At 45.5% G+C, this 122,500-nt stretch overlaps 4 protein-coding genes across 13 annotated transcripts in view; 2 read left to right on the forward strand and 2 right to left on the reverse strand.

Annotated features, from left to right (window-relative positions):
* Positions 1-7,248, forward strand: part of tada2a (transcriptional adaptor 2A) — an 18,311-nt gene extending 11,063 nt beyond the window's left edge. The window contains exons 11-15 of the mRNA XM_076282240.1: positions 1,069-1,140; positions 2,626-2,758; positions 5,432-5,475; positions 6,288-6,367; positions 6,676-7,248. Coding sequence (XP_076138355.1) covers positions 1,069-1,140; positions 2,626-2,758; positions 5,432-5,475; positions 6,288-6,367; positions 6,676-6,861 — 515 coding nt within the window. The 3' untranslated portion in view covers positions 6,862-7,248. The remainder of the gene's footprint in view (positions 1-1,068; positions 1,141-2,625; positions 2,759-5,431; positions 5,476-6,287; positions 6,368-6,675) is intronic.
* Positions 7,249-20,037: 12,789 nt separating this feature from the next.
* On the forward strand, positions 20,038-28,402 carry dusp14 (dual specificity phosphatase 14). The gene is made up of 2 exons (XM_076281513.1): positions 20,038-20,285; positions 26,020-28,402. The coding sequence occupies exon 2, from the start codon at positions 26,171-26,173 to the stop codon at positions 26,813-26,815; it is 645 nt and encodes a 214-aa protein (XP_076137628.1). The 5' UTR covers positions 20,038-20,285; positions 26,020-26,170; the 3' UTR covers positions 26,816-28,402.
* A 3,442-nt stretch (positions 28,403-31,844) lies between these two features.
* Positions 31,845-86,458, reverse strand: synrg (synergin, gamma). Of its 7 annotated transcripts, none has more exons than XM_076282243.1 (23): positions 86,416-86,458; positions 80,256-80,296; positions 78,242-78,381; positions 76,762-76,889; positions 76,410-76,515; positions 76,068-76,179; positions 74,119-74,427; positions 71,946-72,251; positions 70,066-70,143; positions 69,627-69,823; positions 66,587-66,895; positions 65,836-65,972; positions 63,177-63,295; positions 62,821-62,883; positions 60,186-61,247; positions 51,881-52,402; positions 47,820-47,986; positions 46,723-46,776; positions 46,324-46,420; positions 43,972-44,120; positions 40,574-40,684; positions 39,822-39,863; positions 31,845-33,436 (listed from the first exon to the last, which is right to left on the reverse strand). In XM_076282243.1, exons 1-23 carry the CDS (start codon positions 86,448-86,450, stop codon positions 33,305-33,307), a joined length of 4,416 nt encoding a protein of 1,471 aa, XP_076138358.1. In that variant the 5' UTR covers positions 86,451-86,458; the 3' UTR covers positions 31,845-33,304. The 7 variants fall into 7 exon arrangements, with proteins under 7 accessions (XP_076138358.1, XP_076138356.1, XP_076138361.1 ...); XM_076282241.1 differs by having other exon boundaries at positions 70,066-70,146; XM_076282246.1 differs by lacking the exon at positions 71,946-72,251.
* A 9,167-nt stretch (positions 86,459-95,625) lies between these two features.
* Positions 95,626-112,510, reverse strand: hnf1ba (HNF1 homeobox Ba). 4 transcript variants are annotated; one of them, XM_076281515.1, is made up of 10 exons: positions 112,140-112,510; positions 109,842-110,041; positions 109,057-109,324; positions 108,374-108,603; positions 102,205-102,368; positions 100,342-100,468; positions 99,817-100,014; positions 98,891-99,012; positions 98,151-98,195; positions 95,626-95,646 (listed from the first exon to the last, which is right to left on the reverse strand). In XM_076281515.1, exons 1-10 carry the CDS (start codon positions 112,508-112,510, stop codon positions 95,626-95,628), a joined length of 1,746 nt encoding a protein of 581 aa, XP_076137630.1. The 4 variants fall into 4 exon arrangements, with proteins under 4 accessions (XP_076137630.1, XP_076137632.1, XP_076137631.1 ...); XM_076281517.1 differs by having other exon boundaries at positions 98,891-99,006; positions 99,829-100,014; positions 109,057-109,246; positions 112,140-112,498; XM_076281516.1 differs by lacking the exon at positions 98,151-98,195 and having other exon boundaries at positions 98,891-99,006; positions 99,829-100,014.
* Between the last annotated feature and the right edge of the window lie 9,990 nt (positions 112,511-122,500).

The following is a 122,500-nucleotide window of genomic DNA, read 5'->3' on the forward strand; positions in this document are numbered from 1 at the left end:
TACGGGATGATGTAATGACGTAATAACGGGGTGATTGTAATGACGTTTGAGAAGAGGAGAAGGAGACGTCATGTCTGGTGCAAAAGCATCTTCAGATGAAAGTGGACGCCGTATACGTCTCTGTTTTATCTTTGTACACAGCTCTGGAAAAAAAATGAAGAGACCACTGCACTTTTTTTCTGATGTCATCCCAAGGTTGCTGAATTGACGGATCATATTCAAATTTGCAGGGGTCTCTTAATATTGAATGTGACCGTCAACTCATTCGAATGTCACTCAGTATGATGACATCAGATAAATGTGCAGTGGTCCCCTCATTTTCTCCAGAGCTGTATACACCAAGAAAACCCAGCTGCCCTTCACCTTTACATCCACTGTGGTGGGTCACTGCATGTGAAATGGGACAGTGGAGTGATCTCTGGCTGTGTAACGAGGGGTGTGGTGAGAACAAGGGGCGACGCATGTCGTGTCGTGCCGTGTCGTGTCGGTGTCTGTCTGGTGCTGAAGCGTCCTCAGATGCAGGCGGACGCGGCGCCGGACAGCTGAGTCATGTGGGCTGCCGTTGCCGTGCCGCCGCTGTTTCCTTTGGAGGGTGAACAGCCGGAGGAGCAGCTGGGTGAGCTCAGCTCACATGTAGTCTCACAGTCAGGGTTGAAGAGTTCAATGTGTACTCCGCCGGGGAGCGTGCAGAGTGTGTGTGTCTGTGTGTGTGTCTGTGTGTGTGTCTGTGTGTGTGTCTGTGTGTGTGTGTGTGTGTGTGTGTGTGTGTGTGTGTGTGTGTGTGTGTGTGTCTCTGTGTGTCTCTGTGTGTGTGTCTGTGTTTGTGAGTGGGCTTTGTATGCTCTTAGTGTGTTTCTTTGTTTAAGTGTCTTGGAGTGTATTTATGCATTTTGGTCTGTGCTTTTGTGTCTGTGCCCCTTGGCTGAAGGAATTTCCATCTCTCTCCCTCTCTCTCCCTCTCTCTCCCTCTCTCTCTCCATCTCTCTTTCTCCCTCTCTCTCATTCTCCCTCTCTCTTTCTCTCTCTCTCTCCCTCTCTCCCTCTCTCCCTCTCTCTCTCCCGTTGCAGTGGAGTTTGAGCTGAGGAGAGAGATCCGGAGGCTGCAGGAGTACAGGGAAGCAGGCATCCGCTCCTTCTGCAGTGAGTCCACACCCCCACCCTTTATATACACACACACACACATGCGCACACATGCACACATACACACGCACACATGCACACATACACACGCACACCCCCACCCCCACCCTTTATATACACACACACACATGCGCACACATGCACACATACACACGCACACATGCACACATACACACGCACACCCCCACCCCCACCCTTTGCACACACACACACACACATGCACACACACACACACACACACAGTTGGTGTTACCACCAGCTATGTTAATTTACATCGCAATATGGACATTGCGGGTTTACAGGTTAAGGTACGTCAAGTAAACAGTGTTTGAAATGCCACCAAGCCCTGAGGGCTTTTATGCATTCAAAACTGCTGCATGCTGAATGAGCTTATTTTGGCTAATAGCTAATAACTGATATTGCTCAGAAATAGGAACCAGGACGGTTAGCTGGCTTTGTGCGTTACTCTGTTTACATGGATCCACAGAATCAGCGTTTAAGAAATCTTTACTTTGGAGTGCGTTTTAAAAAATATCCGTTTGAGGGAGCTAAAACGCTGTTTACATGGGAATGAAAGCCCCAAACGCATAAAATAATAAATATCTATCGTAACACCCCCAATTATCACCACTTTTGTTCAGAAATTCTAAAACAACGATGTTTTTTAACACTTCAAAATAACATTTACTAAATGAACCTTACATTTTTCAGTAGCCATAGATGTGTAGATTTGAACAAAATCTGGTTTGGTTCTTAACGGGAGCATTTACTGCCTGAAATATCCGATTTTGTTTACCACGCTCGGAGTGATAGTGCTGGCCTGATGGGTCGCCTATTTACACCGTTTCAACGGCACATGAACGGTTAGACCGAGAATTCTCGTCATGAAATTCAAATTCCACTGGAGCTCCAAGCGGTTGTGTACACGCAGCCTTACAACACTGTTTACAGCTCTTCGAGTCACGGTAAAATGTCATTTTTGGTACATAGCTAATTTAGATACACCTATGGTGTGGGTGGTTGCGTTTCTTTAGGAGTCCGCTGTCTTGGTTTGTATAGAAATGGATATTAAGTGACACATACACGCAAGACGGTGGAAATACGGGACCGATGGTAATAGGGGGAGTTCCAATAGATACGTGTCAGCGACCCTTTATACTATGATGGTTGACACAAACACTTGATCGTCCTAGGGCAGATCTGGCCTCTATTGTAAAGTCAGTAGATGTATGCCTTGGTGAGTGTTTGGGTGTGTGTGTGTGTGTGTGTGTGTGTGTGTGTGTGTGTGTGTGTGTGTGTGTGTGTGTGTGTGTGTGTGTGTGTGTGTGTGTGTGTGTGTGTGTGTGTGTGTGTGTGTGTGTGTGTGTGTGTGTGTGTGTGTGTGTGTGTGTGTGTGTGTGTGTGTGTGTGTGTGTGTGTGTGTGTGTGTGTGTGTGTGTGTGTGTGTGTGTGTGTGTGTGACGGCCTCTCTGTGGCCCCCTGCAGGTGCGAAGGTGTACGAGCGTGTGAAGCGCGTGCGTGAGGATGAGCGGCGGAAGAGGACCATGATGTGTGACGTGCTGCAGTACATCCAGGACAGCCGCCTCTGTCGCCAGTGGCTACACAAGCAGGCCGCCATGTAAGGGCCACTTCTGACCTTCTCGTCCCTGTGCTGTGCCTCAAGTCCTGCGCTCGCTCTCTTTCTGTGTTTCTCTTCCTCTCTTTCTCTCTTTTCACCCCTGTCTCCCATCATTTCAGTTCTTTAGTTTACCTCTAAACTATCTCCTCTCTCTCTCTCTCTCTCTCTCTCTCTCCCACCCACCATTCATCCTTCTTTCATTATCCCCTTGACTGCTCCACCTCCAACTGTCCACAGTTTTTGGATAACCAGTTTTAGGTAGTACACAAGCAGTTCATCTATCATTGGCAAAGCATACAAAGAATACTTTTCAACTAGCCACCTGTCTGCTTCAAAAGGTACCAATAGTAGTGCAACCTATAGCTCCTCTCGTTCCCTAGTAGTGCTATCCATAGCTCCTCTCGTTCCCTAGTAGTGCTATCCATAGCTCCTCTCTTGCCCTAGTAGTGCTATCCATAGCTCCTCTCGTTCCCTAGTAGTGCTATCCATAGTTCCACTCGTTCCCTAGCTAGTAGGCTATTTTCTCACTGTCAGAATAGAGGGAGTTTGTGGACAGAATTGGGCTTGGCACTTGTGGGACCTTTTTCCTCTGCCTTCAACCACGCAAATGAATCTCCTGTCTCTTTTCTGTCTCATCTCTCTCCTCTGTCCTGGGTTTTTTTTTTGCCATCTTGTCTTTTGGCTCACTCTTCCTTTTCCTCTCCTCCTCCCTTTCCTCTCTGCTCACTCTTTCTTTTCCTCTCCTCCTCTCTTTCCTCTCTGCTCACTCTTCCTTTTCCTCTCCTCCTCCCTTTCCTCTCTGCTCACTCTTTCTTTTCCTCTCCTCCTCTCTTTCCTCTCTGCTCACTCTTCCTTTTCCTCTCCTCCTCCCTTTCCTCTCTGCTCACTCTTCCTTTTCCTTTTTCCTCTCCTCCTCTCTTTCCTCTCTGCTCACTCTTCCTTTTCCTCTCCTCCTCCCTTTCCTCTCTGCTCACTCTTTCTTTTCCTCTCCTCCTCTCTTTCCTCTCTGCTCACTCTTCCTTTTCCTCTCCTCCTCCCTTTCCTCTCTGCTCACTCTTTCTTTTCCTCTCCTCCTCTCTTTCCTCTCTGCTCACTCTTCCTTTTCCTCTCCTCCTCCCTTTCCTCTCTGCTCACTCTTTCTTTTCCTCTCCTCCTCTCTTTCCTCTCTGCTCACTCTTTCTTTTCCTCTCCTCCTCTCTTTCCTCTCTGCTCACTCTTTCTTTTCCTCTCCTCCTCTCTTTCCTCTCTGCTCGCTCTTCCACTCATCAACTGCTGCACTGGGTTTGTTTAATCATGAATCTGCAAATGGTTTCCAAACCGATTTCCATCTTGCCAAACCAGCCAAGTGATTTTCCCCTTTACTTACTTTATTTTTAGGTATTTTTTCTTTGCTCGGATCAAAGAAATGTCAAGATTTAATCGCTAAACACACTCGAGATAGTCGAGCGAGAAATGAGAACCAGTGTCTGTTGCTTCAATCACTGTGTCAAGCAAAGCAGGAAGAAAAAAACGATCTGGCCAACTACCCCCCCCCCCCCATCTCGCCCCGTAGTCTTCACAAACTCTGTCTTCTCCTCTCTTCTTTTCGGCATACTCTAGAATTATTTATTTGTCGGGCTCAGGGTTTGGGAGCTCTCCAACACATTCTGTGCAATTATTCAGCATAAAAGACACTCAACAAAGTCTGCAGAAGTGCAGTCATTCACAACCAGACAAACTGACACAGATACAGGAACACACACACACACACACACACACACACACACACACACACACACACACACACACACACACAGTGTCTGCCTCTTTTGCTCTCTATTGCTCCATCAAACACTACACACACACACACTTACACACACTCAACAAGCAGAATAGATTTCCAGGCTTTAATAGCTGAAATGTTCCTGTCACTGACACTCCACTTAAATTGAGACTAAAGTTTGTTCTCGCTCCCTCTCCCTCCCTGGTCATTTAGACCTTGCTAATTGCTTCCAAGGCTTTTAACGGTCAGGCCCCACTCAGCTCCGAGGACTCGTAGCTCTGATATCTCCTCCGTGTCACGCAGTCAGGATTTAAAACTAAAAGGTGGCAGAGCCTCTGCAGCTTCTGCCGAATGAATGTCGAATCAGTTGTTGTTAAGATACTAGATGTGCCCTCTCCATCTCTGTGCTTAAATCTAGGACAAATGCAGAGTTTTATTCGCTGGTCTTCTTGGCCCCCTTAAACTTTCGATCTGTTCTCATGTCTATACTTCTGTATCAGTCCTTTTATTTCTTTTTTTAAAATGTATATTGTAATGTAATGTTATTTGTACAGCACTTTATCCAGAGTAATGTGTTGTTAAATATGCTCTAGAAATATGCTTTGAAAAACTTGGTCGCTGCACACTCTATCTCTTTTTCCTTTTTTATTTTAATCTTTTTCCTTTTTTATTTTAATTGGGATTAAAATAAAAGGAAAAAGAGAGAGAGTGTGCGGCGACCAAGTTTTTCTTAGTTTATTTTCCCTTGCCAGCACCTCGGAGGGTGTGCATTCTTTTTGTTATGTATATGCTAGAAATAAGCTTTACCTACTGACCTCTCTCTCTCTCTCTCTCTCTCTCTCTCTCTCTCTCTCTCTCTCTCTCTCTCTCTCTCTCTCTCTCTCTCTCTCTCTCTCTCTCTGTTTGTGTAGAGATGCTGGGATCAGCCCTGTGGTCACCCCCATCGTCACAACAGGTACGGTATGCTGTGAGCCCTCATCCATCTGCTCTGCTGAATGCACTCCTCTTCTCTCCTCTCCTCTCCTCTCCTCTCCTCTCCTCTCCTCTCCTCTCCTCTCCCCTTCTCTTCTCTCCTGTCCTGTCCTCTCCTCTCCTCTCCTCTCCCCTTCTCTTCTCTCCTGTCCTCTCCTCTTTTCTTTTCTTTTCTTATCTTTTCTTTTCTTCTCTTCTCTTCTCTTCTCTTCTCTTCTCTTCTCTTCTCTTCTCTTCTCTTCTCTTCTCTTCTCTTCTCTTCTCTTCTCTTCTCTTCTCTTCTCTTCTCTTCTCTTCTCTTCTCTTCTCTTCTCTTCTCTTCTCTTCCTAACGGCCAGGCCTCAACAGGAACAAAACTCTTCTGTTGGTTGTGACCCTCCGGCCTAAATTGACCAGACAAGCAGACCAGCATACACATTTGTGTTCATCATGTACACGTTCTGCCTTAGTATCTAGTTCTTTCCCCCCAGTGCACAAGTAGGACAGCTCGTTGGCTGTGTTCTCCTGTCTCTATGCATTAGTGGTCACTCAGTCTCTGTCCTGTTCATGTTTCTCTAGGTTATGTCCCTGAATACCCGTCTTTGAATTTCTGGATCATTTTCTGGATCAAATTATAATTATTTATTAAATGTATTAAAGTGCTCTCTGTTCTGGTTGCTGATCAACATTAGTAGTGTAAAGTAGAAGTAATGAGTGATGCTCGTGTGTGAGTATCCCTTGTAGCAGAGGTGTGTGTGTGTGTGTGTGTGTGTATATTGTGTCTGATGGGAGCATTGGTGTGCTCTTCTTTGACAGGAACAGGGCGTAGAAGCGCCCCTCCCCTCAACCTCACTGGCCTGCCAGGGACTGAGAAACTCAACGAGAGAGAAAAAGAGGTATGACACACGCACACACACACACATCTGCCCACATTCACAGACCCTGTGTGCATTTGTCTTGGTGGCATTAGTACACACACACACACACACACACACGTACACACAAAACAAACAGCAGGCCAGCTAATGGGTTTGCACACACACTTAAAAACAAAACCCAGAGGGCTCTGTTGTCTATAATCTTGTGATGCTACCCTAAGAACAACTCCGTATAAAAGATTAACTCTGCGGCGCTCTGCTTCTCTCTCTGACCTCCCCCCCCCTCCCCCCCCCCCTCCCCACACACACACACACACCCCTCACAGCTGTGCCAGGTGGTGCGTCTGGTGCCCGGCGCCTACCTGGAGTACAAGCAGGCGCTGCTGAACGAGTGCCGGCGGCAGGGCGGCCTCCGCCTGGCCCAGGCCCGCGCGCTCATCAAGATCGACGTCAACAAGACCCGCAAGATCTACGACTTCCTCATCAAGGAGGGTTACATCAACAAGGCCTGAGGCCAGCTAACAGCCCCCCCCCCCCCAACCACCACCACGGTGTCCCCCACTGTTCAGAGATCAGAGACGGGAGATGTGGTGGGAGAGGCCTGGCGAAAGACTTTCTCTTCTTGTGTCTGATTAAAAAAAATAATTAAAAAAAGCCTTTTGTGCTGGTCTCATATCAGCTGTAAGGGCCAGTTTTGGGCCACTGAGATGCCCAGCCCAGTACTGTATGGCCAGTGTCCATCTTGAGACAGGCGAAGGGATGTATTGGGATTATGTATTGTGTTCTGTGTATGAAAAATGTGTATTAAATGTGCATTGTATATAGTGCTGTCACATGAAATGACGTTAGTGTCTGTAGAGTATCCAACGTTTATTGAAGAGTACATAAAGTAATTTTGTACAAGCCAAATAGTGTCAAGACTTTTTCATTCCGGTGGGAGTATACAGCCATGAAGTGGTGAGTTTGTGTCTGCATCTGTGTCTATACTTCTCTAGCTCTCCATCCTTCTCTCTCTCCATCTCTATCCCTCTATCATCCCCATCTCTTTCAGCCACTTTTGTCTCCCTCCCTCCCTTTCTCTTTCTCTCTCGTTCTCACTCCCTTCATCTCTCCACCTCTCTTACCTTTTACCCTTTCTTTATCTCTCCCAACCTTCAACACCCTCCCCCTGCCTTTCCGTCTTCTCTATCTCTATCCCTCCATCATTCCTGCCTCTTTCAACCCCTTCTGTCTCTCTTGTTCTTACTGCCTCCCTCCCTCCACCTCTCTTTTGTCCCCTCATCTCCTGACCGTCCGTCTCGAGCGTCCTCCAGTCGAGCAGAAGGCCTGGCTGGCTGGCCGGCCGGGGTGGGCGAGCGAGCGAGCGAGCAGTGACTAATGTGAATGCCATCCGGGCACAGGAGGACCAGTGGCTGTGACAAGCTTATCACACTCATGTGCCGGACCAGTGCTGCCAGCTCAGCCCGCGCACACACACACACTCACACACAGCTCAGCCACTCTCACTCTCATCCAAACACATGAAGATGCCTGTGTGTGTATGTGTCGGTGTGTATATGTGTTTATCTTGTATCTTGGGAAAAGTCAAAAAGAGTCAAAAGTGTATTTGTGCGTACTGTGTTCTTGTTAAACACACGTAGGAATCAAAATGATTTTCACCATACAGTATCTCCTCTCCAGCATTTGCTAAAAAATCTGTTGCATTCTGTACTCTCCACTTTGTTCCCATATGACTTTGTCATTTCCTCTCATCTCATGAGGGATTTTGCTGGTAAAAACGTCATCACCTAGTCAACCCACCCCACCCCACCATTCTGCAGACTTAGGCTGAACCCCAGCTGAGGTGTGTGCCAGTGGCGTCCTTCGCTCCTCATTGGCAGTCGTGGTGCGTGTGTACCCTCTGTCTGCCCTCCAGGCCCCCACTGAGATCTCTCGGCCGCTCCCCCCCTAACCCCCCCCCCCCCCCCCGCGCGTGAGTCCCTCTCCGCCAGAGGCGCTCCGCCGTAGCCATGGCAGCAGGGAGGGAGGCACCGCATGTCTCTGTGCCGATGCTTGAAGTTAGTGATGGGCAAATGAAGCTTTGGTGAACCACTAAACCACAGCAGTGTGAAGCTAGCAACACTAATGAAAAAATCCAATATGGCTGCCACATGTAGATTTTTCAACATAAAAGTCCCAAACCAGTATATGTAACCAAAAATATTGGTTTGCTAAGGACTTTTATGTTAAAAAATGTATGTGTGGCGGCCATCTTTTTGCTTTTCAGCTAGTGTCGCTAGGTTCACAATGCTGTGGTTCAGTGGTTCACCAAAGCTTCATTTGCTCATCACTACTTGAAGTGTCCACACACACACCCACACACACACACACACACACACAATGCCCCAACTGTCTGTCAGTCAGGGCTTGGGGCTGAGGAGAGGCTGATGGATATGAGGGGGCACTTGAGACTTGGTCAGGGAAGGATTGTCCCATCAAGGTGAAAGCCACCTGGGGGCCTGTAGGTGCTATCCTGGTTCATCCAATCAATCTGTGCCCAGCCCACACCAGTGCCATTGTTATACCCTGAAAGTAGAGAAAGGGTGTCTGTCGGCTGCTGCTGTTCACATTGGCACCATAAAGCCTGCTATGGCAATCCAGCGAGATAATGTCATAGTATTTTGTGGACGCTTTTGACCAAAGTGTTTAACAGAATTACAATAGTTAAAATGAACAGTTTTTTTTTTGTTTTAAAAAAGGTTGAAAAGCCTACATTAAGCATAATTGTATTAAAGCAACACCAAAGAGTTTTTTATACCTTAAAATAATGTTTCCAAAATCGCTTCAGTGGTTCATCAACTCGTAACAGGGTGAACGGCAATTCTGCATTCGCTTCACGGCCCTCTATCGGCTATAACCGCACTATGTAAGTTTGCCAGATCGGGTAGCGGATCTGTAGTTAGATGGAATAGTAAGATATAAGAAACTACAAATTTGACTTGCATCTGATGTCGCAATACATCGTACTTTTATAAGTCATGCAAAATATTCTACCTTGTCTGTGAACATCGTTATTTGCAAAGCCGGTGCTGGATAAACAAATAGCGTGCGTGCGACAGAGGGAAAGTTCTTTGGTGTTGCTTTAATATCAATGTCAATAACAATATAAGATATCAATAATAAATAAAAACTATAAATAGTGTATCGTTTAACCTGTGTTGCTGACTTGAGTTAAGATGGACGTACTTTAGAGCGCAGAGCAATGGCTTGTCTGGATGAAACCTGTGATTAGCGCTTCCACATTTCACTACTGGCCTCCTAAAGTGCTCCATTTGCCTTTCAGGCAGTGCAGAGGCAACGGCTCCACATTTGATGTGTCTGCAGCCTTGTAAAAAAAAGACACAGCAATTTGCTATTTTTTGGCTAGACATCTTTTTAACAGAGTGTGTGTGTGAATGTGTGTGTGTGTGAGAGAGAGTTCAGAGTGTGCTATCAGGCTGGCTGGAGCAGCAGAGATAGCGGCCAGAGCAGATGTTACTGATGTCAGCAGTGTGTGTGTGTTTGCGTGGGAGGATGATCTTCCAGCTCTCATGCTGTCTGGCTTCAGCTGTCATGACTAAACCCAGCTCACCCTCAGAGGGTAAGGCAAGGTGCCCTCCTGCCGACAGTCTCTCTCCTAACACATCTCTCTGTCTCTTTTCACATCTCAAATCATTCCATATACATTTCTCTATACCATCGTTTCCCAACCCTGGGGTTGGGACCACGTGTGGGGTCGCCTGGAATTCAAATAGGGTCGGCTGACATACTGGGTCTCTCACAATTGACCAGTACATTACATAAAAATACACATAAATTAAATAGAAAATATATATAAAAAAACATGCAGCATTTGACACTGTTGATCACAATATTTTACTACAGACTAGAACACTGGGTTGGATTTACAGGCATAGTTACCAACTGGAGCTTCTTTGTTGCCATCGGCAACTCTACCTCAACACCAACGTCCTTGACCTGTGGTGTTCCCCAGGGGTCGATCTTGGGGCCACTATTATTCAACCTCTGTATGCTCCCACTTGGACAAATTATCAAAAAATCATAGCTATGCAGACACGATACCCAAGTTAAGTAACGGATCCTTTTTTACAATCTAGCTAAGTACTACAGTAGAGATGAGTTGCGCTATCTCTGAGTTGCGCTATCTCTTGCAACATGTGAATGACTGGGGTCGCCAACGTTTTGTGCCTTTAAAATAGGGTCACCTGCCAAAAAAGATTCTGAACCCATAGCTTTCTGCTTATCTCTCTGTTCCTTTTCCGTGCATCTCTGTTTCTACCCATCTCTACCCATTTTACTCACTCCCTGCTTGTGCCTTTTTCTCAGTTTCCTAGCTGCTCATTGACTTGGCAGATCAAGCTCTCGCTTCTGTCAAATTGAAATTTAAATACTTGTTTGCTTGCCACAACTGTACAACACAATTCCCAGGAACGTGGCTGACTGCTGCTTGCTGCTGAGATTATTCTAAACAACATTACTGGCATCTCTTCTTAGAGTAATGTCATACATAATTGTTTGGTTACTTGTGTGGATGGAGCTTCAATGAAACATCAACTAAAAGAGAACACTTCTCTCTACAGGTATTTGCATTGTGCTCTCTAATTAAGCCTTAATTAAGCAGACTCTACAATTCTCGTTCATTTACAATAATCTCAGGAATAGATCTTAATAGATGTGGTGCCATTCACCCCTATGGCCGGTGCTAATCCAGCCAAAAATATGCTCAGTGGGCTGTTACCATCTTTAAATATGGCGTCCACTCACTTCCGGCCACATTATCATAAACAAGCCAATTACAGTAGGTGCCACATTATGGATGGTCAAAAATGATGTCGTCCATATTGGCTGATCCTCCTAGCAATACAATTTGTAAACCATCACATATGGTTCCTAATTAGGGTGACCATCTCATTTGTGTGCTATGTCCAAGCATGAAAGGGATTAACCTTTAAACGCAGTGGTTCAGCCTCAGCAGCAGTGTAAATGAGAAACACCATGGACACAGGGCTTCACAGAATGGCGATGCTCGTAGCTGATCGTGGATTTTATTCCTCTGCTTTCAACAGCGCTGTATCTTTTCTTTTGCCCGCTCATGTTGCAACGTTAGGCAATGCACTGTTTGTGTGTTTGTGTGTTTGTGTGTATGTGTGTGTGTGTGTGTGTGTGTATGGGGGAGGGTGAATCCTTCCACTTGGCTGAATAAACAGGCACAGACTCTGGCCTCTCTCCAGCTTCTCTAGACTGTATCCTCCAGTCTGTCTGTCCACTGCCTTAAGCCGACCTGCTCGCCTAGTTCGCCAACCCCTCCCCCACTCTCTCTCTCTCTCTCACTCTCTGTCTGTCTGTGCCCTTTCAGGTCCTTTATCACTAGGCAGTGATTAACATGGAGGTGAACTTGCCTCTCTATTGTCAACACACAGAGTTCCCTAGGCAACCTGCTCTGTGGCATTCTACAGCTTGAGTCTGAAAAAGGTACTGACGGTCAATGAGAGGACGGAGAAGGAGATACAGTGTGTGTGTGTGGGGGGGGGGGTGCATGCCATGCAATACACACACACAGACACACAGATAAACACAAACACACAAATGAGCATGCACACACAAACACAGGCTGCACACAATTCTCTCTGTCACACATACACACACACACACACACCAGTGGCGCAAAAAGTAGGTATGCGCTATATGCAATGCATAGGGGCGCAGCACCATGGGGGCGCCAAAACGATGCTAAAATAATAATAAAAATAATTATAATATATTTGTATATTCTATAAGTAGCTACTGTTGTACGTTTCTAAATCATTTTTGCATTTCCTCAATGTTAATAACATTTTAGAGGACTAACAGGCTAGGCGCCCTATCTCATAAGATTCTATCATAGAATTTTGACATAGAAGAGGGAGTGGGGGCGCCGTGAGCGCTGAGTGAGCAGGTACGAGTAGTGAGTTTTCGTCTATGGAAAAAGATGGATAAAGCAAAAAAGATGTCGGGGGCTAAAAATAGAAAAAGAAAGGGAAAATTAAATGGCATGTCAAGGGATGCGACAGTAGTTAAATAAGAGGATGGTGAAAAGAAACAGGTAGGATTTAAAGTGTGACGTCTGTGCTTGGAGGCACACGTTTCATGTTCACGTTATTCATGTTACCAGACTTTGCTAAACTGATTCCATTCAGATAGCTAGGTGGCTACCATGCTCATACTGCAATGGCAAACTGCAAACAGAAATATCACACTAGCAACAACTCATTATGTTTCCATTTCCTAATAATGAAGACTCCTTGTAATAACTTAATATTGTGCTGTCAATGTGGCGCAAACAAAGGCTAGAGTTGGATTATCCTTTGTGAGCAACAGCTGGCAAAAGGACGTTATGAGAACCGTTTAGACTCTCTTAAAGTGACAATGCGACATTTAACAATACACTCAAATTGGCAGAATTTCTTTAAAAAAAATAATATGTAATACATTATTGGCCTTTTGTTTTACTATAGTTGTTTGTGTTTTTTTTTTTTTTTTTTGGGGGGGGCGCCAATTTGTTGTTGCATACCCCTCAAAAAATGGGTAGCTGCACCCCTGACACACACACACACACACAGTCACGTGCACATGCACTCGTCTGCTCTCGCCCTGTTGCTCATGCTCATCTGTGAGAGTCGTGACTAACCAGAGTAGCGCTCAAATTGAAGGCTGCGCCGCCCCCACCACCACCACACTCCCTCCCTCCCTCCCTCCCTCTCTCTCTCTCCCTCACCCCATCACCACCACGCTCCCTCCCTCTCTCTCTCTCTCTCTCTCTCTCCCTCACTTCCATCACCACCACGCTCCCTCCCTCCCTCCCTCTCTCTCTTGCTCCTTCCTCATTCCCTCTCACTGCCTCTCCCTCCTTCCCTCTCTCGCAGCATCTCTCTTTCTCTCTCCCACCCTCCTTCCCTCTCTCTCTCTTCCTCTCCCTCTCTCTCTCCCTCCCTCCCTCCTCCTCCTCCTCTCTGCGTCTCCCTGCATGCAGCCTCTCTGGGAGTCCCTGCCTTATTGTGAAGAGCAAGCGGATCAATTCTCTGTGTCACTACACAGAGATGCTGCTCTGTTTGTGCCGAAAGTGTCCAGAGTTCACATTCTAAAAGGCTCTTTCAGCCATTAGACAGATACAAAAAAAACACATTGTACTAGTTTTCAATTCTTCATTCATCAAAAGAATAAAACAGGATTTAAATCCACTACCATTACATTAATCTCCCTGCTAAGTGAATAAACATTAACATAAGAAGCCAGAAAAGTAATATTCAAGACCATGCTGTTTTCATAACATAATCAGAGTGAATATGATGAGATGCTCATATGGAGTGATTTAATAGACATTTCACCTCCAGGCGGTAACATTACTATTTGAGGCAGGTGTAACATCACACCACATGCCTGCGCCTGCCTGTGAAATAAACCCATGTCCTTGGCTCCGGTATTGACATGTTCTTCCCCTTGACAATGACATGTCTGGGATTTCCATTAGCTGTAGCTAATTGTGGCCCTTCTGCTCATCATTCGTCTTTTCAGCTTGAACAAATAATTACGGAGGCTTCATAATTCGATGTTGTACAGTCAGCGTGTGTCTCGAGAATAAAAAGCAATGACCATGAATGATGTGTGGAAGGTCATCAATCATCAACACTAACAATTTCAGCCGCCATAGTGCTGACTGACCGTGTATGGCGTGTGTTTTGAGCCACTGTTGCAGTCTTTTTCTTCAAGAAATGCACTGCCATCCAGTCTGTCTGTGCACATGACCTATGTTGATGTTATTGTTGTTGTTGTTGTTGTCACTGCTGGTACAGATTGACTCTGTTTGCAGGCTCTAACTTACATGACAGACATAGAGCTGGGCCCCAACACGGTGGTCAGCCTCCCGCTGCATGTTACCCCAGCAAACACTGAGCGGTGTGGGGGTCTGTTTTACTGCTGCCACAGCAGGGGACATGAAACCACCCACCCGCGCTCACGACACAAGAGCACACACACACACACACACACACACACACACACTCGCAACACAAGCACACACACACACACACACACACACACACACACACACACACACACACACACACTCACAACACAAGCACACACACTTGCAACACAAGCACACACACACACACACTCTCTCTCTCTCACACACACACACACACACTCTCTCTCTCTCTCTCTCACACACACACACACACACGCACGAATACACTCTCTCACACACACACACCATAAAGGATTGTGTGGCACAGCTTTATTTAGACACGAGCCCTGAATGGAACCTGCCATCCCCATTCACTTCGCTGGGGTCAGCTTTCATGTATTGTTCGTGATGGTCGAAGTGTGGAAAGACTGTGGAGAACGCTGATTGTGCGTCAGATATCTTTTTTCACCCGTGACGGCTCAGAAACCTTAGCTCCCATCCACCGCTAGCTGACCACAAAGTATTTCCCGCCTGCCCATCAAGGCAATAAAAAGCAGCCGAGCTCACTGAAAACAATACCAATACAGCTGTAACAATACAGACAGGACAGAAAGCAGTGGTCAACTCACGATACATTATATAGCCACTGTCAACATTGACTGTATGGTGAGTGACAGAGATGACCACATATTTGTCACTGTTAGTCCTTTATGGCTGAAAGTGAGATACCCAAAGAGCAGTGCATCAGTGACCAGACTGATGTATCGACCTTGGCTGTGCTTCGGTCCCAAGTCCCTGGAGCGCACCTGGGCCAGGTGCGGACCGCACCGAGGCCAGGTGAGGATTGGACCTGGGCTGACCTCAGCTGCTGAACTGCGGTGGTGGTGCTGGTGGTGCCAAATGCCTCAGCGCTTTGTCATTCCAGTAAAGAGGCAACGCACTGCAGTCACTAGCTACTCCTATTCCAAGGCAATTAACTGGCCTCCTGATGCCAGGACCAGCGTTGGCTACACCAGCTCCCTCAGCTAACTCACTCACAGTGCAGCACACATTCAGCCTCTGGTCTGGACACCAATCTCCCTGGACTCAAACCGAATCCTCTGTCCTGCCTGGAAGGTGCCCTCCTCCATGGCATCTTACCAGGAGTTGGCCCGTAAGTCACTTTAATATACGTAAGTACTGTAAGTCATTATCTATTCAAAACAAAGGTGGAGTCAATTGCCACATACAGTGCACAATTTGTTACTAGATAGCTTCTTCTTCCAGGTTCTCACAAATCATTGACCCTCTCACTGACACTGGACTCCATGCTGAAGGCTGGTATCCTGGGAGACTTGAGCAGTTCAGAGAGCTTCTCCTGACTCTGAGTGTGTGTGTGTGTGTGTCTGAGTGTGTGTGTATATGTGTGTGTGTGTGTGAATGTGTGAGTGTGTATATGTATGTGTGTGTGAGTGGTGTTTGGGGGGGGGGGGCACAGGGCCAGGCGATTCTCACAGTCTCCGGAGGGTCAGGATAACAGAGCGCCGCACGCCAGCAGGTCTGGAACTCTGCTGCGAGTTCTATTCCAGCTCTCGCCCTGGCACCGCGATATGGGTGAGCCGCCACGTCCGACATTCCAGCCACCGTATTTAATTAGAGCCCGTCCCCCCTGCGATCCTGATAGTCATCTTTGTTCGCCCATGGATGATGGAGTGTTTGGCCGTTCACGGGCCAATAATTTGGCTCGGGGTGAGTTGACAGGCACAAGCAACAGGTTTGGAGGAGAGGGGAGTTAAGAGATCAAGAGACGCACAGCCTGCTGCAACCCACACAAAGTGACCTCTGGAAAGCCTGGGCTTTGAAGATGACTTACAATTAAAAAAAAAACATTCTCATAATCATTAGCCCCCCCTTCTCTATTTTTCTCTCTCCTCCTGTCTGTCTCTCTCCATCACTCTCTTCTCTGTATCTCTATCTTTTTTCTCTGTTTCTATCTCACCTACTATCTTAGACCTCTCTGTTTATATTTCTCTCTCGTGTGTACCTCTTTCTCTCTCTCTCTCTCTCCATCTCTCTCTCTCTCTCTCTCTCTCTCTCTCTGAGGGAATGTGGCTGTTGTCAGATGCATTCTGCCCATGCTGGCTGCCTGGCTTGTCAGGGTCATTGTAGATGCTGTGGCTCCCCATCCATCCCAACTGTGGGAAGGGAAGCATATTAAACTGCACTGTCCCACAGGAGTCACTCTGACTCATCTGACATTTCACTCTTATTCCAATCTCATCCCCTACCCTCACTCTCTCAATCTCTCTATCTCTTGCTCACTCTCTTTCTCTCATTCTCTTTTTTCTCTCCTTCACTCTGTCCTCCTACATTTCTCTCTCCTGGTTATTTTTTTTCTCTCTCTCTCTTTTTGTCACTCTCCTCTTCTTGTTCTCTTTGTCTCTCTCCCTCTCTTTCTCTCCTCTCTCTCTCTCCCTCTCTTGGTATCTCATTTACTCACTCACTCACTGTGCCATATTTCATTGTATTCTTCCGTGCTGCTGTATATTAAAAGAGCGTGCCCTTCGCTCCCTCTGTTATAAATATGCATGGGTTTGTACTCCATGGGGCTTTTATCACGGGGGCTCTGAAGGACCATGTGAATAAGCACTGCACATTACTCACTTTGAATTCAGCCCCAGACTGTGCGGGCAAGTGGTGACATGGAATGAAGATGTCGTACAAGGGGTATTTGCCTCTCTCTCTCTCTCTCTCTCTCTCTCTCTCTCTCTCTCTCTCTCTCTCTCTCTCTCTCTCTCTCTCTCTCTCTTCTCCTTGTACTGTTTCACTACATCAGAGCTGTGTGCCAGGTCAGGTGTGCTCTCCTCATCGTCCCCCCTCTTTTACTCTTGGTTCTTTATTTTCCCTCCATTCTTCTTCACATTCTCTCTCCATGTGATTGAGGTTGTTATCCTCCAACCACACTGTTTAGGGTAGAAGACATGACCACTGCATCCTTACCATTGACCTCCACCCTTTCGTCCACTCCACCCCCCCCTCCAACAACTTTTGATGCAAATGTGTTTTGTTTTTTCTCGACAGTGGATTGTGCGAGTTGAAAGAGTTACCGCATCAAAGCTGACTCTGCTTTATGAGGGGGCCTGAGAGATGTACTGAAAGACCAGTGTCAAATGTGCTATCCATAGAAGCCCAGCAAGCTCACACTCAGGTTTTCCAGCGTCCAGTAAACTAAACAACCCCAGGTTTTTTGCAGGTTGTATACACCTGGCTGGCATTTCCAGCTGGGTTGGATGAGGCCACTCAGTTAGGAAAGTGTTGGCATTTTAGGTAGATGTTTTTACCAAACCTGTACTCAGTAGTTATTTGGATTCTTTTTTTTTTTTCAAGTGAATTGATTTAAGTGGAATTGACAGGTAAGGAAAAAGGGCAGTTATTAACCTCACATTAAATAAAATTGGATTATTCAGAGAATTTCAGAGAGAAGGAAGGTCAAGAGGAATGGTCTCAAATCTCTCGTATCCACATCACACTGTGCTACCAAAGAAGGCCATTGCTCTTTGGACATCCTTAATATGGGGTCACTTGCAACCTCGTCACACATACCACACTGGCTTTTCCATTACACAGCTTGAGTCAACAGATTAGATTGCAGATTTTTCCCTAAGGACAATTGTCTCGTCATGTCTATTTTTACAGTCCCATTTCTGTAACTTCACACACCTACCTGACCTGTGTCTGTCTGACTGCTCCCTTGTCTGGCTGAGTGTGTGTTTTTTCCCTGTTAAAATGTTGCTGCACATCACAGCTGGTGTATTTTTAGATACGTGATGTACACATCTCAATATCTCAGCCAAGCAGCTAAGAAGCAAACAGAAATGCTTGCAACCTCCCCATCCTACAATATATTGGTAAGACTGAGGAAGATCCACCAGTGATTACTGAGCATTATATACTGTCAATGTATGGAGAAGGTCCTTAATACAAACTGAGAACAGCTGAGCAGTTAACATGCTGGATATGATTCAAAGCATCTTTGTAATTTTGTATGGGATCAAGGGATTTGTGTTCAATTCAGTTCCTTCACTTCCTCCTGTTCACAAATGCATTGAAGCTCCAGTAAGCTGCTTCGGTGGACCACCCTGGGTGAGCGGGGCCCGCTAAGTGGGATATGTAGGGTTTAGTGGAGAGAAGATGTGATTGATTGCAGTGTACAGAGCACATATCCACATGGAGGTAAATAGACAGGGGAATGGATACAGCATTTTTGTGTGCTTTTATTCTGACTTTTTCTGAACAGTCTCTTTGTTTGTCCTTGCTACTCTCTTTACTCTCTCTGTCTCGCTCTCTTCTATATCTCACTCTCTCACTCTTTCTCTCTGTCTCTCTCTCTCTCTCCTGCACTCTAAGGCACCATAGAGAGTAGTAATGTGAGTAGAGGGAGCCATCCCCTGGGTTCGGTCCCTTTGCAAAAGTGGTCAAAAACATCCTCGGGTTCCCTTCTGCGCTCAGGCGGGAGAGGGCTATCAAGTTTGCCCCTGACCTCTTCTGTTTCTTTCTCTATTTCTTTGTTGTTTTTGTGTGTGTGTGTGTGTGTGCGTGCGTGCGTGCGTGCGTGCATGCGTGCGTGCGCGTGTGTGTGTGTGTGTGTGTGCGTGTGTGAGTGTGTGTGTGTGTGTGTGTATGTGTGTGTGTGTGAAAGGGACCAACAAGGGTGTATCTGTTTTTCAGAGGAAAGTTGAGTGGTCACTCTCAAGACCTACAGTAAGCACCTAGACATGACAAATTTCATTGAACTACAACTTGTCATTTTTTATTGAAATAGACCAGTAAACACCTGAATTTGTCAGCTTTTGTTCTGTCACCAAATAGGCAATGCAGTACTTTCTCTAAATGTGCCTTAGATCCATTAGCCTGACGTAGTCATACTCAAGTCTGGAATGGCACCCAGGCTATAGATCCATACTTGCAAATAGTAACACAGAACAGACATGTTATCACTTATGGATAATGAATGATTGCTGATTGAAGAATTGTGCAAAGGAGATTTACACAGGTGTATCAGAGATTCAGACTTTTGCAAGGAATCTCTGCCAACTGTGAATAGATGTTTGGAGTCTTTGATAGCATCTATGATAACTGTTTTGCAAAAGGGTGTGACAAATGTGTAAACCCAATAAAAATTTGTGAGCACATTTGCAAGAGATGACTTCTGCTGTACAAAGAAGGTGTTAATGAAGACAAAGTGGATCCCAGTTTCTTTAAGCAGGTCAAAGCAATCGAGAAATACTATACAAATTGAATTCTAGACTACCACAGGTCACCATCAACTGTACACCTATGACCCTTAACACCTTGTGTATGCCTGGGCTTTTAGATTGTTCCTATATCTGCAAGATTATCTATGTATTCTGCTTTCCCCTCTGTATACCATAAGAGGGAAATCACAGGGTGGTAGGTTTTTAATTTCGTCACAAATAACGAGAGATTTAGTGTGGAGATGTGTGTGGAGAGGTTTTACGGAATGAATGGTATGCAATCCAAACCTCTTGAGCCTTTCCATCACGTCGTGATTCCAGCACTATTCATTGACAGAGCATTTGTTGCATCCCTCAGCCAGGCAGTTGAACCGCTCAACGTTGCTCAGGGGGAGGCGCCTCTCCTCTCTCTCCGTATCTCAGGCAGCTTCTTTTTCAGCACCGAATATTTCTTGCTCTCTCGCACGCTCACGCGGAGTGCTCACTAAGGTTTGCTCCGACCAAAAGAACCCCACAGGTCACGGAGTTTTCTTTCTCTGTCGATTTCGCAGAAGTATGAGATGCATTTGGGCTGGGTCTAGTTGACACAAATTACATTTGTTGTCGACTATTGAGCCGAATTGCTGTCTGTGGCGAACGACGAGGAGTTGAGTGTCAGCTATCTGGTTTAGGAAGCGGCGCTCTGGCATCGCCACATCAACGCTTCACTCGGAGTGCTGTGGTAAGTTGAACTGTACAGATCACTTGACACATGTAACTAACTAATTGGGAATGTCACCATGATCAATAACATAAAGATGGTGCGATTTAATTCTTGTTGAATTTTAATGAAGAAGTGCGCATCCACAAATGCCGTTTTTTATTGGGTTTTGATGTAGGCGATATATCAACGATTTACATGTGTTATAATATTGGTTTGTTTAAGTGCTCCAAGTGGACATAACGATCTCCGAGAGCTTTAAAATCTAGTAAAGTGCACGAATACGTCAGCACGGGAGGTCTTTGAGGCTTTTCATTGAGAGCGGTTGGATCGGCTACCTGTAGCCTATACTCTTACAGTGACTCAACCTGTTTGGAATTCCTGTGTTATGCTATCAAATAAAACCCTTTCAAACTTCATCTGTGCATATCATGTTGCAGTTCTCATATTTAATTTACAAAATTGCATATCATTGCCCCTTAATTGTGGCTTTCTCGTGGTCCAGTATCTCCAACAGATCTAGGCGTGTTTTAATCACTAAATAGGCTCCTGACAGCAAATATGTGGTTAATGAGAATGACAGGACAATCTGACCAGTAGGATCACCAGCTTGGCACGACAGTCATTTTGGTTAATATTGGCTGATATTCACATGGCGCTTCCATGCAGAATAATGCCGATCTATATTCATCACACATGATTTATCCACTAGGCTACTTCATCTACAGTATCGTTTTCAGTTTTCTCATCAGAGGCAGTTGTGGTGGAAACCATGTGGGTTTCTAAAACTCGCAATGAGTAGGCCTATCGCCGCACCTCTTTCAAATACTGCATTCTGCACGACACACAGCTCCCTTCATTGACAATTTCTGCCCCGCTCACCTTGCTCATCTCTTAATTTTCGAGGCCATGTCAGTCGAATGACTGTACTTGCCTCAGCTTTCCTAGTTTACTGTTAAGCTCTTATGTTTTATTTTGGTAACACACAATAGCAGTCACTGATATTAATCAAGTCCCTTGTACAAAGAACGGCTGTGCTTTGATTGTAGAAAGAATCCCGCAAGGCTATCTATTCAAAGGCCTAAGATACTTTGGCGCAACAGGTGTGTGTTCTGTTTGTTTCTTTAGTGAAAATCGTTTGCAAAAATGTTGCTCTCTTAGAATTAAAAACTCTTTAAAAACTCGTTCGGTCATAAGTGGTAAGTGGATAGCTGCAGCTTGTTACGGCTAAGAAACCGCAGGAGTATGAATCTGCACGTTAAGCACACTGCACACGGGATGTTGATCCGAGCCCCCAAAAGCAATACTCTCTTTTTGTGTGTCTGTGTGTGTTTTTTATTTTGATTTTTACGCACATTTTTAGGTCTAGAGCTTGACACAGCTGGTACACCCAAGGGGCCTTGTCTCTATAGGAATATATGCTCACTTTCTAAGAACACTTTCACACCTTTTATTCTAAAACTGTCTTTAAACTGTGCCACCCTGTCCCTCTCGTTCCCCTGTCTTCCTGCAAGGTGTGTTATTATTAGCAAGGTCCTGGGCTGAGTCTCTGTGTACAGTTTCTATGACTGCAGCAGTGATATGAAACATGTCCTCCCTCCACACTAAGGCTTCACTATTTGCAGGGAGGTGGCAGGTTCAGTCACACAGGAGTGCAGTCACAACGTACGAGCTCTCCAGCCTCGTCCTGACTGGGTAGCAGAAATGAATCAGAGGCTGAATTAGCTCTGAACAAACACCACTGTGCTTATGATCATGAAACAAATGAGTGGCCTGGCCTTTTGAGCTGACCAATAATGACTAGAGTCTGCAGTGGCATCGCCAGGGATGGTGGTGGGGCTTGAATGAGAGCTGTTTGCCTTAGGCATACTATGCAGTATAGATTATAGAGTCTAGTTTAATAGTACAGTCAGTGTAGAATATATAGGTTGAGATTTTTTAAATTGCCCACAATGTATTGCTAGTCTCTAGTATAATGTTATAATTGGTTAATCATTGTATATTAGGTGTAAATTAACCTAAATTAGTTTAAATATAACTTGTAAGTTTGAGTTTGAAGGATGCTCACTGATGCTTGTTGAGATAAACTAAATGCCATGCATGCAGACTGCAAGTTGAGTATTAGGTGCTAATCCAAGTCGCAATAATGACAGTCAAAGCTCAGTCTCCTCATTTTCCCACCTGTGGCATGGGGGAGATGGAAGTGCCAGGCCGCCGCCATCTTGGATCTCTGGTGTCTCGGCTTGGCGTCTCACGTTTCCGCCACTGCTGGCAGAGGTGGAAACGGAGCTCCTCGGAATCCACAGGGTGCGGCGTGCTAAACGAAGCAAAGCAGTGGGGGGGAAATCAGTAGGGGTTTGCTGTGGTGCAGGCCCATGGTGCTGACAGAGGCCGAAACACACACTGAGTGATGGGCTGGAGTGTTTGACGTGCGGACTGTGAGGTGGTGGCGTGGTTGCCGTGCCAGACAGATGGCCCCTCACACACACACACACACACACACACGCACACACACTCACACACACACATTCACACACACTCACACACACACACACACACACGCACACACACTCACACACACACATTCACACACACTCACACACACGCACGCACACACACACACACATACACACACACACACTCACACACACACACACACACACTAAGGCGTCTGCGGTGTTTACAGCACATGGAGGGAGACACAAAGCAGAGAGGGTTCTTGGGATCAGTTAGATCGTTAGTCCCTCTAATGCTAGCATCTGCTCAGAATAAACATAGAGATAGCGAAGCAGCATAGACCTACCTCATGTCCTTATAAGGACATCTCATCATGGGTGTGGATTTGCTGTTTTGTGTTTCTTAGTGGTGAGCCAATCGTGTGGTCTCTTTTTTAATGTTCCAGTGGACAAGGCTTTTTCTGTTTGTTCCTCTCTCTCTCCCTTTCTCCCTCTCTCTCTCCCTCTCTCTCTCTCCCCTGTTCCTCTTCTCCTGCTGACTTGGGTGGCTGCCACTGCTTCTGCCCCTGTGTGGTCAGTAGGTCACTGCAGCAAGGTCATGTTTTTATTATTCTTGTCCCTGGCATCTCTTTCGCTCTCCTTCTCTTTCTCTCTCTCTCTCTCTGTCTGTCTCTCTCACTGAAGCAGCTTTGGATGGGCCAATATGACAGGGGAAGGGGGGTGGGGGGGTTTGGGATCCCCTTTATATTCCAGGCATATCATTTGATTACTCCCCGTCATCTGATTACAGTAAATTCCCACTTTGTTTTGCCCATATTTCTGAGCCTGCCATTACCACTGTTAGACCTACAGCATCAGCCCCAGTCAGCCCCAGTTGGCACTCTCTCCTTTCAGCTGGGTCTTGTTGAGGGATGATTGGCAGTTGCTGAAAGAAGAATGCTGTTCCTTGCTCGAGAGGACAGTTTTTTTCCGCTTTTTTTTCGCTCAATCTTTCATCACCGGTCGGGTTCCCCAGGGATGGGCAGACAAGCAGGCAGGCAGGCAGGTCGCTGTCCACTGGATCTCGGGGAAAAGCACGGGCTACAGGTGCACACGACAGACCCAAACTGGGACAGCTGGGCTCTTATTGATGGGGAAATTGTCCCTAGACCTGTGGGAGCCTGGGATTAATGCACATCAGTGCTGGAGAGAGGGTGTGTGTGTGTGTGTTTTCTGTGTGTTTTCTCTCTCCCTCTCTCTCTCTCTCTCTCTCTCTCTCTCTTTCTATCTCTCTGTCTTCACATTATTGAAGCAACACTTCTCCCACACACAAGACATTTCTGTGCCAGCAGGCAAAATCTGTCGCTGTAATATATTAGTTTTCTGTGACCGACTGCGTTTGACAGTGACTGAGAGAGGCCGAGACACCTTGTGAATATGAGTGCATATGTGATATAGGAGAGAATGTGAGGAAGAGAGAGAGAGAGAGAGAGAGAGAGAGAGCAAGAGAGAGAGGGAGAGACAACGCAGGTGTTGCCTGTACCCTGTTGCATTCATATTTAATCAGTTTGGTTTGATCTTTCAGGCATGTACAGAGTGTAGACCTGGGTAACAAAAAAGAGTCTGTGTAATGCCAGAGGTTTCCAACAACACACATTATGTGCGCATGCGTGTAAGGGAACGAGATTGTATGTGTATGAGTCTGTGTGCGTGTGTGTGTGTGTGGGGCAGAGTGTGTATTTGTATATGTGAGTGAATTTACGAGAGTGAGTTATGAGAGTGAATTATAAGTGATTTTGGGTGTATATGTGTGTGTGTGTGTGTGTGAGTGGGGGGGGGGGGGGGGGTGCAGAGTGTGTATTTCTGTATGTGAGTGAATTTACAAGAGTGAATTATGAGTGATTCTGGGTGTGTGTGTGTGTGTGTGTGTGTGTGATTCAGTCTAAGTATGTGCATGATATGTATGCGATGGGAGCACTACGTTCAGTGTGCAGATGTCCTCAGTGGCTTGTAGCAGCCACGAGATTTCAGTTCTCAGCAGGAGACCCTGTCCCCTGGGTGTGTGTGTTTCTGTCTGTGTGTGTGTATGTGTGTGCGTGTGTGTGTGTGTGTGTGCGTGTGTCAGATGTAAGGCCTCCAGCAGGCTTGGTCCTCCGTGCTCAGCTGTGTTGTAATCTAACATTAGCGCCTCGGTGTACGCCCAGATAAGCTGTGATGATGAGCGGGGGGTTACTGTCATCATTTTATATCACATAACGTAATAATACTCTGCAGTCTGCTGAAATAGCATTAGGCTTGCATTGTTTACATAGGCACACAGCTCTGCAATATTACATCGTATTTTATACTTCATTCATAGCTGTCAATTTCTCATTCCTCAAGGGTTGCATTGACAAACAGATTAGTTTACGCCGTTGTTATGGGCAAATAACACTTGCAGTTGGGATAGTGAAAAATCTGTAAACACTTGTTTTTCATAAATGGCCATTAACTAAACACACCTCGGCTCAAGCAAGGACTGATCACTCCTTGAGTTAAGAGGCTTCACAACCCCATCTAGTCTGCTTGTGTGTGTGTGTGTGTGTATGTGTGTGTGTGTGTGTATGTGTGTGCGTGTGCATGAGATTTGCTTTTGACACAAATGTTGTTTGATGAGACACGGTGCGTCCCTTGCTTTCCTCTCTGCTTTGCATGCTGTGTGTGTATCCCCCATTCCCTCACACAAACACACACACACACACACTCACACACCCTTCTTCTCTGGCGGCCCTGGTAATGGTTTTCCTCGCGCTGCCGAGACCACCGCCTCACTTATCATCGCCGCCTAACGACCTCCGGTCACGGCTTGATTAATACAGATGCCGAAGCCCGCCAAGCAGAAACGGCACCCATGGCTCTCCACCCTTCTCCACCCCACCCCACCTCTCACACCCACCCCACCCCACCCCACCCTGCCGCCAGTACACTGAGTCATGGCGCCGCGGCGAGGCTCGGGGAGAGAAGCATTCGGGTCGACGCCGATGGGGGGTGGGGGGTTGGGGGGGGGGACCATCTGCTGGGGTACGGCAGCTTCCGCTGCACCGCAATGAACTCATCATCCCCCAGTGGCGGCCGGCCCAGCCGAGCAGGAAAATGCTGCCTGATGGCTGCCTCACTGTTGAGTCATCTGAATGCCGTCTGTGGCAGAGGCTTGGGATTCAGTCAGAGATTCAGTGGCATGCTTGAATCGTTTTTTTTTTATTTTTTGAAAGAAAATATGTGTGTGTTGTTCTGTTCTTTGTTTTTGGGTTCACGTGTTTCTCATTTCTGATCTGTTGCAGGGCAGGCAGACGATCGCAGTTCTTCAAGGTGCATAATGGTCTGCAGGATCACGATGACAGTACATCAGTGAAAGAAGACCTGCAAGCACATCCAGATTCCTCTTGAGCAACTCTCGACTTCCCTGACTCGTTTTATTGCATTTTGTCCACCATGGGCTCCCGTAGTCAGGGATTCCTCCACCATCACCACCACCATCACCACCCGCACCACAGGACCTCCATGGTGCCGGCCACAATTCCCCGTCTCATGCCCGAGTCCAGCAGCCTCCTGGGGGGCATCGCCCAGATCACGCCCTCCCTGTTCCTCAGCAGGGGCAACGTGGCGTCCAACCGCAGCCTGCTGCTCTCTAAGGGCATCACGTGCGTGGTCAACGCCACCATCGAGCTGCCCAACTTCAACTGGCCGCACGTGGAGTACGTGAAGGTTCCGCTGGCCGACGCGCCGCACTCGCCCATCGCGCTCTACTTCGACAGCATCGCCGACAAGATCCACAGCGTGGGCCGCAAGCGCGGCGCCGTGCTCGTCCACTGCGCGGCCGGCGTCAGCCGCTCGGCGTCGCTCTGCCTGGCCTACCTCATGAAGTACCACCGCGTGTCGCTGGCCGAGGCGCACGCCTGGGTCAAGGCCCGCCGGCCGGTCATCCGGCCCAACGGCGGCTTCTGGCGCCAGCTCATCGAGTACGAGCGCAAGTTGTTCGGACGCAGCTCCGTCAAGATGGTGCAGACGCCCTACGGCGTGGTGCCCGACGTCTACGAGAGGGACCGCAGGAACCTGGTGCCCTACTGGAGCATGTAGAGGGCTGGGGGGGGGCAAGAACGGGAGTCGGGGTGGACCAAGGGGAGAGGGTGGTTCCCACGCTGAGCTGAAGAGAAAGACAGTGAAACAAGAGAGGATGGATGGATGGATGGATGGATGGATAGATAGATGGATGGATGGATGGAGTGATGGAGGATTATTTGGCTGATGGCTGTTCTTCGTGTTGACTGTCTTCCTGGAGGGAAACCCATTCTCCTGCTAGACTCAAGAACTTCTGGCGTTGTGTCCAGCCCCCGACCCCCCTGGAGAGAGGTGTGTGTGGTGGTGATGGTGGTGTGTGCGGGCCACTCACTCGTTCGTCTGAAGCTTAACACCTAACATGTCTGAGGAAAAAAAAAAGCACTTTTTGAGGTTTTTTAGGGAGCAGGAAGGGCCACTGCCTCTGTGCTGCTAATGCTAAAGCTAACCAACAGGCTAACCCAGACAGTGAGAGAGAGAGAGAGAAGGGTGTGGTGATGCAGGTCAAGAGTGACCACTGGAGTTCTATGATGACCTTGAGAATGTCCTGAGGCTTCTGTGTGTGTTAATACAAGGGACCCAGGAAGTGGTGTGGGGTTGATTTGGGGCTTCTTCATAGCTGAAGAAACACACACACACACACACACACACACACACACACACACACACACACACACACACACACACACACACACACACGTACATACACACATACACACATATGTACATACATACATAAACACACGCACGCGCGCGCGCACGCGCACACGCACACACACGCACACGCACACGCACACGCACACGCACACACACACACACACGCACACACACACACACACGCACACACACACACACTCAACCTGGTGTCATATGTAAGAGCATTTTGACACACATGCACACACACATTGGTCTCCCTTCAAATTTGATGTTGGTGTTGGTATCGTGCCAGTTTTGCTGTCGTCTTTTACTGTGAGTGGCAGCAGTCTGCTCCAGTACATTGTAGCACTTATTAAATTCTATAAATTACTGTACAGAAAGAGAAAGAAAGGGGACTTTAGAGTGCACAGGTCATACAAGGAAGAAACAGTGTAATGACATAACATGATGCACTACAACTTAAGTGTATAAGGTCTATAAATAAATCTTTCTTTATTTCCATATCAGTCTCTGTATATATAAAGGAAAGGAAGATTATTCTAAAGGGATAATATGCAAGAATAGTATTTATGGTGCTTTTAAAGGATGGTTTCCTTCTTAACGGGAATGCCCCCGACTTTCTATATGTTAACTGTTACCGAAAGCTTTTCACAAAAGAGATAGGCAGGGTTATGAAGGTCCGGTCCAAAATGACCGTCACTTAACCTCTTTTTGTCTACTTATATTTACATACATTTGTCTTAGATTAGTAGTTTCTTTTCAGATCTTCTTGGTTATCAACATTGTAATTTTATAAACAGGAGGCTGCTCTTGGTATATTGCGAAAAAGGAAAAGCTTTTTAAAAACATCCATGTTAAGTCCTTAATCACTGATATCTTAAAATGACTAATGGTAAACTGCTTCTGTTTGAAAATGAAAGAACAGAAAAATAAATTAAAAGTTTTATCTGTTCATGTTTCATAACATACTTTCACGGCATGTACTCCCTGAACAGCTTTCAAATTAAAGAAACAACCTGTTAGATGAACCTGATCTGATCTGATAAATAATGTGGCCACATTTTTGTGTAACATCAGTAATCCTTGAACCTTCCCTCACAGTACAAAAAAGACACATCTGAAGATGAATTGACATTTTTCTAGGTCAAGTAAGGGCCGAGTGTGCTTAGCCATAAAACTTGGAACTAAATGATAAATTCCACGGCAGCTGTTCAGTACCAATGGATTCCTCAATTTGACTTTTGATAAGTGACTGATATTCTCTAACCCAGAGCAAGGGCCGTACTGAGAAAGAACATTTGTCCTGGACTTCTCTGGAGGGCCAGTGATGTCTCAGATAGGGCTAGACTAAACCTCATGCACATTTAGTTTTACATTTCTAATGTGGTCATTTAGCAGACGCTTTTATCCAAAGCGACTTACACATGTCAAGTTTTCATGGTCCACCAGTCAACCAAGGCAGTGCCCACCCAGACTTAGTCCTTGGGCTTTATGATGGCCGGTAAACAACTGCTACATAGTGACTGCTTTTTAAAAATAAAATACCTCACTGCACACGTTTGCTTCTTCCCCCTAAATGATTGAATGTCATTGTCTAGAAATGACTGTAAGTATTGAATTCATCTGAAGCCATTGCAGCAGAGGATGGGATGTTTTATTTCCCAGGATTTCATCATTTTCATCACTCGAGACACCCCAACAATTATGTTTAATGGTTCTCATCTGATTTCCGCGGGAGCGAACAAGCGCAAAATAAATTCCTCTCCGATGGCAACGTGTCTGTTTGGCAAGATCTTGTGCATATTCAGTTACTATGGTTTGTGTGAAAAACTGATCCTTCTTGCCTGTGGTCCCAACACCCAGTAGCAGGGGATTAACTGGTTTGCCAAAGACTTCTGCAAGACAAAGCTCATTTCTGTGCAAATGATAAGGGACTAGAGGCTTGTGTTTTTACACCTTGATGAGTGGCACTGAAATGCCTTTGTTGTATAAACAACGTTTCTGCCTAAGAACATACTGATGAGTTTCATTTGTATCAGACTGGAGCTACAGTGTCAACACTTTATAGTGAAACAACGCCAAGATCTATAAAGTATCTGTAGGATTTTCTGAAATACATATTATTGCATTCTATGTAGCCTAATACATAGAATCAATCAAACCAAGCCAACCAATCAAAACAAACAAAAAACACTCAGTCACTAGCTGATATAGGCTACTACATAACCACAATAATATACAGTATTGTGTTATACAAAATCACCAAAATGTAAAATGATGCCAAATCAACCAAACAAAAAGCACGTACATCCTAAACCACGCACTGAAGCCTTCTGTGCTGAAATGAGTTCTCCGTTTGCGGCGCATCATTCAGAGTAATCTGATCAAGGAGTCGTGGTGCTTCTGTGGTTATCACATCATCACTCTCATCACATGACCCCAAACAATAAGTCTGAGCAGTGAACAAAGGACCCCCCCCCCCATACACACGTCTCTCTCTCTCTTCCTCTGTGTGTGTGCGCGTGTGGACAAACAGAGGAAATTAAGCCAGAGAGGCCAGTGAGTTATCTGAGAAGGTCGTGGCTTTGAGAGTCGGCTCACATGCCTCTCCGCTTGCTGATGGAAGCCACCGCACGGCCGTATCGCACACGTCTGAGGGGAGTACAGGAGAGAGGCCAGGGAAATATGAACGGCGAGAACGCTAGTCTACCTGTGGATGGCAAAGAGTTATTGGAGGTATTACAGGCTGTTCACTGAGTAAAATAAATTTTGGTTTGTGGAAATTATGTGATGAAAGGTGTAAAAAAAATAGAGTGTGTCAGGAGCGACAAATTTGCTCATTTGCCGTCTCTGGTTATGACATTATTATGGACTCAGGACGGAAGAGGGGAAAAAAGAGAAATGCACAAAGGATGCACTTTGGGATGAAAATGACAGCAAATGAAAACTACAGTAACCTTGGCAACTGTCACCAAGGCACTGGCGCCTCTGGGGATGAATATTAACATTGAATCAATGCCCGGGGAAGGCAATCAATCGCCGCAACAGGGCCACAAACTCAAATGAATTGAGAGAGAGAGGAGGGTGAGGTGGACTCCGCTGGACATAGTCCATTTATACATCTAATACATGTCTGCGTAAGATGCTGTTAGATGCTTCCCATATTTCACCGCCATGCAACCGACAGCAAAAAGGTGTGCATACATACAGTACCTGTACAGACAAATGAAATAAACGGCCCTTGGTGATGGTCCTTACAGTAATATTGAAGGAACTGCATCACAAATAACTGCTTACTGATACACAATGCAATAATAGGCAATTATTATATATTTTATACCGGTATATATATCTATATCTATATACATACGTATATATAAACTTTCATTTAAAATGTCTTCATTTCTAAAATAAGAGCACATTTGTTCACATGTGACTATCAGAAGTTTGGGAACAATGTGTAAAACACTGTGAGGAGTTACCATGTCACACTAACCTGACCACTAGGCCCATCTCATTAGGGCTGTTGGCAGATCTATGAGTTAACTACTGAAGATCTAAAATACTCCAAACACCAAATACAGCATGAGGTTAAACATCTTGTGGTTGAACAGGGAGTTATATGGATAACTATTTAATACTATTTAATAATTTGCGGCATAGATCTCTGGGCATTTCCAGAGGCCACAACCATCGAATATGCATTCCCTCATTTTTGTCAGCATGCGGCTCTGCCAATAGAAGTTTAATAAATAGCCTTTCTTGCTGATATAGCCAAACATCATTAGAAGCTCACATACAAAATGGTTGCCTTGTAAGGGTAAAACGGCATGTAATTAGCGATAATGACCCTTCATTTGAAATCAAACAGGGAATGATGTGTTTATCTTTGGATGACTTCTTGAACCCAACCAAAGTTCAGTGAAAGTGCATGGGAAGTCTCCAGTGAACACCTCACCAATGAAGCATTCCAGGCAAATTGAGAGGAACTGTGAAATCTCTACAACATTAATGAAGCTTTTCTTTGCTTTGCTTTCGCATCTGCGGCCACTGTCCCTCTCCATGTGCAGTCTTTCAAGTCATGTCCAAAATCCTTCTCTGCACAGGGCTTAAGTCACAGCCTGGAATAACTTGCACTGGGGCTGTGGAATGCACACTGACATGTCAGGGTGGAGGGTTTAGATGGCATAATCTGCGTCTGAGAAAACAGACTTAATGAGTCTTAGATGTGTCTGTGACCTAGCGCGAGAGAGAGAGTCCAACCACTGCTGAGAAATGACAACATGCATTTAGTTAGAGAGTCTGTGTGAAAATGTACTTAACAATATTTCACTTTATTGATCTCTTCAATATACTTGCCATTATTTTTTTTTAAAAATGACCAAAGCAGATATTGACTTTCATATACATATTTTTAATCGGCATGATAAACCACCACATCATGAGATCGGTTACATTGGTCAATGCAATACTATGAACAACATCATCAACACCCAAAGTGCTGCTGTGACGACTTCCTGTTCCTTCTGCCCGACAGCGGGCTCGTTCCAAATCGAGTCTTTGCAGTCGGCCTTAGTGTCTTCACGCCGTGACCTCAGAGACCACTGATATGCACCTCCTCTTTTAAATTAATATGACTCGGTCGATTAGGATCACATCTTTTCAAGTAGCAAAGATACAATTTTAACATGATATGGACAAAACGAAATAGAGAAACAAAATAGATCACACTGCAAAGAGTAAGACATTCAGATGTGCTACAAAAAAGCCAAACACGTAAAAACTCGTACATAGCCTCAGTCTTTCAGAATAGCCACTCAGAGTCCCCGGAATTAAAGTTCACACAGCCAACAATTTAAACCCTGTCTGAATCGATTTGTCAGCTTGTCCACTGATATGTGGTCACAAGAGTAGAAAAAGACCCCCCTCCCTCCAAAAAAAACACAAGGAACCAACAGTTCATAGAATGAATAATGTCATCAAGAATCATCCAAGCAAGTTCCTGAAACCAAGACTATGTATGTCTGGAATGCTAAAAGCAGTGTTTTTAAAAAGAGATAGTGCTCTACAATATTTATTTCTTTAATTTCACTTCACATTCATTCATTCATTTGTATTTATAAAGTTGCACTCAATCTTGTCCGTCTGTCTCAGGTGACTTTGACTTTGACAGGGGTGTAACTTCTAGGCAGTCCTGCTTCTCTTCGGCTCAGACTAGCGAGCGCGTGCTGCTGATACTGATGTGTGTTGCGAAGCTGTGTTTGGGGAAAAGCCTTGCAGAAGGCACACACAACACAATAAGACACAGCTTTGACAAGAACTAGTGTCAGATCACCGCAATATAGTGGGAAACAGCTGGCTAAGAGGAGGAGACAGACTGAGGCATTGATGAAGAATCCTGACTGCCTCCTACGCTATCGTTCTCTCAGTCCGAGAAACACATGAGAAACACATGAGAAACTCATGAGAAAATACACGGGAAAGAAGGGAACATAGTGCATGTATAAGAATAATTGATAAGCGGAGCGGAAATATCAGCCAAGTTCTCAAAAGATAAGAGGCGCCCCCCCAAAACAATCATGTGATAGGAGGTCTCGCCGACAGAACAGACACACAAACGAATAAATAAATAAATACAGGAGGATGCTGGGGAACATTTCTCATCTGTTCTAACTCACTCAGCGAGTCCTTTTTCCAGCACACGGAACAAGAGGAGAAAGTGGGGGAAAGAGGGAGAGGGTGGGAAAGAGGGGTCGTTTCCGCCCGCCGTCCGCAATTATCCAGTGTCGGCTACCCTTGTGCGTTTCCGTGGTAGCAGCAGAGGTCGTCGCCGTGGCGATGCCCCTCCCTCCCTCAGAGCAGGTCGGGCAAGATGAGCCCGGGCGGTTTGGGCTCCACACAGTTGATCCAGAAGTTGGCACAGCTGGCGTGGTACTGGTGCCCGCCGTACGTCAGCTTGAAGTTGTCCGTCTCGGAGTTGAAGGCCTGTGGGCCGGGCACAAGACAGTGAGTCGGGGAACAGGGGACCGGGAGAGAGATTCACTGAAACTGGCCCTAATTTAAATTGCGGGCAGAGTGTAAAGTCTACAGTCTACACTCTTAAAACGAACGTGTTGAAAACAACACAACTTTCATTGTTTTTGACACATCTCTGTGTCCTGATAGGGACAAAACAGTTTGTGTTGTTTCCTTTTTTTATTTGTTACACAATATGTGTTGAAAATAACAAAACTTGCATTGAAAATAACACAACTTACATAGTTTTTTTTTTTTTTTAAACACATCTCTGTGTCCAGATAGGGACAACACATTTGTTTTAAGAGTGTAACTAGAGCTAATTCAGTAATGTGGCAAAATATATTTGCTAATTTTAACACCATGAGCTAGATCATATGCAAAAACACTGGTGGGTCAGCTGGATGCTGCCACACTACACACGATAGCTCTAGTTCATGCATGAGACACTTTGCTCATGGAGTCACTGCACTGCCCGTCATTTAAATTAGTTAAGACTGAGATTAAAACTTCTGACACTCTGGACACTATTAGAAACTGAACATTATTTCTATTTACATTAGGTGCCCTTAAGTACTATAGACGTTAATTAATTCATTAGTGACGACACAAAATAATTTACATTGACATTTGAAACACTTAGTAGTAGTGTTAGTGAAATCCATTACTTGAGTTGCCGAGATACGAACTAATGATGATTCTTAAAAGTGGGACCGAGTGGTTTCACTATGAAGGTAGTTCGCTAAAGAGTTGGTGAAGTGTCCTAGGGAGGCACTATGAGCAGAGGAAAGTTATGAGCAAGGCAGGGAGAGGAGAGGACTGGAGTGGAGTGGAGAGGAGAGGAATGGAGAGGAGAGGAGAGCTCTTGTGCACTGTGTGAGACTCTCAGTCAGAGACAGAGCAAGGCCTGTGTGTCCCCCTGACCCATTTTCCCGGGATGAATGTGGGATGAGATTCTCCCACATAAAACATCTATTTTCAGCCGGCATTACGAGCGGAATGTGTGTGTGTGTGTGTGTGTACACGTTTGAGAGCAAGGCAGTGATAAAAAAGACGGTGTGTGTGTGTCTGTGTCTGTGTGTGTTTTTGTGTGACAAAAAAAGATAAAGCACATGCGTGTATGAGTGTGTATGCGTGCCTGTCGTGAGATAGAGAGAGACGGAGTTAAAAGATAGTGTGTATGTGTATGTGTGTGTGTGTGTGTGTGTGTGTGTGTGTGTGTGTGTGTGTGTGTGTGTGTGTGCGCATCGATTTTAAGAGGCACAGCTGTGGTCCTGGGTTTGAGATGAGGAGATGATAATATGTGTGGTGCTGCTTCCCTGGTGAAATATCCGAGCCAACGCACAGGAGATACTGATGGATAGATAGAGAGTGCGAGAGGGAGGCAGAGGAGAAAGAGAGAGGGAGAGGGAGAGAGAGAGAAAGAGAGAGGGAGAGGGAGAGAGAGAGGGAGGGTATAACGAGAAGCAGAGATGAGAAAGACAGGGAAATAAGAAAAGACAGACTGAATTAAGAGAGAGCAGAGAGAAAGAGAGAAGGCACTGAACAGAAGATGAGAGAAAGAGAGACAGAGTGGTAGAGAGAGAGAGACATAGAGTGGGAGAGAGAGAGAGAGGGATAAAAGAAGAGAGAGATGTGACTCATGTGGTGAATCATGTCCACCCACTCACCAAGACAAAACAGCAAGAATGTGTGTGTGCATGTTTCTCTCTCTCTCTTTCTCTCTCTCTCTCTCACACACACACACACACACACACACACACACACACACACACACACACACACACACACACACACACACACACACACACACACACACACACACACACACACACACACACACACACACACACACACACACACACACACACACACACACACACACTTTCTCAAAATCCCCTCTCATCATCTTTCTCTCTTTCTCTGTATGTCACTCACACACACACACACATACATACAGGCACGGCCCTATTTTAACAGACACATCACACCAAGTTACATCCCATAATGTGAATGGCGTGCAATGACACAGGACTCTTATTGTCAGCCACGCTAAATGATCCTGTGGTGTCTGTAGACACACACGCACACAGAGAGAGAGAGAGAGAGAGAGAGAGAGAGAGAGAGAGAGAGAGAGAGAGAGAGAGAGAGAGAGAGAGAGAGAGCAAAAGCTTGCTCTCTAGCTTACTTGCACTTGCACAAACACACACACACACACACAAACACGGCTCTTCTGTGCACTCAGCCCATTCCTTTTCTCAGCTCAGCACTCTCAAATGAGATGATCACACCCTGGTGCCCCCCCCCCCCCACACTGACTACCCCTCTGCTTCACAGCTGCTTGCTCTCCTCTCCTACCCCCCCCCCCCCTTCCCCAGCTCTCTCATGTTCATCCAGTGCACTCTGTTTCAGCACATCACACATCAGTGGTGCTGAGAGCCCAGTCCTGAGTGTGCGGATCTGCCCGCGTGTGTGAAGGTGAATCTCTGGACCAGGATATGCTGGACCAGCATATGCACAGCATGGATGAGGGTGCCTTTGTCTAATGTGTACGAGTAAGAGTGTAATTATTGCCCGAAATGGCTAGCTAATGGTTTGTTTGTTTTTGTGCGTGTATGTGAGTGAGTGTGTGTGTCTGTATGTGAGTGAGTGTGTGTGAGAGTGTGTGTGAGAGTGAGTGTGTGTGTGAGAGAGAGAGAGAGAGCGAGAGCTAGCACTGAGTGTAGGCTGAGGGAGGGGAACAGGTGACGCGTGGCAGCACCTGAAAGGTCAGAGCAGTATGGGGGAATGTGACTACGCTCACTAGCATGGCAGCAGCACTACTGCGGACCCCACACTCAGGACCAAAGCCTACAGCAGCAGCCATGGGGGCAGTGGCTTATGGGTAACAAAGAAAAGACAGGAGGGGGGAGAGAGAGAGAAAGAGAGAGAGAGAGAAATAAAAGGAGAAAAGCTAGTAAAGAAGAAAGATTGAGAAGAGACAGACAGACTCTGAATCGACATTGTACCAGGGAGACTGTCAGATTGTACCGGTGAGACTGTCAGACAGAGACAGACACACAGCTAGCTAAACAGGAGATATTTCTACAGCCTACATCAGGTGAGGTGAAGAGAGAGGTGTGGGAGGGGAATAGAGTCAGATATTTACCCTGGAGCGCGTGTCATTGTCTTTTGCCTTTGCCTGCATAAACAGTAGCACAGACAGCAGCAGCATCGTCAGGGCCCATGCAGGGATGCAACAAAGAGTTCTTTTAACACTGAGGTGGGCCTGACGCAAACAGGGACGTGAGCAGTGGTACGCCAAATCCTCAGAGCCATAGTGGAAACGTCACCCAGAGTGTGAGAGCACCTCCACACACACACACACACGCGCACACACACGCGCACACACACGCGCACACGCACGCACACGCACACACACACACACACACGCACACACACCTTTTTGTCCCATTCCTCGCTCTCATCAGCTTTTAAGCAGTGAGCAACAGTGACCCAGACTGGACACCATGTGATAGATCTCCACAAACACATCCACAGTGTGCAGACTGGCACCTGTAGCCACTAAACATGAAGGATGCTGCTGTGAGTGCAGGTCAATCGTATGTCTAGTCTGGAAAACTGGACAATTGGGCATCTCTGAGTCTTGTAGAGAGATGGTCTTTTCATCAACTTTGACAAACAGGCAGACTACACCGGGCATGTAACTGCAATGCAATGCAATGCAATGCAACAATCAGCTTCCACTGTAATCAATGGAATTAGCTACATCAGAAGTGGAAGTAAAAATTAGACCAGTCGTCTAAAACAATTTTAACACTCCGTGAACGGACCTGATGTAGCTTGGGTGTTAGTATTGAGAGTGAAAGTGCTGTAGGCTGTGAGCTGGCCACAAACTATTCCTGCTGATAGCTGAAGGCAGAGAGACACAGAGCGAGAGAGAGAGTTGACATCCACATCTGACTGTCTGACACCCTCCTGCAGTCTAAGGTCAGACTGGACTTTCAGATCAAATCACACCCCCCATTGCGCCACTTCCCCCATCCTAAACCACACAGATATCCAGACAAACGTAGGCAACACTCCAATCTAAAGCTAAACTCACAGGAGACGCGCCAATCTGAAAGCCCACTGATTGATCAGATTGCCGTAGTTTTGCTGATTGCACCTTTTGCCTGATTGCCCTCTTTCTCCCTTTCTCTCCTCATAGTGTCACCGTGTGTCACTTTCCGTAGGTGACATTTCGTGTTCTTTGAAACATGGTGACGCAGAGCTGACAGACCAGGGTCTGATAGAAACGGCTCATGGGCCGAGAAAGTCACATTTTGGAATACGGCAGAAAACGTGCTAATTTCACTTGCTTTACCATGACTATGACTGTAAACAAACTTAAGGGAATTCTCAACACCGAGAATAGACAGAGCCCAGTCGACAGTACAGAGAGACCTGCGGTCATCCTTAAAAACAACTTGTGCTACCGCCCTCATATGCAGAGGATGTCACATTTCGAAAAAGTACTTATTTAACTTTCTTTGACTATAATACACTTTTAAGATTTATTAATGCGAGAATAAGGAGGCCATAAATAAAAGACCAGTGCGACCTCCGGTTATCCTTAAACACTATTTCTTTTTCCTATTTTCTTATTTCTGCCTATTTTTTTACGAGACCAGAAACGGTCATCTCACAGCTAGCGTATTAGTCAGACGTTAGGCACACACTGGACTAGACAACGGCCATTAATCTGTGGCTGGCCGGCCGGCTGGATGGGTGTGGGTGTGTGTGTGTGTGTGTGTGTGTGTGTGAGAGGGGTTTTGGGGCGTCTCCCTGCGTTTGTGCATCTGTCTGCTTCTTTCTGCCCCGAAGACTGATGCCTCGGCCACATCTGCTCCCAGAACCATCAACACTCCAAACACACACGCACACACACACACACTGTTCGCTGTCTGGTCTAGGACGGAGGGACAGATGACATACGAGGCAAAATGGGAGAGATGTATGGATGAGGCCAAACAGACTGAGAAAGGATCCTCACAGTCTGATATATGGTTTACTTGCTGGTTGATTGGGTTGGGTGTGTGTGTGTGTGTGTGTGTGTGTGTGTGTGTTAAAAAGTAATGTTAACCTAAGTATGAGATTGTAGGATGCTACCTGATCCAGTTTGATTTCTGAGAGCACTGCTCCTGCTAGGAGGGGGAATATTACACTCAGGCACAGAAACAAATCGACACAGAAGAGAAATCAACCATCCGTGGTGAGTAGCAAATGAGTGAGTGAGTGGGTGAGTGAGTGAGAGAGAGAGAGCGAGGGAAAGAGAGGGAGAAAAAAAAAAGAATTGCAGCGAGTGATTGAGAGCGATAGAGAGTGAACACCGTGATGAGACATCTCTGATCATGTGGTGAAAAGCGACGACCCCCACACCTGCCCCAACCATTTCCCCATGATTCTCCTGGTCCCCATGACAACCCGCCGTGGTGACAAAGTGACCCATCGCACCCTCCTCAAAGGTGTTACCTGTCCAGCAGGCTCTCAGGCATGGCCGAGATCGAGCCCTCAGGGACTCAATCTCACGCGCACGGCACTCGTCCACCACTACACCGCCCCCTCTGCAGTCTGGGAGCTGCAATGGACGACATCTAGAACTTTCTCCACGCCGTCACATCACACAGGGGATAATGCCCCATTGATTTTCTTTTTCTCCGAGTGACCTTAAGAAGACAAGATTGGGCGCTATCGTTCTGACCATCCAACGAGCAGATCGTCCAGGCAGGCATGGAGGATTTATTTCTGTTTTTTTTCCCTCTCACACCCCCCGTCTTTTCTTTTTGAAAGGAGTTGAATCGATCAACTCAGGCACACTCTCGCTAACAGCCCGTGTTGTACTAAAGCTGAAAGGTCAGGGTGATTGCATGTTTCTGTGTGATGGCTAAATAGGATTTGGCGCGCAGCAGGCCAGTGTGCTGGGTTGACCTCCAGGCAAGCTTTTGGAGACTTCTGCAGAGAGCTAAGAACCTATTCGTCTGGTGAATACCCCTGGATACCGGCTATTTTCAAGAAAGTTACAAACATGACTTGTTCATCCACCTCTTTCATCACTACCATTGACTACTAACAGCTACTTGTACACTGATTGGTTTAGGAACTGGAAAAAGGTGTGACAAGACCACCAAGGCCACCATTGCATTAGGCAGTCATCAGTGTCAGCTAACATGACGTGCCAAAACAAAAGCGAGAGCATGATCTTCACGGGGATAAAAGCCTAGCGTGCCGTGGTGAGAGAGGAGAGACGATGGGTCACTTTGACACTTGGACCCCTCAGCAGCCCCTAACCCGGTCCCCCACCACCCCATCATACTCTCTTAAACAGGCGTCCCAAGGGGCCTCGTTCTTCTTTCTTCTGTAAAGGTCAGAGATCAGAGTTCAAAGGGCATTCGTTAACCTTGTTAGACATTGCGCAGACCTCAGTAATGAACTATGTCAGTTTCTGAACACTAGGGCGTTAATCATCTTCATCTTACTGTCAGAATTATGAAAATGTTGTAAAGATTTGCGAGACTAGACAAGCCTCCCCACACATATTTAGAACCTGTACGAGTTAACACAGCTTATTTTTAGTACAGGAAGCGGTTTGTGATGATAGCAGCTTGTCAATCTGTGCCGCAATTCTCACACTGTGGGTGTGAGTGAGAGATGTGCGTGTGTGTGTGTGTATGTGTGTGTGCATGTGTATGTGTGTGTGTGTGTGTGTGTGTGTGTGTGTGTGTGTGTGCATTTGAGTGTAAAGTGTGAAGAGTATGTCTACTGGTTTCAAGTAAGTGTGTCTAAATGTGGGTTGTCAAATTATCATATTTTAAGACGGAGAGACTGACTATGTATTTTTTTGTAGTAAACTGTCACCTTTATCACTATAGTGTGTCTCCCTAGGGGCTTCAAGACTTGGAACCAAATTATGGTTGCAGTGATATTGCTATTTGACAACTGCTGTACCTTTATCTCACATATCTGATTCATTAACGTATTGAAATGTTAGTAAGATATGTGTTCAGTGTGGTCTACACTGTGTGTAAGTGTGTGTGTGTGTATGAGTGAGTGTGTGTGTGTACTGACCTTGCTGCGGGAGTCCACGTTGAGCAGGCAAACTCCACAGGCCAGCTCCTTGGCATTCTTGATGCCAGGGCGCAGAATACAAGAGGAGAAGTCCAGGGAGCTCTCGTCAGGCTGGGAAAACACACACACACGGCATATTATTTTTTTTTTCCTTCTCAAAAAGCAGGGTTCAATTAAAGTAGGCTTGCAGCCTGTTATCTCCGAGGAGCCACTGAGCCTTTAGGCATTTCCCCTCCTCTCTTTCCATCATGATCTTCTGATCTTTTCCACTGTGACCAAGCCACCCACTGTGACTCGACATTGACATTAACACACACACACACACACACACACACACACACACACACACACACACACACACACACACACACACACACACACACACACACACACACACACACACACACACACACACACACACACACACACACACACACACACACACACACACACACACACACACACACACACACACACACACACACACACACACACACACACACACACACACACACACACACACACACACACACACACACACACACACAGTGCCAAAAAGAACTCCTGCTGCTCCAAAAGCTGAAATGACATGCAGCTCCATCCTCTTCTCTCAGGAAAGTTTCTGAGACAGATTTTTGATTTGTTAGGAGCCATGTCCGCTCTCTCTTACCCCCATTTCTCTCTCTCTCTCTATCCCTCTCTTCCTCCCTCTCTCTCTCTCTCTCCTGAGGAGCGGTCGGAGGACCACGCTGGGTTCTAGCTGTGGCTGCTGCAGCGTCTGAGAGAGAGAGAGACAACCTGTTGCTCCTTATCTGTGCCAGCGTGTGTTTGTGCCTTTCTGATTGGGCCGAGGAGGCAGGATTGAGTTTTCACACATTATCAGCCGCAAAACCAAACCGGAGGAGGAGCAGGAGGAGGCTCTCTTTATCTGCAGAGAAACAGGCTTCATCTCCCTTTAACCCCCCCCTCCCTCTCCTCTCTCTCTCTTTCTCCCTCTCTCCTCTCTCTATTTCTCTATATATTTCTTCCCTCGAAATTATTTTTTTCCGCAGCCACCTTCTTTCCAATCTATTTCCGCACTCTCTGCTCCAACTGACGCTATCTGACTCGGTGCACGCAGACGCAGACGCAAACACAAACACGCTGTTAATATTAGCGGCTGGCATTTGGAAAGCAATATTCTGGCGGTGGTTTGTGCTGGGGACTGGCGGATGTGGAGGAGGAGGTGGGGAGAAGGAAGCTACATCTCTAACTCAGCAAAGGAGTTAAGTGTGTGTGTGTGTGTGTGTGTGTATGTGTGTGTGGGAGATGGAAAGTGTAGATGAGCTCCACATTTAAAACCTCACACTATGCTGCTGTAATGCCCTGGTGGGTGGAGAGACAGATTTCTTTCTCTCCCTTCCTCACTCTCTCTCTCTCTCTCTCACACACACAGGCTGCTACTCTGTGATCACTCTGAACTCGTTGAACGCTGCCGTCATCTCTGTTTCAGCTGATTCACTGGTGATCTTATTCCACAGCGTTAGCTCTCTCTGTCCTAGAGCTCCTCTTGACTGACCTGTGCTATGCGGTGCTTGGCATAACTGACGCTCATGCTTCGGTCAAAGGACTTGCATTGTTCCTGTGTGTGTGTGCAGGATGGGGAGTTGTGTGGATGAGCTCCACATTTAACACCTCACACTATGTCGCTGTTAACGCCCTGGTGGGTGCAGAGATTTCTCTTGCCCCCTCTCTCTCTCACTCACACACACACACACACAAACACACACACACACACACACACACACACACACACACACACACACACACACACACACACACACACACACACACACACACACACACACACACACACAAACACACACACACACACACACACACACACACACACACACACACACACAGCTACTCTGTGATCACACTGAACTCGTTGAACCCTGCCGTCATCTCTGTTTCAGCTGATTTGCTGGTGGTCTTATTCCGCAGCGTTTGCTCTCTCTGTCCCTGTCCTAGAGCTCCTCTAGACAGAGCTGGCCTGTGCTGTGCTGACCTGTCCTGTTTTGTGTTTGCCATTACTGGTTCTCATGCTTCAGTCGAAGGACTTGTATTGTTGCTATGAAGGAGTAATAGAGATCCCAAAGCCCTTTCAGATACTGCAGAGAGCACCTGCTGCACAGGCCATCAGTGACACAGGGATGAATCCCAGTGGGTGGTTGCATCTGTGGCTCAGTGGACCATTAAAACTAAAGGTGTAGAACATATTCACTAAGCTTTATCCATCTCCCTACTGGCCCTACGGCCATAGCGAGCCGACTAGCGTGTTGGGAGTGCAATGTAGAACAGACTAGCGTGTTGGGAGTGCAATGTAGAGCAGACTAGCGTGTTTGGAGTGCAATGTAGAACAGACTAGCGTGTTGGGAGAGCAATGTAGAACAGACTAGCGTGTTGGGAGTACAATGTAGAACAGACTAGCGTGTTGGGAGTGCAATGTAGAACAGACTAGCGTGTTGGGAGAGCAATGTAGAACAGACTAGCGTGTTGGGAGTGAGTGTCTATGGGTTAACGTGTTGGGAGTGAAATGCTGAAGGGGTTGTTGCAGGCATCTGTGGGTTAGCGTGTTTGGGGTGCAATGCTAAAGGAGCTGTTGTTGGCATCTGAGGGTTAGCACTTTGGGAGTGAAATGCTAAAGGGCCTGTTGTTGGCGTCTGTGGGTTAGCGTGTTTGAAGTGAGATGCTAAAGGGCCTGTTGTTGGCGTCTGTTGGTTAGCGTGTTTGAAGTGAGATGCTAAAGGGGCTGTTGCTGGCATCTGAGGGTTAGCGTGTTTGAAGTGAGATGCTAAAGGGGCTGTTGCTGGCGTCTGTGGGTTAGCATGTTGCAGGCTGGAGTGCATGTTCCTGCTGCCAAAGCGCCAGGCTGCCTGTGATGAGAGCTCAGTCTCCGATGGCACAGCACTTAGAACTCAGCCTCTGAGTGACTCATCTGAAACTGTAAGCTCTCAGCGGCGTCTGCCAATGGGACATATCTCACCCAAAGTGTGTGACGTGTGTGTGTGTGTGTGTGTGTGTGTGTGTGTGTGTGTGTGTGTGTGTGTGTGTGTGTATGCAAACATTTATCTGGCGTGTGTGGCAATATGTGTGTGTGCTTACATGTCATATTATGAGCAAGTGGTATCAGTATTTTAACGACATCTTAAAAAGCGCATGTATGTGCACAATTTCTGAGTCGTTCCCTACTTGTGACACGTCTGTGTGTGGAACCAAGGGAATTTGTTTGTGACGTGTGTGTGTGATGGGTTTGTGAATGAAACTGATATCTGTGAGTATGAGAATCTGAGTGTGAGAATTGAGAGTATGATGTGAGACTGTGAGAATGTGTGTGTGTGTTTGTGTACTCTCACCGTGAGGTTGGCGAGCGACATGAAGCCCATGAGGTTATTCCACACACGGTTGATGTTCTTCAGCAGCTCCTGAAGCTTCTCCGAGCACACGGCAGTAGCCTTGATGCCCAGTTCCACACGCTTGGTCACACGATACACCTCCACCACTCCTGCAACACCAAACACACGCACACGCACACCCACGCATACAGTGTCATTTAAAGAGAAGTACGTAAAGTGAGTGGGATTTAGCAGATCCTTTCAACCAAAGCAACAGGGTAATGAACCCCACACATTTCTTGGGCGGCGATGATATCTTTGCTCCGCCACGCCACAAATTACAACTAAACAACTAAAATGTACAATGTATACATTTACAAAATCAAAGCTCTGCCCAAGGACATCAACAAAAAACGTCGAAAAGGCATTAAATGTCACCAAAAACACCACTGAAACATAAAATCAATTACGCTTAAAAACAACAACAACAAAATCTAAAAAAAAACAGTTATTTGCCTGTGCCAAACGTACAGGTGAATGCTAATGCATGTCTACTGTGTCTAGAACAGATAATGTGCCATTCACATGAGTCAGAAATGGGATTCCAAACCAGACCAAACAAAACACGCTGTTAGGGTGAGAGTACTGGTGTGCACCAATGCATTTCTGATCCGAGAGAGAGAGAGAGGGGGGGGGGGGGGCAGAGAGAGAGAGAGAGAGAGGGGAGGAGAGAGTGAGAGAGAGAGAGAGAGAGGGGAGGAGAGAGTGAGAGAGACAGGGAGGAGAGAGAGAGAGGAGCCAATTCCCCATTCATGCATTGAGGTGCAAAGTCTCAAATGGGCCTCCACAACCAGGACAAATAAAACATCCATCAGCGCACAGCATGGCACACTGACAATAACACCCACACCACGCCTGCTGTCAAAACCTCCACCTCAGTCGAGAAATCCACCATCACTTCTCCCTCTCAAACTCCTCCTTCACAGCAAGGGACCTGGTTGGCAACTCAACAGCCAAAAACAAAAACAGCATCAGCACAGAGTTTAACTTTTCTATGTCTATCCATTTCTGGAATGATGGCGACACAGACTCATCAGATGGGATCATCTGATCTGAGATCAGAGTAGAGGCAGCCTAGTCCACAGCTGAGAGCTTATCTGAGCTTTACTGATCTGATCTATGATCATGCTCGGCTGACAGAGTCCTTTGCTAGTCCCGCTGGAGAGAATAGAGCTTCAGTAGCAGCAGATATGAGGTTCACAATCCCAAAATTGAAGTGACAGTTCTCAACATGTGACAGCCACAATGTTGTACAAACATTTTTTTTTACCATCTTGTTTTTCTCAAGTCTCTGGTGATACATTAATGGCATGGATTTCTGATAAACACAAGAAATATTTTCAGCTTCTGAGATAAAATGTCAATTTCTACAGTCACAACATGACAAATGACTTAAGACTTCGCTCTTTCACAGACACCATTTCAGGGTATTGTTAACGATGTGATCGCACAGACAGAACCATTGAAGGACATTTTTGATTTAGAATTGAATGAATAAAACCCAACACTTCAACACTTAAAAGTCAAAATGAAGGGGAATCAACTAAGCTCATGAGTTGTAGAGATATACAAGAGACACACACTTATCAGAGTCTCGTCATACTGATTTATGAGAACATCCCACCGACACCTGGACCCGTCTCACAGAGGAGAAAGCCCCTTATCTACGTATGGGGGAGAGGGAGATAAATGCCCTGACTGAGCTGAACCATCTTTGTGCTTCTGAACTTCTGAACAGGAAACATGATTCAGCTATGCTGATGGATGCCTATGCAAAGGCGTTCCATGTGTGGTTTATGTGTGTGTGTGTGCGGGGTGGGGGGGATTATGTGAGAAGTGTGTATTGGTCGTGTCATCCAAACCCAGTAGGTACTTCATGCTGTGGGATTTTGTGTGTGTGTGTGTGTGTGTGTGTGTATATGTGTGAGGGAGTTTGCGAGAGTGTGTGTGTGTGTGTGTGTGATTGCGTTGTTGAAATGCAGGTACCCCATGCTGTGGGATTGTGTGCGCGTATGTGAGGGTTTGTGCGCACATGGACTAACCCAGCAGATATTCCATGCCATGGGACTTAATGCATGTCTGTGTGTGTGTGTGTGTGTATACGTGTATACACACTAGCCCAGCAGGTATTCCATGCTGTGGGACTATACGCATGCAATAGTGGGAGTGGTAAGACTGTATGTGCGTACGATCCCAGCAGGTACTCCATGCTGTGGGTTTTGTGTGTGTGTGTGTGCGCGCGCGCGTGTGTGTGTACAGTATGTGTGTGTGTGTGTGTGTGTGTGTGTGCGTGCGTGTGGAGTGTGTACTAACCCAGCAGGTACTCCATGCCTTGTGCTGACTGGATCACCTCCGTACACACAGTGGAGCTGCTGATGCCATTCAGGGTGTTGTTGGCCGTAGTGATCACCTACTCGGAACAGACACAGAGAGAGAGAGAGAGTCAGAGAGGGATAGAGAAAGAGTAGAGAGGAGAGAGAAAGATACAGATAGAGAGAGAATAGGATAGAGATAGATACAGGGAGATCGGAGAGGGGTGTAAGTGAGAAAGAAAAAGAAAGAAAAGTTAGAATAAAGAATAAATGTGTCGGTGTACATGTGAGTGCGTATGAGTGTGTGTGTGTGTGTGTGTGTGTGTGTGTGTGTGTGTGTGTGTGTGTGTGTGTGTGTGTGTGTGTGTGTGTGTGAGTGTGTGAGCACTCTTTGGTTTACCTGCAGGGCGCACTCCAGGCACCTCTGCCACTCGTAGGCGTAGCGCTCGCTCTCCTGCAGAGACACAGACAAGATCAGACGTCTGGCCTCATCTACGCACGCACACACACACACACACACACACACACACACAGCCAGCCAGTCAGGCATAGGTTAGCTCAACACACACACACACACACGCACACGCACACACACACGCGCAGCTCAGATAGGAATACACCATCGAGGGGGGAAAGGCAGACATGAGAGAGACTCAAATGTATCTTTTCATATAATGTGCTTTGTCAATACCATGCTGTTACAATCATGCTAAAAAAAGCCCCTTTGAAATGGACTAAATGTAATTGACTTGACTTGAAGAGAGAGAGAGAGAGAGAGAGAGAGAGAGAGAGAGAAAGAAAGACAGGAGTGAGAGTCGATGAGGAGAAGAATGAGGATGCAAGGCTGAGAGAGTGGTGTAGGGCACAGGAAGAAAGGCACCGACAGACGCACAAATGGAGACAGAGAAACTCACGACACAGGGTAATAAGAAGTGAATGAGAGATAGAGACACAGAGACAGAGAGAGGGGAAGAGAGAGAAAGACAGCAATAGACAGTAAGAGAGAGAGAGAGAATGAGAGTGAAAGAGTTGCAAAGGAAGAGAATTAGAACTAGAGACTAGCTGGGATTCCATTCATCTTATTTGCATATATTCAACACATGCATGAAAATTCGGCTAAAGATATGTGAGCGTTTCCATCCACTGTGTTATGCAAATGGACACCCTCCTATCAAGGAAGGAGTTCTGAGCGTAAGAACGTCAGAGCTACGTTTATTGAAACACAACAAACGCGAATTAAGTTACTGTGACTAAGAGTCGAGAGTTAGTCCACTCTTTTCTAGCGAATCGAATTTGTATGTGCATTAGCAAAAATGAAAGCAACGTGTTTTCAGTAGAGATTTCACTCATTTGAATGGTCCAAATGTGCATTGAACAGTTGAAGATGTAAAAACCCATCTTGTATGACCAGCTGTGCGGCTTAACCCATGTCTAGGAAACCGGTGCGATTTAGATGGGCAGAAGGTAAACATGTGGAAGCATCTGTGCGTGTCTGACCTCTACTTCTCCGGTGAGGTCCTTGTACTTGTCCCTGATGACGGGCAGCGTGGGCTTGTCGCTGAGGGTGCTGGACCGGTCCCTGAACGGAGCCTCGGGGGCGGGAGACGGGGCGCTACACGGGCCCAGCTCCTTCTCACCCAGACTGTGGCTGCGCTTGTGGGAGCCTGACACACACATTCAAGGATACAGACACACGCGCAGACAAAGTCATACATACACACACAAATACAGACAGACAGACAGAGGCAGGCAGGCAGGCAGGCAGGCAGGCAGACAGGCAGACAGACACACAGAAAGACAGACAGACAGGCAGACACAGACACACAGACACACACACAGACAGACAGACACAAAATACATATAGGTATCAATATATCAACAATAAGTATCATAGACACACACTTGGGCTAAATAAATATCTATACCAGACATATTTTGTCTGTGGACACGCTCATATTTTTGAGAGCGAGTTAATAGACAGTGTCAACACTCCTTCAACAATCTGTGCTTACCAGACAAGAGCTGTTCAGAATGAGCAGATATTTCTAAAGTATGCTGTGTAATAGCATGGGGCGATACAGACTTGAGACTATATCATGATGCGTCACAGCATTTTTTGCGATAACATTATAAAAGACTATATGAAAATGTATTATTGATGTAATATTCCCTGTAGTTTTCTCAGCCATGTCAGTAAGTCATGTCAGCTTACAGTCTTGAGAGCCATGCAAACATAAAAAGTCAAACTTGATCCTGACCATCATCAGCATTGAACTCTACTTCTGCATCTTTGTTTCCTTTGCTGCCCACCTATCAGGACATTTAAACACCTATATGATTATAATACAAATAATAATAATATTGTGATGTGACACATTCTTATCATGGGGAGAAAATCTACTGGTATATCGTTAACAAAACCATATGGCCGATTTACTGTGTGTGGGAGAGGGAGAGAGCTGTATTTCTATAGGAGTTCCACATGGTCCATCTCTACTGTGTGTGGGAGACAGAGAGAGCTGTATTTATATAGGAGTTCCAGCTCAGCTGCCTGTTCCTGTGTGTGTCTTAGAGGGTGACAATTTTTCGGGACTCCCGCGGGTCACGGTATTCCCGCGGGTTTCCCGCAGTACGGGAGTAAATTTCACTGTTGGTAACGTGATTGGGACGGGACAGGAAATAATAAACGGGAGCTGGCGGGAAGCCAGAGATTATTAACTTAAAAAATGACGCTGCAATGCAGTGAGTGCGCCCAAAGACGTGAGGCATTTCGTTTTAGAAAAGAGAACCAATTACAACCCACAATACGTTTGTTGTTGATTGGTAGCCTATCAGAGCAAGACAAGCAGCTGCCCTGTTCACAATCAATCAGCTTCAGCGATAGGCCCTAAGGCAAAATGGATGCAAAGAAACAGTTACAGGCGAAAGTATCAGCAAAGGACAACTCTATTCAATTGCACGAGCTGTCCGGGAAAGCGATTCTCGTTGAGTTTAATGTGTCATGCAATGTTGGGGCATGACACCTTGACGATCGCATTCCTCAATATATTTATCGCATAACCCTGGCGGAACACAAAAAATTGTTTTGTTTACTCATAGCAACGTTGCTATGCTTCGCTGGTTTAACGTGATGAGAACGGTGCAAACTTAACTGATGGGATGAGATCTAACTATGAAATGATTTAAGCATAGCCTACAGCAAAGTACTGTAAAGTATGTAATTTTAATATAGCCCAAAATGATCGGCTATTAAAGAAAAGTTAGACAAGGCTTTCTGCCCTACCAAAATGTATGGTCACCGCACGCTACTGTAGCCTAACAGTCGGATAACTTTAGACATCAACATAGGGAGCGGGACGGGATTCGGGAGTCTTTCTCTCGGGATTTTGCGGGACAGAATTTTTTGGGGGGGGCTGTCACGTGATCGGGATATGACGGGAGTATTTGTGCGGGCTCGGGATGGGACGGGAGTGAAAATTGCTTCCCGTGTCACCCTCTAGTGTGTCTGGTCAGAGAGCTGAAGCGTGTGCATACAGTACATACACACACCTAATAAATCCTGGTTCCATTCTCCATCCTCCCTGCACCTGTGAGGGTGTGTGAGGGTCTTTCTGAGGCCTCCAGACTTTTATAGTGCTCTTCAAACAACCCCCCCCCCCCCCCCCCACACACACACTGTTCAAGCCACACTTCCAAGGACAAGGGCGGCAGCCACAAACACTTCATTTGCAACAAATGATAATGATGTTACCTAGCAGCAGCAAAGGTAATGCACCCATGAATAATTCATCAGCCCTCACCCAGTCTAGGGACACAACACCATCCCTCCCTCACACACACACACACACACACACACACACACACACACACACATTCACAGTCTTTCACACACACAGACATGACTATACAAACACTCATACACAAATGTATTCACAAACACAAGACAGTTCTCTACCTTACACACATACGGCACCCACACACATTCACAGTCTTTCACACACACAGACATGACTATACAAACACTCATACACAAATGTATTCACAAACACAAGACACAGTTCTCTACCTTACACACATACGGCACCCACACACACATGCACAATCATATGTGTGCGCACATACACACACACACACACACCACACACACACAGCCAGATCCACCTGCAAGAACATAAACTAACTCTCATTGCCCCGTTCTTCTCTCTATCGATTAAATTCAATGCAAGAAAGCTTTACTGGCAATAAAGTGATACTTCTAATTCTAATCTAAAAATATTCTAATACAAATCACATCATATCTCTCTTGCTCATTCACACTATCTCTCTCTCACACACGCACACACACATGCACACGCACACACACACACCTGCGGGGAGGCAGACCAGTGCTTTAGCCTGGCATGTTACAGACTCCCAGAGGTAATCACAGCACAAGCCCAAGATACAATCACACACACACACACACAAACACACTGCGTGTAACTCCATGAGCAAGACCCACCAGAGGCCAAACGGATGAGATTAACATTCAACATTCTCTGTAATCTTATTTATCTGAATGTGGGGTTTGTACAAACCCCACATTCAGATAAATAAGATTAGAGAGAATGTTGAATGTTAATCTCATCCGTTTAGAGAGAGAGAGAGAGAGAGAGAGAGAGAGAGAGAGAGAGAGAGAAGAACGAGAGAGGGAAGGCGGGAAAGGGAGAGAAGAAGGAAAGTTAAGAGAGGATGGAGAGAGGTAGAGAGAGGAGAGAGGGAGGAAGGGAGGATGAGCAGAAGTGAGAAAAAGAACTAAACTTCTATATTATGTGGATGCATGCCTCCTGAGCTTGGTGGGAAAATGGAGACAGTATGCCACCCATCCTTAAAAAACAGGAAGTGGCTAAGGAGGGTGTGTGAGGTAATGTACTGTAGCGCACTTCACACATGGCTGGGTGAGCAGTGGCCGCGCTGCCACCTGTTGCTCTGCATGAGAACAGCAGCTGAGTGGGCGAAGGCTCACAAATGGGACCAGAGGGAGGAAGAGGAGGAGGAGGCAGGCAGATAGACAAACCCACCCTTCATCCTCAACACTCATGTGGCCACACCAGAGGACAGACACACACACACACACACACACACACACACACACACACACACACACACACACACTCTTTCTTCTCTCCTTCCTTTGAACATGTCTGAGTTCTTCTTAAGAAACTGGGCTAATTTAATTGAATGCAATTTCATCTATACACACCATACTAAAGATGCTATGCAATCCCCTACTGTGTTGGCTACAGTACATATGACTACAAAGGTATGCATCATTTATTTCTGTGGATTATACCTTATTAGGACAGCATTTGTATTAATCCAATTGTTGTTTACAAATGTCACCTCACCACAGTATCCTTAGCGTATACTTTTCCTAAACCCTGAAGAATCCCTGACACCTTCCAAAAATAAAGTATGACTCATTTTTGTTGAGTCTGCCAGAGAGAGGAATGAATTGTCCCTATTGCAAGAGAGGAGTGTGCCTAAGTGAGGAAACAGCAAAGGGATGAGCGACTCACCTTGCACAGAGAGGTCAAAGGTCGCCAGCTCGTTCTTGATCATCTCCTCGCTGGACTTGACCTTGGTCTGGGAGCTGGCCTTCAGGAAGTCCAGCTTGCCAAACTTGGGCTTGTCACCCTGGAAGGCCCCAAACTCGTCCCAGCCCTCGGAGCCGGCCGTGACCTCTGACCCCGTCTCGGTGGCGACCGGAGGGGAGTCGGACTTCTCCGACACGGTGCTGGCGAAGTCACCGAAGTCGTCTTCCTCCTCTTCTCCGTCGCCGGTGCCGAATCGGGCGAAGGCCTCGAAGCGGTCACCCCCTCCACTTGAGCCGCTGTCCTCGCTGGGGAAGGTGGTCACCTTGGGGACACTCGGCTGGGTGACGCTCTCCGAGCTGCCGAAGGAGGTGGTTTCCTGCCGCTGGGCGGTGGTCTGGGGCCGCCGGTCCTGACCGGACGAAAGGTCTTCCCGATCGGACCAGTCGTAACTGGCCCTGCTGCTGCTGGCCGTGCCGAACGGGTCAAACTTGAGGTCATCAGAATCTGTAAAGGAAAACACACCGAGGGGCTTTCCAATCTACTGTGTTTGAGGATTGTCATCACCAGAAACTTGTATTCTCTCACCTTTGTCGTCTCATACAACAAAATGGTCCCCTTGGTGGAGAAATAACATTTCATTCTGCAACTTGCAATGTGCAACATATGTAACAGATGCACCATGAAGACTAATACACTTCTTTCTATCTCCTGCTTGTCTGTGCCATATGGTACATTTCCCTTCTGAATGACATTAAATCCTGGTAGCAAATCATTTTCTCCAACTGAATGACAACAAAAGAGAAGGTATAATATTTGGCTCCCCTAGCTCTGTTACCAGACTGACAAATGCACTTTGTCCTCTGTCTGCAAATTTGCACAGTGTAGTAAGATATCTTGGTGTCCTGCTGGATACTGGAAAGCAGTAGTGTGGTGAAGGTCAGATTTTATCAGCTTAGGACCATGGCAAAATTAAACTTAACTGCCCTACTATGGCCAGTTTTAAATCTAATTAAAAGACCCACCTTTGCTTTACCCTTGCTTTTAGCGCAGGCTGATGCTGCCTGGTCCTTGTCAAGATCCACTTTTCGTTATTCTATTTTAATACCTTTCTTGTTTTATCTATCAGTTACTTTTTTATGTAATTTCATGCATTACTTTATTTTGTTTATTTTTTTTTATCCCTGCCATGTATGACCATTTACTGTCAGTATGTCCTTGCTCCTCAAATCTATTTCCTTACGGTCAACTCTTAACTTCCTCAACTGTGAAGCACTTTGAGTCAATGCCTGTTGTTTAAAATATGCTATAAGCGACTTGACTTGACTTCATATTCGTGGAGATTGTTGGAGAACACACTGTGTGCAAGGACATTCTTAAGGTGAAGTGTCTATCTTTAAGCCCCTCTGAACTCTACTGCTAACGACAGAACTGCATATAGACTGCATATAGATAACTCTTCACCTTTCACACTGCTGTGCATTGACTACGCTCCAGTCTAAGTCGGATAAAAAGGCAGACTGCTTTTCTACATAGAAGAAAAAGAAAATACTCAAAGGCAATAAAAGCTGACACAGCCATGAAACTGAATCCAAGGGTCATCAAAGAATCCAGAGTAGAATGCAGGAAGGTTCCACAGTTTCATACAAACGTGGACACTCAATCTGACGGATGCTCGTCAACTCTCCACTCAGTGAAAAAGAATTCTGATCTGGGGTCAGATATTCTGCTGTGTTTGTGCTAATTCCCAGTAGGGAACGGTCATCAATTCTGATTTAAGATCAAAGAGTTGGGGACATAAAACTGGCCACGGGCCACAAACACTCGGATTGCTTTCTCGCTCTCGGGGGTGCTTAAACCAGCAGAAAATACACTGCCCGGATTTCCCCTCGATCTTCTGTCTTCATTACAAACTTCTTAGCATCGTGCTGAATTTCACCGCCCATTAAGTCCCTGACCGATAAACCGCCACATTTAGCTTCCCAACACTGATTTTTTTGTTCCCTGGGAGAAAAATGGCCCTTATTGCATTATTTCACCTCATTAATTTCAGCTCATGTCGATATTTCACATCCACACCCCTCTGGAATCATGTTGAGGCGCACACAGCCACTGAGGCAGTTTCTCCAGTGGCTAGTCAGATTAGTTAGGGCTGGATTAGGCTAGGATTGCAACAATCCCAGAAAAGGGTATAAAGTTTATACTATACTACTACTTTATACTACTAGTTTATAGCGGCAGCCTATGAGGTGAGTGAATAAGAAAAACATAAAAATGGGAGGCTCAAAAGACCTCTCGTCACTGACTACTTTTTTAGCCATATTTAATCCACACAACACAGGGATTGTTCAAGTGCGTAACATCTGAAAGTAAATATTTTTTCCCCCAAATGTTTGGGATGTTGTAGCCTGGAAGCCAGCCTGAATTTAACCCCGAGTTGGCTACGTCGGGCTAGGGATGTTTGGTTGGTACTGTAAGTGACACTCACCTACAAAGGATGTTTCCGAATATGACACAAAAAAGGCATTAATGGTCACCCTTACACTTCCACTACAGCTTTTGGAGTAAAGGATGCTTCTACAAAACCTGTGCCTGTTTTATAGTGTCTACACTGCCCACACAAAGCCCAGAGATCCTGTGCACTGCCCTGCCCTGCCCTCTCCCCTGTGGACTCTTCTGTATTTGATCTAAATTGGCTGCTCTAGTGAGTGTTGGGCAATGTGGCGTCCAGATGCCGCTCAGATCCCTCTGTGTGGACCACCTCACCCCTGAAGGCTTAATCTACCTCCACCAGCTGCCGCCGGCGGCCTGCTTGTGTTATCTAGCAAACATACAAAGGTCATCATGTAACCCACAGACACGGACATTAAAAACACCCTCTCCTCTTGCTGCTTCAGACAGACTGTGATCGTGTGTGTGTACGTGTGTGTGTGTGTGCGTGTGTGTATTTGTGTGTGTGTGTGAGTGTATTTGTGTGTGTGTGTGTGTGTGTGTGTGTGTGTGTGTGTGTGTGTGTGTGTGTAATGCTGCCCCAAAGGTGGGCCACCTGTCAGGCCTGATGTGTCTGTCGAGACGATGAGATGAGAGGACAGGAGACAGGAGACAACTCAGGTCAGGTGTGCAGGGGTGGAGTGGAGGGTGCTATGCTACCAGGCCCTGTGCATTAATGATGGAGCGGTGGAGGGCTAGAAACCCAGCAGAGACAGTCAGTGTGAATGAGCCTGCAGCAGACATGTACAGTAGGTCAGTGTAATTGCATACATATGAGCTATATTATATAATCAAATGTATGCAGCTTGCTCACCCGTGTATGCATTGCACACACACACAAGACACACACACACACACACACACACACACACACACACTTTGCATATGCTCTGCTTACATACAAATGCATGGTCAAAAACAGAAACACACACACACAAACACACTCAAGCCCACTCAAACACATAGACACATTGTTACGCATGATGACAATACACGGGCAAATCCACCAACACAATGTCATCAACAGGTGGCTTGACAAGTCAGTGTCCACTCTCTCACACACAGACAAAACACAACACATACAAGTGCACATCACACACACACACAAAACATGCATGCATGCATGTACACTTCCACATGTACACATATACACACATGCACATACACACGTGTACAGGCACATACACTAACAGACACCCATACACATACATACATACACACACACACACACATACATGTACGCACAAGCAATTTGTGAAATTGACAAGGAGAGATCTCAGAGGGCCTGAGCACCTGGGATCTCAGCTAAGGCTACCCTGTGTGCGCTAAGGAGGAGAGGAGGCGAGGCGAGGCGAGGCAGAGAAAAGAGGCTATAGCAGTCAGACTGTGCCATTATTTCAGTTTATTTGCCACAACATTGGTAGAGAAAGAAAGAAAGAAAGGAAGGAAGAAAGCAAGGAGGAGAAAGAAGTCACAAAATACTGTGAAAGAGGTTTGTTACAAGAAGTCTGTCAAACTAACAGTGATTTTTTTTCTTCTTTTTTTGTTTGTTTTTAGGTTGATTTGTTGTTTTTTGTTCTAAATATACAGGAGCATGCTAGTCAGAAGAAAAAAAATGAAGAACAAAAAAGCAAACGAGATTTTCTATGAGGGAGAAAAGTGGAGAAGGAAAAGAGTAAAGGAACAAAGAAAGGAACAAATGATATTAACAAAAAAAGATCAGAGGCTAAAAATGAAGAGAGAGTGAGTAGAAGAGGGAGAGACAAAAAAAGAGAAAGAGCAAGAGAGAGAGAGAGAGAGAGAGAGAGAGAGAAGGAAAACTGAAAGCAAAAAGAGAAGTAGGGAGAGTGAAAATCCCAAACATCAGATACAAGAGAGCAGAATTAAGAAGGCACATTCACAGACTTTAGTAATCGGTGGTAAGCATACTGCAGTTTCTACAGAGGGCAGGGGAGGTGTGGAGATGAGGGTTAACAGATTAAGATCAAGAAGTACATAAGAGATTCGTACAGAACACTCATCAGATGAAGAGAACAAAATTTGAAGCAGAGTACATGGCCTAGGGCAGGCAGACGCAGGACCCTTTGAGGGCCTGAAAGCATTTCCTGTCTTTCTTGCTTTCTTGTTTATGTTTTCACCAACATGTCACTGTAGACCTTTTTTTTTTTATTTTAAAGAAAAATCTCAAAAAGAGTCTAGACGCAAGTCTACAACTTTTTTTTTTTTGAAGTCTAAGGAATTAAGATATGTACTAAAGTCTGTGGGTTGTTCCTTTGCGTGGTGCAAACAGACCCTAAGGTCCTCAAGAGGTTTGGATGTAAACAATTGTCTGCAAAGTCTCTCTGTCTGAACTTTGCCTACAGTACAAACTGCACACTTGGGCTGGTCAGAGAGACAGTAGTACCCCAATTCTCTTGTCATCTCACCCTATGGACACACAGACTTTGGTAAAAGTCAGATCGACTTTTGATTACGGACTAACTATGCTCCTTTGTGCATGCGTCGAGAGCTGGGTGGTCCGTCGACGGACTCCCCCATGACACTTTAGAGGCCGACTGCATTAAGGTTAGGGCATGCGCACAAATCAGGGCCATACGACTCCTGTAGAGAACAAGCAAAGAGCGCAGAGAGATTCAAACTAACATGGCTCATTGCTACAGAACACCCACAGGGATGATAATATGGGAACAATTTACACTGTTCGATGAGCAGTCAGAGACGGTAATGGAGTTATTTGCAGGTGTGTGACTGCCATGCTTAACCCTTAAAGGAGTACCGTCACACCGGTGTGATGGAAATGTTGAGAAATGAACGTTCTAAAGAATATCTGGGTTCATTGAATTCAACATAGAATTTTAGAACCTTCAATTGTTGCGGAACTTAGAATGTTCAAAAACCTACACCTTTAAGGGTTAAAAAGCCTCAACTGCAAAAAGAGCACTGCTTCTCTCCCATAATTCTCAGGTCAGGAAACCGTTAGAAAATACTTTCACTTACAGTCGGATAAATAGGTTCGGACACAAATACTTTACGGAAACACAATCGAGACGTCTAGTGATAGTGAAAATAAATTAAAAGTATATCATATATTATTCCTGTATTAAAAAATACACTATTAAATTCATATGTATACAGTCTTGCATTTTTTTCTATTTTTTTTCCCCGTTCTTTAATATAAACATTTTGATCTTACAGACACGCAGGATACAAACACAAATGCAACCCTACTTCATCCTACAATACTTCTTTTGTTTTGTTTTCTCGTTTGTTTTCTTGTCAATTTCACAAATTGGAAAAAAGGCAGGCACACTGCAGCATAAGCAAGGCAAGATGGGGGTTCCACTCCTCTTGGGTAAACAAACCAGTCCAGACATGAAGTCGGTAGGAAGGATCGTAACACTTTTTCTCAAACCGGGCTCAATTGTACAGCTGCATTCCTGAACACTGCACACCGCACAATATGTAGTGGTGGAGTTGGGGTGCAAATAAATACGGTCTCTTTTAGGGGCAAATACTCAGGTGCACAGTGCAAGTGACTGTGACTCTTACGAGCCTCTAGTCCCCCTAAAAGACAAAATACTGCTATGGTTTTCTTTACGATCTTCAGTGAGGGAGCACCAGCCGACTAGATCATCAGAGGTATATGGGCCAGAGTGTGAGAGACGGAGGAAGTGAGTACTAAAGAATGAAGGGCAGCTGGCTAGATAAGAGCTTTAGGAACATTGCTCCAGTGACCTAACTGGATATATGCAGATATATTAATTAGGACATTCCATAAGGATAAGGGGGTGGGTCGATCAAAGGCCTGAATTTGGTGGTCGGGGGCAAACAGATTGTACGAGGGTGTGTATGAAGGTGGTATTAAGGGACTGAAGATGTGGGGCCACGTGATCCTGATATGCTTGTTGTGTTATGGACGAGGGAACAACACCATGATGAGGACCGTGGAAATGGACAGATATGAGAATGTTGGCTCACAAATGAGATATGTGTCAGATATGAGTACACACACACACACACACACACACACACACACACACACACACACACACACACTTCCAAGCCCACGTGCCAAAAACGCACAGAACATATGCACACATAAAAATGCAGACACACTCTCTCACAGAGCCATCACAAACACACACACGGTAAGAGATCTTGAATGGAGGCTGAGTACCCCAGGCCCTTGAGAGGGAGAGGAAAGAAGTAGCGCGGCGAATATATAAATAACGGAGGCTGTGTGCATGTCTGTGGAGGACTGAGGGGTGGAGCTGAACGGAATATCCATTAGCGCCGACACCAACTGAATTCATCTTCAAGTTTGCGAGCATGCAGGAAAGAAAAGAAAAGGCTTTGGCCTCATTCTCGCAATGGAAACCCAACGAATACAACAGTGACGGCGGTGACGACAATGACAACACTCAAATGAAACGAATCGGCCAAGTGCGAAGAAAACCGCTCAGCTAAGAAACAGCCGATGCATGCCAAGTGCATGGTGCCGTAGCGTGTGCACTAACACTTCCCATCTCCGAGTGTGCTTCTGAAACGTCTGAGACGGTGTGGCCACCTGCTGATCTCTATTCTCTACATTCAGAGGGGGCTTCAGTGAAGTGCTCCGACAAGCCTGGGATTCGTGGCATACCAGATGGGATGGTAAACACTACACTGGCCTAGATAGTCGTCCCTGGCATAGGGAGCTCAGCTGAGTGCCACTGGACCACGGGGTCATCGAGTGAGTGGGAGCGTACACACCACTCGACTGTAGATGCTATCGCAGATAGATCAGGATCGGATATACTGTATCGGAGTACATGGACACAATCTTTAAAATTACATTGCCGGTCCTGATACAGAAGCTGGCTCTATCGAGAGAGTTGCGGAAATATATTAAGTTACAACAGGCTGTAATACCTGAGCTACGATCTGGAAATAAAAACTACAGGTGAAAACAACCATTCGGTTGTTTAGGTTTCAGTTGTTCCGTGCGGAGAACTGAGCAGTATAGAGGCTACACTGGCACAAACTTTAATCACTGCTCGGATTATAGTGAGTTATTTTGTCTGCTAACTTTTGCCTTATCTACGAACGGTCCATGCTCATGCTAGCACAGTGACGTGATGTGTTACTGTATAGAATAGTGGTACGACGCACTAAAGACATGTTTACACTGTGTTTCAACATATGTGGCTCCAGGCAACTTTGTCTTCTTTTCTTTACTTCTTAGTCGTTTGTGGAGCTGTGGTATGAATTAAACATCTATTAGCAGGTGCATCACACTAACTTACAAGAAAGAGCACCACGATAGAAAGCCATTTAGAGAACAGCGTGCAAAACGATCCAAACTCTGCTGCCATCAATCAAATGAATAAATAAATAAATAAATAAATAAAGCCAGCAACTTGGCATACCTCAATAAATATGTATAAATAATTAAATATACACACACATAAACGAATGCATATGCATTAATGTGTAACTGTACAAACTGTACAGTTGAGCAATGCACAACAGGAAGGAGACGATGGCACGATATGAGTGTTATGGGGGGGGTGATGTGATATGCGATGATGAGGTTAGGTGATGTGCATGCAGAGCCAGGTATGCTAGCTGATGCTAACGCTAACATTGCTGTGCTGCTTCTCTGACTGGAGCCTACCAATACCAGGGCTGGGTTATCTACGAGAGAACTGATAGGGGGTCGGACTAGAAATGAGAGGTCGAGAGAGGGGATTGGTCTACAGGCAGCCTACGGGTAGGCAGAAGGCGTGGCCTCACCAGAGGAGGCGCACCAGTTCCTCACCTGCGGCGTGTGGCTGGTGGGCGGAGAGACCAGGCAGGTCCAGCGAGCTGTCGGACGCGCCGTGGCGCAGGTCTCCGCCAGCCTCCACCAGCTTGAGGTCCAGCTGCAGGGACAGGGCGTCCTCCTCGCGGCCGCCGCCGCCACCGCTGCTGCTGCCGCCAAGCGAGGGCAGGTCCAGGGATTTGACCGAGGCCGAGTCCTCCTTGGCCTGCCGGAAGGCACGCTCGGCCGGGCTGCATCGGTCCGACACCGAGCCACCCAGCGCCGTCGTGCCCATGCCCAGACGCGACGCCTGGAAGTCGGCGAAGTCGTCGGCCGCCACGTCGCTGCCGCGGGGTGAGGAGAAGGAGCCGGAGAGGCCGCCGCCCGAGAGCCCGCTGCAGCCGCCGCCGATGCTGTCCTTACCGTTGCCGCTGGCGTTGTCGTCGTTGTACGCGGAGCCCAGGCCTCCCTCCAGGGACAGCTGCTTGAAGACGTCGTAGCGGTCAGGGCCGGAGCAGGAGCCCAAGCTGGGCTGCCTCTGGGGCCCACCGCTGCCTCCGTGGGACTCCGACGAGCTTCCGAACGCCAGGAAGTCGGCAAAATCGTCCTGCTGCTGCTGCTGCTGCTGCTGCGCCGCCAACACCGAGCCGACCCCGGCGGTGCCAGAACCCGTCACTGCGTCTGCGGAGGAAGAGGAACCGAAGAGGGCAAAGTCGCCAAAGTCGTCTGTGGTTCCCGCGGTGCCTCCCTGGGCCGGCGGCAGCAGCAGAGAGGGCGCCTGGGCCTGGGGTTCGGCCGGACGCGCCGAGGTGGGGAGAGAGGAAGAGGAGGAGGAAGAGGGTGCCGAGGAGAAGAGGTCCAGGTCGGCCATGTTGAGGGGATTGCGGGGGGGCTGAGAGAGAGGGGCCGAAGCCTGCTGAGACAGAGAGTGAGGCTGAGGGGGAAAGGTGGGAGGGGGGAACGCGGGCTGGAAGACTTTGGCGGGGTCTGGCGGCTCTAGTGGAGAGACGCTGTCGGCCGTCTTGAAGTCGGTGAAGCCATCGTCAACACTGACGGACTTAAAGTCGGCAAATCCTTCACCTGCGAGAAAAACAGGAGAGCAAGAGGGTTGGGACAGAATGCTATGACATGTATAATGTACAGAACGTGCAGTGACCAAAAACAACACCAAAGAAGTGGTCATTAGTTTTCCTCCAACTATCTGAAAAGGGCAGTGACACACTAACACGCATGCAAAACTTCACACAGACCACAAATAACATGAACAACATGGTTTCCCAGATATTCATGAGCTTGATCCAATGGGCCAAAAGACACCACAGCACACAACATGAAAAAAGAGCCCCATCCTGGAGGACTGGGTGGAAGGAAGTCAAAAGGGAACGTCAAAAGGAGATGTTCTTCTCAGTTTGGGCAGACCATCTCATCAAGTGAGAGCTACTGTAGTTCCAGTTCCAGTTCCAAGTATATTTTTGAGCTTTTTTCCTGATAAGATAGTAAACAGACTGACAGGAAGTGAGTGGAAGAGAGAGAGATGGGGTGGGAACGGTAAATGAGCCGAGTCGGACTCGAAGCCGGGTCCCCATGGGCACTTGGTCCCAAATGTGGTACAGGCGCTGTAGCCTGTTGAGCCACAGCGCCCGCAGAAAGCGAGTTCCAGTGAAGAGGCTGTGGATCAGAAGAAGGTGCTTGCACCAGGTGGCTGAACACCTCAAAAGAGGAGAGCGGAGTGGAGTAAAGAAGGAAAAACACAGTTGAGGAGTGGACAGTGAAGCCACTGCACTGCACGCAGGACTTACTGGGGCCCCGAGAGCTGGGGTCAGTGGACTCTGTTCTAGTGAGGGGGGAACATCAAGCACAACGCACATTAGCAGGCCAATCGACTTGGAAAACAGGAAAACAGGAGAACATCTAACCTGGGAACAACTAACACCAGCTGATGGCTATGGGAGCCGGCCTCAGGTGTCTATGGTAGTCTGGCTCAGGTGTCTATCGTAGTTGGGGTCAGGTGTCTATGGTAGTTTGGCTCAGGTGTCTATGTTAGTCAGCCTCAGGTGTCTATGGTAGTTGGGGTCAGGTGTCTATGGGAGCTGGCCTCATATGGTAGTCTGGCTCAGGTGTCTATGGTAGTCTAGCTCAGGTGTCTATGGTAGTCTGGCTCAGGTGTCTATGGTAGTCTGGCTCAGGTGTCTATGGTAGTCTGGCTCAGGTGTCTATGGTAGTCTGGCTCAGGTGGCTAAAATCCACAGTTTAGCTATTTCCTGATTTATGAAAAGAAAGGAAACAAAACACCTAGCTTGGTAACAACTAAAACCCTCTGATGTCTACGGTAGTCTGGCTGGGATGGCAAAAAATCCTCCTGTTTAGTTCTTGCTGGGATAATACCAAAATGGGTAAAGCTGGAACACAGATGGATTTTCGCACGGGCTTGTTGAACTTAAACCCAGGGACCCAAAGGCTGTGTAGGCCTGTGAGCTGAATATCTGAAAGACTGAACACGCACAAAAAAACCCTCTGTTGCTCCAACTGCATTACAATTACTGCTCTGACTGAGGTTACGACTCCACACCTGAAGGCCTTTGTTTGACTAAGGCTTTGTTGACTGAAGGCTTTGTCTACTGATACGGAGTGAGGGAGCGGAGTTGGGACTTACCTACGGGTTTCCGCTCCACTGTGGGCTCCAGCGATCGGAACACACTGTATTTATCCCCACCATCTAGGAACGGAGGACAAACAAACAAACAATAAAGCAACAACGCTTACCCTACTGCATTTAAATTGTCAAGTAAAATGTTCATGTCCTCTAAAACCCAAACATATTTGATACCAGAAAGCAGAATACTGCTTTGGATAACAGAGCGTGCTAAGTTCCACATAAATGTATTGTTATTTGGTTTTAAGTTACGTTACGTAAGTTATGTTACATGTAAAAGTGCATGTGTATATGTGTATAAGTGTACATGTATGTTGTTCTAGAGGCCCGTTCTGAAGAGAAAGTGAGGTCCATACCTGAGGCAGGAGGTGCAGGCTCTGGCGGCTGCTCCACAGACATCTGCTTGAAAGCGGCGTACTTGTCTGACGATGAGGAGGATGAAGATCCAGACACGGGCGTCAGCATGGCGGGAGCGCTGGGGGAGAGAGAGACGGGAATATTAGCATCAGGGCCAAACTCATTCTCCCTGTCCCCATCCCTGGCCCTCGCTTTCTTTCTGTGCACCTCGTTCATTTATTCTCCACTCGGCTTTCTCTATCACTCGCTCTCTTTGATAGCACAGGGGGAAAAAAAATCCCATTAAAATACAATGATCCCTCCCATAGCTTCTCAAACTGATTGGTCACCTGTGTATGAGATAAGAGAAATCAAACGCTGCAAGGGATTCTGGGAGTCACCAACGCTGCCTGGAAACACCTGCCTGTCCTCAACCTACAACAAGGGCCCTGGCCAGAGATGATCTCTCCTTCCTCTTGATTCCCTAATCTGTCAGCTCCCTGATTTACTCCTTCACTTCTTCACACACACTCTTCACACACACTCTCTCTCTCTCTCTCTCTTTCTCCTCCTCTTTTTTAATTAGACAGTGATCCTGTGCTCCTGGGAGCGACAGATGCAGCCTCCGTAAACAACAGCGCTCTCGTGTCTGAGGCTGAGGAGTGACGCACGCTTTGTTGAACGAGTATTGTCTGTCACATTGATACGCTATCCTTTCTTTATTCTTTCTTTCTTTTTTTTTATTCGTTTAGGCAGCAAAACCAAAAGATAATTGCCTTTCAGCTGCCTTCTGCCTTCCCCTCCTAGATAGCTCCAGACCCCTCGGAGCAGTTTTCTTTTTGAGGACCCCGTTAAACAGAGTCTGAGACACACACATGTACACACACACACACACATACAGACCACAAAGGGACAACTGGGGAAAATGAGCTTATCTGTAATCCTACTAAAATGAATTCATTAACAGCCATGGCACGGCCTAATTGTTAGCCCAGGCAGATTATTACACGGCGTTACAAAGGAGGCCTTATCGGCATGACCAGGAGATGGGGGCAGCGGTGGGAGAGAGAAATGCTACAGCGGCCAAACAATGGACCAGCTCCCGCACACCGCTCCGACCGACTCTCCGAGGGAGGAGACTGCGGACAGACGGAGGAAAGGGAGGTGTGGTGTGGGAGCTGAGGTCAGAATTGTGTTCACATTCGCAGACATCCGTTTGCATACAGTTTTCTCAAAGATCCTTGATCAACCCTCTCTGGTTTTCTGTTTGCCTTGAGTTCTCCGCAAACATACATGGTAGCTGGGTTACCAGTGAGTTGTAATGTTCAATACAAAATCAATCAACTTTAACAGTCCAGAGAAACGTGTTCGCCACAAATGTTAATTTGAATGCCCTTCAGGAGTGGACTCAAACCACTGAGTCAATATGTAGGGTGTGCTGTACAATGTCAATGATCATGCAAGCCATTATTATGCTGACAAATCCTTTCTCCAGAACTGCACTCTGACATTCACCAGGCAATTCACAGTTCATGAGATCATGAAATCAAATGATATGTAATCAGAAAACATAATTTTGCTTGGCAGTGTACAGTTCAGCAAACGCCAATTCACGCATACTGAGAATGGCTGGTGTTTTGAATAGAGGGAGAGAAGTAACTCTAATCTGAGTTTGAACTGAATCCAAGTCTACAGGCTGAAAGTGCTCATACTGACCTACACCATGTGTAGACCTACACCATCATGTTCCTTTGACTGAAGGAACTTCCTGATCTTGTGACTTGCTTATCTTGGTCTCCCTTAAGCAACGAGTATACTTCTGCGCATATGCTATACTAGTCTGGAAAAATCCAAACTGGGAAACGTTTTCAACATTTGCATTGCGACAGGCGCTACCTTTGAAATAATTGGTCCAGTCTGTACCAATCACATTGATCAGAGATTCCTAACATTACTTCCTACTTCGCCTGAACTTTACAAACCGACAATAAACAGCATCAACAGTCAGGAAACAATGTATGTGGATCTACCTGCGCTGCATTTTTCAACTGCTTTTTTGATGTTTGCCGGTGTTGCCACTTCTGTTTATCACAATAAGTTTCGGTTTCATCTTCCCCTCTCATCGCTGATTGCGGATTTTTCTTGTCTGAGGGAAACGGTTATGGTCTGCAAGCTATCCCAAGTGGTCCGCGAGCAGACGTGGTAAAATATAATATAGATGAATTGTTTATTGTTTGTAAATTGAACCTTGTATGTAAATCCAAACAGTTCTGCAACACTACGCTAGTTTCAATCATATGAATCCTCTGACACAATAAGCAAGTTGCCAAGACAATAAGCAAGGTGGTTCAGAGAGTAGGCCTATTGTGTAATATACTGTTGAAGTAGGTCTACTGTTTTTTTTTTTTTTTTTTAGCTAGGCGGTCCGTGATTTTTTTTTATTTATTGGTTAAGTGGTCCTTGGTCTGAAAAAGTTTGAGAAACACTGCTGTAGGGTCATACAGTTATGCATAACCCCCATTTACTAGATCAGCGCTGTACTACAGGTCCAGTTTTGCACGGAAGCACGGCGCACAGAAAGGCCGTATGGAACAGACTTGACAAATGACAAATTTTGCGTCACCATTTCAGTGCGTAGACCGCATCTGTAGAAGTGTCCTTGGGCCTTTAGGGTTTTACCTGCTCTGAGGGGCGGCTGCAGCCGGAAAAGAGCTCCCTGAGTCGCTCTGGAAGTCGGCGAACGAGTCGTCTCCTCCACCTGCCTTCGGGGCCTCCTGGAAGTCCTGGAAGTCGTCGTCATCTGCCGCTTTGGTCCCCTGAAAAGATACCGACAGCAAAAAGACAAATGACAAGTCAGCTCTAGCGCCAATATGACATTCTTTCAGGTTTGGACAAAGCATTCTTCAGATGCATGGTAGACACCGACAGGGGAGCATCATTCTAGGAGTGGACATATGTCACATATGCTAAAAAGCTAACAATCTATTCAACTACACAGGGTGCAGATATGCCAAGACTCACCACAGCTATTAATTTTATATAGGTCATTAGAGAATTTGTCTCAAATTACGTCTCAGTTTTGGCTTAATACATCACTTCATCATGAATCTCTAAAAATATACAGTAACATACATTGTGAGTGAACAAGCCTTTTAGCATCTTCGTCACTGAATGGACAGAAGGTCCTGAATGGACTTTTTTCATAGCAGCCATTTTGACATGAAATATATTAAGTAACATCTGTGCTTGCCCTATCATTTTATGTGAAAATGGCTGTTGTGAACATATATATATTGTTACCCACAAATACAATAAAATAAATGAGTACCAAAACCAAAATGGCCGCTGTGAGAAAGGTCTATAGGCTGACATGAATGCCCTCCCATTGACACCCTTTGAATGGGGGTGGTGTGTGGCCCGCCTTCCTCACCTGTACCGGAGGGAAGCTGGCAATGAAGCCGGATGTGGGCTGTGCTGTTGGAGGGTTAGGGGTCATGCCAATGACGGGTGCCACAGGAGTTGGCATCGCCATGGAGATGGCCGGCGCTGCAGTGGGCATGGCCATAGAGACGGCCGGTGTGGGGTTCTGCATCGCCATGGAGACGGGCGGCTGGGCCATGATTGGCGGCTGGTGCTGGGACATGACGGCGGGCATGGCCATGGTGAGGCCTGGCAGGTTGGGCACGGGCGGAGAGGGGAACTGGTTCAGGATGTCGGGACTCATCACCGGGATGCCACTCTGGAGGAGGATGAGAGAAAATATAAACTTCATACTTCACTTCATACACCCATAGATGATCAATTTTCAAGTAAAAATACATGTACTGAGTGACAAAGAAGATAAAAATGTACACTTCTTCAAGGGGACTTCATCACAACATGACAACATACACTGAAGACACCTCTTTTAATTTTTCACATTTTGCTTTAGTGTTATCATTTAAAAACGGAACTGAAAGAAATGCCAGGCTACACTATGAAGATCCTTGTGGACTGTTTGGCATATCCATACCCAGGTCTGACATAGTGCCACAGCAGTACAGCAGTCAGCAACACACCCGACGGCTATCAGTATTTCATGTTCCTGCACTGATCTTCGGTGTGGCAGAGGAGAGGCAGGTCACAGTGGGCATTCACAACGCCCGTGTGATGCCTGAGAGCCTCGGACACTGACAGGGACTTTCACAGAGGAGAAGCGCCCCAGAACGCCACCTGCCACCACCCCTGTCAGAGCCGTCCATCTCACAGGGGTGACCTTGGGCTTGATTGGCTGTGCTACAGGTGGCCTCAAACACAGGGCTAGAACACACAGCGTGCTTGTCTTCTAGGTGTGCATTTATGTGTGTGTGTGTGTGTGTGTGTGTGTGTGTGTGTGTGTGTGTGTGTGTGTGTGAGAGAGAGGAGCGAGTGCACTGTAAGGCAGCAATTAAAGCTCTGAGGCGAGCGCAAAAACACAGGAAGGTCTCTTTTCCTCTGCCCTTTCACTCATTTTCTCCCCTTTCCTTTCTTTTCTCCACAGTGATGGAGAGAACAAGGTTGAAAGGACAAGGAGAATGAGAGAAGAATGAGCAAGAACAAAAGAAACAGACACAGAGAGAAAGCTGGAGAGACAGCGTAGAGGTGGGGGGAGAGGAAAAAGAAAGAGAGAATGGGGGGGAATGACAGAGGGAGAGATGCCTCCCTCAATTATTCATTAAAGTCAAGTTTCACACTTAGCCAGCCATTACCAACTGTTTCCGGAGAGCAGTGTCCCACAGGACAGGAGAGATTTGCATTAGAAAAAGACGCCTGTTATTACCAGCTCACTCTCACACAAACACTTCGTCTCTCTCTCTCTTTTTCCCCTCTCTCTCTCCATTTCTTTATCTCCCAAGGGGCTGGCTGTCAGCCGCCAGCCTGAGGAGATAAAACAACTCCCACCAGCAGAGAGTGTGTGTGTGTGTGTGTGTGTGTGTGTGTGTGTGTGTGTGTGTGTGTGTGTGTGTATGTGTGCATGTGAGTGTGTGCGTGTTGTGTGTGTGAGTGTGCATGTAGTGTACATACACAAGGGGCAAACATTGTATGTGCCTATGCACACAGTTAGTGTGGGACAGGTGTGCATTTATATATTCAAGGTGTGTGGGTGTGTGTATGTGTGTGGGTGTGTATGTGTGTGTGTGTGTGTGTGTATGTGTGTGTATGTGTGCATGTGAGTGTGTGCGTGTTGTGTGTGTGAGTGTGCATGTAGTGTACATACACAAGGGGCAAACATTGTATGTGCCTATGCACACAGTTAGTGTGGGACAGGTGTGCATATATATATTCAAGGTGTGTGGGTGTGTGTATGTGTGTGGGTGTGTATGTGTGTGTGTGTGTGTGTGTGTATGTGTGTGTGTGTGTGTTTGTGTGTATGTGTGTTGGGCATATGGCCATGGGGGATAAGCTCACCTGTGCACACAGAATGTGTGTGCATGTGTGTCTCTGCATGCTAAGCACAAGACCCTCTGGTACGGTTATATGACCTACACACACAGACACAGTGTGTGTGTGTGTGTGTGTGTGTGTGTGTGTGTGTCTGTGTGTGTGTGAGTGAGAGAGAGAGAAAGCGAGAGAAAGAGAAAGAGAGAGACAGATTGTGTGTGAGTGAGTGTGTGTGTGTCTGAGGATGTATTTTATATAGGGATGTGGTTATAGGCTGACATTCATCTGTTTTCCAATTATCCCTCTGGTCCCATGAGCAGAGCTATTCTCTTTTTAATGTTTAGGTGTAGTCTGTATGTGTGTGTGTGTGTGTGTGTGTGTGTGTGTAGAGGGTATCAGTTTAACATAATATGCCATGTTGTGCCTAGGTATCGATTAGCATTATGAGTTACGAGACCCATCTGACACCAACCATGAAATTCATGGAGGATTAGGAGGTTAACAGACGTTAATCACAATGCACCTCATCACAAATTAGGACTGAGGCAACAGGTCCCTTTTCTGACCTGGACACAATTGCCATAATTGGATGAAACACTATTCAAGGCCTAATTAGTTTGATCATTTACATGTAAATGAGTAAACGGCGAAGTGACAGTGTCAGAAAAGTCAAATATCTGCCATATTAATGAATTAAAAAAAATGCACACAGTTTTGAGAAACAATTATGACAATGCCGTCCAATTTCAATGTTAAATGCTGAAGTCTTCTTAAGCTGTCTTTGTCATTTGACCCATTTAACATGGTCTTAAAAGTTTAATTAAAACAAAATAATTCCTCTAACCTTGCAGGTGATTTTTCTGACCATGGAAGCAAATCAAACATTTTCTATGTCAATATTACAGTGCAAGTCTCTTACATTACTATTACTACTAACCTCAATTAGACAAACTAATCCTAACCTACAAACCATAAACAATTCTCGAGGGGCTGAAGTGTTTCACCCATGTCATGCCACACTGCATGAAAGAAGAAGAGCCATCATTCCTAGCATGAAGCGAATAGTCTACCTGTGCGACCCCTATCAGGGCGAGGACGGTGTAGAGCTCCTCCTTGGTCAGCTTGCCTGGCGTGGTGCGGTTGGCCTGGGCCCAGATCTGCCCTAGAGCCTCTCGGGGCAACCCCGACGACATCAGGATGGGGTAGAGCTTTGCTGTGTCGATGCCCGCGGGCGTCATGGTGAACTCCAGCACCTTCTTAAACATCTCTGCAGGACACGTCACACATAAACAACAATCAGTAATGAGCATTCAGACTCAGACGCAGCAACAATTTGCCGAATACCACACACACAAACACACACACCTAGTCGATTCTTGACTTAATCTAGCTCTTACAGTCACAGATCACGCACCCTTACTGTATATAAAACATGCTTAGTGTAATGTAGAAAGCATCTGTACACTAGGTTGTCTAGTGAGTGTGTAAAGGATGCCATGCTAGTCTCACCTGGGATGAGGCTGTCGTTGTAAAGCCAAGAGGGCACCATGGGCTGCAGATGTTCCTGCTGTGGGTACACCCCCACACCTGCTAACAGAGACACACAAACACACACACTTTCACACTCACTCTTTCACATTTGGTGTGTGTATGTTGCTCACATCTGTGTGACACACACACAAACACCAACATTTCCCTCTAATAATGTTGGGAGGGCAGCTTACAGCATCTTAATGAGTCTAATATCCAGTCCTCTCACAAATACATACTGCAGCCACCACATTAAGTATCTTACCCAGCCTGTCTGTACATTCTAACTGAAGGATTATCACATGAAGGGCCTGGGTGGCCAGTCTTTGTGAACAGCCTTGGAAGTAGTCTCTTGTTTTCTCATCACTTAGCATGTGACAACCATGCATCTCCAAAAATTTCCTCTGGGTATGAGGGGGATGACGATAATGGCTGACGCTAGCTAATCTGTTCCTATTAACTCCACTGAATAACATAAATCTGACAAATACAAACATGCCGCAGGCAGAGAGGATTCTGGGAAATTGGAACGAACTGTCCAACAAAGTGAGTGACAGATAGAGATAGACATGGGAGGCAGCAAAAGTCTGTTTTGGCAAGTAAGAGCCTGATCCCGGCCCTTTACTCCATTTGTTCACCCGTTAATTAATTAATTAATTCATTCATTATTTAATTCATCCTTCATCAATTCAATCATGTGAGTTAGAAATCAGACAGCTTCTTCATCAATTCAATCGTGTGGGTTAGAAATCAGACAGCTCCTTCATCAATTCAATCGTGTGGGTTAGAAATCAGACAGCTCCTTCATCAATTCAATCGTGTGGGTTAGAAATCAGACAGCTCCATCAATTCAATCGTGTGGGTTAGAAACCAGGCAGCTCAGTGCAAGTGATCGGGCATCCGAAATCTCCTGAAAGAATGTGATCGACTGAGAAAGGAAGTCAACGCTGACAGTGTTACACAGTAGGAAGGACACCCACTCAACCAGAGGCAGACAGGAGTGAGGACTACAGTAGTCTGAGAAATACAGAACAACAAAATCCCAGACTCCGTAGACACATGGAGCCCAGTGGCACGACCTGTCTGTCTGGTGAACTCATTCTGGAAGTTCACGCTAGAGTAGAGAGAGAGAGCGAATGCAGAGAGAGCGAGAGAGAGAGAGAGAGGGAAAAGCAGGTGATTTAGAGAAAGAGGTAGCCTCGAGTAGAATCAGGTGTGTAAGTGTGTGTTAGCTTTTCCCAAAGGGGCTCTCTGCTGTGCCAGCGTGCTGAGTGTGTGTGTGTGTGTGTGTGTGTGTGTGTGAGAGTAGTCTGACTCATCGTATTCAGGAGTCACAAGGAAACTCTAGAGAATCAGCAGACTTTAAAGATGCTCGGGTGGTTCTGCTGCTGCACACAGAAAATGTCTCATTTGGTTAGAAAATCCAGTCTAGAGACTCCTTGGAAAAGGCATACAACAATCCCATGCATGTGCCAAAAGGGTTAGTAGCGTGTGGTTTTTTAATTTGTATTCAGGGTAGACTGACAATGATTTCAATGATTGGATGAGGCTTGAAATGGTCTGATTATCGGATGCCACAGTTTATAAAATCAATGAAATAACAACAAACAAACAAACAAACGGAAAAAAAAATCAATCGCAGTCATCGCCATGCCAACCAACCGGTGCCTTCCACTGGTGCCGTGTGTCCCAGGTGGCTTGTGAATATTAGTAAGAGAGTGAAAGAGAGGAGAGTGAGACAGCAAGAACCTTCACCAGGCGAGGGGGTTAATAAGGTAATATGGCAGCAAGCCACGTCGGCAGGAGCCCCAGAAGGGACAAGGCCCAAGAGAAGAACCCAAAGACCTCGCTCTCCTCACCACCGATGCCTGTAGCCTGGGCTGGACCGTCGCCTTGGCCAGGAGCCGGTTTGTCTTCAGCAGGGGCTGCTGATGCTGATGCTGGAGCTTCTGGGCTTGTTTCCGTGGTGACGAACGCTGAGCTCAGGTCCTCCGAGGCCTGGGCCCAGTTGCGGGCCTTGGTGCTGGGCTGGAACTGGGCCTGGCCCGAAGAGGCAGCCCGTGAGCCCAGGTGGGCTAGGGGCTTGTGCTGTTTGAAGTGGACCTGAGCTTTGCCGTGAGCGGTCAAGTCGCAGGACGAGAACAGTTTCTCTTCCAAGGAAGGGCCTGGGGTGGTGGGTGAGGAGAAGTTAAGAACCCAGTAGTTGTTGTTGTTGTTGTTGTTGTTGCCCACCCCCCACCCTCCTTTTGGCTTTCCCTGATCGCTCACCTACCCACAACACTTACACACTGCAAGTCTGTTTCAAGGTATGTGCTGTGGAACAGTAAACAGACCTAATCTGCTGTTCAGCAGATCATAAACGGCACATTAAAGAGGGGAGCATGGAACTCTACTCCATCCAAAAAAAATGTCTTTAAATCAGATAAAACGATAACTTGAAATGACTACAAATTGATTAACTAAGGCCGTAGAGATCATTTGATGGTGGAACTACTAATGATGCCCTTAATGTTTTACTTTGAGAAACCCTCAAGGTGATGTAGGTGGCTCTGCTGATCTGCAGCTAGTGGTTTAGCAGCTCTCTGGGACTGCACAAAACAATAATGGGATAGGATGGGATGACATTTTATTGACACTTATTGACACTTTTCTTTTGAGTAATTGAACGATGAACTTTGCTTGTTGACAGACTTTGCACCTCGCCTGCTTTTCAAATTTGGGTCCCTTATTTGGAGTGCAGTTAGATAGGGATTGCATGTCATGTTTACAGCAATAAATCCGTTTCAGACTGTCAAATCTGACCTGCCTATTCGCTGTAAGATTGCTGTTTTAGGCTTGCTAGACTACCAAGGCTAATTTTGCCTTTATCATTTCTAAACACCTGTATTGACATTTTTAGCAACAAGTGGAATAGTTGAGTAAAAAAATCATTGGCCTGACCCTTTAAATAATCCCATGATTACCGGTACACCCGGCCTGAAGAGCTTTGTTATTCTTCTCATCCAACTTGTTGTTTACGCTTACCTACTCCTGTCCTCGAGCCAATGCCCGCTTTCGTTCCCGCACACGGGGGGGGGAGGGGGGGGGTCAAACCACTCCAGACCAATGTAATTGGCCGGCTCCAAACGGAGCGCAAGTGGGTCAGCCGGCCCTGAAGGGATTACGGGGGCGGAATTCCAGGAATTACGCTAGTAGGAGCAGAGCACACGGCGTTCGGCCGAGAGATTTCTCTGCTGATGCCCAGTCCTGGTCCTTCAGCTTTCGTCTCCTCCCTCATCGGAGATGACTAATTACAGGGGAGATCAGAGTAGGGGCTGCCGGGGAGAATCTTAACTGTGTCTGGAGGTCAGGGAGGAGACGGAGAGTCCTTCCCACTTACTCTGATAGGCCATGTCTTCACAGAGGTGGCCCAAGGATAAACAGTAATTGCCCATCTTGGACAACCAATCATAATCACAGGCCTAACAACCAGTGTGTGTGTGTGTGTGTGTGTGTGTGTGTGTCTGCATGTGTGTGTGTTTTGAGTGTGTGTGTGCCTGTGTCTGTCTGAATGTGTGTGTGTGTGTGTGTGTGTGTGGTTGAATGTCATTCTGTGTGTGTGTTTCTAAGTGTGTGCTGAGCTAAGCTGAGCGTTTAGGGTTGTTTACTTGCTACTGCGGGCTTGCCCCTGGGCCTCGGGGCTCCATATGCCAGGCTGTCTGTGAGCAGGGCCCAGGCCTCTCCGGGCGCAGCGCTGACGTAAGAGCACCACAGCCCCCCTCGCACTGAGAGCACTGAGCTATGGAGAGCCTGCTGAGCCTAAACACCTCCCCGCTGTGAGTTACCCACACATAAATACCCCACTCCCACAACTACCCCCCCTTACCACCCCACCCAACCCCCCCCCCCCGCCTTTTCTCCCGGGAGTACCAGTTACTACGGGTTACGGGGAGGGAGTAAGCCAGTGAGTGATGAGACCGGACTGGACTAAAAATGAACATAAAACAGAAATGCTAAAACTAAAGAAAAAAAGGAAAGAACACAGTAGTTTACCTTGGAATGCAGATTGGGAGCTGGAGATGACAGAAGAGTGATGGACGGCAGTGGGGGTGGGCTGGGATTGGAGGAGAGGGTTGGGGGCGGGGACAGAACCCTGAGGGGGAAGCTGGGCCGTGGGGAACGAGGGCTGGGGAACAGCGGAGGAGGAAGAGGAGGAGGAGGTGGATGACGCCTCTACGGGCCCCTGCATAAAGTCACTAAACTCGTCATTGTCCTCGGGAAAGGCAGGCGGGAGGGAGTGAGGGGGAGCAGAGGAGGAGGAGGAAGTGGTGGATGAGGAGGAGGAGTGGAGTGGCGATGAGTCTGTAAAATGAAGAGAGGATGAGAGTAGCACACACCAAAACAGACATACAGACACACACACGCACACACGCGCACACACACACACTCAGACAAACACTCTCACAACTGATGAGGTCAGTACAACACAGTGCGAGTAAATGAACACACAGAGTTATAGAGTAAAACTGAAAACAGTGAAGTCTTCTTCTGCGGGAGTGCACATCAGAAAAGCTGAAAACACAGCAGTCTACCTTTAAAACTGCTGTGGGCGATTATTAAGCTTTACGATCTTTATGGTCCCACAGCTATTGGGAAATTAGATAAATCAGTAACTCCAAGACTCTTTTGAGGTGTATTATCTGTCTAAAATGATCCCAATGTGGCTAATGTAGCTGTTTGATCAAATAGAAGCATCCCCAAATTGCAAGCAACCTAGCCTACTGATCGTTATGTGTGTACACAGCATAGTAAAATGGAATGAGCCCCTGGAAAGATTGTCTTCCGTGGATGCAACATGCAAATGCAAACATCCGCAAACAGCATTCCGTGTCAATTAATTGCATTGCAATGACAATGGCACTGGGATAACCTCTGTGGTTGAACAGGGCTGTCTGCATCCTATCCAGTCGCTTGTTTGTTCCGTTAGCTGGAAATGCAACTTCCTGATGTGCACTACTACAAAGCTCTCAGACACACACTTCTCAGAGACGTCAACAACATGCTAAGAGACAGTCAAGGACACCAGAGACAAAACAAACACAGTGAAACTGTCAAGTGTTTACCTCGACACTTACAAAACAAACTAACAATACTTTACAAGAACAAACGACTAAAGCAGACATAGCAAACTGAAAAAAAAAGAATGTTTGTGGCATTGTCACTTAATAAGCACAGGTGTCAAGAGACAGGTGTGGAAGAGTGTATGACAAAATCCACAGAGAGAGAGAAAGAGAGAAAGAGAGAGAGAGAGAGACAGAGAGAGAGAGGTTGAGATTGAATGGTAGTGACTAAACAATGGAGGAGAAGGATGAAGAGGAGCATAAAGAGGAGGAGGAGGTGGATGACAGCGATCGAGTACGCATGAAGAGAGCGCTGTCTCCCCCATCGCCCCGTGACTCCTGTGGCGAGCGGGAGTGGCGGGGGGCGATCTTGGCTCGGTGACGCGCGCGGCGAGGATCAGAGGAGCTGTAAATAGATAGATCGCTACACAGCAGCCAGCCTGCCAGTGTGCCTGTCTGCCCGCCCGCCAGCTTGCATGACAAGGGCTGGCCCGAGAAAAGGAGAGCAGGAGAGCTCTTACGACAGACTGAAGCAAGACAGGGAGCTGTTTGTCAATGTCGCCTCAGGTGGGCGAGAGAACATGCATGAGTATCTGTGTGTGTGTGTGTGTGTGTGTGTGTGTGTGTGTGTGTGTGTGTGTGTGTGTGTGTGTGGTGTTTGCCTTCTGTGGGCTATGCCAGTTGCTTCCCCGTGTCCAAAGAGGTAGCTGCTGTGCTCTGCTGTGATGCTTTGCTAGGCTGGTAGAGTCCGACATCAGGTGGGACTTGGAAAGCAGACAGTGAGAGATGGAGCTGGAAGGCAGCTGTGTGTTTATGATTGTGTGTGTGTGTGTGTGTGTATAGGTATTATGTGCGTGTGTGTATGCTTGTGTGTGCTTCTACCTGGTTTCTTGGACTGAGAGGATGGGGTGGGGTGCATCCTGGCGTCACGGCTGAAGCCATCCAGGTTGCCTTTGATGGCCTCAAGCGCGTCGTCTCGACTCTTTTCTCCAGTCTGGCAAGTGTTCAGAAACACAAATAGCGTTACTACGGCAACGACTACGACCTCCTTTATGAGCTCACTGCCCAATCCCACAGGACCCCTCAGCATTCAAGTTCTGATGGCCACATAATATACATATACACATGACTGTGGCAGACAGTGGAGGTGGACGTCCCTGTATTGGAGACTTCAGGGAGGTGGAAATGAGCATGTTCAGAGAAAAGGCTGACCTTTGACCCTACCTTGGGTTTGACGCTGCTCAAGAGGCGCAGCTTCTGCTTCTGCTCCTCAAACTGCCGCCTCTTACGATCCTCCTCTAGGAGGCGCTGCTGCTGCTCCAGACGTTTCCTAAGGAGGGCACAGAAAACACACGGAATGAATACAAAATATACAAGCACAAGGAAATCCAGGAAATTGCCAGTTTCAAACATTAGCACTCTTATAATTTCAAACATTAGTACTCTTATAAACCATGCAATCTTTGCATACCACATTCAAATTGACACATATCAAATACACAGATGCTTACACACACACACGCGCACGCGCACACGCACAAACACAAACACAGTTGCAGTATGAATGGGCACTCACTGGTGCTCCTCGGCCATCTGTTTCTGCAGGTCTGCGGGGTACTGTGGGCCAGGAGCTCTCATGCCCATAAACTGTGGCTGGCCCATGAACTGCATACCTGGAGCCTGCATCCCCATAGGCATCCCTCCCTACAGGAGAGAGAGAGAGAGAGGGAGGGAAAGAGAGAGAGAGGTCAAGAACAGAGAGAGGGGGAGTGGAAAGGAGACAGGACAAAGACAGATTGAGAATGAATGAGTGGAAAGTGAGAGGGGGGGAGAGAGAGAGGACAGATAAACAGGGTTCCAGAGAGTAAATGGACAAACAAACGAGAGACAAATAAAAGAGGGATGGATGGAGCCACTTGCGCTGATTAGGGGCATAAACACAACAAGTGCACTCAGACAAAACATGGCCATTAACACTGTGGCCCTAATGCTTTTCAAATAAGCTCACCACACTCCATAAACATAAACAAGCAGCTTCCCTCCCTCACACCTCCGCTAAACACACACACACACACACACACGGCTCTTTTTGCCATCAAAGGTAGAGACCTGCTCTGCTCTGCTCTGCTCTGCGTGTGCCAGATTTGGACAAGGCGAGCTGGTCTCGGATGGGAAGGCTGCAGTGGCGACATCTCTGCCTTGGCCTTTATCGCCAACGTCAGTGTTAAATGTGAGACGTGGCTTGCGGCGGGATGGGAGCGGCTATCAACGGCGGCTCAGACATGATGGAGATTCTCCGTGGCCTTTATCAGCAGAGGTTCATCCCCCCAAGCTTCAAAATGAGCAGCAAGGTGCCATTTACCAGGGGGTTCATATTTCCAAATCAAATGTCTCTCGAGCGCCTTCACACATACACATAATTTCTAAAGTTATTATTGACGGACAATCCATTTGTGGGCGTAAAACTAACTATGGTGACGAACTCCTATGAAGACAATAATTTGGTCACATTAACACCGCTAGTAGTGGTTTATGACCAGTTAAAGTTCTTTCCAGGAGCTCAATTCAATTCACCTGATTTTCACATCCTTAAAAGCATTCTATGCAAGTTTTTTTCCATACCTACAGCTTCAAAGTCATTTTGATGGTAAATGACGAGCCTTCCCAGTTGTACCCTACTCTACAGAGAACCAGCTTTGAAACTTCACTCTCCCCCAACCCGGAAAATCACTAATAGCTTTAGGCCAATGGTGCCATTATTATTATATGGTGCCAGCGTATTATTTATGAAATTGTGAAATATTACCATGTCAGTCAGGATGGCTCTCTGAAGATTATCTTTGGCGGTTTGTAAACAAACCAACATGTACCGTGTCCAGGGAGAAGGGTGCAAGCCATGAGTGGTACATTATTTACGTCAGACATACAGACACTCCTCAACTGTAGGATGAGCCCAACGAGTTGTAAAAAAAAAAAAAAAAAAAAACCCAACACTGCATTTGATACCTTTAACACTACCTGTCTGTTTAAAGGCGAGGTGTGATGATGCCACTCACCTGCATGGCCATGGCACCAGGTGCCATCTGGCCTCCGAAGTTCATTCCCATCATGCCTTGCATGTTGGGCTGCATGACGGGCACCATGGGGAAGGCCTGCTGCTGCTGGGGCTGCTGCTGCTGCTGCATGGGCATCATACCTGGTCAGCACAGGGCAGAGAGGGTGTAGACAGGAGAGCAGTGAGACAACTGGACTGTTAAGGGCCGTTCAAACCAAGAAGGAAATACGCAAAAATAGCAAAACGAAAATAGGAAAAACGAAAATAGCAAAAAGTTATCGCTCTAGCTAATATGAATGATCCCTGGCAGACGATCCCTGCATACAAGGATGATGACATGGATCACCTGATGGCGGTCATTTTTAAGGTTTAAAATTTTTTGGAATCATTCAGCAATACAAAGTAAACTGTGTCATTTCCTACATTACTCAGAGGGATTTAAGATCTACAAACCCAATATCACTCAGTGAGAGATGGCACATTCCCCCGAGCATTCACTCTGTAGTGCTGATGGAACTTCGCATTTACGCTGATAGGGCAACAGCATTTATTTTTCAAATTGGTCTGTGAAGCGGAACTAACGAGTACTCTGGAGAGCAGTAGACCCCGCTCACAGGCTCGCCATTACAGATTTCTGTTAGGAAAGAGCCTCTACCTAATTTTATTACCACAGCAGAAGACACAAGAGAAGCATTGAGAACACTATTTACTGTTGACACAGCCCTTCGGTTCAATGTGATGAGGCTTTTGAGGATGAGCTCCACACTAGTGTTCAAGATATCTAGAAATAGCCTCCTCAAGTCTGTTTGTTTCGTTTGTGTGTGTGCGTGTGTGTGTATGTGTGTGTGTGTGTATGTGTTCATGTATATGTGTGTGTGTGTGTGTGTGTGTGTGTGTGTGTGTGTGTTCGTATATAAGTGTGTGTTTATGTGTGTGTGTGTATGTGTGTGTGTGTGTGTGTGTGTGTGTGTGTGTGTGTTTGTGTATGTGTGTGTGTGTATGTGTGTGTGTTCGTATATAAGTGTGTGTTTATGTGTGTGTGTTCGTATATAAGTGTGTGTTTGTGTGTGTGTGTGTGTGTGTGTGTGTGTGTGTCTGTGTCTGTGTCTGTGTCTGTGTCTGTGTCTGTGTCTGTGTCTGTGTCTGTGTCTGTGTCTGTGTCTGTGTCTGTGTCTGTGTCTGTGTCTGTGTGTGTGTGTGTGTGTGTGTGTGTGTGTATGTGTGTACAGTATGTATGTGTGTATGTGTGTATGTGTGTATGTGTGTGTGTGTGTGAGGCAGAGAGAGAAAGAGCAAGCTGCAACCATGATGACAGATTGCTATGCTGGGCAGAGGGAAAGGGAGGGGAGATAAAATGCGTGTTTGCACAGATGCCGTATCTCAGGACGAGAGATGCTGAATGATTTATTACTGAGAGGGGGCTGAGAGAAATCATAAGACAGGAAGAAAAAGGGAAAAAAGGAAGGAAGGAAAGGGGAAAAAAAGACAGAGGTAGACAGGAAGCAGTACCAGGAGCGCTGAAACTATGAGGACACAACACAACAGTATTAAGTTATTACTGAACCTCACAACAGGGCTGTTATATGTGGCTGTGAGTCTAAGATCTTGCAGGTATAGCTGACATCCTCTCTAATAACTCCCTTTAACAACGCTGTCACAGGCTCTGCTTCAGTGACAGCAGTAGAGAATAGGCAAAGCTATGAGCCATGACAGTTTAGAGCAGTAATGGAGGCCAATCTTTTGCAGTTCTCTAGTGTTGCTATGTTGAACAACGGGAGTCACCTCGGGGGAAATGATGTTAACGTAAAAAAACTCATGATGTGGCAGTTATCTCCTCAATACTGTGTGTATCTCAAGTCTATATCATAACCTTATTTAATGACAAATCTAATGTGTTGAATTAAATAGGTTGGATATCACCTCCTGTACAAGATTATCGACAAAATCAAGGAAATCAAGCGCTATGCAAAAGGAGAAGACAAACCGCAATTGACTTTATAGGACAAGAAGCTCACCTTGCGGAGGTCCCAGGCCCCCTCCTACAGGGTACATGAAACTAAAGAGAAAGGGAGAAAAAAGAACTGGTTACCTCATAGGAAATTCACAGGAGTGTCTCTAGATTCTTTAGACTGGCTATTAAAACATAAAAGAAACATCATTCCAAATCGTATGCTAGGCTAATTTACATTGATGCTCCGCCTTGCTCCAGCTACACCTCCTTAGGTGCTTTAGAAGCTTTCGCATGGTTGACTTTGACCCTTTTGCTGTCACATGTTTCACTTCTCCAGTCCTTTCCCTTCCAAACTAATTATTATTATGATGCTGTCTCATTGTTCATGAACTTAATGTTTGTATTTTATTGTTCTCTAACTAAATGCAATTAAGCTTGTGCTTTATGAGTCGAGTCAAATCTAAATTGCTGTCTTGCTAAGATGACAGTGAGGTTGTCTGAGCTAGCTTGGATAATAATGTGAGAATAATGTGAGCGTCTGAGAAAACACATCACTATTTCAGTGCGATTCTGAGACTATTGGCCAGAAGTCAATTTGCAGATGTGTACATGCAAGTGGGTGAGAGAATGGGAGAGGGCTTGAGTTTGCATGTTTGTAAGATGGGCATGCGCGCGCGCGCACACGCACACACACACACACACACACAGTCTCCAGGGATGGGGCAGTGTTCCGACACGCTTCAGGAGAGTCTGATTCGATAACACTCGGCTGCCGTTGTGAGCAGCAATTATCGATTGGGAAACGGGCTCGGTTGACAGGAGCTCGTTTTGAAAGGGAACATTCTTTTCTTGGTAATTTGCAGCAGTCGGTCAAGCACACAAACAAACACAAACATCCCAGGGAAGAAGGGGGGGGGGGGGGGGATGAAAGAAATCGAGAAAAATCTCAAACCACCTTGAACAATTTAGACAGGAGGTTGTGAATGTTGTCGACAAAGAGAGAAAGAGTGCCAATTGACTTCATACAGCCTTAACGGGCTTTGCTAATGTCTGTATCCCTGTGTTCTGCACTTGGTATAGCCTTCAGAACTTCTATGCAGACTCTCTAAGTTGAGGGCATGATTCCACCAATCAATACCATCTCCTCGCCGGACGATGCTTTAACTGCTTGTAGAATCACTTTTAGGCCCGTTTGTTCAACAATGTTGATCCTTCAGGGTAGATTAATTTAATTTGTGTGTGTGTGTGTGTGTGTGTGTGTTAGAGCTGTGCTTTTGAGGTGTCAGTGAAAAAAGGAAGCGGAGGAGAGTGGTCAGCTAAAAGAGGAAGAGAGGGAGGAGGACGAGGAAGGCATTATCCAGCTGTGTGGATGCAAATGTCAGGAAGGGATTTATGCTAAGAGGATACACAACTCGAGGAGCGACGCTGTGGTCGAGGATTCTAGAACTCACTTTCTCTCTGGAATGAAGCTGGTTGGTCTGTGGAAATCCCCTCACGCAAAATAGGGTTGGGTCCATTTTAATGTGATTCTTAATGGTTCAACTGGACGATATAAATGGAAAGGGCCTGTTGCGGGCAGTGACAGAGATGTCTAATGAGCTCTGAAGAGACTGCAGTTGTTTTATGTTCAGACAACAAACGTCAGACAGAAGATATGACACATTCCAGCACCATAGACCCCCTGTCCTACTTTACAAAGGGGCAAAGGAAGAACAATTTGAACCATAACCGCAACAGAGCTCAATGCATATTATGTGACGGAACTGAAGCACTGCACTGACAAAATAAAACACTAATTAAATAATCACTGTTAGGATGGGTGAGGTCACATGGTAGGGAATCAACATGTGTGAATCATGCAAGCATTTCTGCATTCACTTCTCAATTTGTATTCCTGACGCAACTAGCTCATGACACCAACTGATGGTTAGCTTGAAACCACTACAAACAAAATGAAACCCCAACAGTCTAGTTGGCATTTTCTTTTCAGCTTTAATGCTACGTGACTGGATGTGAGACAGTCTCCTATGTATTTCTGTGTGCCTAGGAAAAGCATTCCGACACGACGGGCTTCCATGACATCTGCAGAAGTCATTATCGGTTTTCTTTACCACTCCCCTCCCTCGCGCCTCATATAATAAACAAATAAATAAATAAATAACATGGTGGATTAAGGAAGAAGATTAGGCACTGAGCACCATCAACTGTGTCAGTGAGAGAGGGGGGGGGGGGGGGGTCTCTTGTCACAGCTACTCTGAAATGTCAGACAGCTGAACCGTACACACACAGGCCCAGCAGGACACTGGGTGAGACGTCACAGGCGTGCTGATCAGAAAGGTGATGGGGCTGCGGCTGATGAGGAGAGAGAGGACGGCCCGCTGAGCGCTCTCTCTCTCTCTCTCTCTGTCTCTCTCTCTCTCTCTCTCTCAGCATGAGTCGCGCTTGTAAACATGAGATACCTCTCATTAAACATGCAGGCCCCCCTGCCTACCTGCCCCAAAAAGAGCCTTAATTATTTAACACGTGTGGTGTTCGTGGGGAAATATGACTCAAGTGCTCTATCTACTAACTGCTGTCTGTCTCTCTGTCTCTCTCTGCGGTGTCTCTCAGAGCAACAGTTGGCTGTGGTGCTGCGCGACTTGAAGTAAACCAGGCTATGGCTACAAGTAGAACAAAGCACAATCACATCTGCTATTTATTCTCAGAAAGAGAATTCAAAATATCCTGAGGCTATTTTAAGACTTGTCCCATCGCATGGACCCATCACACCATGCAGGGCTTTGAAGTCTTCTTATGAATACAGAGGAAAATTCTGGGCTGGTGGTTTAAACTCAGATTAAACAGATTACGGTTGGTCATGTTGTTCCCTGAATATTCTACCCAACTACAGCAACTAGCCACCTACAGTACTTATACACACTAGGCAGGCTCATTTTGTCTGTGACAACATCCATTATTGATGCCCATGTTTACTTCCATGCCTATTTTTGATTGTCATAAATAATTCTTTTCTCCTGCCATCTCTCCTTATGTAGGAAGGATAAATGTGTATGGGTGTTCAGGGTTAGCAGCAGAGGCTAGCAACATCTTATTAAGGTGCAGGAACAGTAGCAGAAGGAATGACCAGACCCTGGACCCCAGTGCCACCGCAGCCATGCACCTGTGTAAAGGAACACCCTTGGGACAGAGTGGGTACAGGGCCTTGTTAGGGAGAAGCCATATCACACTGGCAGGGGGCGAAGAACCTGTGATAAATCCTTACAGGTCTGATGGTAGGTGCCAACCAGCACTATATGACACACACACTTTACCGTCTTCTGTTAGTGGATTGTGGATTGTCTTAATTTATTATTATAATACATGCATTTACCGGTATTTACTATAATTATGCATTTCCATTTTATTCATCCATATGGAGGACTGGTAATGTTCAGCACTAGATTCAGCAGGAAGGTTAATTCCACATGCAGCTGAATACAGCAGCACAACTGCTGTTTTCCTTGATGCTAAAAACAGACTCGCTACAGTCTGTTCTCAGGCCTTGAATTCGGTGGCGGCAGGGACATCATACGAAAAGAACGGTTTAGAACAAAATGCCCTATTTAACGCGTCAACATTTTCCACCTCGAAATCCCACCTCAGCTGCAACGATAGGGTTCACATTCTCTTATTGTTCTCTCTCTCTAGCTCTCTATCTCTTTCTCTCTATCTCTCACACAGTGGAAAACACTGCTCTGCCCTACCTGTCTGACAGCACTGTGGTTCTGGACCACCTGAGATCGCTCCTAAAAAAGTTGACATCAACACAGCAAGACAACAAGGTATTAAAAAGACAAGGAAAGGTGGCGTGACAGCTCTTTTCTGAGACTGGGGATAATGACTCAGCGAGGGAGAGAGAGCAGCGGTCTGTGTCTCTGTCTGTGTGCGTGTGTGTGTGTGTGTGTGTGTGTGTGTGTGTGTAAGATCACACAGCAGACTAAGCACACTAGAGGCCCTGGCTTCTGAGCAGCACGGCTAGCTGTGATCTGTCACAAATAGGCCGTTGAGTCATCTGAGGATACAACCAGGAGAATTAAAGGAAGAAAATCAGGAAAACACAGAGGCTTACCATAACATGTTATGCACAAAAAGTTAAAAACAAAAGGTGCCAGATATTACTAGCCCAATCCCTGCAGTAGGCCATTGTTGTAGTACAGAAATAACAAATAAATGAACACAAAACACAATATAAAAACCACTTAGAGAACCGAATAATACTAGTTAGAATGACAATCCTGAAAAATGTTCTGATTTGACTGTTGTAACAGGACATATGGATTGACTTGTGAGTTGTTCATACACATTTTTTTTAATCATCTGTCACTGCCGCCTGGTAACAGCTGACTGGGCCACGTGGACCAGTGACCTGCTGGTCACCAGAGGACTGGACATTAGGTTGATGGCAGACTGGACATACGGGCCGCTCTAATCCGTAAGATAACAGAAGGCTCTGATGTCACTGGACGAGCTGTATTACTCGTGCAGACTGCTGCTTCACACACACACACACACACACACACACACACACACACACACACACACACACACACACACACACACACACACACACACACACACACTGCCCTACTTCAAAAGCCTGGGCAAGAGGTTAGCATCACACAGAGAGGACCGGACCCGAGACCTCATCGTCTCCCTCTGGAAGGAGCCAATTGGCAAGGAAGTGGTTGCTTTCTAATGAAACAGAGCCAAGAACCACAATACGCCGCCTCCCGCCCATACTAAAAGCATAGCCTCGCTGCTTTGATTCATTTCATTAGGAAGACAATCCGAGGCTGCCTGCTCTTAGGCATCTCCAGAATTCCTTTCAAATGAAATGGTCCCGGTCTCAGGTGTCAGGTATCAATGTTACCTGCAGCCTCCACCGACACCAGACATCCATGCATTATTCACACGGTTCAGTGGTGGCAGAGGCCCCGGTTATGAAAAAGTAATGAAGGAGGCCTTTTCATCATAGCCAGGAGATCTGGTGTGATCCCCACAGCCAGGGACATGCAGGGCCTCACAGGCACGTCTCAGCAGTATGGCTGTGCCTCAGCTATGTATGAGATGAGCACACAAACTCAAAGAAACAGGAGAAGCAGATGGATTTAGGAGCCGGAGAAATAGAAGCACAGGATTTTTTAAAACCTTTTTTTTTCAGAAAGGCAAAGGGCACTGCAATTCTGGGCTGCATGACTGAGTTTGACAGTACTATCCAGTGATCATGTTTAGTGTAAATGCTCTCCCACATGGCCCTCGTGGAACCATATCAAATGGTTGAATCTGGCTGAGGTATCTTGCCCACTGGCAATCCCATCTGGTTGGATGCTACTGTCATCTTGTTGTATCTCTGTGCAGGGCCAGTAGGCTATACCAAAGATTCTTCTCTAGATATACATAATATTTCTGTTTTTTTTTTTCTTTCTTCAATGCAACTTGTCTGATGTGTGGAAGGATATCTAGATGACGGTAAGGTTAACTAATTAGGTAAATTGGCTAACATTACATTCAGACGTAACCCAATGTGGACACCTGTCACTGTAACGGATTAGGCTGCCTTGAGATACATCTGATGAATTTATGCCAAGAGCTGTGACATCAAATATGTAATTCCTAAACCCTCATACACATGATTGGCTAAAGAAATGCCAATGATCTGTTAATCGCAAGGGACAATGTGCAATTACATCAATAACCAAGACAGCTAGCTACGGTTAGCTACTATAATGTGATGCAAGCTATCGATAGCAGTTTTGTCGGGATGGATAACGTTACAGGTGCCATCAGGGAAATCGAACGAGTCACTAACGTCAGGTTTCTTAACTCAACACGAATGACATCAATGGTGACAAATAAGAATATACGAGGTAATCCCACAACAGAAAACTAGCTAAGGTAGGCATACAAGGATTTTCGCTTTTAAATGGTAGCTAGCATTGCTAATGTAACATTATTTTAGACCAGTCAAATACTGTGGCTGGCTAGGTAGCTGGGGATGACAGCTACATTGGCTAGCTAGCAATCACCCAGCTATGCTGTGCTACGCTGTACCCAAATCTGTCATTAGCAAAGATACAATATTTAGTTGTAACACACACACGGGTTATTGTATATTCATACCGGGACGTATAGAGTCGTGTAAGAATCAGTAACTACAACATACATTGATAAAAAAAAAATTGTACCTGCCACCTCCCCCTGATCCGGGCCGTAGCGCCATCTTAGCGAAACAAATCTATGGAAGACGTCATCGACACAAACGTCACACATACTTCCGGGTCATATGTTTTGATAAGAATGACTTGTTTATTCTCCTCAAAACAATTTTATAATTCAAATCTGAACAAATGCCACGAATAGCATGCATGCATCCTACCTATATATATATATATATATATTTTTTTTTATTTTTATTGTAGTCTTTGTATCTGCTGTTATACATAGTACAACAATTGCACAAGCAGTGTGCACAATACATTATTTTCCTATATTAGCACCACAATTATTCTGAAATTGGTAAAATGCTGATACAGTAAAATGTTTCATCTTTCAAGTCACCATCATCACGCCCCTCTGATCCACTAAAATGATCCACTACAATGACAGGCATTAACCAATTTCATCCACATGATGGCGCCATTATGTTTAGTTATTCAAAGCATCTCAGGTAGGCCTGTGAGCTATTGTGAGATTCTTGGTAAAGTCATGGTTTTATTAAAGCAGCATAAACACATATCCATTTGTTAAACATATGCAATTCACCTGTGTCTTTAATTCATATTTCTCTTTCTGTTGACATCAAACAAAGGCCTAAACCCGAAACACATCAGTATGCTATACTATAAATAAACATTATGAACGTAAAAATAAAGGAAAGAACAATCCACTCCAAGCTCAACAAATCCTAGTTATGCATTCGGTCCACCCCACTTTTATCAACACATGCAGTGAACTGAAAACAACTGACAACCACGGTGCATTTATTTCTGAACTGTGGAATTTACTGAAATAAAATCAAATAACTTAAGTGACAGTCTAATTTGAGTGATTAGTAAGATTAACAGCAGGCCTAATAGCCGGAGTGTTTTTCTTAGAATCACCTAACATCTTTATAAGATAATTGGGCCATTTTAGTTTTTGTGTGTCTCATATCATAAATTTCATCAGCTGCCGTGGCTCATAAGGGGGAGTTGAAAGGGACGCACTATGCTTTCTTTGTGTTCTGAGTCTTGTTCTGTGAGAATTACAGCTGTATGAGCACTATAATAAACTCCTGTGCCATCCATCACTGGCTCCTCTCCCATGCATAGATCACTTGCGAGGAGAACCGCATGTAAAGACCACACTGATGCTAATGATGCTGTTCATTTATACGGCGGCTGTCAGTGATTATCATTTCACTGCATGTGCTGATGGAAGTGGGGTTGGACGAATGCATAAGGAGGATTTGTTGCTTTTAGATTTATGACTGTCGAGCTTGGAGTGGGTCTTTTTTCTTTCTGTCTTTTTTGCTGAACTCAACATATTACCATATCATGCTTATTTCTGCCCCCTATATCAGGGAAAGTATTTAAACATTTGCCTCAGGTAAGATTTGTACATGTGTATATATAAGTGATTTTTTGCCCCTATATAATAGAAAAAAACCCGATTATATTAGGACCGGTACTGATGACCATCAAAAGATATCCAAAAACATAACTGAAGCCTTTATTCCTGACATGGAGTTACACTGCTCACACAAATGCTTCACTCAGAGAGTTTTGTAATGAGGTGAATCCAACCTCACTGGTGTAGTTCTGGGCTGTAATGCCATCAGGCTCGATCAGACTCAATTCCCACCCCTGTTGGTGAGAGATGGCGGTGTATGAGATGGGATGTGGTTGGTGGGTGGGGTGTGTGTGTGTGTGTGTGTGTGTGGGGGGGGGGGGGGGGGGGTTGGTTGGGCCAGATCCCTCTTCCAGCAGGCCACCAAGTGGCATGTAGAGTTGGATAAAAATTAACTCGGAAACCCACCCAGAGCTTCTCGCCAATCTCCATAAATCACAGCGCCCCGGCAGCATCGGCCCCATGGTGGCACCAGCACAGTGACTGCTGCCGTCAGAAATCCCTGAGTACCATATGATCAGTCTCCCCGGCCTGAAAGCCAGAGAATGGCCGCATATCATTTGCCTCCATTTGGGAACAATGACCTCGACCCCCCCCCCCCCTCACCACAGAGAAAAAGAGGCTATTCTCATTCTGGTGTCTTCGCTCTTTAGCTCTCTGTAGAGTGGAAGATTGATTCTTGGTGCACCCATGTGAGTCATTTGACCTAATACCTGGTCAACTCAAAGATATTCAGTGAGCTTGTAAATCTTTGTGAGGTGTCAAGGTTTTTGTTCATGTCTATGAGGTCCTTTTGTATGGGTTGTATTTTACAAAAGTGTGTTTTATTAGTGTTCTTTTAGTGAATTCTAAATTTGATCAACAATATGTAGGATTTGTCTGTTGTCCTGTTTGGTGAAGGGGTTTTGTGAAGTGGCAACATCAGTCTCATTTTCACTTTAAATTTGGCATTTATGGCTTGTTAATTTGCATAGCCTTTTCACTGAGGACTTGCCTTACATTTTTACAGGCTGATTGATGCATTAAATAATTTGTGTCGGTGCTCAGACTTAATGATCTGATTTACTGCACTGACTTTCTGAGCAGCGTATACCTATTACACTCCAAACCGGAGCCAAGTTGAAGAAAATATTTTCCTTTGAGTACACACCTCTACAGATAGTTGAAGCAAACAAACCTGTGGACAGATTTCCGGCTCTGGCAAACCACATCCTCATTAATGATAATATTATCATCATTAATCATTATAATATCATATCTTATTTGCTGTGTTTGCACACAGATGTTACACAGTTTTTACACAGATATTTTTTTTGGTTTTCTTTATAAGCCAATATCATCACAAATTATCTGTTCACTTCTCTTAGCTTGTGAACCGGCTTCAATCAGGGTTCCCACTGGTCATGGAATTTCTGGAATATCATGGAAATTTGTGTCTATTCCAGACATGGAAAATCATGGAAGTCATAATATCAGGGAATTTTGTAGTCACAGTTTAAAATGTACTTGCCAATAAACATTAATGTAAATATATGTCCATGCAGAATTTATGTATATCTGGTAATTAGCTTTACTGCTTGCTTGAGTGGTTGTGGTTAGCCTAACTTTGCTTATTCAATGCCCATTTATTCATCTCCCACTCACCAAAAAAGTCAAAGATTCTTGAATGCTACGCGGCTACTTTGAATTCTTTGGTCAGTATATTGTACGATTCATTCTAAGTTCATGGAAATTCATTTTTTTTTCAGGGAAAGCAGGGAAATGTCTGACCTAGAGTGGGAACCCTGTTTAATTCCCTTATGTGTTTCCTGCTAATGCCTGGCACAGTGCGACACAGAAAAGTCCCCTGGTATCAGTTTGAAACGGTGTGGCCAATTAGTCCTGGCAGAGAGCGGCCTCCTGACCCCTGACCCCTGCTGGGCAGCCCTATCCGTTAACCCTTTGGGGCTCAGCTGGAGTTGATGTAGCACCCATTCTCCCTGGCCTGCTAAACACGCAGCGGCATTCACCAGGATACTTCCATTTTCTGTCCCTTTGTGCTACCCCTCTGTCCTCTCTCGCACCGACCCCCGTACCCGACTTGCGCTTCATGTTGACCTCTGTGACCTTGTCCGGATCCCACCGCTGACCCCCCCTCCCTCCTCCTCCTGGAATGAGACCAAGCATACAGTATGGCTGTACTTCTGTAGCCATGGACTCAACTCTATACTTTTGATCTACAGAAGTAAAAAAGTGTCAGTTTTACACAAATGCTCTCTTATGTTCTGTTACATTACAGAAATTTCCCTCAAGTTTCCCTCCTTTTGTTTTAAGAAAACCCCTTGAATTCAGCGACAACAAATAACAATATAGGGGTGGTCATTAACCCAAGTTTTTCTTAACCAGAATTCCCTTGGTGACAGCATGAAAGATGAGACAGTGAAAGTGGATTTGGTTAACAAAGGTTAATCACAATAAATTATTGATGTAACTATCATTGATGTGAAGCATCTGTTCTCATCCTTTATGATGACTTGATTAAACCATCAGCATCTTCACACTCACTAAATGAATACATGACCATATTGGAAAAGATGGGTGAATACATGATCACATTTCAAAAGACTCATGACAACAAAAATGGTATTGAAACTGTGGTTGTTCTTTTTTTTTTATTTCGGTCATATTGCAAACAGTGGTGTAATATTGTAACAACACCACATGACACAACACAATAAAACTTTTACAGGTCAGACATTGCCACACCATAAAAAAAAACATGTTGAGAGTGGCGTAAGACAAATGAGTGTCAAATCCATCCTGAACATTTTGGAAAAAAAAAAAACTCTTCAATCAGCCATGTCTTTCCCTCCATTTTCAAACACAGTCTGTTCAACACAGATACTCACAAAAAAAGGTCATCACAAAAGGCTGCTGCTAAAGGCCTCTATGACCCACAGACATGTTCTGGACGAATGCGTTGTATTGTAAACTCCCCTGTGTCTCCTTAAAGGATGCTAATAAGCTGGGGTCTCTGGCTCTGAACCTTCCACTCATAGAGCCTATTTTCTTTTCAGGGGAACTGCAGTTAAAAAAGGGCCTGCAGTAAGATCTTTAGTGGCTCCCCAGGAGCAAAATCAAAGGACTCATTGACAGACACACAGAGCGACATCATTGGATTACAAGAATTGGCCCAGCAGGATGCACTCTTTCATAGCTATGGGCAACTGTCCTTTCAGGGTGTGACTTGCCTGGGTCAAAACAGCTTGGACACAACATTGTGTGTTTGGAAAACCACATTACCACAAGCTCCCCAGGATGGCAGTAAGTCAATTGATTCCCTTAGACTTCCCTGTACATGAACGTCCAGTCAGTTTGGCCATAAGGTACAATTTGCTTCAAGTACTGAATAAAAGGCTCTTATATAGACAGCAAACAATGTCAGATTATATTGACCGATAAATAGCAAGATTAAAGAAAATGTTTCAGTGATAAGGTGTTCATACAGTCATAAAATGATGATGCAATATTGAACAGTGAACTCCTTAACATATAGGTAGACCTCTTCGGACCTCAAAACTAAATAAATAGATGACGACTGTAACAGATTACAATACAAGCAGTCTTCAGAGATGAGTCAGTATTTCCATTTAGTAAAATATCGATATATCGATGATGTAGGGCATATTATAAATCAAAGTAAAATATTACCCATTTCTTTGCAGAATGTCTAATACAATACAGTCTGCAAAATCATATCAATGTAAATGATATGAAGCCAGTGCCAAAACACTTAAAATCACACTATACTAAGAACGATTTTTGCATTGAATTTTTACGTTCAGTGAAAGCCCTTAAAATTTAGATTTACAGCCTAACTTCGCATTTGTTGCTGTGCCAGTCACGGGTATAGTGTTTATCTAAGCTAACAAAGAGGGAGTCATTCAAGGGTATCTGAAGGGGACTAAGCCCATGGAAGGTTCATATTTGTATTGAGAAAAAGCCATGACTATTCACTCGTCCATACTGTGCATTTACCTTTTGTATGCATCCCTGTGAGTTTTGCCTGTTCTTAGAATGCTGGTAACATTTAATAACACAGTATGTTCACTCAATGGAATTGCATGGAAGGCCTCGTTTTTGATGGTTGTCACCAGAAAACACAGAGAAATAATCTCTGGCACCCCATGCACAGTGACACTCGGGTCAACGGCACCATTCTGACGCGATTCCCAAACGATTTTCTGACCACACAAGGAGCATCTTCTGATTTGATTTTGTTGTGTTCTTATGAAGTGATGTCTGGACTGTTTTCCCAGACTGGGAGGAGAGCAGCACAGGGGAGGGATGACACAGACTCCCATGTTGAAGTTTCCCTCTGGTGAACACCACACATTTCATCATGGAATTCTTCACATTTTGTTCTTAAAAAAAAAAAAAAACTAAAACAAACTAATAATAATAATAAAAATTCTAATCAACTAGGATGGACAGGTGGTGTATTTTTAGTGTTTTCATTTGAAGATCTAGGCTAGTCAGTGCCAGTGTCATAAAGTTAATGACAGTGGGACACCCATGGGAATGACTTGAAGAAATAATGTTTGACATGGAGACGGTATTAGGAGCAGTATTTACAAGCAGAGGTTGTAGTATTAGAGAGTTTAGTAAAAGTAGGAATAGTTGTCTGTGGTCAAGCAGAAAAAGCAATAGTTGACCAAGGGATTATCTTGGTCAGTGGTCATAAACCCAACACAGTTAGCAGTAGCCGGGAGTGTACCTATGTTCCCCGGGTCATATTTTCCCTGGGTCCTATGTTCCCCGCTTTGTATGGGACCGGGGAACATAGGACCCTTTTTTAAAACCCTAACCATAACCCTAATCCTAACCCTAACCCCGAGCAGGGAACATAGAACCCAGGGAACATAGGACCCGGAGAACATAGGGATGACCCCCAGTAGCCTAGCAGCATTTTTGTCCTAGTAACACACACCATTACAATTGGTTGTAGGCTCAGAAGACATTTGGACTGCAAATGCTAATGCAGCCTTTGTTTAGCCTTTGTAGTGCATTTTTGGACAAACCATGGCAATACGTAGTCTTCTTTGGAAATGTTTGAATCACACTTCCTGTTAGAATAAGGTGTGTTATGAAAGTGCAGGTACTTTAGAACTTGTTCTCTTATCAGGCGGTGATACAAGTCCCCATAAAGACCCATAAACAGACAAATGGGCTCACTGCTTCAAGGGCTGCGGGGAATTGCATTGTACATTGTTCCAACCACCTGAAAACACACACACACACACACACACACACACATACATTGACAATGTGACACATAGTGTACTCTTAGGATCTTGGTCCATCAGATAACTTATACAAACAGTGCTTGTCACACTTGGGAAAGGTTGGGGGGTTAAATCTGATCAATGGGCACACATTCCTAACACCCATGTCATAAAAGACCTCCACAGTGTGACATGAAATCAAATCAGTTGTGAATGCACAGGAGGACAAGGAACAAGTCAAAGGCTTGGCAAAACCAAAGGCTTGGCACCAATCTCTTCTGTCAGATTAGGAAAAAGTTTCTTTAAGAAGGACAACAACATGTAATTTTGGAAAACAACATCTTTACTTGAAATATCAAGTTATTTGTGTACAAGTATAAATAATGATTTTAAAAGATTAATTTTCATATTTATACAAAAATAATACAACAGGAATCACATCTTTTTGTGGTTTTAGTACAAACTGTGAGCTGTAGCCAGTAAGTCCCTGGCAGTGGGTTGGTCCGCAGCGGATACGACAAAATATCATCACAAAAAAAAATATATCAACAGTGACCTTTAGAAACTGTCTTTACATTGGTGCTAGGGAATGTAGAGCAACATTTTGAAAACACCTTTCTACAAATCACAGACAATGCATCTTCAATTCAATATCAACTGTAGATAACCATTTGAGAATAAAGAATTGAAAATCATTTTAAATTGAGTCATGGCAGATCCATTCAGGCTTGTTACACAATGAGGTTTTCTTTGTGTCTGGGGTTGAACAAGCGTCTAAGTAATACTGTTTGCACTAGAGTCAGATATAACTGATTTGGGTACACTCCCTTTTCAACGTCCAAGGAATTCTGGTGTATTACCACATACTATTATTGGGAACTAGAAAATATGACCTTCACTAAAATTACCATTCCAATGCCAGATACTCTGTTAATATTACTAACATGCTGAAAAATGACCATGGACTTAAACAAATGATTCCATGATCAAACAAACAGAAATCCTTCCGACTGATTGGTCCGCTGGTGCTGAGGGGACAATACAGTATTCACCATGATGGCTCCATTGAAACTGTGTTGTAAGGCAAAAGTTATGCCTCTAGTGAAATTTCAATGATAGAGGTATACGTCATAACCAGCATTAATTGTTTGAGATGTGTGTTAAATTCAGCCCAGTATTCTTTCCTGGACATACAAAAAATGTGCTACAAAAGTCTGAATAATTCTGAAGCAATTAGACCTACATTCATGCAAGCTGACCATTTGGGTTACTCTAACAAAGACTTTTCAACCCAGAGTCAATTTTGTACTTCTTACTCTTGGACGCCATGTCATTCATAATCAGAATCAGTACTGATTTTTTTCCATCACATTGTTGGGAAGGATCTGCTTGGACATCCATCCTCCATATTCTTCAAAACTCAACTGATTGCAGTACCATTGATTGCAAAGTCCTTCCATAGTGTGGTGATAAGATTGTCATAAACGAAAACAAAAATCACAGTTCATGCACAGAACAAAACTCGGTAAAGCAAAAATACATACCAATTACACACTGCATATTCTCACCTTTCCACACAGTCTTCCAAACTGTCAAATATTTACATGCCACACACACAGCAAAACATATCTCCTTCATATCTACAGATGACTGTACACTGCATAGAAAGCACGGTGTCCCTTTTCCACGTTGCTTGGAAGACTTAACCTGCAGGAAAGGCTGTGCTAAAAAAAATTGTCAGTGTGCGATTAACTCACTCTAACTCATATAGGTAAAGCTCGTGATAACTGATTGTCATACAATATGGGTGCATGCGTACAGCGTAGAGTGAATGCTTCATGGCAATAATAAAAAAAATAAAAAAAATGAAAGACTTCAAAGATATTTCATGATAGCAGAGCAATACAGAAGAATCTAGGCTACCATACAATTCAGTTCACATGGGACTCAACAGCGCCCCTGTTGGCGGTTTGATTTCTGTGCTACGAGCACGTGATCAGAGTGCACAGTGTCAATTTAAAGAATGTTTCAAACAGTGTTGACCACCAGTCTGGTTATGCATGCGCCACACCTTCTGTGTGTTTGTTCGTCACGTTTGCTAGGATCACTTGCACATCTGTTTTTCTTCCACCCCCAGGGAACATTACTCAACTGTGACAACGAATACTGTTGCTTGAGAAGAACTTATATAGGCTGAAGGGTTAAGGTTGATCCAAGTTGATCGTCCAGCAGAGAAGAATCCAGTCTGCTTCTTTCCCGTGCATTGGCTTGAAGGACTGGAGACACAGTGCACTTCTCTTGCTTCTCTCTCTCTCTCTCTTCTCTCTCTCTCTCTCTCTCTCTCTTCTCTCTTTTTCTTCTCTTCCCTCGTTCCTCTGCCCCGGCTGCAAGTCCTGATTTATTGACTGACTCATCAGCCGGTGAGCAGTTGCCAGTTATTAGGAGTTGCCACGGATACGGTGGCGCATGGGTGGAAAAATGTGGCCTCAGTTGCTAGGCTCCGATGAAGTCAGGTGTGCTCGTTCACCAGGCTTGCAGGGGACACTGCGAAATGAAAACAGAAACAAGGAGAGAAAGACAGAGAGAGAGAGAGAGAGAGAGAGAGAGAGAGAGAGAGATGGATAAATGAGAATATCTGATTAGATTTCATGTATAACCATCACACTATTTGATTTTCATACACATCTACACTTTCATGTGTAGAAGCTAATGGCTAGTGTAGCAGCTGAGTTTTTTTTTCTTTTCGTTTTCGTTTTTTTTTTTGTTGTTTGCAAAGCTGAGAACGTGTGTGAGAGCCGTTTGTTTCCCCCGTGAACTTCCCGTTCTTGTGTGTGAATGAAAAGGCCACCATGAAATTATCAGCAGCCCACACCAACGCCACACCTGACCAAATAGATTCCTCATCCTGCTCTCCCTCTTTCTCTCTCCCTCTATCTATCCCTCTCTCTCCTTCTCTCCTCTGTTCCTCTCTCTGTTCTCCTTGCCTTCCCCCGACCTGAATGTTTGTGGATGTTATTTTGCTGCCTTTTCTTTCAGGTGGGGTGGGGGAAGCCTGACCTTGCGGTGACCTACTGGTCCAGCAAACAGCCTCACCTGAGGTAGGTGTAGGGTGGGGGCAGGGTGGAGGTTGATTGTAGGGCGAGGTGGAGGGACAGCTGATTGGTTTGTGGTCATTAGATGCTGGGCTCTAAGTGCAGGTGAGTTTCGGGTGTGTGTGTGTGTGTGTGTGTGTGTGGGGGGGGGGGGGGGACCTCTGGTGTGTTTGTGTATGTGTGTGTGTGTGTGTGTGTTTGTTGGGGGGAGGGGGTTCTGGGTAAATAATAAGGCTGGTCTCTAATGTCCTGGGGGGAGCGCACTATAGCTTTTCACAACACCACCCAGACCAAATACAAGCTCTGATAAGGGTAGCATTGAAAAGGTTTACAATGCTAAGAAACACACACAAAAACCTAACTCTGCTATTTTCACTTTCCTCCCATGGACTTCACTTTTGGTTAACATCTAAATGTATCCATACTTAAAAACAGTGATATATAGCCTACGTACACACAACTGTACACACACTGACATGACTCTGTGTTGCACTAACCCAAAAACAAACATGGTCAGTTATGTGTGCTAATGTCTCTTTAGTCTGAGCAATGTGAGAAAACAAAGGGCAGGTGACTAGTGGGGGGGGTTAGTTAGAGATAGGGGAGGGCTAGAGACTCGTCCTGGAGCTCGGACTGACGGAGGCTGAGAGAGGCCACCACAGCCGACCCTGGAGCTAAGCTGGAGCGGGAGCTGTAACTGGAGTGTGAGTGAGGGACTGCGGCGAGGCCTCGGAGTCCGGCGTGGGAAATTGAGCGTGTGAAAATGAAGCACGGATGGCATTTCAGGCAAGAGCGAACATCGAGGGGGAGGGGAGGGAGGGAGGGACGGTGGAAAAGGGGATGTGAGGCGTAATTGCAAGAGCACACACACACACACACACACACACACAGACACACACAAACACACACACACACACACACGCACACACACACACACACACACACACACACACACACACACACACACACACACACACACACACACACACAGAGAGTGAGCACGCGGGCACGCACGCATGCACATACGCCCTTCCATTCCATCCACCCACAGCAAGAAAGGAAGTAGCTCGACCCAGGCATGCACCTACACTTGGAGTCTTTGATTTGCGACAGGGTCATTTCCTGATCTGAGAGAAGGAGGGCTCATGGTAGGGAGTAGTGCCTGATCAGGAGATCACCAGGGGATAGAGAGATTAGAGACAGAGAGAAGGAGAGAGAGAGAAAGTATTAGTGTGAGAGAGAGAGAAAGAGAGAGAGACACAGACAGACAGAGAGAGAAAGTATTAGCGTGAGGGAGGGAGAGAGTGAAACAGAAAGAGGGCAATTGAGTTAGAAACAAAGAAGAAGAGAGAGAGATAAATAAAAAGAAAGGCTAGAGAAAAAGAGAGGGAAAAAGAAAAGAAGAGAGAGAGAGAAGAGAGTGAAAAGACGCATCGTTAATCAAGCAGTGTTCAGGCTGAAAGCTCCGCTGATTGATTGGTCAGGTCTTTCAAAGGAAATAGGAATTCTGAGGAGTAGCCACCACACACCCTCCCTTAGATCACTGATTGGGATGTGAGGCGGGTCCTACTCGCTTGAGAGGCCCAGAAATTGATGGGGTCAAGCGCCAAGAAAAATGGAAATGACTTTGAGAGTGGGGGGCTTGCAAATGAGCAAGGCTGTCCTCTCGTTTTCTCTTCTGACTATATTCTACGAGCACAACAAACAGTTGACCTGCTTGTGTATGTTACTGGATAAACATTGGATTTCAGAATGGATTAGAACTGTTGATTAGTAATTTACGAGATCGATCACTATAATGTGATAATGTAAAGATGTATTGAATCTTGTTACTCAAATCTGCCAAGGGAAACCTGCAGTGCCATCCAGCCAGTGGTTCAGTGTGTGATTGATCTACTACATAATTGAGTTACTCTAAGTTAACGTGTTAATACACAAGTATAGCGCTATATTTACCCAGGAGAGACCTCCCAGTTGCACCATCTTGTTTACTGGAGAATCCTAATGTGACAGGGATTAAACAAGTGGTCAACACAGGACACACACACACAAAGAGACACACACACACACACACACACACACGCGCGCACACACACACATACATGAAGACACACACACACACACACACACACACACATACACACATACATACACACACGCACACACACACACACACACACACACACACACACACACGCACGCACGCACACACACGCACACACACACACACACACACACACACACACACACACACATATATGTAACACAAGATCTCCTTCTCTCCTCCACTAAGGTTAGTGAATGTGTACCTAAGCCTTACAGTAAGTCCTTAGTAACAGGTGTCAATCATGACCTCTGTGTATTAGTATGGCTGATTGTAATGTGATGCTGTCTAACTCGATAGACCTAAGTTGTTCAAAGGTTTTTCTTTTAAATCTATGATATGATTTAGTCCCAATCAAATACTGCTCATTCTAATGCCTGTTTTTTTAGTAGTGACTGAAAGATTTGAAGAGATCACAGACAGAGCAATGAGGGATTCAGCTGTTGTGTTAATCACAAGGAGCATGCATCAAGATAGCTCTGAGAAGCATGAATAGGTCAAGACACAATGCACGGTGCTGACATTTTCATTTGCCAAGACTGCCCACCAATCAGAATGTGTTGTCAGGGGCAACACGGAGGTGATGACGCACCTGCTTGCTTGAGGACATTGAGCTGAGGGTGCTGATGTTGGCGTCCGTGACAACCATCGCTGAGGGGAAACGTGACGGGTGAGAATACTGTGGGGGCTCCTGTTTGTGTGGGTACACTACAGAGAAGGATGGGAGAGAGAGAGAGAGAGAGAGAGAGAGAGAGAGAGAATTTAGCACACTCAATCTGTGGAACATTTCTGCCTGACTGTATCATTTGGCAGCCCATTACCATATCAGGCAAGAATACACAGATAGACTAATGTAATCTTCCCACACAAAAGTGTGTAGGAAGAGGAGACTACTGTATGTTACATAACAGACACTGTCCGAGTGAACACAAACAGTGCATTATTACTTTGTGCATTATGACCATTTATGGACAGCAGAGTCTGGTGGCTTATAAAAGCACAGTATTGTAGAAGATATATTCTGCACATGAGTGTGTATGTATGCATGTCTTTTATGATGCACACATGATGCACTAAGGTACTCACTCTGAGTGTGTATTGAGTGTGTGTGTGTGTGTGTGTGTGTGTGTGTGTGTGTGTGTGTGTGTGTGTGTGTGTGTGTGTGTGTGTGTGTGTGTGTGTGTACTCGGCATGCATGAACTGACTGTGTGAGTGTGTGTTTGTTTGTGTATGTGTGCTCGACATGTGTGTACAGACTGTGTGTGTTGTGTGTGTGTGTGTGTGTGTGTGTGTGTGTGTGTGTGTGTGCTTGGCATTCGCGTGTACTGACTGTGTGTATGTGTGTGTGTGTGTGTATATGTGTGTACATACATGTGCTCGGCATACTCACTATGTGTGTGTGTGTGTGTGTGTGTGTGTGTGTGTGTGTGTGTGTGTGTGTACATAAGTGTGCTCGGCATAAGCGTACTCAGTGTGTGTGTGTGTGTGTGTGTGTGTGTGTGTGTGTGTGTTCGGCATGCGTGTACTCACTGTGTGAGTGTGTGACGGTGGCCATGAAGGGCTGCTGGCTCATGTGTCCAGACGAGGACTGCATGAGGCCCTGCTGGTGGTGGGGGCTGTGCAGCGTCTGCGAGAACTGCACCGGCTGCAGTGCCGCCAGGCTACCCGCCACGCTATTGATGACCGGCACCGTCTGCGCCTGCGACGTGTTCAGACCTGAAGTGGCCACACAGGAACAACGCACAACAGGAGAAGGCATCAGATCAGGGAACTATACACATACACTTACACATATTGTATATCCACAAAACACACAATAGGAGAGGATCACATTAGGGAAGTATACTTAGTGTTACTGTACACTGCGCTTTAGCATGTTTATGGTGTTAACTGTGTGGTAATTACTTACTGTTTGCATTTCATTTTTTTTGTATAATGTTTTGTAAACATTCAATGAGCTCAATGCACAATTTGTCACAATTTGTGTTGTACGTTCTCTTTTACAGTGAAACCTCCCGGTGGTAGTGGGCAGCTGGTACTCACTCTGTGCGATGGCCATGACGCCGGACAGGGGCATGATGAGGTTCTGAGTCTGCTGGTGCGGGTGGTGGGAGCTGTGGATGTTGGTGAGCGTGCTGACCGGTGGCAATCCTCCACCCGACACAGAGATCTGCACACACACACACACACACACACACACATACACACACACACACACACACACACACACACACACACACACACACACATACAATATTGTTGGTTAAAGCAAGTGAAGACGGAAACACTGATATAAAAACAAATCCCATTCGGAATCAAAAAAAGGAAAGGAAGATGTACAGCGGCAAAAGTTACATATGAATGAATGTGTTCCCTTCTTTAGCATGCTGCGGCCTGTCCAGTGACGAAGTGTTCACTCAGATGGAAATGGCTATTTGAATAAACTTTGAGAGTCGCCCAAGCATCACAACTGTCCCTCTGTCTGCAGACACAGACAACCTGTCCCTCCGTTATTGACTAATCTATAAGGGACAGTCCAGTCATGATCCACTGCCCACAAATCTATCAGGAATGCTGCCTTCCTGGAACACCTAACACTTCTCAATCTCTCCACATTCCAAATAATAAAAGAAACTCTACTTTTACTTTACTTTTATCGTCAGCTGTTCAAACATGAGCAGAGCATGGAACAGATTAGTAGCAATGGCAGCAAAGTATAAATTTACGAGTCAAAAACAAAACAAAAACTAAACGCCAGAAGAAACTGTTTGCCAAACGTCACAGCTAGGCCACATATGCTGATTTTGAAGGCCGCGCTGCGTTGGCCTTTGTCAAAGTCCAATATTTGGACAGAGGTAAGGACGTAGGGGAGGATAGAGGGTTGGGCGGCGCGGTGCTTGTGGAGTTTCTGATCATTTTTCTCCTGTTGTGAAGTGTGAAAGACGTGAGAGAGAGAGAGAGAGAGAGAAAGAGAGAGAGACAGAGACAGAGAGGAGTACAGGCACCTCATAATCAGGGCTTGTCACTCAGCTGGCAGAGCAAGCACTGCCCTGCCCTTCCTCCTGCGCCATGGGGGCATTTAATCAATACGGAGGCAGAAAGACTCTTTGTCAGGAATATTGGCTTAGTACCTGGGCCTGGCCAACACACACACACACACACACACACACACACACACACACACACACACACACACACACACACACACACAGACACACACATACTGATGTGGCGTCTGTCGCAGGCTGTCTATCGAACTAATGGGCCAAGGCCTGTCTCTGTGTATCAACACACCTCACCAACAGAGAGACACAGAGCGCCAATTGTATCAGAGGTTCGATAGTCAGGGACTAACTGTTTGTTTGTATTGTATCCATGTGTGTGTGTGTGTGTGTGTTTGTGTGAGTGTATGAGAGAGAAAGAGTATATACTGCGAGCTGCAGATCTATGTTTATGTGCACGAGTGAGTGTGTGATTATATGAGCAGTTAAGAGTCTGTGTCTATGTGTCTATGTAAATGTGTGTGTGTGTGTGTGTGTGTGTGTGTGTTTGTGTGTGTGTCTGTCTGTGTTTGTCTGCCTGTCTCTCTATCTGTCTGTGTGTATTTCTTTGCATCTGGCAAATTTATATTGGAGTGTGAATGTGTGTATAGGTGTCCAAATATGTGTGCGTACAAGAAAGGGAGTGTGTATTAGCCTGCTGTGTGTACGTGTGTATGTGTGTGTGTGTGTGTGAGAGCTGCGACCCAGATTAGCGTTTCTGTGTCAAACACTCTGTGCTTCCGTGTCGTGCCGGCCGCTTATCTTATCTGGACTGGGGAGGGTTCAGGTGGACTGAGGAGGGCCCAGGTGTACTGTGCAGCGCTGTGTTCCTGTGTGTTGCTGGGCTTGTGTGGACAGGACTCACCATCTTGGCCTCCGGGGACAGCAGACTGTGGCTGCTGTGGTCCAGTCCGCCCGGCGACACCTGCTGCAGGACCGACTGACTGGTCACCATGCCGCTGTTGCCGTGGTGACTGATGGTTGTCGAAGAGCTGACTTCGCCAGGCCCCTGCTGGCCGTATCGAACACCTGAACACGTGAAGAGCAGAGAGACAGAGAGAGAGAGAGAGAGACAGAGAGAGAGATAGAAAGAAAGGAAGAAAGAGAGAGAGAGAGAGAGAGATAGACAGAAAGAGATGGAGAGATAAGAGAGATAGCATTTGTCAGTATCTGTGTCAGCTCATATGAGGCAGAGACACACAGTAAGCAACACAGGACACTGGTCAGTAAGCAACACAGGACACTGGTCAGTAAGCAACACAGGACACTGGTCAGTAAGCAACACAGGACACTGGTCAGTAAGCAACACAGGACACTGGTCAGTAAGCAACACAGGACACTGGTCATGTAACCTGATTTGTTCTTCTTCCTCGTAACACCTGAGCTGCCAGCCTGTTCTGACTCAGACGCAGGGGGGTGGGGGAGGCAACTGCGTCTCTTTGATAATGATAAGGGTTTCTCACAGACCAAGTCTACCGACCACAGGCTCTGCAGGAAGTCCATTTACTGACAGAATAGACTGCTAATTTTAGAACAAAATCCGGTCTAGTTTGCACATACTGGCTGAATACACACACACACACACACACACACACACACACACACACACACACACACACACACACACACACACACACACACACACACAAATACACAAATACACACACACACACAAATACACATACACACACATATACACAAACAGACACATACACACCACACACACTCTTATCACAGCATCTATCAGGGTCCCTGTCTGTATCCAGAGGATTAACATAGTCTTTGCTGCTTTATCAGTGGATTTCTGTTACATCATGCAGACGTTAAAACAGCTTAATCCCACATCGAGACCCTGCATTGTCTCTGACACCCCTGCACCTTCCTCATCAACCCCATCCCACAAAACAAACACACACACACACACACACACACATACACACACACACACACACACACACACACACACACACACACATCTCCTCTTGACCAGTCAGGGCCACAGGAATTTTGCCCTCTCTGTATCAAAATGGATGTTTGCCAATGCAAGCCTGTCTTCAGATACCTGCCGAACAAACATTACGCAATCCCCGCCAATGTCAAACACATTCTTACCCTTTTACACACACACATACACACACACACACACACACACACACACACACACACACACACACACACACGCACACACACACACACACACACACACACACACAAACACACACTCTGAGGGGATCAACCTTTACTATGACTACTACACTGACGGGCAAATGTAGGTCTGTCACTCACTCACATGCAAGACATCACTATATATAACATGTTGCATGTTGTGTGTACTACCAACAACATCCCTCTCCCTCAACAGCCGCTGATGTGCAGAATGGTCAGTAACTCACTCTTAATGAAGACGCCAGCCAGGTCATTGTTTCTGCGTAAATACGGGGTCAAGACATACGTCTAATCTATTGCCCCTGACCAGCCAGCCAGCCAGTCAGCCAGCGTCAATTATCTCCCAGGATGGACTGCCCCTGACCCGTCTCCTCTGTCCCCTGACCACCACCCCCCCCCCCCGCCCCCCGGTGTAGGCAAACCCATGGCGCAGCTCCACAACTTGTAAACACCGGCGCAAACAATAAAGCACTCAATCTGGCCGACGACCCGAGTGCAAGCACAATAGCCCCGGGGCTCATAAACGGAGTTTATTTCGCTGCTCTTCAGCCTCTTAAAGTGTGCAGGGCGGAGGGGGGAGGGGGAGGGGGAGGTGGTGGGTATGGAGGGGAAGGAGTGAGGAAGACTATACAGCTTCATCTTTGTCTGGCTCTGGGGCTGTCTGGTGGCTACTCAGCAGAGGCCTACTGAGGACTGAGTACCCCCACCACCCCCACCACCACCACCACCACTACCTCCGCCGCTACCGCCCCAGTGTCCTGGAACGCCTACAACTACCAATGGGTCTCGCTCTACTGAGCAGCACAGGCCAAGGGCTCCGTTTCCACGACAACAAGGGGCATTGAAAAAAAAGCTTAAAAAGAAAGAGCAACATAAAAAGCAATAAGGTTGTGTATCCCCCCCCCACCCTCCAGCCATAGCATTAGCATCTATACAGTTAGGCAATGAGTGAGTACCAGTTGAAGTGCCATAAAGATATGCCATGTAAATGGACAGGTCACTTCCTAAAGATTGTGATCAAACAACAGAAAGCTTTCCAATATGACTGGGGGGGATGTGGGCGCAGATGTGTGTTGTACACTGGTTTACTGAAATATTTCAGGCTCTGCTAATCTAAGCTCACACATGATCAAATCTATTCTGAATCTCTTCTTGGCAGTCTTTTTCAGCTTACACAAACCAAGCTCTTGCACTGCTGGCTGGTGGAAACCTTCTCTCCCTTTTGCAGTAGTAAAGGGAGGGCGAGAAACCTTCTGGCCACAGAGGGTCTCTTTCTCTGGAAGCCTCTGGTTCTCCGCAGGGCTCGGGTGTAATATCAAAGCCCTTCCCCAGGCAAGGCTCATTGCGGGCCGGCCGCATATGAGAGGGGCCTCCCCAGGCCCGGCAGGACGCCTTCATGTGCCTTTGTGTCCTCTCTGTGTCCTCCCCAACACCAGTGCAAGCAGAGGGCACAGAGCCCAATGAGCCAAAACCCAGCCCCCACCTGAGGTCAAAACTCCAGCTCTACGTGGCCCTTTTCAACCACTCACATGGTGCACTGCAGTTATAAGGTTCTACAGAAGTTCTAACATAGGGAGCGGTTTAAGGTTGACACCCATCTTTTACAAGAATATGTGCTCTATAAATTAATCTGCAAATTGTCAACCTAAGTTATATAACCTCTTTGGATTAGAGCGGTTATGTACGTATGTTCCGATTTCCTTTGTTCCAAAGCACAAACTACAGGAATTCTGACTATTCCTGAGATAAAATAAGACTTGAGATAAGAGGAGATCCTTTGGTGATAAAATTCTCGGTTTGGGTTGTAGATACAAGGCTGTGGACAGCCAGTGCTTAAAACTTCTTTTCTTTCAGCTCAAACTCAAACAAACAGAACATGGCAAACAGTCAAGCCAGCGAGTCAGTGACATCTCCATCTACAACAGACACTGTTTGTCCACAATGGGTTCCCATAGTTCCCCCCTAGCTCGTCTTTCAACACTGTGCACATAGACGAACACACACACTCAAACACATGTGCGCAATCAGCGGGTTTGCTCTGGCCAATTATCTTTTCATTGTTTTTTTTGATCGCTAGCGAGTCTATATTCTAAGCTCATTGAGGGTGTCGGAGGATAATTGCTGTCGGGAGTGCAAAGGGTGAGCAGGTATAAGCATCGTAAAAAGAGGGGCACTGGCCAGTCTGTGAGATCAGAGGACACACACATACACACACACACACACACACACACACACACACACACAGCAGCGCACATAATCAGAATTCACACACCAACACACACACATACTCACACACACACACACATAAACACACAGAATCAGACAAGCATTGTAAAAAGAGGGGCACTAGCCAGTCTGTGAGATCAGAGGACTTTTGGCTGTTTGACTTTGCTTTCCTAATGGGACCAAAACACAAACAGGCCCAGGCTAGGATCATGGTCACACACTCACACACACACACATGCACGAATCAGACAAGCAGACACCCACCTACACACAAACACGCACATATGCCCACACTCTCACACACACACACACACACACACACACACACACATGCACACACACACAAACACACACAAACAAATAAATGGCCACCAATGACCTTCTAACAGCAGCAGAAACGACATGTCCCCTTATCGTCGTCCACTGGCCCGATCAATAAAACCTGCTGGTAAGAGTGTCTCTCTGGACTGACCCTGGGACGACCTCTTTCTCACACAGCCTCTGTCCAACTCTCTCTCTCTCTCTTTCTCTCTCTGATTCGTGCTCTCTCAGCAACAGTGGCGATACCCCATCAGTCCTGCCTGCCCAGAAATGCCCCGGCACCCTGGGCCCTGTCGTCCTCTGCTATCGCGGCCTGTGCTCCTCTAGGCTTGCCTGGGCCTGGGCTATTTGGTGCAGAGGGAGGGCTGGAGACTCGGTGGGGTGGTGGTGGTGGAAAGTTCAAATTGAGCTCATCCTCATCCTCAACCCTGACAAAAAAAAATAACATCCACTCCTCCTCCCCTTCTCAAAGGGGCCAGCAGAGTTAAATGAACCTCGCCTGCAGTTATTGCAGTCCCCTAATGTACCTTTGACAATAGGCTTCCCTGCTGAGCCAGGGCAAAGACGGAGGAGTGGACAAGGGGGGTTGTTGAGGGCACAAACCCCCCCCCCCCCCCCCCTTTACCCACCCAAACTGTATCAAAGGCCTGGGAGTTGTAGTAGCCAGGGGATTTTAATTGTCAATTAAGCACGCATAATAGCGGCCGTTGGCCTGGCAACGCGAGGCGGTGGCCTGCTGTGCCATTATTGTGGCGGCACAGTGGCCGACACGCAAAAACAGCTGAGGACGCCGGAGAGAAGACGGCAGGACGCCGGGCGAGCTGAGAGAGACAAGACCTGGGACAGGGACGGGATTGTCCTCTCTTGAGACAGCACAGGGGTCATTGACTTCTAACCATCGAATATACCCAAGTTGACATCTTAAACATGTGACCAAATACACAAACACACACACCCTCTCTCTCTCTCTCTCTCTCTCTCTCTCTCTCTCTCTCTCTCTTTCTCATTATGTCTCCCTTTTCTTTCTCCTGAGGTAACTGGCTGGTCAGGTACGTTGTACTCCACAAGTAAACAGACTCATTACCCATAATCGACTAATGGTTTCCAAGAGTCAAACACTCCCCGGCCCCCATAATATATATTTATCCAAACAAATGAGAAAAAGACATATTATGTCCTTACATATTTTTCAGACTACTAACACTTCAGAGCCACAGGGACAAACTCTCGGACTGATATGATACAATCTAATTGTGTACTGATACAATCAACTTCCTTCAGGTAGACTCAAGATGGCTCATTGCTCTAACATTTGCCACAGCCTAGACAGTGTTGAAAAACCCTAGCTAGGGTGACAACAACATTTAGCATTATCAAACAAAAGGCTGGTGGATGTTAGATCCAGAACTAGCACTGGGCTGGGCTCTGACCCAGAGGTGACCCTGGCGAGGGGACAGGGAAGCCTCGTACTGCTGGCGGGCCATGCTGACTGAGGAGAAGAGATTGCAGGTACAATGCAGATTGTTCTCTCAGACATCAGAATAACAATGGCATTTACTCAGCTCACTCACTCTTATTGATCACCTCGCTCCCTTCACTTCTCTCTCTCTCTTTTTTTAAGCTCCCTCTCTCTCTCCACACACACACACACACACACACACACACACACACACACACACACACACACACACACACACACACACACACACACACACACACACACACACACACACTTTCTGCTGTCACTGATCTCATCAACTGTGTGCTTTCCCCTTTCAAGTGTTTTTTTTTGTAGAACAGCCCTGATCTGAACAGCCCTGATCAGAACCTGGCCACTGATGAAATCCCTGTCAATGGACGTGTTAACGATGGGGCTTGATCTTTGCAACGAGGCGGAAATCTATATCACTTGAAAACCTGGAAGGGGATCAGATATATCCAGCAGGCGTGAATCACAGTGTCAACATGTACATGGGTGGGGTGGGGTGGGGGGGTGTATACGTGTGTGTGTGTGAATGTGTGTGTGTGCGCGTGTGTTTGTGTGTGTGTGTGTGTGTGTGTGTGTGTGTCTGTGTGTGTGTGTGTATGTGCCTGTGTGTGTGTGTGTGTCTGTGTGTGTGTGTGTATGTGCCTGTGTGTGTGTGTGTGTGTGTGTGTGTGTGTGTGTGTGTGTGTGTGTGTGTGTGTGTGTGCGTGTGCCTGTGTGAGTGTGTGTGTGTGTGTGTGTGTGTGGGCGCGCCTGTGTGTGTGTGTGTGTGTGTGTGTGTGTGTGCGTGCGTGCGTACAGTATGCCCGCCCGCGTGTGCGGTACCCAGACGTACTCTGCATCTTACTGGGTGGGGAAACGCTGGTCTGTGGGTGATGGGGTGATCCGTGCGAGAGCAGGGGGTTCATGTTGTGGGTCGGGTACGAGTCCATCGCAAGCTTCTGACGGAAGGCCTCCTCTTTGCGGCGGTTGGCGAACCAGTTGTACACCCGCACCTCGGTCACCAGGTTAGAGCCCAGACCCTGGGCTTTGGACGGGGACACTCCCCGCTGCAGGCACTCAGCCCTGGGGGAAGAGGACGCTCAGTCAGGCCAGAATAACCACAACAGGCTCCAGCGTATACAATACTAACATACCGCTAAAATGTCTTAGATGTCCAGTGAATATGGGTCAAAGGTATGTCAGATAACATGCACACTTGCCTATAGTAAATCAAAAGTATTCTTTTTTTATCTAAAGCGATGGGGAGTGTACAGTCCAGCTGCGTGCCTTTTGGACCAAAGATCTTGCCATAGCTATGACCAGCTGAGCAATACAATATGCAGTTGTTATTTTTACCAATATACAATATATGCAAGAAAGATGAAAAAAAAAAACACTGAATACATTGTCTAGTGTCTCATAATACTTCCACATTTTTTTGCAGAGCCCCCTACACCTATTTCTCTCAGTATGGTCCTTAAGTGGAGGGAGAGACTGAGTTCTCCTCCATCTGTCCATGAGATCCTCCATCCTCACCTGTTGCACTCCTCCACCAGAGCCTCCCGCTCCTCCTTGCTGGGGTTCTTCTGCCTATCGTATGCCTGGTAGAGGATTTGTTGGGAAGCGGGACCCCACTTGAAGCGGTTCCGACGCAGTTTCTTGCTGGCGGGCTCGCCGGCCGGGTCATCCCCAGGCTGTGCCATACCCTGCCCGGACTGATTGAACTCTGGGAAAAAAAACAGCACCTGATCCTGACTGCCTTTGTCTGTCATACTGACAGAACCTTGACTTGCCTGGTTGAACTCTGCAAAAATAAGAGAAGGTACATTTGATCCAGGCGATGTAATGTGAAGAAGCAGTGAAAACATGTCATGAGTTTATTCTGGGTAATCATGCACTAACTGATTAGAGCTACAAGCTGCAAAGCAATTAATGATCAGATTTCCCATGCAAGAACCCTTTGTGAATTATACAATACTAATTATACAAGGCAATCTTAATGTCACAGAGATTGTATCTAATTTTATCCTTGTATTATAATTATATTGTTGCAGAAAATTCATGGAAAAAATCATGGAAAAAATACAAGCATGGCAATAATTTTCTAATTATGGACTGTCATCTGATTAGTTCATTATTTGAGTAATCTGCCATGATTTAAATAAGATGTAATAGACCAATAGACCAATTGCTGTTAACATGGAAGCGCATTCACAGAGCACCGTTTTGAGACAAGTTAAAATGTTCTCAGTTTCTGACGAAGGAAAACAAGCAAGCGAGTAAGCAAAGAAGTAGAGAAAGCAACTCAAATATGAACTTACGCAGCAGAATTTCCCGCTGTTTCCTGACGTACCAGGTGTAGAGTGCCGCTCGTTTCTGTGTTTTCATGGGCGTGCCTTTGTTGAGGTGCTGCGAGAGGTGAGACTGGTTGAGCCCGGTAACGTCCACCACCTCGCGCTGTGGGATGTTGTGCTGCTGCATGTACCCTTTGATCATGCGAGCCGCGCGCCACGGGTCCTCGCTGAAGGAATAACGGGAACAAAACAACAAACAGGAAATATTACTGATTTGTAAATCCACACAATAATAATAGCCAAAAAACTTTCTGGGCAAGCACTATATTTCTCTGTCTGTACTTGTACACTAATTACAGGCAGACAGGTCAAAGCTATGGCACTAGACAGTCATTTTCTTCTTTTCCCCCTTTGCCAAGTTTCATTGCTGTTCGTTTTGTAAATGTCTTTAGTTGAAAAAGGTCGTAAGTACGTCGACAGACAACTGTTAAGTATACCCTAATAAACGACCGTTAATCATTTCATTCAATAGGTTGTAAATACTTTCAAAGGTTAGCCTACGTGGTTATCGACAACGACTGGCTTGAAAAATGTAGGCCCTGCATAGCCTATATAATGACATACATACACACATAATATATACACACAATATATGCCTAGCCTATGTATATTTAGTCTATTATTATGCTTATACATAAACATTGTTAAAAAGCATATAGGCCAACATGATTGTCATAGGCTACTAAATTGTCATTGTTATAGAATTAGAATTTCAATAGGTTGTTCAATTAATACGATCAAATAATCGTTTAAGTTACACTAATAAATATACCTATATGCCCATAGGCTACCAAAGATTTGCAGCTGAAAGACAACTAGTTTAGGCTACTTGATTTTTCACAATTAAGAATTGAAAAAAGTAAAGGAAATGTCCCAAAAGTAAATTTTAGGCTAACTGTACAACTTTAAAATTATTTTAGGTCAGATAGCATATTCAGAGTGTAATTGTGAGGCCTTTTTTCTGCATATTTTCAGTCGATAATTTTAAGAGCCAGTGCGAGACGCAAATAAAGTGCGTCATATTAAACTATAGGTAGCATAGCCTAGGCTACTGTAAAGATGGTAACTTACCCAAGTAATTTCAGTTTAAATAGCCCAGTGACCTCACTGTGAGTCTTACTGTAGGAAATCTACGTCGACTGTTTGATTTAGAGAACGCCAAACGTTTAAGCTTGTAGAGATGTTGGTTTATAACTTTCGACAATGAATAACCAGATCTCCATTCATTCTAATCATACGCCACTGTGTATCTTTCAGTTGATGATTTATAGAATAAAATTAATAATAACTCTGCTCCACGTGGTTTAGTTTTGATTTTTGTATACTACGTGTTGACAGCAATCCTGCAATTATTGTAACTTATTAACTAAACACCGTGGAAAAAACGTGCCATCCTTATAATTGTCATATTTTCGACTGATGCATTACGTTCCTGCTATAGGCCACCTTTACTAAGCCCTAGTTAATAGGGATTTTTGTATTACAAGTATTATAAAAGTAATTAAATAGCTATAATAGGCCTTAAATCTTTCTGTGGCAGTTGTCCATTTTATTAGGGCACCCGTTTTCTTTTTATATCCTTATGATGATAGTACCATGTAATATTTCTTGTATTTTTATATTTCGCTATCTTATATTGGTAGGTGTATTTCTACCATGACGCAAAACTACCAAATGTAATAGTTTAGGAGTGATTTCAATTAATCTTTGGCGCACGCCTAGTTAATAATAAATAGATCTTATGCTGTTGATATTTTCCTAAAGTAAAGGAATAATAAACTGTAGATAATTAGTAACCAGAAAGAAAAAAGGAGTGACACTGGCGCGTTGTTTAAATTTCCTTAACATGATGTTCATAATTTAAGCTGCATCATAGAAGTAGGCCTAGGCCTTACATAGGCTACATGTGCAGGTATCATGGGAATAACCTGGTATGAATAACGGCCACGATTATTTTGATGCGATTGCCTTAGCCTATACAGAAAAAAAGTATTTTAGCATTTACTTATTTATTTTTTCATTAGGCCCGCTGAAACTTCTGAAAAAGAGTGGACTAGTTGGTGTTGGTAAAGACTAGGGACAACTTGACGTAAGTAATTTGCGCTTTCATAGGCAGAACAGTGTTCTTTAAAAACTGTAGGCTAAACAGTTAATAATATTACGTTGTCAGAAGGCATAACGTGATCCTTCATAATAAGGCTCATTTGAAAACTGGTATTTTCCTGTAAAACAGGAACTTAACCATCATTGGACTGTTGAACTCACGCAAGCATGCGGTCCACTTCTGCCCTCTGCTCCGCTGCCTCCTCCGTATTTAGCGACTGGAGCTCTTTCAAAATCGGCGGTGTGTCGAAATCATCTCCGTCCTCAGAGCCCTCGTCCCCGGATAACTTTCCCTTCCCGTGTCCGTTAGTTAATGTGTGAAACACCGGCTTGGAGTCCGTGTCGCTCCCATTCATTTTAGAACTTGACGGTGACATCTGTAAATTCTCCAGTTTAACTCCAAAACTGTTCGGCCTGGGGTCCATGTCGTCCAGTGCTTGGATAAGCACATCTTTGGTTACTCCTGAATCCAGCAGGGCGCTTAGAAGCTCCTGCTGTAAAGATGTCAACTTGGACACCATTTTTGCAAACATCAAAAAAGTGTTTTAATGACTTCCACGTCCTATTCGATGTTATTGATTCAATGGGCTATTTCACGTGGGTCTGTATGTAGACAAAAGAAAACAAAAAACAACTAAATGTGACAAGTCTTTGCCTCTCTCTCTTCTCCCGTGTTTATGTGAATTTCCTCACAAAGACACCTGCTTGACTCACTTCCCCGTTGGCCCAAGTGGTATGACTTGCCATGATGCTTTCGTAAGGAGGGCAATATAACGCATGCTAATGAGGGGGCAGGGAACAGCGGCCCTCCATGCAAATGGTGCAAAGCAGCGCGGACTGTGTTGACTGAGCCCAAGGTATATAGACAGTGTTTACACACTGCGCTCAGGCGCTTTTATTGGCCACCATTATCGGCCAAACTTAGTGAACTTTGGACCCTGTTGCCTACTTTCGTTAAATGGGCGGGATACAAGAGTTTATTATTATTATTATTATTATTATTATTATTATTATTATTATTATTATTATTAAACTGTGGTCTGAATCTTGAAATGTCACATTCTACACCAAAAGACTTGATGAGGAAAAATGGCACACTCATGTCTGAGTTCAGTTTGACAATAGTTTTAATCCATGGCACAGGCTAATAGCTTGCTTTTGATCATTATTCTTTTCCATTCAGCTTTGCCACAGCGAGGATGTACTGCGCCCGTGATGGATACACTCCTCAAACAGCCTGTGAATAAACACTTGCGAGGAGACACAATTCGCGGACAGAACATCGCTCTGATCCCGGCCAGTTCAAACGCTTCCGTGACAGAATAGAGCACAAGGAGGTGGTCGGTGACCCCCGGTGCGCGCAAGCAGGTGCCTCTGAATTCTACAGCAAGGCATAGAGGCTAACCTGGTGACCTTTACTTGACAGGGCAAGTTGTAGCTTTCACTGTGGATGTCTAGCATTTTGATACCGCGTAATGTTATGAAACGTGATATGGAAGTATTCATGTAGGTCTGTAGCCTAAATTAGGCAGAGCTACAACATATTTTTTATAGTGTAACATTGAATCTAAAATGTATAAAAACCTGAATATGCTTTTGCATCTTTTCAAAACCACAGACAAGTGCAACTAATCTGAAATTCAGCAAAGCCGAATTTCAACATCATTTATTTCTCCAGTGTCTTAATTTATTGCGTAACAAGCCTTCCGTGGGTTTGGAGTTGTCAGAATGGGTGTCACCACAGCTTTACTGTCATGTAATCAATAGCACGCTTATCACATTATTCTTGTGGATCGCCACCTTCCCTGTAAAAGTTCGCTATAGTAGCCTACACTCTGAGCGCGCCCTGGATGTACTTCGAACCTGAGAGAAATGACATCGACCCACATTATTGGGGTTGGGGTAATACACGTTTAGGACTGCTCTCAATAGCTGCCAACCAAAGCGTCGCCGCAAGTGACAGCCCTGTCAGATAGTACTGTTTGTCCTTCTAAGGATAGAGGGCAATAAATTCGTTTCTTGAAAATGGGGTTGCGGGTGTATAGTAATTTGCTATCAGTCTAAATTTCAGGCCCAGTCCTCAACAACCAGAGAGACAAATCTTTTTCTCTGGGTGCGGAGAGTAGAGCAGATAACCCAGCAGGTCATGTTAAGGCCAGTTCGTTCACATAACCTGTAACATTGGGTGCCTGAGCTCCGCACTCTAGAATTTTGTATGAAGGGGAAAAAATCCAAAATAGAGTGTGTGGAATATTGTTGATGACGACAACTGGAAACGAATAATACAGAATTGATCAAACATGACTATTAGGAATTGTATATGGTAGCTATTGGCCTGTATGCAGTGGGCTAACCTATAGACCTACTTTTACCTATAGTCACTTTTAGCGTAGGCCTAAATGTCCATGCACTGCTCTTGGGCACGGTCAGTATTTGCGTTACGAACTTTAAATGTCAACCATTAACAACAAATAATAACAAAACACAAAATGGTCTATCCAGAGCGCAAGCCATCTGCACTCTTGTGAAAGCACTCGGGGTACTAGAGCGTGTCGGGGAACACGGACAAGGCCACGCGTTCTCACATGAAATGCAGACGGGATTGGGCAACCAAGGAGCAACCAACTGGGCACTGTGCATCCCAGGCAGGTTAGATTTCTGAGAAAAGGGCATCCATTTGCTAAGAGGCTCTCTTGCGGACCAAACACAAACATCTTCAACTCAATCAACTCTTACTTTATATACACACACACTCTTAAAGCGAATGTGTTGAAAACAACACAACTTACGTTGTTTTTAACACATCTCTGTGTCCCGATAGGGACAACACAGTTTGTGTTGTTTCCTTGTTTTATTTGTTACACAATATGTGCTGAAAATAACAGAACTTGTGTTCTGGACAACACATTCGATGCAATAACCTTAATGAGCTGGGAAATATATATTCTGGGGATCCTTTATAGATGAGGGTTGAGGAACATATAATGGCACATTTGGGCATATGCAAATGCCACTTTCTCTTCCTTTTAGCAGCTAGGCCTCCATTCTTCAACACACAAAACAGCCTTTTATGGCAAAGCAAGGGTTTTTTTTTTAGATTCACCTCCCAAAATATAGCCTTATTCAATTAATTGATTGTGTCTGTCAAGTATCTCTCTGGTGACCATTGAAACATTATCCTCACATCCTTGTTTCCTTACCTAACATTTTCTATTTTTCTTCGTGGTTCACTGAGCTGTTGTTGGATGGCACAGGAGCAGAACAGGTGTTTTACTGTTAGAAAGATAATTTTCCTCACATATTGAAAAATGAACATAAATGCATTGAAGTAGAGCTAAGTAAACTACAAAAATCCACACACAAACTTTGCCTCCTGAATACCCCCCCCCCCCCTTCTCCCATCTCTTCTTAGGAGAAAATGCACACCTTGCCCAAAAGCCAGATCGCTCTGGTTTGGTCGTGCTGTCTCTTCCCAGCACTAATGGGAAGGTAATGAGTCCAGAGGTTTGGGGGAAACGGAGCCTGGCCAGTGACCCACACATTTCTTGTCAGCCATTTGCCTCTTTTGTTACCTCCCTCAACCTCAGCCATCTAGTGTGACACACACATACACACACACGCACGCACGCACGCACGCACGCACAGCATATGCACAAACACCCAGGCGCACACACACGCACACAGACACACACACACACACACACACACACACACACACGCACGCACACTCGTACATGACAACACAAACACATAGTCATTCTGGGTTGGGGCAGAGTGCAGCTCATTTGGAAAGTTTCTGTCAGGAAAGGGCACGGCGTGTGCGTGAGGCTGAGCCGGTGGCGACCATGTTCCGTTCCAGACACTGATCTGGACCTTACCCTCCGCTCTCCTCAGCTCTCCTCCCGCACCCCTCCCCTTTGGGCAGCATCTGACTCATGGCCCCTCTCACCAGAGACTCTGTTCTTCTCACAACACAAAGACAGGGTCATCCTTTTATTCTTACCACATAATAATAGATAACAAATTGATCTTTTTGGGTGGTTAAGTGTTTTGTTACAGTATTACTGTGATACACCATAGCATCTAGAAGTCATAATTTTGCCAGAATTACAGCAATTATAGTTCCTGTGCTCTATATGATATCTCATGGTGCAGGTCATTACATAAACAATAGATGCTGCATAGGCAAATAGTAAATTATGTGTCTACATGCATGATAAAGATAACAGTATGTGGCACTTGCTTGCTTTCATCATCAGCACTTATAGCAGTTCACCTTACCCCATTGAGTGCTGTTGTATATCAGACTCTTTTTTCCACAAAATATGAGGAGCTGAATTTGTAAGATTTCAAATTCCTTGATTTCCCTTTAGTTGAGCATAAATAAAGCAGACTAATGAGTGTAATTGTTATAATATAATATAATATAATATAATATAATATAATATAATATAATATAATATAATATAATAAGTATTATATAAATATTCTAATATTACTTGGCAGCTTTATATCACTATCATTCGTTTTTCTTGGGAAGTGAATAGACCCTTTAGCCTGAGGGGGTTTACCTGAACTAATCACACCTGAAAATGAAAACAGCAGAGATGGTGATTGAATTACCCCAGGTGTTTGGCTAATTAGGTGTTGATCTTTCACATGGATATCTTTTGATGAGGTGAAGACATTTTATAAAACTGTATCTCTTTTCTTTCATAATTGAACCGATCAGCGACTGCTATTTCCATCGTTTACTGTAAAGGTAGACTGCGATTCTAATCCTATACACACTCCCAGTTCTCCTAATTGATCCTCACAGTCTATTCAATGTTCAATGTTTGCGCTGACAAAAAAAAACCTCAGCCCTGTCTCTGTAAATTGATACTTAGGACTGAAATGTTCAAAGCAGATTGTCCAGACTGACCCCAACCCTATGAAGCCTGATGAGAACCATAGCATCATGCTAGGATACAGTAAAACTCTCTCCCTCAGCCCTCAGTCGAGCACCAGAGAGAAACTCCACACAGCGCTCAGGCAAGCCCAGGCCCCCGGGGGTCATTACAATTTTGATCTTCCTGACTTCCTCCAAGGAATGATCCAACATGACAAGGACCAATGAGTATCGGAGCCCTGCCCTGTCGACAAACATGACCTGTAGCTGGTCCTGCGCTATTGCCTGCTAGGCTGGGACTGCCAGGGAGTTAGCCCTGGAGGCGATGTGGCAAGGACACTGTGTTGGCTCGGTCATCACAGGCCTGCGAGGGGGAGCGTTTCACAGGGCCTTTTTGCTTAAAGGAGGCCCAAATGTCTCGTTCTTGTTTGCTTTTGCAAGCAAGAGGTGTGTGTGTGCGTGTGTGTGGCCAGAGATTTTTTTTCTTCTTTGTTTTTTTTCCCTTTTCTTTTGTGGGGACTTGTCAGATCACAGGAATTCTGTGAGGCTTTAAAGCTGATTTGCCATCCATCAGGAAACCGTGCAGGGAAAACAGCAAATTACTCTTTCTTTATCTCTCTCTCCCTCTCTCTCTCCATCTATTCTTTCCTGCATTTCTTTCTTTCTTCTTTTCAACTTCTCTCTTCATTCCCTCCCTCTGTCTCTTCTACTCCTTCTCTTCTCTCTACTACCACTTTCTCTTTTAATAATTCCTCCCTTCATTTTTCAAGTCTTGCTTCTCTCTCTTGAGTAAGCCACAGTTGCATGCAGTTCCCATCCAGAACTGTGTGAGCGAATCCAAGTGTAGCGGTGCCTGTTTCACATCATGCCCTTAAAATAAATTGGGCCATATATTCAGGCAGCAAGCCCAGAAGAAACACTTCATGTTGAGTGGGATGATGCTGCATGGACCGTAAGGTGGGTGGTTGGGGGGTCAGTGTGATCTGTAAGAGAGATGGACTAATCTCCTCTCTCATGAGGGCACTGTGCCCTGCTGGCCTCATTCGACCTGCTGTGGAGGGCACAAGGAGGAAGTCAGGGTGCAAGACTTTGTTTTTATCCTTGTTTCATATTACATACATTGGACTGTTCAACAACTTGCGTCTGGGTTGTTCAATGTTGAGATTAACTACTGATGATGATGTCTTTGTTTGTTTCAAAATGCTTTGAGTAGCCACGGTGCTCGAAAGAATATACAGTATGTAAACAGGGGTTGTGCAAAATTCGAATTGCAATTCCGCTTCCTGTTTGCTACCTCAATTGAAATGCAAGTGAAATTCAAGAATGGAATTGGAATTTGAGTTTCAATTCAATTCTGGAATTTTGCACAACCCTGATGTAAATGTAGCCTAACCTTTTTACATTTTTACATTTTTTGTTTTAATTTAGATGTTTTACTTTTGATTATTGTTCATATGTCTGTTTATATCTTGATGTCTGTGTGTGGAGCACTTTGAGTTGCATTCTGTGCATATAAAAATGTGCTATATACCGGTAAATAAACTTACCTACCTTACCTTACCTTTCCATACCTAAGTATGTATGGCTTCTACACTAATATCTATACCCTGAAGGTATATATATATATATATATACATACATACAGAAACAGGGTGTTTACATCCGAATGTTATACAGTACATTGTGATGATGTATGCACCTGCTGTAAGCATAATTATGTAATTCATGAACTTGACATACCATTAGACATTCAATGTTGATTTAATGGCTAAGCACTTGTTTTTATCTTTTTTAATCAGTACAACTATACACCACTAGCATCAAACGAACAGCAAGCACATACACTTTTGTACATGCATGCATGCTATGCAGAAACATGCACACATAATGTATGCATATTCAAAACAGCTAACTTTCAGATTCAAATTGGAACAATTGACTATTTGTTTTCTCTCGTTTGGATCATTTCTGTTTTGCTTGCACAACCCGAGTTGATTATAGGCCCTTTCAACTACATAAACAAACATGTGCGTACCTAAGGCATTTCCGGTGGCACACAAAAGCAACACTGAGCTAATGATAACTTGGGGACAAGCAAAAATGAAAAGTTGACATTTCGTAGAGCACTATGCGAAAGTCTGATACATTTTCATTACAAAGTAGCCTATCTGTGCAGGTTTTGAATGTTTAAAATGGAAACCAAACAGGCTGAAAGAGTAACGTGCTTGCTTAGACAGTCAATTTATGTTGTTGGTACAATGGGCTGGCAGCACACGAATACAACACGATGAAGTATAAAGCAAAATAGATGATAGATAATGATGATGGTGAATGTGGTCTATTCCTACAACCAATGGCTGTGGTCCAATGTCATCCCTCAGTATGACATAAGGAATGATAAGGTGCCAGTGGTGACAACACGACAGCTCTAAAGCCCCAGGTATCATGGGATTTGGATAATAAGCCCCAGAGCCATTTTCTCACCAACTGGTACTGATAAAACACAGCGGCTGTCAAAGATGTTCCATATCAACTTTCTTCTAAATGAAGGTCATTTTATTGGTGTTCTTATTTTGTGGTACAGATCATTACAGATTATTAAGGAAGTTATTGTTAAGGAAGTTATAAGGGTAAATTTGATCAAATCAGACTGAACATATCTACTAACTCAACATCCGGAACTTCCTGCTACAAAGGGAGGGAAACTTAACCTGATGCCAGAGTTTAACTTGATTAACTACAAAACTCAAAAATAACTGAACAGAATCTCCATTTTTTTATCAAGCTTCCATCTTCCTTCTTATGGGTACCCGGTGGGATCAAAGAGAGGGACTGGACTGGTTTTGATTTGAGCAGAACATCTGACAGCTGGTTGTGGAGGCTAATGGAAGGCTTGCAATGGAGGCAAACTAATGACTCAGGGAAAATAAATGAGCTAAAAGGCACTGGACACACACACACACCAACACACACACATAAATACACCCACACACATACGCATGCATGCACACACACTCAGGCACCAAGACAAAAACAAGTATGTGCACACCTGAACCAGACAGTCTCTCAGACACATCTCAGGGGCATAAACAAGGATACACTAACAAGCAAACACTGAAATGTTTGCAAACACACACACACACACACACACACACACACACGCACGCACACACGCACACACGTCGCACGCACACACACACACAGACACAGACACACACACACACACACACACACACACACAAAGGTGCAGGAAGATAGTGTGTGGGCCTGGTCCTTCATCAGGTAGACACACGACTGTCACATCGTGTGTCTGGAAACAAAATCTAGCAAAGGTCTCCAACCCCTCACAAACCGCCAGCATAATCTGTCCTCTGAACCCCTCTCTGACAATTGCCCATCCAATGGGACAAACTGACCGCAGAAGAACTGAGAGGAATGAGGAAGGTCCATGCTGGCTGTGCCATCAGACAAGGACATCCTTCATGTCCAGGTTAGCCATTAGTGCCCCCATGGCACCGAGCTCTGCTGTCTGCTGTGTGCATGTTGATGCTTGTGCTTTACAGTAAATGTCGCTTGAAGTCGTGACAGGATCACCCAAGGGCGTCGTAGTGGGGGGACAAGTGGGAATAAATTACCCGGGCTCCAAGTGGGGGGAGGGCCCCTAAGGAGTTGAATTTTATTTTCCTTAATAATAAATAATTTCCTTAATTTAAAGATCTTAATAAATGTTATTAACTAATATAGATGTAAATATTTCGGGTAAATGCATCAGTTGATTGATGTATTAAATTGTGTCCAAGCCAACATTGTTTGAGGGCAGGCACCCTCTCCCTTGCACGAAATGGTTCAGTCCGCCTTCCCCTGCTAGGCGCATTTTTGAAGTAACGTTCATTCTGCCGAAGCGGCAATGCAGACAGTCACGGTGTGAAGATGTCTAAGTCTAAGAAAGCTAAATCCGGTTCCCAGAAAAGAAAAGAGAGGCAAGAAAGGGAGAAAAAAAGAAATGAGGGAAAACAAGTGTTAACAGCCTTCTTTCCCAAGAAAGGTGAGCCCAATGTGAAAGCAATAGTCTACAAATGAAATGAACTCCTGAAGGTTACAAAACACTTCAATAGCACCGCGAATCCGCGATTATCAGTGCTAAAACAGCATTAACACAAAATTAGAAATAACATGATGCCTGATTTATAGCCTACCACAACATTTCAATAGCCTACTAATTCGAAAATTATTATGAGCTAATAGCTTAACTTAGTAGGCTCAATGTTATATAGATTCATGAGGAAAGGCTGTCAAATCACTCAGTTAGCTATAGATAGCTGTTCTCTCAGCCAAAAGTGTTCAATTTGTATAGATAGCTGTTCTCTCAGCCAAAAGTGTTTTCATTCATTTCATGTTCTAGCTTTTAAACATTATTTAAACATAAGAAATTCAGTGAAGTCTTGGGTAATAAGATTATTTTCTGTTATACAGTACATATAAGAGTTGTTAGATTAATTCAATGTGTGATTAGATAGTAGGCCTAGTTAGTTGTGAACCTCATGCTTCATGCTTACAGCCGGTGGTTGGTTGGTTGGTTGGGGGGGGACCATGGTCACCACTTGTGCATAGGGCCCAGAATTTGGTGCTACGCCCCTGGGATCACCTCATCATGATTTGTTTGTGAGACTTGTGCTATTTTATACATGTTATGTGTCCTGTTTAGTTTATCTCTTTAATGGATAACTGTTTCTGATATGTATTCATACGCTGTATCATTTACAACACCTCCAGCGCTCAAGTCTCTTCGTCTTTAGAGTCAGAGTCAGAATGCATATTTTACCATGTCTGCCCACGGACCACTTGGGATAACTTGCCTAACACTTGCATAACACTGTCATAGAGAGACTATGATCTGATCGCTATCTTTTTTACTTATGGTGACGGCAACATAAGGACGGTTTTGGGAAAATAAGCATCGGCCTGTCTGACAGTGGACACAGTCTCCTTATCACAGTCAGTGCCACCATGAACATAATATGTCGGACGGATCAGAATGTTAGCCCATGTTGAGAAATCAAAGGATTCTTATAAATGTCTAGGGAAGTATGAAAAGTAAACAATCCCAGAAGTAGTGGAGCAGAGCTTCAGCTGGGTAAACAAAGCCCTGAGACTATATAAGCAACGATCCATTGCCTTGAGCAGTGTCTGAAAAGACCCACCCTGTGACTCTTAAAACAAATCTCTTCCTTGGAATCACTAACACTTTACACTACAGCTTCATTGATTTAACAAGGTCTGTACATTCTGACTCTCAGTGCAAAACAGACAGAAAAAAGACTTGGGGACTGGAGGTATTGTAAATGATACAATGTATGAATATATACCAGATATACAGTTATCCTTTAAAGAGAACAAAACATAGGACATGTGTAACTGCTTATAAGAAGTTGAATGTGAGGTTATATACACTTTCATAATGTTACAAACACAAGAGCAAATGCTCAGAGTGCTGGCCCTTGCACAGTATTAGCCAGAATTTCAGCAGGCAAGTTGTAAAAACACCTCACTACTGCCCCCTAAGGACAGAAAGGGAAAAAGAGCAGTGGAGTACATCCGTCTGGCAGAAGAGAAGCAGGAAACGGGAGAAGGG

This window comes from Alosa pseudoharengus, unplaced genomic scaffold, assembly GCF_046254945.1.
Source record: "Alosa pseudoharengus isolate Yale_2024_CS ecotype anadromous, Long Island Sound unplaced genomic scaffold, YU_APseudo_1.1 YU_APseudo_1.1_scf_13, whole genome shotgun sequence".
NCBI classification, from domain to species: Eukaryota; Metazoa; Chordata; class Actinopteri; order Clupeiformes; family Clupeidae; genus Alosa; species Alosa pseudoharengus.

Bases quoted from the DNA above. Each gene is read 5' to 3' on its own strand.
- dusp14 (XM_076281513.1), top strand. From the start codon at position 26,171: ATGGGCTCCCGTAGTCAGGGATTCCTCCACCATCACCACCACCATCAC.
- hnf1ba (XM_076281515.1), bottom strand. From the start codon at position 112,510: ATGTTTGCAAAAATGGTGTCCAAGTTGACATCTTTACAGCAGGAGCTT. The intron at 108,604-109,056 runs GTGAGGATGGAG...CTCTTCCCCCAG, and splicing joins CTGGTGGAGGAGTGCAACAG to GGCTGAGTGCCTGCAGCGGG. The intron at 99,013-99,816 runs ATGCCGAACACA...TCCCATCCTTCT, and splicing joins CTCACACAGTGAGTACACGC to CTGTAGTGTACCCACACAAA.
- synrg (XM_076282241.1), bottom strand. From the start codon at position 86,450: ATGGCGCTACGGCCCGGATCAGGGGGAGGTGGCAG. The intron at 46,421-46,722 runs GTAAACCAAAGA...TGTTCCGAGTAG, and splicing joins GCCTGGAGTGCGCCCTGCAG to GTGATCACTACGGCCAACAA. The intron at 44,121-46,323 runs GTTAGTACACAC...TTGGTGTTGCAG, and splicing joins AGGCATGGAGTACCTGCTGG to GAGTGGTGGAGGTGTATCGT.